General features: G+C 32.6%; 4 protein-coding genes and 1 long non-coding RNA gene across 11 annotated transcripts; 4 read left to right on the top strand and 1 right to left on the bottom strand.

The window, feature by feature from the left end:
• Nucleotides 1-6465: 6465 nt before the first annotated feature.
• On the top strand, nucleotides 6466-20246 carry LOC127725770 (tyrosinase-like protein 2). The gene is made up of 3 exons (XM_052233075.1): nucleotides 6466-6839; nucleotides 15487-15536; nucleotides 18753-20246. Exons 1-3 carry the CDS (start codon nucleotides 6474-6476, stop codon nucleotides 20167-20169), a joined length of 1833 nt encoding a protein of 610 aa, XP_052089035.1. The 5' UTR covers nucleotides 6466-6473; the 3' UTR covers nucleotides 20170-20246.
• Nucleotides 20247-27900: 7654 nt separating this feature from the next.
• Nucleotides 27901-44687, top strand: LOC127706823 (uncharacterized). Its single transcript, XM_052211524.1, has 4 exons — nucleotides 27901-27957; nucleotides 34234-34614; nucleotides 35892-36004; nucleotides 43279-44687. Exons 1-4 carry the CDS (start codon nucleotides 27952-27954, stop codon nucleotides 44663-44665), a joined length of 1887 nt encoding a protein of 628 aa, XP_052067484.1. The 5' UTR covers nucleotides 27901-27951; the 3' UTR covers nucleotides 44666-44687.
• A 12486-nt stretch (nucleotides 44688-57173) lies between these two features.
• On the bottom strand, nucleotides 57174-67265 carry LOC127706830 (uncharacterized). Its single transcript, XM_052211537.1, has 4 exons — nucleotides 67144-67265; nucleotides 61213-61569; nucleotides 60257-60369; nucleotides 57174-58938 (listed from the first exon to the last, which is right to left on the bottom strand). Exons 2-4 carry the CDS (start codon nucleotides 61567-61569, stop codon nucleotides 57633-57635), a joined length of 1776 nt encoding a protein of 591 aa, XP_052067497.1. The 5' UTR covers nucleotides 67144-67265; the 3' UTR covers nucleotides 57174-57632.
• A 5105-nt stretch (nucleotides 67266-72370) lies between these two features.
• LOC127706754 (DNA-directed RNA polymerase II subunit RPB1-like) lies at nucleotides 72371-95305 on the top strand. Of its 7 annotated transcripts, XM_052211459.1 has the most exons (12): nucleotides 72371-72535; nucleotides 78336-78398; nucleotides 81390-81494; nucleotides 82325-82429; nucleotides 83030-83185; nucleotides 84394-84501; nucleotides 84820-84909; nucleotides 85689-85796; nucleotides 86080-86181; nucleotides 89726-89851; nucleotides 92134-92238; nucleotides 93491-95305. In XM_052211459.1, the coding sequence occupies exons 1-12, from the start codon at nucleotides 72415-72417 to the stop codon at nucleotides 93499-93501; spliced, it is 1200 nt and encodes a 399-aa protein (XP_052067419.1). In that variant the 5' UTR covers nucleotides 72371-72414; the 3' UTR covers nucleotides 93502-95305. The 7 variants fall into 7 exon arrangements, with proteins under 7 accessions (XP_052067419.1, XP_052067396.1, XP_052067428.1 ...); XM_052211468.1 differs by lacking the exon at nucleotides 85689-85796 and having other exon boundaries at nucleotides 72373-72535; XM_052211436.1 differs by lacking the exons at nucleotides 84394-84501; nucleotides 84820-84909; nucleotides 85689-85796; nucleotides 86080-86181 and adding an exon at nucleotides 86237-87169 and having other exon boundaries at nucleotides 72372-72535.
• A 3316-nt stretch (nucleotides 95306-98621) lies between these two features.
• Nucleotides 98622-102725, top strand: LOC127707357 (uncharacterized). Its single transcript, XR_007984805.1, has 3 exons — nucleotides 98622-98714; nucleotides 99506-99604; nucleotides 102321-102725. It is a non-coding gene; the product is annotated as an uncharacterized LOC127707357 (long non-coding RNA).
• The last annotated feature ends 1655 nt before the right edge of the window (nucleotides 102726-104380 follow it).

The raw sequence follows: 104380 nt of genomic DNA, 5'->3' as shown, positions 1-104380 counted from the left end.
TTTTGTATTTGCGCCAGACGCGCGTTTCGTCTACAAAAGACTCATCAGTGACGCTCGAATTAAAAAAGTTAAAAAGGCCAAAATAAAGTACGAAGTTGAAGAGCATTGAGGACTAAAAATTCCTAAAAGTTTTGCTAAATACAGCTAAGGTAATCTATTCCTGAGGTAGAAAAGCCTTAGTATTTCAAAAATTCAAAGTATGTTAACAGTTAATTTATAATTATGACCATATCAACAAGACGAGAATATAAAAATTGTCATAGTACTAAAAATAGCGTACCGGACATGAACATAGGAACGTGACTACAGTTCAGATATTTAGCCAGTTATCGTCTATGAACGGATAGCAGTGGAGCTCGATATTTTTCTACAAAATGCACATAGACCATAATTCTTACGCGTTTGATATGTAGACAAAGTCTGAATGACCATAACCTTTCGGGAAAATTTTAAAAACCATGGATAGGAAATACAAATTGAAATTTGACATTCAAAATTCGGAAGTAAAAAAAACCACAATGAAATTGTATGGAAAAAAAACAGGATATTACTTTAGTCGGAATATTCATCTAAAAATTGTTTTGTTACAAAGCAATTTCAGAGAAAAAAAAATTGGCTCAGATAGTAGATTTGACCGCATTGTTTCTATCCTGTAATTTAAAAAAAAACACGAGCACATATACAGGAGCTTTCTAAACACCGATTTCTCCCGATCAATTAGATTGACTGGGTTATATTAAGAAACATAAATTAAAATTGAATGGGTCCTAACCTGATATTGGCAAAAGTATAAGAAGACTTACACATTTAGCAAATCAGTTGGAGTCGATAAATGTGACGGACATGTTGACTCACTACTTTGTCGATGTTTTATTATACTTTTACATGAGATAAAGATTCAACAGTCACTGCCGCGCTTCATAGCAGATGAAGTTTGAACTGCGGTAGAATTAGCAGCTCTCATATACGAAGATAAACAAAGGATTATATTGAAAATAGTTAAAAACGCCTAGTGTATGCGAGAGAATAATGATGCAGGTATATGAAACATTCATGGAACGTGTAAATCAGTCATAAGAAGACCAAATAAGGAGCCGCAAAATCGAAGCGATATATAAAAGATAGAAAGAAGAGTAATAAAGGCCATAGCCAGAGGAATGGTAAGATTCCAACAATGAAGCAACCACAAAAGGAAAAGCACATTTTTTTATTTAAAAAAAGCCACTAGTAAGAGTTGGACATAAAGAAGCTGGTCTTTATACTATGAGATAGAGATTTGAAATATGACACTTTGAGCAAGGATCTTACAGAGTTACAGAGTATCAGTGTAGGAGAAAATAGATATACCACCCAGATCAGAGATAGTATGTAACGGTTAATTACTAATTTTATGTAGATCAAAACGGAAAAATAGAAGCAATGCCATTGTTGAACCGTATGCACAATTTGTCGATAAAAGAATTGCAATGTTAGCACAAATTTTAATAACATTTTCCAATCAAGTTTCTATTTGGTTAATGAATGTTACAAATGAATTTAGGGAGATTAACAAAGACACAATTGTTGGAAGTCTTTACCCCTTTGAAATATCAGAATATCCCGACAAACCCACCAGTCTTAAAATAGAGCCAAAATTGCTAGCAACTTTGCAAAATCTGTACGATTAGACAACAGGAAATTCATATACTAAATAATCTAACAAAGTTTACCAGCTGTTGAAACAATATTCTCATATATTTGCAAAACCGACAATTATTGGAAGAAAGCGTGCAGTGAAACAAAAAATACAAACAATTGACGCTTCCCAAATAAATCAACCTGTGGGGAGATTTCCACCAAAATCTGAAGATATTTTAGATACAGAGGTAGACACAATAGTAAAGCCAGGTAAATTGCATTCGTCGTCGTTAAACGGACATTGGTTTTATTAGGAAGAAGGATGGAATGCATAGACTTTGCGTTGATTATCTCAGTTGATTATAGGCCCCTGAACAACGTAACGACAAAAGAAGTGTATATTTTTCCAAAAGTATATGCCTCTTTTGACACTTCAGCAGTAGCAAAATGGTTCCCATCTTGGACTTGACAGAATTAAGAGACAAAGACTGCGTTCTCCATTTAGAATGGATTTCATTTATTCACGGCTATGTCCATCGGTTTGTGTAATAATAAAGCGACATTTGAAAGATTGATGTACACAAAACATACGGTGTAAAAATTGAAGCAGTTAAGCATTACCCAAAGCTAGTAAATGTCACCGAAGTTCGTTCCTTGAATGGAATCTTCAGCTAACACAGAAAAAGGACTCGAATGCAAATGCACGACAGAATTTGACAAGGCATTTTCTAAACTAAAGCTTAATTAATTATGGACAAAGATGCTTGCGGAGAAGGAATGTAATTGCGTTACACTTTAAGAATTGCTGGCCGTTGTAGTTTTGTTAAGCACTTCCACCATTACCTGTTTGGACAACAGTTTACAATTCGGACGGAGCATAGTGCATTGCGATGACTATATACATTTAGCTACCCTGAAGGACATGTTATTATGTATTGAAGTCATGATTTCAAAATTCGACACAAACCTGGTGTTAAGCATTGGAATGCGACTGCTATAACGTGCAAGAGTTTTAACGCTGTGTTGACCAGAAAGCATGATGTACACAAAACAACAACTACAGTCTTTCATCCATAGTCAGACAGAATGGAAGAGAGATTATACCAAAGTGTTATGAAACTAGTCGGACTCACTAGGATGATTATATGTTGTATATAGATATAGGAAGATGTGGTATAAGTGCCAATGAGACGTTGGAATAACATCTTCCGGGCATAAAGCAAATACGCCGAATATTCTTATGCTGGGTAGCAAAATTATGACACCATTTAATATGCAGTACGCGCTATCACAAACAGAAAAGTCAATGTTTAGTAATATAAAGTTAAATAATAAAAATACCGAACTCCAAGGAAAATTCAAAACGGAAAGTCCTCTATCAAATGGCAAAATCAAAAGCTCAAACAAATCAAACGAATGGAATGTGTGGGTTTAAGAAGACTTAATGAATTTGAAAAAACCTCAGATAAAAAAGTTCCATGACAACCGTCATTTATGAAAATCATTTGAACCAAGCAACAAACTTTGTGTTTTTTGTTGTTTTTTTTTTTTTGGCGCAAAGAAAAACTAATAAAACACGTAAAGTTGATGCGCTTTTGGCAGATATCGTTTGAAGATATTGAACAAAAATTACGAAACCCTATTACCAGTGAATATATAAGGAATACAGACAGAGAGGCATGATTTGTCAAAGGATCGAGATCGAAAGTGATATTATTGACTAATCTCCATGTGACTTAATACCTGAAGAAAATGAAACTGAAAATGTAGAATTAAAGGACGAAACGTTAGAAACTTCGTATTTTCCGCACGCTTTAAACGGACAACGATCACAGACAAAAATCCGGATTGTGTGATAGAGTAATGCGAATAAAAAGTAGAATAAGACAGCGCTAGTTGTATATCTTTTACTTTATATATTCTATATAATAATGTAAGTTGCTTTATTTTAAGACCTGTAGCCTTTTTGCAATATTTATATTTTTTTCGAAATGGTGCACACGGAATTTACCCCTTAAAAAGTGATTCTCGTTACAACAGATCTGGAACATGAACTGAGCTACGCCATGTGTAATACGGCGTTCGCCACAGTGGACGAATGAACTGCTAAGACTTTGGAGTGAACAAAAACAAGACGAACCAAGGATTTTGCATATGCCACAAACAAGTAATCAGACACCAAAAGACATGAAGCAAGGATGCATCCTAAGGGAGCATGAGAAAGAAGAGAAAAATAGAAAACTGGACAGTAAAATAGATTGAGAGAGACAGGATCCCAGGTCAAAGGTATATGTTTTAGGGAAAAAATTAGATTCAGTCCAAGAATTGACAAATAGGACTTCATCTTCAAGAAAAGAACAGTATCATGATGACAAAATTATTGAGGATGAACCTGTGGTTGTGGTCGCGTGCTAAGCTATTTCATTTCGTTAGAACAGATCTGGAAGAGTCAAAAGGATTCCATCGAAGTCTATGATAATTTGTCAGACAGTACAAAAAATAGTTCTCCTTGTCTACAAAGAATAGGTGTGATAAAAAGGTGTATATCTAGTAAACTTGTTAGTTGCACTGCTTCTAAAGGGCCTGGTCAGACTAAGACCAGTAACAAGCCCGCCGAAATGATCATAAAGAAAAATAATAGACAGAAACCTCAGCTAATGAAGCAAAAAGGTAACATATTTTACAAAATATTAACTCTGTGGCATGGAGAAATGTGCTATGCATACAAGAAGAAGCAAGTGTGTCGAAAGATAAACACCCAAAAGAAGCGCAGATTTGTTGTTGAAATTGAAAGAGAGCAATTTTAAATGTTGACATTTGTTTAGAGAATGACGCACTAACCCTTATTTTTGGAGGCTTCAAATGTATATGTTATATAGGTCCAACTGTAAATTAAGACTCTAAAAAAGTTTAATTCGGGAAGTATGCTATTTTTAGGGTAAAAGTTGGAATTTGAACAAGATTTCATGATAAAATTGTTGTCCTTTTTATTTGAAGAATGATAAAAGGATGATATGTATTCGTATGGCGTATTATTTAAATGTGTTTTCCATGAAGCAATGTATCAAAGATAATACACACGAAATAATATTTTGTAAATAGTCAATTTTCGATTGACCGTAAACATATCTGCCTATAGAAATATCATAATCATTTTTAAAGTTTGATTCAGAGTATATCCTTAAGTTGTTGGTTGAGTAAGCTTAGAGAGGAGGAATTCTAACTTTCATAACATTTTTCTGTTTATATATTTGATTGTGAAAAATCACTTTAGAGTAATAAAGTGTATTGATTTATCTATTTTTCCTTGCTGTCCGTCGGATGGTGTCGTTAATTCTTAGGTCTCATATGTATATAGACGTCACATCCTATGCAAGTTGAAGGTCTCTCATTCAGTTTTGTTTGTTATCTTGGTTTCATATTCGATTTATGAGATTTAAACATCGATAAGCTACTGTTAGCCATATTTATACAATTACTCTATTCAGGAATTAACATTACCAGTGTTAAATTGCAGGCGAAATACAATATGTTTACATTATAGAAAAATAAGAAAAAAACCATTTGTATTCGATACAAACAGGAGCCTCGCCGACAAGCCACGTCTTGTTTTTTTTTTTTTTTTTTTTTGTTTCTTCATCACGTAGAAATAAATTGAATATCTTCCCTTAAAGTAATTATATTGTTCATGAATAAGCATATGTTATATACAAGAAACTAACAAGTATAAATTAATTTCATTTTTCACTTTTTAAGATGCACAGTAAAACCGAGTGGTGCTCAAACAAACTATATATTCAACTAGGAAAGGAGCAACTTTCAATTAAATATAAATAATTTCTAAAATAAAGATTTCAATTGACATAACTGATAAAAGACGTAAGTCATTTTGTGCAATTTATAAAACAAATACTTGTAATTTAACAATATATGTACATAACAATATGTACATAAATTAATGACAGTTATAATTATACACCAGATGCTTCACGAATGTACCAGATGACCAAGTCATCGAAAGTGCTTACTCAAACTATTTAAACACGGGTTGCTTTCTTTCTTCATGAGTTGCTGAAGTACAAGGTAAAGTTCTTAAGATTTTTTTCTCTATCAGGAAATGTATAGTGTTCTACAAAATTTAACTAAAATTTACTCCCATTTTTTGGGGGTGTCACAAAACCACACCTTAATGTTGTGTTTGTTTGGCGTTTAAGTGTTATTTACCCCCATGTCACCTTTCATTCAGGTTTTTCTTCATCTCGTTTTTTTTTCTCAAATCATTAAACAAATCGATATATTAAGAGATGTTATAGGGCTGGAACAAAACTCACCAGGATCTCTGTTTCAAAACTTATTAAATTATTATTAAATAAGTCAATAATTGTTTAAAGATATTCGAATTTCAAAAATCCATTAAGAAATAAAAATCAATATCAAAATGAAAGTATGGTCTATTTTTCAAAATATCTGCAATGGCCTTTAAACTACACCCCCCCCCCCAAAAAAAAAAAAAAAAAAAAAAAAAAAAAAACATTGAATACAATAATAAAAACAAAAAATATAATCTTCACTTTTTAAGTTATTTAAACATCAAAACTTTCCATTGAAATTAATATGAGTAAACGTGTATGATGTAATTTGAGGTAAAAAAAAAACTAAAGTTTCAACTCCCTCAGGCAAAGTTGACCTTAGATCGATTTGGCTATTTTTTCTTATGAAATATGATCATATAGAACAGTTTCGATTCTCGCAGATCTGTGGCTTTCAAATATTCGGCTGTGAGCGTTCCAATAAAAAGCGCGTCAGAAGTAGGAAATTGTACAGTGTTGTTTTAATTTTTTCAGTCAAACCCTAATATGGTGGCGAATGCTTTCCTGTGCCTAATCAGTATTGTGATACAACAAACACAAGCATCTATTAAAACAATCTACTGTCCACCAAAATATAACAAATGTCTAAGTGAGAGAAGTAGCAATGCCAGACCAAAAGACGTACCAGGAGAAGAAATTGTCAGTTATTGCATCAATCAGTTTTTATGGGAAGATCCTCCATTTGACTATAAGAAAGATTCTAAAGTCCTGGATTTCGTAAAACAAATGTTTGAACAAGCCAACATGAAAAAAAAGAAGAGACCACGGTTAGTTCGGAAAGAGTATAGAATGCTGACAAAGAAGGAAAGAGAAGATTACCATGCAGCTGTAAATAGACTAAAGAATGATAAGGTAAACGATCGTTACAATAATTACCCGACACGTACAGACCGTGGACAACAATAAGGTAAATGTACCTGACATGTACAGTTCGTGGAGAACAATAAGGTAAATTTTACCTGACATGTACAGTCCGTAAAGAACAATAAGGAAAAATTCACCTGACACGTACAGTCTGTTGAGAACAATAAGGTAAAATTTACCTGATATGTTCAGTCCACGCAGAACAATAAGGTAAATTTTAGCTGACATGTAGAGTCCATGGAGAACAAAAATCAAAATTCACCTGACACGCACAGTCCGTTGAGAACAATAAGGTAAATTTTGCCTGACATTTACAGTCTGTGAGGAACAATAAGGTAAATGTTAGCTGATATGTACATTCCGTGGAGAACAATAAAGTAAATTTTACCTGACACGTACAGACCATGGAGAACATTTGGTAACATTCACCCGATACGTTCAGTCCATGGAAAACAATAAATATAGATTCTACCATTGCATTGGATGTGATACGATATTTCTCCACTCCAGAAAGTTACCTTTACAAATTTAAAACGCAATGCTCGCCGAAAATAATAAGGTTAAATACAAGATTGACATTTACCCGACATGTACAGACCGAGATAAATAATGCAAAGTTCGTAATTTATATTTGCCTGACACTTACAGACCAATGAAAAGAAATAAAGGTAAATACAAAATTGGTACACGACACGTAGAAACAAGTTATCAAGTTATAAACATATATTAACTGTAAAAAATTACTTTGGATAATGCTTGTTATATCTCTATCGTGAAAAGTTCAATTAACGAAAGGAAACGAACAATTAAAACTTTGAATCTGTTAGTTTTAAGATTGATTGATTGTTTGCTGCTGAACGCAACCTTTCAGCACTATTGGCTATTACGTAACTACCTGTTTTCATTGGGCGAGGAACCCGGAGTGAAAATCCTAGACAATTAAGATTGGAGTCAAACGGACCTGTCACGTAGTACAGTAGTGGGCTATTTATACCAATCGGCCCTGTGCTAGTTTTTAGAGAATCTATAAAGAAAACAAGTGATGGTTAACATATCATTTATTTAATAGTGAGTTTGTCAATGCAAATTTCTTTACGTGATTATGTAAGATTTATTATTCCAAGCTTAACGGTGTAACCAAAAATCTGTAGTACTTAAATTTCAAGTACAAATCAAGTACTGTAAAATACAGGTACTTAAATATTACAACAATTTTAAAGTAACAAAATAGTACTGAATATTAAAAGTAGATTTCCAGTACTACAGATGTTTTGTACAGAAATAGTACCAATGCAAAAGTAGCTGTGTATGTAATACCTAGAGTAATTTGCTTTATAAATACTAACATTTTTTTTTATCAAACATGAAATTTACAATAATACTGTAAACATTATAGAAAAACAAATATGTAATGGAATAAAGATGAAAACTACTCTAACTATCTAGATATTAATCATTATTTTATTTATTCACATGTAACGTTTGTTGTTGTAGAGCCTGAAACCAAATGTGTATGATTGTCTTGCAAATTTCCATAGGAGTTCATCTATTAAAAATGCACATTTTGGATCAGCCTTTCTTCCTTGGCATCGTGTCTTTTTAACCATGTAAGTAACATCTAGTAGAAAAAAAACGGATATCTATTTTACCGTTACTTTAGAATAAAGTGCTTCTCCTGTAGTGATATTTTATTGTATTTTAATTTATGTACTTACTTACTTATCTTCTTCATCTCCAGTGGGACATAAGGCCACAACAAACGGTCTCCACTTCTCTTTGTCTTTAGCCATATACTGGGCTTGGCCCTAGGTGTAACCCATTGCTTCCAATTCTGCTGTTACAGTTCTTCACCAGGTGATTCTTGGTCGCCCTGGTTTCCTTTTTCCTGATGGTGTCCAATAAAGAGCTGTTTTAGGTGTGCGGTGTTGTGGCATTCTCAGCACATGGCCTAACCATCTAAATCTTAGTTGAAGGTTTTCTGTTGTTATGCTCTTAGCATTACATTTCTCCAAGAGATTCTTGTTGCTGATCTTATTTGGCCAGAATATTCTATTGATCTTTCTTAGGCAGCTAGTATGGAATGCATCTACTTTTTGAAGGTCACTTACTGAAAGACGTCAAGTTTCTAAACCATACAGTAGGACAGATTTTACATTGCTGAAGCAGATTCGCATTTTGGTCCTTAAACTGTACTGGTTGGACTTCCAGATTGTATGAAGTCTTGCAAATGTTGAACGTACCTTAGATAGTCTTGCCTTTATATCCTTTCCTGTCCTATTATGACCAATGGACCATGTTTAATCAGCTAGAAGACATTGATTTTGCTGATAGCATGGCTATGTCATCAGCAAAATCAATGTCTTCTAGCTGAGTAAACATGGTCCATTGGATACCCCTTCTCTACTCTGATGATGTATGCATTTGTATCCAGTCAATAGCCAATAAAAACAGGATAGGTGACATAATACATCCATGTCTTACACCAGATTTTAACATCAAATGAGTCTGAGATAGAGCTACCAAGGATGACACTGCATCCAAAGCTTTTGTAGAAGGCTTTTATTAGCATCAGAATTTTAGTCGGAATTTCATATGATTTTACAATTCACGAAAGAGTTTCTCAATGTTATCTGTCAAATGCCTTTTTGAAGTCAATTAAATTAAAGAAAAGTGGTGCGTACCATTCTATGCCTTGCTCAATGAAGTTTCCTGAGCGTGAAAATTTGGTCAATGTATCCTCTCCCTCTTCTAAAGCCTGCCTATTCTTCTTTTAGCTTTTCACCTACGATTTCATCAATTCTTTTTTGCAGAATACTTTACTAGGGACAGAAAGTAATTTAATCTCTCTCCAGTTGTCAGAGTTGCGTAGATTACCTTTCTTTGGTAATTTCAAAATCAGGCCTTTCCTCCAGTCTGATGGTATGTCTCCTTCTTTCCAGATGACAAGGAAAAGATTGTGAAGCACTTTGGATAATGTATCTAAGTCTGCCTTTAACATCTCTGCGTGGATGTAATCAATGCCTGGTGCCTTGCCTGTTTTCAATGATTTAATGGCATTTCTTATTTCTTCTATGGATGGTGGTTCTGTGTTGATGTTTAAATTGTCTTTTGATGGTTCAGGGTTAGCTATGACATCAGGCTCAGGGCAGCTTTGAAATGTTGGACCCATCTTTCTGCTTGTTCCCGTTCTGTTCTCAATGAATTGCAATTTTTTCGTTTACATTGGCCGTCTGAGCATTTGATGTTCTACAAAGTTGTTTGGTTATTTTGTAAACTGTACTCAACTCTCCAAGAATGGCTGTCTTCTCTGCGTCTTTTGTTAGGTCGTCTAGATATTGTCTTTTATCTTTTCTAGCACTTCTTTTAACCTCTTTGTCTTTTGTTCTGTATGTTACTTGTAGTTGATCTGGTAACCTTTTGATTTTGCATTTTCTATTTTCTGTTTTTTAGTTTTTATTTCTTCAATTTTTTGCAAGGTTTCCGGTGTTAGCCAATCTTTGTTCTGTTTTGTCTTGTGACCAACTGTCTTTCTGCAGTCTTTACATAAATATATTTGATATTATCCCACTTATCTTGTATACTGCCTTCTCCATCATCAGGGTTGTCTAACACACTAAACCGATTTTTCAATTCTAAGCAAAATGCTTTCTTGACATTTAGTGACTTCAGCCTTGCTGTGTCTAGTCTCTTTCTGTTCTGATTTTCAGTTGGTGCTTTTCTTAGTTTTAATTTGATGCTAGCTTTCAGTAGATAGTTATCACTATTTTCATCTATACCCCTGAGTACTCGTACATCTCTTAATGATCTACGCCACTTGTTGTTCACAAATATGTGTTCAATCTGGTTTACTGTTCTTCCATCCGGTGATTTCCTTGTTAGTTTATGGATGTTTTTATGAGGAAAGATGGTCCCTCCTATCACCAATTTATTGCAAAGACAAAGATCGATAGTACATTCGCCTTTATAATGTATCACCCCGCAACCATGCCTGCCCATGACATTTTCAGATCAGTGTTATCAGATCCTACTTTTGCATTAAGATCTCCCATTATTACCAGCATGTCGTATTGAGGTACTTTAGAAATGGCAGTCTGCAGCTGTTCGTACAAATCATCCTTGATATCATCTTCAGCTTCATTTGTTGGTGTGTAACACTGTGTAATAGAAAGCTTACAGTAGTCTGAATTAAATCTTGCTGTTACTAATCTATCACTGATTAGTTCCCATTCTAGTAATGTTTCTGCCTTTTTTTTGCATATAATTATCGCTACACCATTAATATGACTGTCTTTGTGTCCAGAGTGCAGGATGATGTTTCAACTATTTGTTCTAGTCTTTCCTGACATTCGCTCACACCAAGAATGTCCAACATGTAGTGCTGTATTTCCTTGATGACCAGTGCAGTCTTTGATTTTTATACCTGGTTCGAACATTCCAGGCTCCTATATATATTTGTGCTTTAGGCCCTAGAAGACTCATATTCATTTGCCTAGTTTCCACATTAGGGCTTTCACTAGGAGAAGGCATTCCGCTGTTGTTTGAGTCCCCCGTTGAACCTATAACAGAGGGTATTCTAATTTTATTTGTTGTAGTTTCTGCAACTGTGATTGCTTTTACAGGATGGGGGAGTTGACCCTATGCCAATCACTCCAACCTGGAGGGCCAGGGAATTTATGGTCAAGGTTTCCAACCCCTAGAAGGACTGATGTCCTGAGCTAATGAATTCATTCTATCAGGTTTGTTTTCGAAATTTACCATCCCCTAGTTGAGTTGTCTTACTGGGCTACGACTCTCATCTAACCGACTATTTACCCATGCTGGGGCAAGTTTGATGAGTGCTAGGGCATGTCCACACACCGGTGGGACTACACACTGCATCTCTAGGGTCATTGCTGCTCCGATATCTCCTGCAGTTTAGCATTAGGTACTAGACCCCAGTTTACGTGCAATGTCGTGGCGAGGCACTGCAGAAGTCTTGGTAGTATAGAAGCTATGTACTGGCAGGAAAGACTTACGTACTCGGCTTTCTTTTCACACAAGTATTCTAGCCAGCGGTAATAAACAAATCATAGACTTTCTATCACACTTCACGCATATCACTACCCTGTGGCATAAACTACCAGCACGCAATTTATGCACCTTTTGTTTTTTTTTGTTTTGTTTTTTTTTTTGCTAGACTTGTAGCATTTTAGAGCTTGAAATATTGTATTTGTTTGTAATGCCTTATGCACATGCATTTAATAATCAATTTTCGATTTCGATACAACACACAAAACAATAATGTACATATCTCATCTAGTTTTGAGTGAATGTACCTTTAAAACTAACAACTACAAGGCCAGCAACTCGATGCCATCTTGTAAAAAAGTCTACATCAAAAGATTATCGCGGTGAGTTTCGAAAAATCCTGTAAAAATATTATTTTCCTTTGGTAAAATTTGTTTGAAAAGTAGATTCCCCTATATTTGAGAATATAATATTCGAGCACGAAAATTTTGGATTTTGCATAAGATGGCGTCGAGTTACTAGCTTTGTGGTTTTATTTTGATACAGTGTGGATTGTATAAAAGGGGTTATATCAGAGTTAAATCACTCGAAATAAAACAAGAAATCTCAGCATGGTTAGATGTGTGATATTAAAATAGTTAATTGAATATTTATTGCATTGAATGATAATTCTCTTACTTCCTAATAAGTTCTGGGAACATCATTGGTTAAAAACGAATACTTGGAAACATACACGGTCATTGGGCGTGTCGTTTTTTAAACAATAGTCAGTGGGCGTGTTATATTTTAATTACACGGTTAGTACATGTAGTTGTTAGTAGTAGAGTTACATTCCTTTAAAAAACCACGGTGTTGTTCTAATATTAGCATACATTGTAATAAAATTAAGAATAAAAATGGGGAATAAGACAAAGAGACAACAACCCAACCAAAGAGCAGAAAACAGTAGAAGGCCACCAATGGGTCTTCAACACAGCGAGAAAACCCCACACCCGGAGGCGGGCTTCAGCTGGCCCTAAATAAAAATGTGTACTAGTTCAGCAAAAATGGACGTCATACTAAACTCCTAAACATATAAATGAACTAAAATTTAAAAAAAAAAACATACAAAACTAACAAAGGCCAGAGGCTCCTAACTTGGGACAGGCGCAAAAATGCGGCGGGGTTAAACATGTTTTGTAAGATCTCAACCCTCCCCCTTTACCTCTAGCCAATGTAGAATAAACAGACACACAGCAATAAGCACAGTAACACTCACTTTAAAAGAAGTCCGAGTCCGATGTCAGAAGAAGTAACAAAAGAAACTATGCAAAATGACAATGATACATAAATTAACAAACTTAAGGACTACTAGCAGTTACTGACATACCAGCTCCAGACTGCAATTAAACTGATTGAAAGATTATGTCTTTATCATATGAAAATAATCATGCACAATCCCTCCCGTTAGGGGTTTAGTATCATACCATCATAAAATATACGAGAAGAACATAACCCGTATCATGCCAGCAACTGGTTTTAGAAAAAATGTGTGTATTTCCGTTACAAAGACCCTATGAGTGAATCAATATTAATACCAAAATATACCATCTTCAATGACCTTACAACAGAATCGTAACTATATCCCCTCTGAATAAGTCTGTTTAAATGTTTGGTTAGCTTTTGAGGTGAATGCCGACATTTTTGTAAAGAATATTACCATAAAAGATTGGATGTGAAATACCTGAACGTATAAGATGTCTTCATGTTGATTTATATTTACGAATAATGTCCTTGTACCGATGATAAAACTTAGTAAATGTTTTGACTAGTTTGTGATATCGAAAACCCTGGCGTTATAATTTTTCAGTAATACATAGATTTCTTTCGTTAACATCAAATACGTTGTAACATACATGAGCGAATCGAACAAGTTGAGATATATAAACACCATAAGATGGTGACAAGGAAACGTCACCATCTAAAAATGGATAATTAACAATAGGAAATGAAAAATCATCTCTTTTATCATAAATTTTGGTATTAGGTTTCCCGTTAAAGATATAGATATAAGGATCCAGGAAAGGGCAGTGGTCATTGTTAATGTTAGCTATATTTAAAATCAGTTCAGCAGGATAAATCTCTTTAGTGTACATACTGAAGTCGTCATTATTGAGAGCCAATAGATCATCCAAATATCTAAAAGTGTTATTAAATTTTTGTGTCAGATGTTCTTTCGATGGGTCTTTGCTGATTTTAGTCATAAATTGTAACTCATAACAATACAGAAACAGGTCCGCAATAAGTGGTGCACAGTTAGTCCCCATGGGAATTCCGATAACTTGACGATATACGGGATCTCCATAGCGAACAAAAAATTTTATCTAGTAAAAATTCAAGGGCAGTTATAGTATCAAAGCAGGTCCAATTGACATAGTTCTTTTGTTTGTTGTTACTAAAAAATGACCTAAAAGAGTTTGAACATATATATTCGCAATCTGACTTTTTAAATGCCCATTTAATTAAGTGTGTGATTTTTTTCTTAATAAGATTATGAGGCAAAGTGGAATAAGGTAGAAAAATCTAAACTTTGAACAGATTCGAAATCACCAATATAAGCATGCAATTTATCAAGTACTTCCAAAGAATTTTTGACACTCCAAAAGTAATTTATTCCACTATTTCCAAAGGCCTTATATGAACAATTTATTACCAGGTATTTGATTGTTCTAAGTGTACTTGTAAGTAAAATAGACAGTTTAGTAGTGGAACAATGGCCTGAAGACGAAATAAATCTGTATTTGTAAGGTGTTTTGTGCAGCTTCTGAAGCCAGTACATAGTTGGAACTTTCATTGTATTTGGTTCTGCTTGTAAAGAGGTAGCTAAAGCTAAAAGTTTATGTTTGTTACAGATGTCATTTTCCGAATATGGAGTCAGTTGGAATGTTGGTGAATTGGTGATTTCGTTTTGCAGAACCTCAATGTAAAATTTACGTCAAACAATAATGATATTATTAGCAGCCTCATCAGCCGGGACAAAAATTAATTCCTTGGCGAGTTCTTTTAGCTTATGTTTGCTACGAGAAATAGGGCTATTATGGTTGTTGTTAGGAGTGAACTGTTCTTTAAAATGTTGTATACGTATATCAACTATGTGCATTACTGAATTAAAAAAAAGAATCTAAGGATTTCTTGTCAGCTTTTTCGCGTTTTATTCATTTCGAGCAGTAAGTACGGAGTGAGTCGTGGATGATGTTACGACACTCATTCCAACTAATAATTGGGGGACGATATTTAGGTCCTTTACTGAGGAATGATTTCAACTCTCGGTCACGAACGATGTTAAGGTCTCCTGTTATAACATTGGAACTGGTGCCATAAATAAACATACATAATTATACTTTTCAAGGTTAATAGGCAAACACATGTGTTACGCTGATTTTCTCATTAATGATGAATAAAGGTTCTGTTTGACGTTGTGTTAAAATTGTGATGTCAAGGATCTTTGAAATTATATTGCTATTGTTTGCATTTGTTGTTTTATACACCAGTGCAAGTATGGTCTTAATATGAAGACTTTATCGCTGAAATAGTCCACTAGCACCAAATATTGCTTTATGAGTAATATTGATCAATATATCAATAACAGAAAAGTATATCGTTTATTACAACCACGTTTAAATTCCCAATATTAAGATTGTAGGTAAAATATATTCGTTAAGCAGTGTGTTAGGAAACACTACCACACAGTGTAACTAAAAATACAATACCGCTATATCCTATACTCCAGCGCATGTGGATCATAGCTTCAGCTGTAGATGTCTTTTGGTTTTTTATTGTCGTTGAATATGTGTTTCATTGATGTCTATCCCAGTATTTTCAGTAAAATTTTGAATTCCATGGTACTCTTTTTATTTTTGCCTATTTTTATTTTTATATTTTGTGGCTTCTTCTTCGATCACCAACCAAACAGGCCACAAAATAATTGGCATGTATGGTGCTTACGATCGATAATACTTGTTAACCACTTACAAAAATATATAAAATAATGTCGGACAAACGAATAGCTTACAACTTTCGGATATTTTATGGAGTAATTAGTTTGAAAAATGTTAATTTTAGCTCTATTATATGATAATATCAGAGTTGCAAATTAATTTCAAAACCCTCAAATTTAAGAAAGAATATCAGTCATTGAAACAATTAAGTGACGCCATCACGAGTTGGTTGACCGTTATGGAATAACCGTTTCACAGATGATATCGGATATGTTCCTTATGTCGTAACTACAATACCCTTCCCTTTTCACGAATGTGACTTACCGAATTAGACTATTTACCGGATTTGTAATAACATAAGCAACACGACGGGTGCCACATGTGGAGCAGGATCTGCTTACCCTTCCGGAGCACCTGAGATCACCCCCAGTTTTTGGTGGGGTTCGTGTTGCTTAGTCTTTAGTTTTCTATGTTGTGTCATCTGCACTATTATTTGTCTGTTTGTCTTTTTATTTTTGGCCATGGCGTTGTCAGTTTGTTTTCGATCTATGAGTTTGACTGTCCCTCTGGTATCTTTCGTCCCTCTTTTAAGCTTTTTTGTGAAAGTTAATGGAAAAAAGGTTGTGGGTGAACGCCAATGAGACACCAACCCAACGATAAGAATTACCAAAAGACGTATTGAGGTCAACTGAAATGCTTTAACAATAGACAGGTGTCTATACAGTCAGGATTCTACTTCGTCAAAATTATCTCCTCATTACGCCAGTTCATTTTTACAATCGTAAAAATGGAAGCCATTGTAGGGATGACGCGCTTCCAATTTAGCTCTTGAAAACCGATAAATTTATCCACATAGCACCATAAAGATCCTAATATGCCAGGTGTATTTTAAAAGACAAATGTATCTACTAGCTATTGAGCATCAGTTAATGTACTTGTCTGCATTCAGTCAACTTAAAACTATTGTGGGATCGGTTGTCAGGTGGAATTTTCGGAAATTTATAAACATTTAAAAAAATTCTAATTAAACATTTCGTGGAAGGGCAGACTAAAAATTTTCAGTGGTTCAAGACCATAAACCCTAATTATCACACACAAACAATGAAGTTTTTTCGAAGAAATGCATTTTGAAGATCCAACTTAAAAGTCAGTCGTCAAGTACTTTTAGTAAAAATTTGCTATTCGAACACACCTACTCAGTTTTTGTGATTCATTAGAAAGGTTTTGCACTTGACCCATATATTTAATTTTTTAGTACTGTGAACTTTCGATGTTATAAAGTCAACCTGTAGCCTTGATATATGAAAATAATAGAATCTGAATCGAGATGATGTATCAAATACTCTTGCTTTATACGTTTTCAAGACAAAATATTTAACCCAAACACGCCCAAACATAAAAAGGTGCACTCGATTTTATCTTTTCGATGCAATTGTTACCCATTTTTTTGAATTTTTTCTTGAGTTACATAATGGAAGGGCAGAGACGAAAATTAAGGAACAAACCGATTGATATGTTCTCCGTCCGTGGTAATAAAAAAATAAAAATCGGAGGTTATGCATTTTTTAGATCCAACTGAATAGACACCCATGTCGTCGACTTGATATTTAATTGTTCTGCTTAATTATGTAATAGATAAATTGAAAACTTATGCAAATTGTGTTTTTATGATAAAATACTTCGTAATTTAGCCGAAAACTGTCATTTTATTTGTTTCTATTAAATTTTAAAAATTTTGTTACTATAGTAAACATTACAGTAAGCATTTATCGCCTTCTCTAACAAAGAGCTTCGATTCTTTTGTTCTATTTCAACTGGGTTTCCGCCTGTATATAATATGTGAGGATCTAAACTATATCATTTTTTAGACTGACTCCCTGGCTACAATAAGCACTTGTATGTTTTTGTTGCAGATAGTCTTTATGGTCTAGAAAATTAAAGTCTTGAGACAGCATTTAAATGTCACAAAAATTTATAATTTTAATTCATTACTATACACCTTGAGTATTACTATACTTATCTAAAAGAGGACGGCCATGGTCAGTAATTTCATAGCTTTAACCATAAATAATTCAACAATCATTCTGATTTATTTATGAAAATCTTAAACCTACAACTTAAGAAAAATATATATCAAATTGAAAGTGAAGTAAACTATAGTTTTGTTATACACATATGCACTTTAGTGGTACTACAATCTGTCGATATCTTTATTTTGGCATTGCACGAGGTCATGTTTTTTCCCTGACTGTTAATGACGTCTTTACACTAAATCCATTGGATGTTGGATGTGTACTGATTGATATTTTAGTCTTAGATACATGATTTATTTTATTAGTTGTTATTGGCTTTGAACTAGTACTCTCAGATCTGTACTTAGTGCCCTTTTTGTTGTTAGGGATGAGGAATACCCTGCCACGTTCAGTCTGTGTTTATGTTTGATGTTTTCTGCTTTATATCGATCTGATGAATTAAGCCTTTTTCAACTGATTATTATAGTTCGTTCTTATGTTGTGCTGTTACATCACTGTCCAAGGTTAAGGGGAGGGTTGAGCGCTCACAGACATGTTTAACCCTGCCACATTCTGTATGTGCCTGTCCTAAGTCAGGAGCCTGTAGTTCAGTGGATGTTATTGGTTCATGTCTGTCATATTTGTTTTTCGTTAATTGTTTTGTTATAAATTAGGCCATTCGTTTTCTCAATTAAATTGTTTCATATTTTTCATGTCGGGGCCTTTTATAGCCGACTATACGGTATGGGTTTTTCTTATTGTTGAAGGCCTAACAGTTGCCTATAATTGCTTACATCCATTTTATTTGAACTTTGCATAGTTGTCTCATTGGCAATCATACCTCATCTCCTAGTTTTATATACCATTTATTTTAAATATAATTATGGTGGTCAATATTTTTGCAGATATGAAACTGCTTTGGGAATGGCGTGTCCGTACTGGGATCCAACTCTTGACAATGAATTAAACAATCCATCAGATTCATGTTTATTTACGAAAAAGTTTGCAGGAAATCCGAATGGAAAAATTGGGCTTCCATATGACAACTGGAAGCATGAGGGAGGAGGATATGTAACACGCAATGTCGGGGGTCTGGGAGGTGAATTACTAACGAAGAAAAATGTATATGATGTTTTATCTAGAAAACGTCACGCTCAGATAACGAACAGTAAAAGTAGGCGCTATTTCCTAGAGGAACTTCATGGTAAATGTCATTCTTTTGTCGGCGGTAATATGGCAAAACTCACAACTGCACCACAGGATCCTCTGTTCTGGAACTTGCATGCATTCGTTGATTGCTGGTGGGAAAAATTTAGACAAAAACAAAATGCAAATAGAATCAATCCAGAGAAAGATTATCCTTATACCAAAAAGAAAGGACACCGACGTTACGATTTGATGGATGGTTTTGGAAAAATAACAAATCAAGGGTTCGGCATATCAGACAAATTCACCATATCCGATAAAGCGAATGATTTTAAGAAATTTCGAAATATAGATGGGTTTTCTAACCATTTCACTAAAGAAATTTACCAGTGTCAATCCTTCCCGTCTTGCAGTCGAAGTAAGCCAAGCTGTGGGTCTCCCTGGCTTGATTGTAACAAATCAAAATGGGTTTGTGTTCCAAAAACAAATAAAGCCAATCTCAATAGATTGGATTCAACTCCAAGTTTTCTAAACACGGTGCAAAATCGATTCGAAGTCAATGGAAATGCAGATTCCAAACAATGGGTTTATATAAACTGCTTGATAGTGTTCCAACGTCCACGAAATGTCAAGTTTAAATCGTTTCCAATTCACAAGGGTGTACCATCAAACAAAAATGATATATATTTTGAAGGGAGCAAGAACATAACAAAATCTAATCCGAAGGCATACGACAAACATATTACCCTTGATTCGGGATTCGAAAGGGTGAATGTTCATATTGAAGGCACAAATTACGACGGAAGGGCAATCGAATATGCAATTGTAGACGCTAGGTTTGGGATAAGTGAAGCAATGACTTATTTACCTGTTCGGAAACCAATGAATCACAAAGCGACACACGTATTGTTAACAGCATTTGATTCAGGTGGCAGGCTATGCCGACCCTATTGCAGACACAGAAGATATCGGAAAAAATTTGTACCGTGTACAGGCTGCTTAAAGATAGATACCAGAAAACCTCGAATGTATAGTTATTCTTATGTAGAAAGTGTATCGAAAAGATGGAATTTGCATAATACCAACGATAAAAACTGTCCTCGTTCTAACGATGACGGAGTGTATATCAAATTCTTCTGTAATTTTCTAGACTTGTGGCCATGGGAAAAAGCATGATGCAACGATTATTTATTGGATATTTATCAAACATTAGAAACAAAAATTCAATTTAAACTGATAAAAATTATGTACTTCTAAAATGGTGTTTTTGGAAAATTAAAAGAATTCAAATGAATGATCCTATAGTTGTCACCTGAATTTTTTTAAAAGATAAGAAAAAACATCTGTCATGTTTCAGTAAAATATTATTCCATTCTCGTTTATTATTTTCATCTGCTGGTATTACTTTCCTTTGTATTGGAGATAATAATCAGGTACTGTATAGTGCTTCAGTCACATAAGCTCTATCCTTCGCGTTGTAAGGCACTGCATCACGATTTAAGTAAATGCAACTTCATATGAAAAACAAACTTATCATTCCATAACATGTAAGAAGAATGCCTGTTTTTTTTCTAGAATCTTTATGTCTATTTGATCCTCAAAACGTTATGAATATCCAAAAAGACCTGGGCTTGATTCTTTTTGAACATTTGTTTGCATGGAGTTTGTATTTTCTACAAAAATTGTTAAAATCAGTAAAAGAAACACACATACAGACATTTATAGATATGCAAACATTTATTTTTGGATTCATCAGTTACCAAATGTTGGTCTGTAAAGTATGTTGGGATGAAGACCTTTAGATATCTTTTGGTGTTTGTGTTGTTTGTTGCTGTCTCATTGACAACATTGGCCAACATGTCCTTTTGTGTATTTCAGAACAATACATCGTAATTTATTTTGCTTACGACGTATTTGTTAAAGCCAAGCATATTTTTTTTTCTGATATTATCATAATAGTGTCTTAAATGATTGATTGATTGATTGATTGAGTATTTGTTGCTTAACGTCACTTCGGCTGGTAATTTAATGCACAAGCGTCAAATTATTTTTCTTAACAATTGGACCATTCACATTTCCAGATTTTTACCATAAGAAGCAATAACGGCATTCATGCATTAACTCCAAAATATTCAATTACAATCTTTACAAACCTGTTCGTGCATTTTTCATTGTTATTCGAAGCAAAATAATTATCTAAGATTCCTGGGACGATCTCACTACACAAAAGATCTCTTTTGTTTACTTATTGTACCTCGAACTTATTAACCCGGTGTAGGTCTTTAAGTTGCAGGTTTTTTTTACTAAAAGTCAATCGGGCATGACTAATAAGACACAAAAGGAATTCATTTTCAAAATAAGCCCATATCTCATTTACTTACAGTGGCCGTTATGTATTGTGAATTCATATCGTTTCGTTTTTGGCATTTGTCTACCGGAGAAAAAAAAAGGGGGGGAGGGGGGCTCATAACTTAACTTACGATTTTGATCGTGGTTCAACTTTATTCTATTACGGCATACGTTTTACCTCTAGTCAACGCTCAATCTAAAATTGTTATGATTTGCTTGATTTTGATCCACTTTACATCTCGTCGTAAATATGCATGACAGTCTTCAGTTGATAGTTATCTCAGATAGTTTACTAATATTTATAAATTTAATTTTCAAGCGTTAATTTCAGCATTTCTTTCCTTATTTTTCTGTTTGCATTTAATCTTTTTAAACATAAAATAACGTAGTCCACATTAGGGGTTACATTATATCCTATCCAACCATACTAGGAGGAGGGGAGAAGAACAGAAAAAAAATTCTGCATTGAGTGGCAATAAATCATAAGCGTACAACGACGGCAGTCACTGAAGTGAACCGATCTAATTTAAATTGATCTAAATGTCCTAGTATGAACGGGGTCTAAGAGACAAAATTTGCTGTTTCAAGTTTGTTTTTTTTTTATATCTGGTATAATAATTGTTATAAAAGCAGCCGAACAGCCAAACTGACACACCCATTTGGCAAGGGTATACTGTCGGACTGGAGAGATCCAGATATGTCAATATTTCTATATCAACTATAAGTCAACTTAGTCTTTTGTTATAGAAAGATACAGAATAAGCTCAAAACTGTCCCATGACTAAAAATTACGGAGTTAATTCAACAATATCTATCACAACAGGGACATTTGATTTATTATTATTTACCGTTAAAGATATCCTGACAAGCACAAGTGTTTGGTTGAAAAACATCACCTGCTATTATTTTTTTTTTTAATTTCGATCGGTGGAAATTAAAGGAGGTGTAATATTACTGTCTTTTGATGAGGTAAATATGTGGTTTTATTGACTTTTGAAAAACTGAATATTCACTGAGGCCAACGGCTGAAGTGAATGTCACTACGTTTTTCAAAAGTCAATTAAACCACATATTTACCGTAACAAAATACAGTAATTGTTTTATTCCATGTTCGGAAAGAGAAAAATATGTTTTTAATAACAGTTATTTGTTAAAACCAATTGTACGTCAAACATTTTACCGTTATTATACACGTAAAAGCACGGCGTTTTCCGCGGTGAATATACTTTTTCAGCAGGTGAATATGCTTTTTTATTCAAAATCCAGTTCATATAGAAAACCCTACTAAAATTCTATCAATATGAAATAATTAATTAATATTCAGGACAATTACATGTAAATATAATATGAGTATTAACCCTGCTTTGTACTAGATCGACACGCTGAACCAGTTTTTTTTACGTGTAAGTTCACATGAAGATATCATTTCGCAGGAAGAATAGTCAACCCTACCCGGAAACATTTCTGGCTCCGAACCGACAAGTCTGTGCTCTTACTTTCAAATACCGCTAGTTTAGCGTTGAAACAGCAAATACATGTACCATTTTTTACGTCTTTGTTAGACCCGGTCGAGATTCGAACCACGACCTCCCGATCTCGAGGAGAACACACACACGAAACAAACAAGGAGAGTGATAGTACAGAATATCATACCAAAAACTAATGTACAGAGATAAATAAAATACAGTTTCACAAAAAATTCATGCTATTGTAAGACATAATAGTGTCCTGTGAAAAAGTGTCCACCTGGACAGTTTTTCATAGAATTTTGGTATTAAATAATGTCCATTGCCATGAAAAATTGTCCCTCAAGTGGACAGATTTTTACTGCAGAAGTTATGAAATAGTGTCTACCCACAGGACAAGTTTTCATAGTAGTTGCTATTAAATTGTGTCCTCCAAGGAAAATGATACAAAGGTCATTAAAAAGTTTTATCATACTTGAATTTTAATAAAATCTAAACGATTGATTAGAAATTGATTAATATACAAATGTAAACAAACAAATAATGGATGGAAGTGAATATAGAGACATTTAAGTTCTAAGAAATACCCAGCTAATGCTAATGACAATGAAAGAAGAACAATAAGAAGGAAGTGAGTAAAGTATAAAATCAAATGTGAAGAACTTTACTATATTTATCATGAGAAGAAGGAAAAAGAAAATATAGAATTTCGGTATCAAATAATGTCTATTGCCATGAAATATTGTCCCTAACATGACTAAGTGGACAGCATTTTACAGCAACAGTTATGAAATATGATCCACCTACGGGACAATTTTTTCGTAGTAATTGTTATTAAAATGTGTCCTCGAAAGAAAATAATACTGAACAACATCTGTTACTTGTTTGAATTTCAATCATTATACATGTATATATATTAAAAAATATTTATTAGAAGATAAGGATGGTATGAGTGCCAATTAGACAACTCTCTGTCAAAGTAACAATGTATTAAAGTTTGCAATTATAGGTTAAAATACGTCCAGTAATAACAAGGCAATGGATATCATTTAATACTTTAATCATATAAAAAATGTCCTGGCGGACATAATATCCTGTGAAAAAATGTCCACCTGGACAGAATTATAGTAAAAAATAATGTCCATGTTCATGGACACTTTTTCATACCTGAGGACATATTTTCATAGAAAATTGTGTCCGGGACACAGTTAAATAAGTAAATATTGTCCATGGACAGTATTTACTATGAAATAATGTCCGGTGGACATTATTTCATGGGGGACATTATTAAATTCTACACTATTTTCCATTGTGACAATACACATGGGAATAATATACTGACATTAAATTATGTCCCAGAATAAACTGATTATTTCTGAACGTTTAACATGTCATATTTGTAATTCAACCATAGCCTGAGCAAATGTCGGAATACAAGAAGAAAATGAACAAAACGATATTACTGTTTAAAATATTTATCTTAGGTCGGAAAACAAAAAGATATAATTAAACAAAACGATATTGGTTCTAAAATCGTTATTTTCGTTAATAGATACTAACAGACCAAGGGAACATTCATAAAAATTATTAAAGTTTAACATAAAACTAAATTTATCATTAATAGAATATAATTATATATTATCACCCCGCGGTTTTAACAGTGAATACATTTATGAAAATCATACGGAACATATGAGTAACAATTATCAGGAATGAACACAAATAAATTAGTATCTAAATTAATGTATAAACTCACGGTAGATATAGTGTCCGGCTAGGATCGTGGTTTTTCGAGTGATTTGGTCGGGTTAATTTCAAGTGTGACCACTTTTTTTCGAGGTGAATATGAACAAAAATGTAAACTAACAGACTTCCTATCTAACAAGACGTGATATAGACGCTTGAGTTTAATATACAAGGTTATACAATGTATGTTAGTATTTGTTATAAAAAGATATTATTAATCAGACATTATTTTTCGTTAAAAAAAGTTAAAATTAGCCTTAAAATGCTTTTATTCCAAAATACAGCTATTTTTATACACATACCAATGCAAATGTCGAAGGAAATGCATACATGGAATCTATATATCCTTAGAAATACAGACACTTTACAAAAATTCTTGTTATTGCATTGAAAACGACATTTTGAGACTAAATTCATGTATTTATGTTCGGGTTTTTTCGAGAGCAGTCCGGGCTTTTTCGAGTGCGTCCGTTTTTTTTCTCGAGTGATTATACAAATTTCCTATAGCTTAAAATGTTATGTGTCAGTGTATTTACGTTTAAAAACAATAAACAAAGGTTTAAATTAAGTACATTTCAAGGCATGAAATCAATGCATTCGTCAGTTTGAAAATGGTGTACTAACACTTACATGTTATAAACAAGTATCGTACGTCATTTCTATATATTGTTGTTTGTCATATCTTATAAATTACATGTACAGTATATATTCGTGATGTCAAAAATATATTGTAAGCATAGATAATTTGGATTAAGCCGTACATACAGATAGTGTGTTAAGCTGATGAACTATTCATTTCATTGTTAATTATGTATGAAATTTAATTCAAATGTTATTGTCAATGGGAATAGAAATGGGGCGGATTAAGTGTGTGTGTGTTTTTTTTATTTTTTCTTCATGGATTTTTTTTGTGTGGGGACGGGGGCAGGCCTCCTTTAGTAGAATATGTTTTATTACATAGCATTTTTCTGATTCCTCACTGCTGTCTAGTAGTTTTCTTACTCCTTTTTATAAAATCCCTGAGTTCACCACTAAAAATATTGTTAACTGTAAAAACAAAAGTAGCATGAAATGAAGTTGAAAAGATTATGAGTCTCCTGCACTATGTTTTAAAGACTGTTTTATAAAGGATCCAATAATTTCTAATTTAGCACTGCAGAGTTGTGGTACGTTTTCCGAACCGAAAATTTGCATTAAATTGAAAAAGGTTAATTTTGATCCACGTAGTATTATACGCCAGTTCTATTTTTCTATTTAATAGTTTCGATTTCTGAAACAAGTGTTAATTGAATAGATTCATTGTTAGGAATAACAATGGAATTTGACCACAAGGTGTGACGAGTGGGGTTATAAATATTGCGTTATCTTCAGTCTCTTCTCGTCTTATATCCGTCAATATTGACAACTGCATACTATGAGTATGATCAGAAGTCCATTACTAGACGAAGTGTGCAAGCTGTACTATATAGTAAGGCGATCACGATGTCCCCAGGTGGTCCTCCCAAATCTCGTTTTATAACTATGGAATCATGGGTAAAAATATTATCATCAAACAGATAGTCTCCTTGAGTGTTTGATTAATTATCAGTTTGTTGTAAATGAAGTGAGCCGACTAAGTGCGGTGGTTTCTTATTGCCAGTTATTTAACTTCATTTTAATTCAACATTTAGAAAATGATATAAAACTGTATAAACGAATACATTGGTACCATTTTTCATCGCGCAAAGGCAAATGAGAACTATAAAATCTGCCGTGTCGGACCGTAAAAAAGTATCATCTATTTAAAAGATATAGTTGTTTTTGTCAAAATATCGTCATAATTGCCTCTTTTTTTAAATAGAACGTTGTGTTGACGAATTATGTCTCGGTTACTTACGGCATCAAGGAAGCTATATAGTACGGTGATAAATAAGCAAAAGACCAACCCGAATAATTCAGTCGTTATATTCCACTGCTCTACGATGGCTACATTAACCTCGCGAGTGGGAGAGTCGATCACGGGGAGGGACTGAATTATTCGGGTTAGCAAAAGACGGGGTTTTTTTCTTCGCTTCTACCGAAATACATAAAGTTTGTTTAAAGTTTTGATTTGTCGTGTGTTGCTAGCTTTACGTTCAGTGGCAATTATATCATGCATATCCCATCAAAGAGTTGTCGCAAGTTTTATATTTAACATCAGAGATCATCGTAAAAATCATTCTGAATACGCGAGGTACCTAATCCAACCTGACGCGGCTGTAATGATTAATGTATACATCCCACACTTGTAAGAAAGGGTTTTATGTTGGAATCGGACAATTCCAGGGATTATTTTATTTCTTAACGGCCCAACTTAACTCGTGAGATTGATTTAGTATTTGAACAAATTAAACTACAGTTATAGGTTTTTGAAGTAAGACTTCGTCATATTTCTGTAGGAAGTATACTTACATAAAGAATATATATTTATTACTCATCTGCTTACAAAGATCGTCCTACAATTTTAACCTATAAAATTTATTCGTCGTCATGTGTTGTGAACGGCATTTTTTACATGTGTTCTACCTGATAAATATAACAATATCTGACTGAAATCTGTGATACCGCGGTTGTAAAATAAACGCATCCAGATTATGAAGCAAACTGAGTGCTGAACTTTATATCTTGATCGGTCGTGCAATTTGCTTTAGACATCCGGTTTGTAGAAATTGAGAATTGTAATAGTATTAGGTCTTTGTACATAAAACACGGAGAAAAAATTATGTACACTCCCAAGTAATAAATAAAATAGTCGAGCCTTAACAGATAATTTCAAATGGTAGCTGTATACAATTTTCTATTTACAACTAAAATCCAACAGTCCTTTTAATTGACTTGTGCAAGAACTACAGACAATAACATATTTTCAATAAAGGTGTTTTAATATCTTCATTACCTCATTCTATTAACAGTCATTTATTTCAAATCAAAAGCAAAAATAAATTCAGCAAAAAATATTTGGTGACCAGTCAGCGGTCTCAGTTCACGTGTTGCTTTTCTTTTTTTAAAGAAAGCAACTTGTTTTTTTTTATTTTTTTTTGTTGTGCATGTTCTGATTTTGTGTCATGGATTGATACCCAAAATCCTTTGTTTTTTCTATTAAATACACAAATAATTAAGGTATAATTATCACAAATGTATATATAATATATAGTGTAAAGAATTTAAATTATATTTAAAAGCTATAATTTGTAGTGGAAAAGTAGATTGCAGTTATATTCACAATGGTATTGCAAAAATAACATGAACCATATGTTTCTTCAAAAACTCCCACAAAACAATTATTGTTATTTTACAAAAGAAATGCATCAACAAATTGTTTACCTTTATAAGAACTAACGACTCTTAGTATGCATGTAGTTTGTTGCTGGCAGCGAGAATGGAGGTGAGTTTTTATAACATTACACGTTATATAGTTTTTCTTCAGCAAACCACGGTGCTTATAGAATGACCATGTATTCTTTTTCACGCAAACGTAAATAAAAAGGATACACTTCAAACGTGAGTAAACCTTTTGACAGGAAATGTGATGAAAAGAAAGACGAAACAATTGTAGAATGTTGAAACCAATTCAAAATTGTCAACTTGCAGGTAAAACTATTTAAAACATTTTGCAAAATTACCCCCGCCACCTCCCCCTCCTTTGCCCCCTGCATCTTTATCATTATATTCTAAAGCTGTAACAAAAGAAACTTTTGTTTGATTGAAACAAAAATGAAAAAAAAGGAATATTTATTGTATGGCCACTTGTCTTTTGCTGAATATCATATTTCGATCTCTATTTGTCTTTTTATTTCTCGTTTTCTTTGGTTTCTCTTTTCTTTAAATAAATTTTAAATCTTCTTTTTTCATATTTTTTTTTGTTGTAAAATTGAGTTAAATATATGCAATAAATTACTATTTTGCATAAAACCATGCACATTTGGGTATTTTGATGAAATAGCTTTTGTTTCATATGATATGTCTCTTATATTACCAAGTGCTCATTTTCTCCTTCCAAGAGGCGTAATGAACAGTTCATTTTCCGAAAATTTCTAATTAAATTTGTTGATTGCTTTGCTACATGTATTACAAGAATGCTGTTGCAAGTAGAGTAGAGACAGTTAACAGTAGTTTCATATGAGACAGCTAAGCAAATTTGTCAAAAAAATATGAAATTCACGATAACCTAAGTTTGTTTATTTGTTTGTTGATGATTAATGACACCTTCAGCGACCTTAACTATATCCAATCGACCAGTTTTAGTTGGTGGAGGAAGTCAGAGTATTAGACGCGTTATGAAAGGGGTTTAAATACTGCGCTGATGTTAAATACTAATACCGATACAAGATTTAAGTGTGGACTTTCTCAAAATGCAATTTCATTGAAAAGTATCCCGGCGTAGTATTATTAGTTATCTTCTGAACTGAAACTAAAAACATTTTTAATTGTAAAAATGAATATACTGTAAAACGCGGGGTTGGGAGGTAAAATACACAATGTAACAAAAAAGTTATGACCGTTTAATCTATGTACCCCGCTCATTTTCATTGATATACAACTGAGGTGTAAAAGTCACGTGATGACCGCTATTGTTGGATATGTACATCCTGAGGCGCAGACGAATGGGCGTATGAATTTTCAACAACGGTGTAAAATTCCGTACACCCCTGATAACACAAAGATAACGAATTTATTTCTTATGAACAATTCCTTTACCCATTTTTAAACCGGGATGTAAAATTGAAAAATGCTAATGAAAAATTTCCAGTGTAACATTTTTTCAACGTCGATGTTGCTGCGCATTGTTAAATACTTTTTTCTTCATTTTTGGGAAATTCAGAATTTTTTGTGTTCTTTCGAATTTTCGGGAAAAAAAATTTATATATATTAAAATTTTTTTTAATTCTTTTACAAATTTTTGTCTTCAAATTTATTAATTTTTAATTTTTTATTTTTTTTTTTACATTTTTTTTTAACATTTTATTTTTTTTTCTTTATTTTGGCAAAATTTTATTATTTTAAATTTTTTGACAAAATTTTATTTATCCCGGGGTGAACAAGGGTGGGGTGTTATTTACACCTGGGTAATTAACCAATCAGATTGCAGTATTTATGCTGCATAAGAAATAGAATAGTTTACCTTTGTGGTGTGTTTGATACAACATGAAGCGAACAGTTAACGTCGACTCCAAATTTTAAGACGTGCATTAGCCTTACGTAGATCTTCATACATTCATACATTAATTTGTATTTGTTTGATTTAAGAGTGCAACACAAAACATAACAAAAATATATGTAAGAGTCAAGAATGGGAATGACGGATTTTACAACCACAAGTCCAAATACTTATATTTAGCGATATGATTAGAAAATGTTTAATAGTTAAATAACTCAGTTTGTCTCTTCACAATAGATATGTCCTATTTCCGTTGCAAAATATAGTTAGCATGCATTTTGTGTCCTGTGATACAGGGACGCGTATATATGCGTGGCTTAAGGTGGTACCCAACACCTTGACTAATATTAATTTGGCTCGTTTAATTTTCATAAAAATTTGACAAAATGTTTACTTTGACCCTTTGACAAAAATATAAAAATTTCAAAAAATTTGAACCAACCACTTTATCAGAAAAATTTCATTGGTTATATAGCAATTTGACAAACACTAATTTTGATCATTGAGAAGCTTAATATTTCCTTAACAATACAACGTAATTAAAACGTTTAGCTGATTTTTACAGAGTTATCTCCCTGTAGTGTTAGGTACTACCTTAAACAAATCAGTACTAATCTGAACTCATCGTTATATCTATATATAAAAAAGAAAATAAAAAGTGGACACAAGTGGATACAGTGCTATTTCTATATAAAACTTTAAGAAGCAGGGGCTACAGTAGAAGGTTGTCTTGCTGCGCGTCGTTTTAATGTTCAAGAAAACCACTTTCCATGAGCTATATGTGATTCGTTTTGTCTACTACTTTCTGGGTATGAATGCAATGAATGGACAGAGGGACAAAAGAACGGACGGATGGACCAATTCACCCATCACTATATACCGTCCAATTTAGAAAGTGGAGTGTATAGTGAATCTAAGGCGAAACAAAATGAAGCAAATCGAAAAAAAAAAATGCCCGACATATAATACAGCAGACTTTGTTTTGAAAGAGGTGAAAATGAATATTCCATTTTCAAAATAACCTCCTGACCCAAAGATACTAACATTAAATTCTCCATATGAAAGTTTAACGCCGATTTCAACAATATCTTAATGTAATCATGGTGTTCTGTTTTGTTGGTGGAGGAAGCCGTGGTAACAAGAAAAAAAAAACAACTTTCGACCCTTCACCGAAACGTAAATTTAATATGCTTGATAATGTCAAAACGTTGTAATCTTTTAATACTTAATTCGATAACCTCTCTTTTCCGAAAAACTAACTGAATGATAAAAGTTGATAGATGGAAAATGTCCAAGAGAGAATCACGGACCTTCGACAGGAAAACTGGCAATCATTGTCAATTAAGATCGGAGTCGAACACACCTGGTCAACTAACAACCTCAGACAATCAGTATTCTACTTCGTCAAAATTATCTCCCCATTACGCCACCTAATGTTCTCAATCATAAAATGGAAACCATTGTTTAAAATCGAAAAATGTATCCACATAGCATCATTACGATCCTTGTATGCCAGTTGTATTTTGAAAACAAATGTATCTACTAGCTATTAAGCACCGTTTAATGTGCTTTAAACCCTTTAGTCAACTTAAAACTATTGTGTGGTTGGTTGTTAGGGGGAATTTTCGAAAATTCAAAAACACAAAAACAAATCTAATTTAATATTTCATGGAAAGGCTGACTAAAAATTTTCAGAGGTTGAAGACGAATTGCCTAAGAAAATACGCACAAAAAAAAGTTTTTTTTTTTTGTTTTTTTTTTTAAAGAAATGCAATTTTTAAGATCCACTTGTAAAGTCTGACGTCAAGGGTCTCCATTGAATATTTGTTATTCAAACACCTACTCTATTCTTATGGCTCATTAGAAAGGTACTCCACTTGATCCATATATGTCATTCTTTTAACACTGTGAGTATTTGATGTTGTAGCAACATGTAGCCTAAATATATAAAAAATATTAGAATCTGAAGCGAACTTGATAATGTATCAAATATTTATGCTTTGTACGTTTTCAAGAAAAAATAGTCAACCCAAATACGCCTGAACATTAAAGGTGTACTAGACTTTCTCTTTTTGATTGCCCATTTTTAGGATTTTTTTCCAAAAACTTTCGCCGAGGGCAGAGATGCAAATCAATGCTGTAAAAAGATCAATCGTTTAATGTACATGCATACTAAGAATCGTAAGTTCTTATAAAGGTAAACAATTTGTTGATGCATTTCTTTTGTAAAAAAAACAATATTGGTTTTGTGGGAGTTTTTTAAGAAACATATGGTTCATATTATTTTCGAAATGCCATTATGAATATAACTGCATTCTACTTTTCCTCTTCAAATTATAGCTTTTAAATATTATTCAAATTCTTTACACAATATATTATATATACATTTGTGATAATTATACCTTAAATGCATTCTATTTGAAAAAGACAATTTCTATTTTTTTTCAAAAAACTGTCGCCGAGGGCAGAGATACAAATCAATGCTATAAAAAGAATCAATCGTTTATCTTTCTGTGGAATTGTTATCGGCGGAATTTATGTTTATACACAACAAAGATTCACATGTTTTTGCACCTACCACAATCGAATGTTTTGTAAAAATTGTCTTTAATTCGAAAGTTTACAAATATCTCGACGCTCCATACGATAATTTAAGTAAAAACACGTTTATAAGATGTATAAAATCCTAAATTATGCACCTACATGAAACTTTTAAAGCCCATAGAAACAGATGTAAACAATTCAAATATACCAACTAGGCCTTTTTTACAATCTCTAGTAGAGTTTCATTTCTTTTTTTTTAATTTCAACTGGATATCAGCCTGCAGAGGTGACAAACTAGTGATCACTGTAGATGGACTGCTAAGATTAATTGACCCCGCGTAAATTTTATGATACTTTCATAAGTATATGTTTACACATGACATAGGCAAAATATCTTTGTTCTTACTGTGCTCTGGATAATGCACAGCTAAGGTGTGCATTAACTACCGCAGATTTACTGCACAGTTCAAATAGCGGACCCAGGCATAGGGGAGTAATTCCATTAATAAAAGTTTGACTATTTTAGAATTAATCATTATATATTTTCCAATCAAAGGGGGAGTACGACCTCTTCGCCTCCTCATTTTGAATCCGTAACAGACCTGCAATTACGGCATAGTTGATCAATTAATAACTTTGTTGTTTCAAATAATGAAATAGAAAGTGCTTCTCGTTCCTTAGAACACTTTAGTATATTATGTGTACAATTTAAAAATCTAAAATCAGTGTTTCAAAGTTAAACAGGATAAATGTTTTTGGTAATTTCTTAAAATATCCAAATAGCTGAAACCTGATTTGGATTAGTTTGTTCTCAGTGGAATTTATTACGACTTTTTAAATATTAATTCCGTTTAAGTGAACATTTTGAGATCGAATTTAAGGAGGTTTACATTCAATTATATAGGAGCCAAAACAGAAAAAAATATATTAGTAAGTTGTAGATCAATCAGACTTCGTTTAGATGGGACATGTCTTCAGAATGAATAAAGATGAAAAATTATGGGGGTAAAGGGGGACGAGTTAAAGATTGAAAAGTGGAACGTGATTTGCTTGTTTACTTTGCACTATAGAGTTAAGTACATCTCTCTTCGATTAATCTTCCCCTGAGCATATTTTTGAGGGAAAGAAAAGCAATTAAACTATACTCCATAACCCTTTCATTTATGATTTGTCATACACTGATTTAAAAGTACATCAATCGGAATTTAAAATGCAGTAAATGTCGGTTAAACGCCAATAAGATAGCAATTTAACGACAAAAACCACATATGCAGATCTAGAGTGCAACATATAGTGTTCAACAATACTAAACAATATGTCAAGTTCTATATCGTTTATGTCGGTTCAAAACGGCTCACTCAGAGCTCATTTTGTATTTTAATTTATCTTGCCGACTTATAAAAATAAAATTTATTTGATTTGATTTGATCATCACACTAATTTTCATAAAAATGGTAAATAAATTTAATAGAAACAACCAATGATCTGCTATTAAAACACAATTTTCCAAATACTATAACAATTTAGGAGAAAGCCTGAATATAAAAAAAAATTATAATTCAAAAGTTACAAACCTTTTACTACTTAAGTGCGTATTTTCCACTTTCTTTACCCTACAATAAAACCTTCCCAGGAGCCGTGGATTGAATATCGTCCGAATATTTCCAAAACGTTCGTGTAACTTGAATTGATGGCGTCATGTGTTAGAACAGTTATTGACCAATCAAATCGGTATTTATCATTTAATCTGCACGGTCGGGATGACTCATTAACCTGAACTCCTACGTCATTCGGGTGAAGTAAGGTCACCCTAGCCGTGCAGATTAAATGACATATACCAACTTGCTTGGTCAATAACTATAACATAGTGCGTTGCAGTTCATGTGAATACTGTTGTCGATGTTGTTGTTGTTAGAGCTGTTAATTTATATTTTGTATTTTTTTATTTTATTTTCATAGATATTGTTAGTTCTAACTATCCAGCTGATTATACTTATTTCCATCGTTTCAAAATATGGTAGCGACGCAAATATCTACCAAATGCCACTTCCTGAACGTTTGGTGTCCTGTTTAAAGAATCGAACCTATGGTGTCAGTCCGACAGAATATCCAGGTGAAGATGTAACTACATTTTGCGTTCAGGAGCATCTATGGGTTGATTCAAAGAAAATATTCCCGTATGAAGTTACAGAGGACACATCACGTTGGGTTTTAAGATTGTTTGACAAAGGTCGTAAGGAGAAAGAAAACATTTTGAGGGAAAGAAAGGAATATAGAATGTTAACAAAAAAAGAACGGGACGATTATCATAGGGCTGTACAATTATTAAAACAAGACAAGGTATGTTCTGCGAAACGATCAAATGTAAAAACAAACACACATAAGCATCTTACAATCTACATTCATTAGAATCAAGTTGACGTCCTATACATATCCACTCTTTGTGGAATCTGTTCATTCAGTTAACGCATTGCGATTTTAATTGTTTTTAGGAAAAGCGATGGGAGTTTTGACTAAACATTTTTTTTTAAATTACGAAGGTATGGTATGGTTGACAATAAGACAACTCTCCACCAAAGACCGAATGACATAGAAGTTTACAACTATAGTATGAATATGCAATCAATGAAATAAAAACCTTAAGGCGAAGAAAAAAACAACAACATCAAGCCATAAAACAAAAAAGACAAAAAGAAAAACGAATGTTTACAATACTCTAGAATAATAATACAAAATGAACCTCAAAGAAAGGGAGATGATGGAGGGGAAACACCGATGCTAACCTGAAAGGTAAAGGAGTTTCTTCTCCAACTATGACTACCGTCGTGTTCCTCATGCTAGAAATCCGACAATACGTTGCATTTGGTGATAATTATAAACAAGGAAAGCAGAACTAGAAGTACTGTTGCATTAGGAAACGCATTTTTATTTTATGTGATTTAACATGTCTTTTGATTTAAGAGTTGATATATGTGCCCTAGAATGGACAGTTCACCGACTCAGCTAATATAACTTTGTTACTAAGTACACTTTTGTATTGTGAATATACCAAAAATGTAAAATATCTGTGTCACAGATGATCACAGATATGGAACAATATTGTAAATACAATCCCGGCTATGTTTACTCGAATAGAATAATGCAAAGAATCACCAAATCTATACTTATCTTGGTTACGGCGGATGACACTGGTCGATCATGAACTGTTTGACCTTCTGGATCCCCAAGTTCACTAAAGTTGTGTTTTAAAGGGGTACATATTGTTTGTACTTGTTTTCAATATTATATTGTGTGCTTTATTTCAATTTGTGTGTAGTTTATTATTCCCATTCTATCTGACATTTCACTTCCTCTTGGTTTTGAAACTGGATTTTCCAATTGCTCCTGTTATTGAGCTTAAGCTTATATTTTTTGTTGTTTCTTTGCTGATTTTGTAAAATCTTGATCTTCAATGACCTACTAAAGATTTTGGACCTTGATTTCCGATTTCGTTATTCTTTTGGAAAAGACTTCCATTTAAACCATCCCTTTCCTGGTTAAAATAGAAATATTGCCTTCTTTTGATCTTGTTCTTTTATTGTTTTATCATACTTATCATTTTTGTTTGTTTTTCACAGAGTGTATTGCCCAATAAATACGATGCTATAGCAAATTTTCATCGTGGAGACTCTATCAGAAGTGCACATTTTGGTCCAGCATTCCCCGGATGGCATAGAATTTTTTGTTTGATGTAAGTATTAGAAACTAGAGTTAAAAATTGTATCTAGGTCGCATTCCCAGTGAGTATTGAAACAAGTAAAACCTAATTTTTTAACATTAGATATAAAGTATTAATTCGTAAAAACGCTTGAAGCTATTGAATAAGGATTTGACTGCATGTCAAACAATTTGAATTTATTCTTTATTTCAAACATATTCATTTTCAAACCATTGATGTGACACCAGCCTATTCATTAATCATGGTTTCTCTTTCCATTATTATCTTTTTTTTATAAATTGATCACTAAAATATCATATTCAGATGTTCCCTTTACAGTGGGAAATATAGCGACAAAATATTACCTCCCCTGTAAACACTGACATCTAGATCTTCTCAATGTTTGTCCCATTTTAGCAAGGACGCTATCAATTATGGATTCACGGAAAAACGTCTTGGTAAATAGTAAAAATAGAAATACCTTTTTTTTTAATGTAAATTGAAATAAAAACAAAACTTCCACTCAGTGTTATCATTTTCCTCCTTAAGTAGCAAACAACGAGTGCAGCAGGCTAAAGATTTGATTTGATTTTTGATTTTTGGTGTTTTAACGTCACTTTGAAGCACCGCTTTTGGGCTATTTCGTGGCGGCCAGTTTTTATTGGTGGAGGAAGCCGGAGTACCCGGAGAAAACCACCGACCTTCGATAGGAAAACTGACAATCCTAGTCAATTAAGATTGCAGTCGAGTGCACCCGCACGAGCGGGGTTCGAACTCAACCTCAGCGTTGACTGGCTAGTGATTACAGTTGTAACTACTTAGACCACTCGGCAACCGAGGCCCCAGCAGGCTTAAGATGTTTGGAGTAAAATTGGTTTAAAATGTTGCTATGCGAATAAATTCCTGGAGTACCAACTTCAATTTTTTTTTTTACTGTCTGTATACCTCTCTGGAACATGCTAATTATTCGTATATATTGTAGCAGGAGCAATTCTGCTGGAGATTAGGGGATGCGGACCACTTGTTCTAGTTTGTGAACTGATTTAAACGGAGACGATGGATGCCAAATGTAAAAGCGCTATCTAAATATCTAAGTAAATGAAAACCAAAAACAGTGAAAACAATATATAATTTGTTCAATAAATACAACTTTTATCTTAAAATCTAAATAGTTAAGAAGTAGAGCTTTCAATGACTTCAATATTTACTGGTATTAAGAAGGCGTATGCACTAACCTTAAAAGGGAGGATTGGAACAGCACAGCTTTCCTACGTTGTTTTTTTTTCTTCATTACGTTGGACTGAACATTAGTCTTCAGACAATTCAACATAATAATTCCAAACCATTTATATAAAATGTATAAGTTTTTCAAAGAAGGTTATAAATGATTTGCGACGATGCAAAAACTAAACTTTAGAATATAAATGAATATCTTTAACTAATGAATTCAAAATATCAATATCTATTCAATTTAACAAATATATACTGAATAAGCTTCATGTAAATTATTAAATAAAGAAATATGAAATTTTATAGTTTTAAACAAGGGAATAACAATTACATAATTATACGTACTGTCTGTTACAATATATGATAATGATAATTATATGCACACTGTGCCTAAACTACCCCGGCGAAAAATGTTTGGACTCAATAGTATCTAATGTCCGGTACGGTGACGGACAATCAACAAACAGAGAAAGGTAGGAATTCTGTTTATTTATATGTTGTTTTAATGATATTGAAAAATATACATACACATATAACTATTTTCGATAGTGTGATGTAATATTTTCTACCACCGTTCTAGATTTATGAAAAAGGCACATCAAAATGTTGAATTGAGTGAACCCTGCCTCGAATTTGTTTAATTTCTCTTTAAATTGAGCACATTGTAGAGGGAGGGTGGGGGGTCGGAGGGGTCCTGATCCCGAAATCCCGGGCTTAAAAACATGAAATCCCGAGGTCCCGAATTTAAAGAAATTTAAATCCCGACATCCCGAAATTCGAAAAAAGAATTCCCGGATCCCGAAAGGATCAATCCCGAAACCCCGATCTTAAAAACAACCGATCCCGAAGTCCCGTAAAAGGTCCGACCCCCCTCATTGTACGGAAAGAAAGGTACGGAAAGAAAAATATTAACACGGAGATTAAGACTTGTCACTATGAACACCTCAATATTTGCATGTCTGTGCATGAAATGAAAGAAGTGGGTCATGTCAAAATTGAAGCACCCGGTTTTGTCAATGTGTACGACCCGGTTTTGTCCTTAAATTTCACAAAGTAGACCCGGTTTTGTCATAGAAAATAATGTATAATCGCATGACGAAAATTAAAATATGGCGTTCAACAGCAGTTAGAACAAAGCAAATTTCAATTTTGTTTTGTATATATAAAAAAAGGAAAAAAATAAAAAGAAATGAAGGTTTTGAAACGGAATAATTTTTTTATATCAACTATGTAAATTTAAGTGTTCAAACTTAATAAGTGTACGGCCTTGAAAATTTAAGGACGCACATTTGATATGTGATTTTCTGGGACAACAAGATGGTTATCTAAGTGTTCCGCTCTACTTAAAGGGAAGACAGTATAATCGTTTGAAAATAAGTATTCTGAAACTAAACGTTCATTATAAAGCAAGAGAATAAGACAAATGTATGTGCATGCAGAATCGCCCAAGAAAAGGAATTTCCATGCGGCGCAAAGGATCACAATAATAGTGCGTTAAAAATCTGTTTACCCCTCCTTGTTACAATAATACTAAGTATAAATTAGTATAAAAGTCTTAGGCCATCCGGAAATTGCAATGATGATTATTTGATTAGTAATTTTATAAATAAACGATGTTTTATCTCTCTATTTTTTTTAACATTAACAAATTCTTTAATGCACTAGTATCAAGTTGTTAACAACTGCCCTATATAGTACAACTTTTATATATAGGTCTATCTCTTCATTGTATAATGATTATCGTACATTGACAAATGTTCTATAATTTAAGCAATTTGGTCAAGTTTAAAATTGCCAATATGCAAGGGCGGACCGAGGCCATGATTTTTGAAAGGGGCGTATTCATAAACGGATTTTATACCGCCGAGCGTAGCAAGGAGAACCTTTTTTTAACGATTTTATGCTAAATAAAAGATCATATATAAATCGTAAAAAAACATGATAAAATAATTATTTCTAGCCACCAAAAAAAGGGGGATCGGCGTACTCCCTCTACCACCTGGATCCGCCACTGATATAATGTAACTATATCGTATACCATCATAAAATTTAATAAAAGACGAAAAAACAGAGACAGCCGCCAATCACATATTTACTATAGGGGCTCTGTAATCAAATGAGTTAAGCCTTTTCCAACTCACTGAATTTTATAGTTTGTTTATATTGTGCTGTTATACCATTTTTTTTCTTGTGTTTTTTTTTTTTGGAGGGGGGCCGGGGGGGCTTACACGTTCAACCCCGCCATTCTGTATGTGCCAGTACCGAATTCAGGAGCCTGTAAATAGGTTGTTGTCTTTTGTTGCTATATATCATACATGTATTTGTTTTTCGTTTTTTATTTTGTACATAAGTCTAGGTCGTTAGTTTTTACATTAGTTTTTTTTAGTTATCATTTCGGGGCCTTTTTTAGCTTGCTATGCCGTATGGACGTTTCTCATTGTTGGATGCCATACGGTGTTCTATATTTGTTAACTTTTACGTCATTTGGTCTCTGATGGAAAGCTGTCTCATCGTCATTTTTCACGGGCTAAATTGCCAATTAGGTTTTTCTACGAAGACGAAGACGAAGATATTGGACGTTATAATGTTTCAAACCAACTTTTATTTATAAAAAGAAATAATTCTTTCATGCCATGCTCAATGCTCATTTTACATAGGTTAGCAATATATTTGTTAAAATTTTTAAACCAAGCGTTAGCCAGATATAAAATATTGACAAATAAAATGCCTACCTATGTTAAAATGAGCGTAGAGCATGGCATGATAGAATTATTTTGTTTCTAATAGGGAAATTTAGAACTTGTGTATTTCGAAGCGGACATAAAATACACGTTCGAAAGGCAACCATTTTGATTTGAGATATCCAAAACGTTCTAATAGATATAAGAAGATGTGGTATGAGTGCCAATGAGACAACTCAATTCACAAGTCACAATTTGTAAAAGTAAACGATTATCGGTCAAAGCAGGGCCTTCAAAACGGACCCTTTTCTCTCACTGTCCGTCAATGGATGAACGAATGAGTAAATATATTGTAAACATAGCGTATAGTGTAGTAAAGCATACTATCCTTACTCTTTTGATAAATTGATATGGTAACACAATCATTCCACATCTTATTTTTACATAATTACAGTAATATAGAAAACAAACAAACATTTGTGAGATGTATTTCTATTTACAAGTATCCATCTGATGACTTAAGCCTTTTTCAACTGATTTTTATAGTTCGTTCTTATATTGTACTGTTAAAACCAATTTCCCAGGTTAGGGGGAGGGTTGGGATCCCACTAACATGTTTAACCCCGCCACATTCCGTATATATGTACCTGTCCCAAGCCAGGAGCCTGTAAATCAGTTGTTGTTGTTTGTTGCTGTGTTACATTTTTGTTTTTCGTTCATTTTTTTGTACATAAATTAGGCCGTAAGTTTCCTTGTTTGAATTGTTTTACACTTGTCATTTCGGGGCCTTTTATAGCTGACTATGTGGTATGAGCTTTGTTCATTGTTGAAGGCCGTACGGTGACCTATAGTTGTTAATTTCTGTGTCATTTGATCTCTTGTGAAGAGCTGTCTCATTGGCAATCACACCACATCTTCTTTTTTATATCATAAGGAATTAATGTAAGTACATGCTATAAAGTATTTATTTCCATTTAAACTTAGTTCGAAGATAACTTCAATAAGGTATACATATAGCATTAAAAAATGTCTACTCCCTATTTCGATAAGTTCCCGTTTGAAATATATTTTAACACATGTTTGTATTGCAATAACATCTTTATAACATCTTTTTTGACTCACATATTTAATTTCTTCCGATGGGCAATGTTCAGATCCGTGCTAACGTAGCTTTTCATAAATTTGTGGTTTCAAAACAAAACAAAACCGGGTCCTATACTGAGACAAAACCGGGTCCTTATGTAATAAACAACATTGACGAAACAGGGTCCTTCCATTTTGACATGACTCCTTTCTTCGTTCCATGCACAGAAATGCAAATATTGAGGTGCTCATAGTGACTAGCCATTCAATCTCTGTGTTAATATCTTTCTTTCCGTACGTTTTTTTTCCGTACAATGTACACAATTTAAAAAGAAATTAAACAAATTCGTAGGAAGGTTCACTCAATTCACCATTTTTATGTGCCTTTTTACTTATTTCTCCATTAATCTAGAAAGGTTGAAGAAAATATTACATCACACAATCGAAAATAGTTATATGTGTATGTTTATTCTTCAATGTCATTTAAAAACAAATAAATAAACAGAAATTCTATCTTTTTTCTGTCTGTTGATTGTCCGTCACCGTACCGGACATTAGATACTATTGTGTCCAAACATTTTTTGCCGGGGTAGTTTAGACACAGTGATGTAGCTAGATCAGAGAAAGTCAGGGAAAAAAAATTCAAAGGAATCGTTTAATAAGCAGCAGAGGTTGACATTTTTGAAATTAAGTTACTAAGCGAAATCAAACAGACCTTATCTCGATGTAAACGTTGAATGTGGATAGATCGAGAAGATCGTAAATACTTGTACAAAACTCGAGACGACCTTTTCTCAAAATTGTATACAAAATAGTTGAAAGATACCTACTTTAAAAAAATAGTTATCTTTAATTTTTTAACCTGCACAGACAGACTTTTAAAGGTTTTTATTCACGAAAAGACAATAGTTCTCTATTGAATGTACATGTGACAAGAGCAGACCGGTGTGCTCGATAACTTAGGTGTGAAAAAATAAGCATGCTTTGGGAAATTGTAACATGCTAAGGAGTTTTTGGAACACTCAGAAAATTTGTGACCCGAAAGATCTTTCCATTTTGTATGTACATGATTTTTTTTTTTTATCAATATGCTGCAAAGATTTGCAGTTTTTAAATTTCAGTTTCACAAACTTCTAAAGCAATTATCTCGATAAATGCTGAACATAAAACATCGTGTATTTGCATGTATATTTCTAATAACACAGTTTAATAAATAATTTCTTTAAAATGTACAATTATTATTTAGAAATAACTTTTGATCAGTATCGTCACCGGTATTGTTTTATTATTGACTTTGTCGACTCTATCATAAGAAGAGTGAATTTTCTTTTGTTTTCTTTCACTGGATATCCCACTGTTTATTTGTTATATTCATTCAGTTTAAATTGTCTTATTTACTCATTTCTGTTCACGAAATCAGGTAAAAAATGTAACCACTAATGTTTGCATTTTTTCTTTGTCGTCACTAGGAACCAAACTCTCTCTTTCACGTCATTTATATATACCTAATATTAAACGCATCGACGAAACCTCTCAACAACGAATTGGTAAATCAAACATGTAACTGTATATCACTATAAGCATGCTGTTTCTATGAGGGGGAAGTAGTGGTTGATATTTCAAAACATATTCAGTGTGAATTCCAATATGAAAACACGGCGATGTGGCATGACTGCCAACAAGACAACCATCCAAAGTTCAAAATGACATGGATAAAACAATTATATTTCACTGTAAGGCCTTCAACAGTAAAAAAAAACATACCGTTTAGTCCGCTATTAAAGGCTCTGACATGAACAATGTGACAAAATGCACGAAATAATGAATTCTCTCTTTTTCTATACATTATCTTAACAAATGCATAATTACTACGATTGTAAATCGAGATGAGGCTTAAACAATGTTTAATCCCAGAAATTTTGAAACATATCTACTAAAAATTCGTCACATCAACATTTAAATTAATGGACACATTGGATAAGTGTTGGTTCATTTCAAAAGTACAATTCACCCTCTGGGCTCATGGTATCTTTTAAACAAATCAACACTGATGCATTGTATCTCCTTTATTCTTACTTACTCAGTCTTATGCACTCAATTCTATGTCTAAGAAGAATAAGGGAAACTTGTAGCGATAATCGTATAAACATAAATCATATGGCACAAATTGAACAGATATAAACTATATACAGAACATTCTAAATGCAACTAGCTTTTCTGTACGAAGCAAAATTTGGTTTTACTATTTTTTCTCTTTTTTCTCTTTTTGGTTGTCCAGTAACTAGTAATACTACAATGAGTGCTTTATTTTAGATTTGAGGAAGCGTTGAGAGAAATCATTCCTTCTGTTACCCTTCCGTATTGGGATTGTACTTTAGACAGTGAAATGGAAAACCCCGAGGATTCTATCATATTTTCAAAACTATTTATCGGAAATCCCGATGGCTTAGTGACCGATGGACCATACGCAAACTGGCATCACGAGGAAGGAGGTCCTCTAACTCGCAATGTTGGAGCAGTTGGTCGACCAATGAATAAAACAGACTTGGAAAATGTATTGTCTAGAAAATATCAACATGAAATTCTAGATCCTACCGCCAAGGAACTAAAATATAACTTTGAAAGAAATCATGGAAAAAGTCATGCCTTCGTTGGTGGTAACATGGCGCGTTTGAGATCTGCTGCTGAAGACCCTATATTTTTCAGTTACCATGCATTTATTGACTGCATATGGGAAAAATTTCGCATGCAACAAATGATAAATGGTATTGACCCTTCAAAGGACTACCCAAACACAAATGACCCGTTACATCATCCTTACAGGCTAATGGACGGATTTATACATAAGAATTATACAAACATAGATGGTTATAGTCATCACTTTACTCGGGATATCTATACTTGTCAGGAATTTCCGACATGTAGCCCAGATTATCCAGACTGCGGATCATTTTGGTTATACTGTGACCAGACAAAATGGGTATGCGTCTCAAAGAGCTACAAAGAACATCTCAACCATTTTGCTTCTACCCCTGTAGTTCTTAATACAGTTCAAAACAGATTTGAGATAAACGGGAAGGCCGACATGGACGCTTGGGTATATCTAACTGTTAAAGTATATGTAACGCGACCACCAACAGTTAACTTCAAATCATATGCGATACATGATGGCAAAGCATCAAGCAGTGATGTTTTCTCTACATCACATTACAAAATAATGAGCGAGAAAATACATCCAGGTAATCCAAAATCTTATTCAAGACGTAGTTCTAATGGCTCTGGGATGGAAAAGATATTCATTCAAACAGATGGCTTGAACTACGACGGAACGTCACTAGAATACGCCATAATAGACGAAAGATTTGCTATGGCAGAGGCAATAACATATGTTCCAGTGAAAAAACCCAGCTTAGGCGTAACAAAAGTTCTTCTGACAGCATTTGATTCCGGTGGAAGATTGTGCAGACCGTTCTGTAAGTCTTCCGATACAAATGAGTTCGAACCATGCTCGGGTGCTATTGCCATTGATTCAACAAGTCCTCTGATGTATGGGAAAACATATGCTAATAACATCCTAAGTCGATATGAATTTAAACAGGATTTCCCATACTCTCACGATCGAGGTATATTTATTATATACTTTTGCGACTTTCAAGAAGTTTGGCCATGGGACATTGCTTTGAACAAAGGAAGCTGCTAAAATAAAATAAATGTGAGATGTATAGCACTTTTTATAGTATCTATTAGTAAAAAAAAGAAAGACCATACCAGTGAGGCATTCAAGAATCATTAGCCGAAGGAAAACAGACAACACCATGGTCAAAGGAATAACAATGAAAAGACAAACAACAGTTAACTAAACACAACACAAACCACTAAAAATGGAGCAATACCAAAACTGGCTCCGAAAGGGTAAGAGGTTCCTGTTCTACTATAAAGGACAACTGTCATAATAACTGCTACTGGTCATGAAAAATCTTTTCGATAGTCTAATATATCTTGAATTTTGTGTTGACAAACGTATAATTGGTTTATTATGTACGTACATCATCTATTCGAAATTTCAGTGATACTTGGCCTGTACCATCGAACCTGTCATGAATAATTGTCGATGTTTCTACTTTGTTTGGATGTTTCGTGCCATATTATCGTATTGTTTTCATCTGAAAAAAGTATCGCATTTCTATTACAAAAAATCGCATCTGATAAGTTTTTTTCATAATAAAAGCATATCGCTTTTCTATTAGAAAGACGTCGCACTCATATAAGAAAAAGTAGCCTTATTATCCTTATACAAGTGATTATGACGTAGAATGCAATCGAATAAGTTCAATGGCCATTCCACTGTATTTGGTACATCATTGTCAAAGTATTTGGACACCTCAAAACTATAGAGCGTGCAAAAAGGTTTTATTTAATGCAAATGCATATTTACTTGTATGAATACAACATACTTGGGATAAAATGTTCACAAAATACATGGCAAGTTGTATATACGTTTGTCCTGTTAAATACGTCCATGTTTTAAAAAGAATAAACAAGTACTTTCAGATGAATTTTCATTTATTCCTACAAATGTCAAAAGTCGTCTGAGATTTCCCTACAATGCATCTCATTTACAGAAGAAAATATCGCTACTCCACATAAGAAACGGATTTCTCGATTCGCACTTTCCATAGACTGTTAATTGCACTCCATAAATGTACGTGTGATTATGTGGTGTTCATGTGTTTTATTTTTAATAAATAACGGAAATTTGAGACAAAATTATCAACGTCGTATCAAACATTGTAAAGACAGTAACAAGTCATGGTAAAATTAAACCTCTGACATCGTGCAAAGGTGAGAAGAAGTTGTGGATTAATTTATGTTCGTGGCTACCCGTTTTCGTGGATTAAGGGAAAATTGTATTTTCGTGGATATATGATTTCGTGGTTTTACAAAAGTCTTGATACATTTGAAGTCTATAGAAAATTTGTACTTCGTTGAACATTTAAATTTTTAGTTCACCTGTTCCAATGAAATCCACGAAATTTGGTATCCCACGAAACATAAATTCACAGATTGATCAATCTGGCACCGATTGTCTGTAGTGTTCTTACTTATGGTGTAAGTTTAAGCGTGAATGATAAAACGTGTAGTAACACAAAATAAGTCTAATCATAGTTGCAACTAGAACATTTTCAAATTGTGATTCTTTTAGACAACAGAAAGATGAAGTTTTATCTGCATCTTCAAAATCTAAAGGTTGTGTTTAACCCATTACAGAACATGCTACTCCAAGAATAAATTTTATTCTAACAAGTCGTTAGGTACAAAATTTATTGAAATGCTATTTTCAATCATTTAATCTGCTATCATATAAAGATTTCCATTGTATTCCATGAATATGATCGAGACGTAAACCTTATATTGAATTAGGATTAGAAACTCTGGCGAATAGACAAAATTAACATAAGCTTATACTTTTTTTTATAAAATATTAAATGGGGTGACACCTGCATACTTATATTAGTTAGTCCAGCCATATTTTCCCTGACAACCCCCTTATATACTTTGAGGAATGAAAATAATACTTTTCATCCCCACTTCCTAGAACTAGCTCTTACTTTAATAGTTTCATTCCTTCCACGATAAACTTTGGAATGGTCTTCCTCTGAGTATACAAAATTCCCAAAGTTATTGTATATTTTGAGGTAGTCTAGACAAATTTTACAGGATTGATGAAATACTTAAACCTCTCAATTATGGGATAAGGAAATATAATAATAGTCATTGTCAACTTAGAAATAATGCTAGCAACCTAACATCTCACTTGTTTAATCAATTTTTTTTTAACAGAGAACAGTATTTGTTCAAACTGTAATCACCCTGTTGAGGATAACTAGCATTTCTTTTTTATTTGCCCTATGTACAATAATGTAAGACCGATTTTACTCGATTCCATTTACTCAATTATTGATGATAATGTTGATATAAATATTGACTTATTACTTTTTGGAAACAGATTAATTTCGTATGATATAAATATTACTATTCTAAAATCTGTTCAGAAATATATTAGCGACAATTACCGTGTTCTTTAAAAAAAAAACAAATTTAGTGCTTATTATTTTATTTTATTTCCTTCTCTTTTTTTCCAACATTATTTCATTTGTTCCAGTAAGCTTAGTGTCTCTTCCAAACTTTATATATACAAATATATTTCTACTGACTTATAAAGCATATTTACATGTCTCAAGGTACTTGAATAAATGATGATTAATTGCCTACACACTTAAATATACTATGCATTTTGTAATCAACTCTGAAATATTGTTTGTTTGTGTATGCTCATAAGTAGCATGCATTTTCAACTATATTATATCATTTTAAAAACAGATGTTAATATTTCATTTTTACCTTGTACATGTAATGTGCTTTATAGACTCACGTGATTAGAAAGAAAATGAAGTGTTTTTACTCTCTCAACAAAAATATGGATTTTGGATAGTTTTACTGGAGATTTTCGAGTAAGATTTCGGCAATTGTGAATATTATACTCTTTAAGCTTATTGTCTGAATTTCGGAGATCTAGAACCCATATTAGAAGTTTTTTGATAACAAAGAAACTATTAATTTCACTGAGACCTGTCCTGCATACCCTGGGGGATAAACAGTGTATATATTGAAAACTGTTCATTTGGCATTGAATGAAAGTGGACCTTGGACTATAGTAAAATCAGCTGTTTTATAGTAAATTTGACCTATTCACTTATAAGAACAACCAATCATATCAAAAGAATGTCGATGAGTGATACGTCGAGGTTAATTAAGGAGAGCCGAAGAATCGTTGACTCTTCCAATGATGTAAATCTGAACTCGGGTGCATTGCTAAACTTGATTTTGGAAATAGTTACGGGTATCGACTCTACAATGAGACGAATGGTAACAAGTATGGAGAAGCGCCTTGATGATTTAAAACAAGAACTCTTAACGGTCTCAGCTAGGGTTAGAACATTAGAAAACCAGGCAAGCGATTTCAACAAAAAGCTATCAGACTGCGAGACTAGCTGCCAAGGTGTTAGTAATCTTTATGATCAGGTAAATGGACAAGTAAAAACTAACAGACGTAATATTTACAATCATGATATGAGAATTAAGAAACTTGAAGAGAAGACTATCGTTCAACCGATTGTGCCACCAGTCATAGAATCAAAGGAAATGTGAGTCACTAAAAGCAGCCATTCTTGACTTGCAATGCAGGTCAATGAAAAACAATCTGATTTTCACGGGCTTGCATAGAGTTCCGGGTGAAGATACGGAAGAGCTCTTGCGTTGTTTTTTATACAATGAGTTTTGATCGACTACAGGAATGAATTCGGCAATGTCCATCGATTCAGAACAAAAGGGGACAACAGAAGAGCACCAATAGTTGCAAGATTCCTATATCACCGCGATCTGGAATATGTATTTTACAAATTAAAACAGCTTTTAATATTTTGTCATGTAGAACTTTACAAAAACTTAGCAATATTTTTAAAACTACTTACACGATACTTATGATTTATGTTTGTCTTTTTAGAGTTGAATGTTATGGTAATTTGTAAATTGACATTTTGCTGTATTTTACCATGCATGCATTATTATGTTTAGTGTAAATGTATTGAGTATCAAAATGTGTTAATGTGTATATATTATGTGCTCTTGTACACCTATGTGTCTGAGGTTTAATAATAAAGTATTGTCTATTGTCTATTGTTAAAAATCATGTAATAGCCACGCCTTACTCATTTAAATATCTAATCAACTCAAAGCTACGCTTTTCGTGAATTAAATACGATAATTCGTACAAGACGTTCTATATACATGTATTTCGTCTCTGATGCATGATTTATATTATTAATTGTTTTTGGCTTTTAACTAGCTGTCAGTAACTGCGATTACTCTCAAATCGTACTTTCTTGTTAATTTAATATGTTGATACTATTTGTAATGCTTTTTTTTATATTTAATGTTTACTTATGCAGGGTTATATCTCGTCTATATACCAGCTTTGATAAGTGTTTGGTATGACTATAAATTTTCACTTCTTCGTACTATGAACAACAAAATTATTTATTTGGAAAAAATATGTCCGTTCTCCATTTAAACTGTATACCTTACAACAAAATTATTTTCATTTACCTGTGTATATTATTGTATTTGGCGACTTTTTGTTCAAGGTTGTTGTTGTTTTTTTGAAATTGTTTAACATCTCACAGCGGTATACTACTGTTGCCTTTATTTATTCACCCCTTATTTTATTCATTTTGTATTTACATTGTATCATAGATCAACTTTATTCGTTCAATGTATGTTCACTTGTGTTAATATGTCTTTTGATTGAGTTAAGCCATTTCAGTTGATATTTTATAGTGTGTCTTTCTATGTTGTGATGTTACATTATTGTTTCAGATAAGGGCGAAGGTTGGTACCTATTAAAACGTTTAAACCCGCTGCATTTTTTTTTTTGCACCTGTCCTAAGTCAGGAATCTGATGTTCAGTAGTTGTCGTATGTTGATGTGGTTCATTCATAAGTGTTTATCGTTTCTCGTTTTTTGTATAAATTAGACCGTTGGTTTTCCCGTTTGAATGGTTTTACACTAGTCTCGGTGTGAGCCAAGGCTCCGTGTTGAAGACCGTACTTAGACCTATTATGGTTTACTTTTACAAATTGTGACTTGGATGGAGAGTTGTCTCATTTGCACTCATACCACATCTTCTTATATCTACTAGTATATAACTTTGACAAGGTAAAACCTCTTTTGAAATGTACATAAAATTGGAAATTCTATACATGTAGTCAAAATATCCTATGTTACTTAAAGAGTATATTATATATATTAACCCAGCGAGTTTATTCATTTAATTTTTATTTTTGTTTTCTCAACATAATAGGAGGTATGATGTTTAAGTCAAAAGACCCAGTCACTTCTTATATTTTTCGTCTTACGATATTATACAGACATCTTGTATAAATAACTTTCTTTCAATTCATTTTAAAGAATCACGTATCTTTATCTTATAATAATCCTTGTGTTTCCATGAACTACCCTACCAATTAACAAAATCGTCTTTTGACTAGCGTTTCAGTATGATTTCATGATAACACGAAGAATGTAACTGCAAACGTTTCAACATGAACCAAGGATTTGTACACTATACAAATCCTTGATTGAACTTATGAATGTAATGTGATTAGTCCAGATTGCATGTAGCCAAGGATTTGTATAGTGTTATATACAAATCCTTGATGTAGCAAAGTGAAGATGACTCATTCCTGGTGAAAGTTTTACACACCGTCTCATTTAATTCATTATGATTGTCAGCATGTAGGCACATACATTCGTGTATTTAGTCTTCTTGTTCAAAACAATAATTTATTGCGTGAACCCCCTGATGGGTTCATTGCGTGAACCCCCTAAAGGGTTCAAGCCTATATATTGGTTTCTATGGGCCATTCGGAAATCTTCGGAAACTTCTCGAAATTTTTCGATCATTTATACAGGTAGTTATCTATGTCTTTGATAAGGTCCCTCTATGGATAGGCTATATACCACGTGACAATGTATATTTCAACAATCAAAGTTCATTCGTAGATCAGAAAGTAAAAAAATAAAGACTAGGTTGCAGTCAAAAATCATTTATATATTGGAACCTATTTGCCTTTTGACAAAAAAATATGTGTTTTGAGTAGAGGGTAGAAATGCCCTTTACCGTCAGGCGTCAAACGGTAATTTTTGGCTACCGTTAGGGTCAAATTGGCCAAAGTTTAATCGTGATTTGTCAAAATATCCTTATCGTAATACGTTTGATCAATATCATTTCCATTACCAGAAATACTCTTTTACTAGACTTTGATTTCTCACGACGGTCATTTAAACATGTTATGGGCTAACTGGATCTGTTTTAGTATGGTTTTATAAGTCTCTGCTTATATTTTGTATAGCAATTATATTCATATAGTGGAAAGTAAGATTATAAGAATAGATTGATTTGATAAATAAAATGTTCATCAGTAAATACTTAGTGTTTATTGATATTATATTCTTAATTTTGCGGAAAAGATTCATTAACAGGAATGTCAAATTTCTATTCTTTTTTTTTTTTTTTTTTTTTTAATAGTTATCCTACACGCGACTAGATTCATTTACATTATATATCACCTTGTTCACACGACACATTATCGGTTTGCGTTCACCCAAATTACGGATTAAAGGTTAATGAATCCGGAGTCAAAACATTTGAGGTAGGTAGTTTGACATCCGAATTCAACTATTAAACATTAGATTTGTGTCTAAATCAATATATGTGATGACGCAAATGCGTATTCTTATCCAGAGTATCAATGCGTATGCTTTTTAGTTACTATTTATTGCACAAGAAAACCATATGCATGCATGTATATAAATTTCACTCACGAATGTAAATTTTTGCAAATTCAGGAAACGGCAGTAACAGCTTAACATGTGACTTTCAGTATGGTCATCAGTACTTACGGTATTCTGACCTCTAGCTGTTTCTTTTCCTTTTTGTCGAGCCTTCGACTTTTGTCGAAAAAGAGAGACATAGCGATCCTACATTCCGTCGGCGTCGTCGTCGTCGTCGGCGGCGGCGGCGGCGGCGGCGTCCACAAATATTCACTCTGTGGTTAAAGTTTTTGAAATTTTAATAACTTTCTTAAACTATCCTGGATTTCTACCAAACTTGGACAGAAGCTTGTTTATGATCATAAGATAGTATCCAGAAGTAAATTTTGTAAAAAAAAAAAATCCTGTTTTTCCGTATTTTACTTATAAATGGACTTATTTTTTCTGCCAGGAAACATTACATTCACTCTGGTTAAAGTTTTTAAAATCTTAATAACTTTCTCAAACTATCCTGGATTTCTACCAAACTTGGACATAAGCTTGTTTGTGATCATAAGATAGTATCCAGAAGTAAATTTAAAAAAAAATTCCTGTTTTTCCGTATTTTACTTATAAATGGACTTAGTTTTTCTGCCAGGAAACATTACATTCACTCTGTGGTTAAAGTTTTTAAAATCTTAATAACTTTCTTAAACTATCCTGGATTTGTACCAAACATGGACAGAAGTTTGTTTATGATCAAAATCTAGTATCTAGAAGGAAATATTAAAATTTTGTACTTGTTTATCCATATTTTACTTATAAATGGACTTAGTTTTTCTTCCAGTTAACATTAGATACAGTCTGCAGTTAAATTTTTTAAAACACGTATTAGATTCATAAACTATCCTGGATTTTTACCAAACTTGGACAGAAGCTTCTGACAATAAAAAAAATTGTATCGAGAGGAATATTTTTATTAAATTTTTTCCTCATCTCATTTTTGTTGAGCCTGCGTTTAACAGCAAAAGTAGGCGAGACACTGGGTTCCGCGGAACCCTTACAAATTTTTGTTTTGAGTGACTGTCCTTTTATAAACCTTGACATTTTCGAAATGCTAAAGATTTTCTACCTCAAGAATAGATTACCTTAGATGTATTCGACAAAACCTTTGTTTCGCAATTTTGGGTCCTCAATGTCTTTCAACTTCGTACTTTATTTGGCCTTTTTAACTTTTTTATTCGAGCGTCACTGATGAGTTTTTTTGTAGACTAAACTTGCGTCTGCGGCACAACATTTTAATCCTAGTACAGTGTATCTTTAAATATCTAAATATCTTTTTTTATATAAATTGGGTTTAATTTTTAAAGTATTTTCAGGTATTCATAAAACTTCTGAAAATAAGATATATTTCTTCAAAACCAAATTTTTCTGTAGAATATTTGGATTGATTTAAGTAACTTTTGGAAATCCTTCAATTTGAGATGTTTTATGAGACCAAAAAAATTATCAGTTTATAAGAGGTCCCAATGAAGCTGGTGTGTTACTCTCAATAAAAATATACGAAACCTTCTTATAAGTTGCATGCCACAGGGTTTCACTTCAAATGAAATTGGACATTAAATTTATCTATAAAACATCTGCCATGATTACAGATAGCTTCAATAATGAGTATAAGAATAGCTGAAGGCATCCAGGAAACAAAATATGAAGATAAGATAGATACAATAAATGCGTCCAAATGATGAAACAAACTGAGTTCTTAAGGAAGCAATATACAGTTGGGAAAATTTTAAATTCACCCTCATAAATTTTACCATCCGCTTTTCCTTGCTTACTTACAAATTAAGCTCACTGTTTGTGTCATATATGTGCATATGTATGTAATCAGTATCTTCCATAGATTTGATATCCAGTAGTTGAAAAAGTTAAAGATAATTTCTTTTTGGTGTATCCATGGCAACAACCAGCATGTATTTGTTATAAAATATTGCAAAAAGGGGGTAAATATATCACATATTTCCCCAAAATTTGGCAAAAGTAGAATGTCAATCCCTTGGAGTGATACCTTTTTTGAAACTGTTTACACATATCTATCAAAAGATCAAATAAAAATCATATGTCTTTCGTCTCATTTTTTTGTAAAATTGCGTCAAAAAGTTCATGTGAAAAAAAGTGTTTATAATCATTACAAAAATTTCTGGACCTATGGCCGGTCTGGCTATAAAAATACGGACAGTCTAACAAGAAAAAGCCCATAAAACTTTTAAAAAATAATCTTGATGTTCTTATAAACCCACCTTGAAGGCCAAATTTAGTCATCAGCTGTCTAAAAATGAATTTTATTGCACAATAACTTTCATATTTGAAAAATCTACCGGGGCGAAACTACACTCCTAAATGTGTATTGCTACCTAAATTTATATTTCGCTTGGTTTGTGCAATTTGTATCAGACATCATCATTACCTTATTCTATTTACTAATCAAAAGCCAAAAAAAATCAACAATATTTTGATGACCAGTCAGCGGGCTCGGGTTCACGTATTGCTTTTCTTTTTTTAAAGAAAGCAACTTGTTTTGTTTTGCACATCAGTGACTGTAGTATTGTTGTGCACCACATTTTTGAGGTTATTTCGAATAGACAGAAAAAATATACTAGTCATTCCTTATAATTCAATTTAAATTTCATTTTTAAGGAGTAAATCATGACAAAACGTTGATGACGCCATGGTCACATAACAAAATTATGTCTATGAGCTGATAGACTAAAAACTTTTAGCCAATCAGAAGACGTGTTACATCCAAAATTAAATTATTGGTACATATTAATGATGTCATTGATAAGTCTGGATCAAAGTTATTAGGGCAAGGTTGGACTCGGACTTCCTGAGTTTAATGTATAACTGTGTTTTTTTTTAATTCCACATTGTCTAAAGGTATGGTTGAGGTCTCACAAAACATGTTCAACCCCGCCGCATTTTTTTGCGCATGTCCCTAGTTAGGATCTTCTAGCCTTTGATAGTCTTGTGTGGTTTTAAATTTTGGTTCATTTATATGTTTCTGAGTTTAATTTGGCCATTTCGCTGAACTAAAATTGAGGATGGAAATGGGGAATGTGTCAAAGAGACAACAACCCGACCATAGAGCAGACAACAGCCGAAGGCCACCAATGGGTCTTCAATGCAGCGAGAAACTCCCGCACTCGGAGGCGTCCTTCAGCTGGCCCCTAAACAAATATGTATACTAGTTCAGTGATAATGGACGTCATACTAAACTCCAAATTATACACAAGAAACTAAAATTAAAAATGATACAAGTATACATTAATGTTGAGGGCCAGCTGAAGCTCACCTCTGGGTGCGGGATTAGTTGCTGTGTTGAAGACCCATTGGTGGCCTTGGGCTGATTTCTGCTCTTTTGTCGGGTCGTTGTCACTTCGACACATTCCCCGTTTCCATTCTCAATTCTATATATGTGATCCTGGCCCAAACTCCTTTTCGTGTCAATAAGTTTGTTGAGCAGTGAGGCTAGGTTAGACACTACATAAGTGTTATTGTCACCATCACGAAATGGTTGATCTATACGATTTGTCTGCGTCTGCGTTTCAGCTCAAAGGAAACATTTTCATGGTCTTTGTCTGAAGATACAAGAAAGAGAGACGAAAGATACCAAAGGGACAATCAAACTCATAAGTCGGAAATAGACTGACAACGTCATGGCTAAAAAAAAGAAAAAAGACAAACAACAGTACACAAAACACAACTTAGAAAACTAAAAACTGAGCAACACGAACTCCATCAAAAAATTTGGGGTGATCTCAGGTGCTTCGGAAGGGTAAGCAGATCCTGCTCCACATATGGCACCCGTCGTGTTGATCATGATGGTACAAACCCAGTGATAAGTCTAATTTGGTAGGTAACATTCGGGGAAAAGGGAACGGGATTGTATTACGACAATTGGAACATACCCGTTGTCGTCTGTGAAACAGGTATTCCATAATGGTCAACTAACTCGTTCGTAAAATTTACGAAGGGATTATTTCAACTTCACCACTTGGAACTCTTGGTTTAAATGCTTCTCTGTGAGCAGCAATCCTCTATTAAGGAAATCATGATAGGAAATAAACCCTGGAATATCGTATCAACTGGGAGATATATAGTCAGTATGCAGGCGCTGCTGGAATGTTGTTACTTAGTAATGGGAAGCTGAAAAGTCATCTGATCTGTTGATTTACCCGGCGATTGTGTCAAGGTCTGCATTCTCATGGCGGGTGCCTTATGCACAGCAGGTGACGCTTGCAATGTCGACGCATCTTGTCTCGCTACTTATGGAGTTTTTTGCAGTCCCCTCGGTCTTTTCTCTTCAGCAAACTACTTTTTTCTCTTATTTATCCATTTCCACATTACAGACGTAAGTAAGACATAACAAAAATAACCAACAAAACTATTTATTTCTATTTTTAAAATATCACATTATTTAACAACACATTATTTTAACAATATTAATATTAACAAAAATATAACACACTACACATATTAGGAATGTAGTTCCTTGGTTGTGTTTTTTTTTAACATCCTTTATTAATTAAACTCATACATGCTTACCACCACAGCCATGATTTATTTTATATTTTATTGCAAGCAAATCCTATATATATGATCAATTATTAAGTAAAGTAGAGTCAGTTTTTATCAAGATACGATTATGTACACTTACCGTACAACTAAAACAATAACGTGAAGTATACATGTACGTATTTGGACGATACTTTAGATTACTGTTCATTTAAACTCGTTATACTGCAGCCGAATGTCGGGAAATGATACATGAACCAACTTTGCTTTCAGAGATAAAGTCACTATAAAAACTGATATAAAGGTTCTAAATGTTTAGAATATATGGAATTATTGTAAAAAAAGGAACTGCTTTAAAAAAAAGTACGATTTTTCGATTCCCGAAAATATGCATACTACACAAAATTAATCTGAATAAAATTCCAGACTTCAATTGTAAATAAAATATGTAATAGGCACATTATAATAGCCTGATTTTAAAAAAGAGGGAACTTAAGATTCTGTGCCCCAAAGCCGTGATTTCTTATCTTCCCCTCGTAGAGAAAAAACATACAAGCGACATATGTCAGTGAATGAAGTTGGAACGGTAGTATTTACTATCCGGGAACTAGGTTGCTCCTTTATGTACCATATTTAGTATATAGGTCAATGTATCTGAACCCTGTGATTAGACAAAAAATACAGTATCTGCAGATCATATTGTCCCAAGCAGAAGGAACAATCAAGTGCAGAAATATATGAATAATTCTAAATACATGTGAAAATGAATTTTTGAGATTTTTTTTTAAATTTTGTATTCACTGCAAGATAAAAGACCTAAAAGCCTTATGTTTAAAAAGATAACAGAAAAAGTAAACGGTCATCATACATATTTAAATTTATTTCTGAATATCATAATGAAAGTACATCAGTTGTGTATGTACGTTCTGTGTTACTGATAGAAAGAGGTGAAAATTCTAATAAAAAGGCTATCGTTATCCCTATTGCAGGAAAGCTGCCACCTTAAAGTTTTACATTTAAATCGGGTAATACAGTCGGACCTCTAATGAATACAATGAAGTATGTCATTTATCAACAATTCTCTAAAAACGAAGTTTGCTAAATGAGATTTTCGACGTAAATAAAAACTAATAGATGGACAAGTGCTTCGTTAAATATTTGTAGAATCATAAAACTGTGACTATAAAAGGATGCAACTCCCCTTAGGTGACTGTAGACGCTGTTTTCGGTTCGGTTTAAGCCCTTTTTGTTTTTATGTTGTCTAACCTTTTATATTTTTGTTTTTCCAAACTTCTGGTGTCAAGCGTATTTGATAAAGATAAATCCATCAACTTGTGTATTGCGTACGGAAATTATATCATACTTTTTATGACGTACAAAAGTCTAAATTTCGAATCTTAAAATAAATCAATAAAAATATCAGAAAACTCTAATAACTACACAAAACAAAACTTGCATATTAAAGCCTTCAACAATAGACTGGTGTAAGTATACTAAAGATACAACTTATCACCAGAATTAAATAAACTTATCGTAGATACCAGGATTAAAATTGTGTACGCCAGACGCGCGTTTCGTCTACAAAAGAGTCATGAGTGAAACTTGAATCAAAAGGTTAAAAATCCCAAATATAGTATGACGTCGAAGAGCATTGTGAAGCTATTATGACATATTTCTGAATGATCTTCATAATACATGTTGCGGAACAATAAAAGATATAATTAAGACTTGTGTGGATTAATTAATAATGGAATATCGATATTTGTATTTTGCCCATTTAGAATGGCTCCAAATTTGTCGCAATAAAATTTTATAAGTGGTAAAGACTTGTCGTTTACAAGTGGGTTTTCCAAAGTTACTTTTTTGCAATAATCTGGCAAACTATTTCTGTGCAATAACATTCCAGTACATGGTTTATATTCTGGTGGCTTGGATCCGACAACCAGACATAAGGGAGAACAAAGTCGTCCGCAAGAATCGTGCGCTGACATATACGATGATGAATTATCTATATTCGATATGGCAATGTTAAGCCTCGAAGTTGCAAATGGATTGTTTTTATTCATAACAACAAAGTCTAAATATTGACCACTGTATGATACACCGTCTGATCCAACATAGATATCAATTTTATTCTGGTCTTTCTGTTGGCACTCGTGATGTCTTAGTTGTTTTTCATTAAGATGTCCAAATTCTAGCATATCAGGTACATGATAAATTGGATGTAAATGGTCAGCAAAGGTTCCATAGTACACATTTACAGTCACAAAACACCACAAGTCTAGGTTTTGTTTCCCATTAATTACAAAATCATGTGGAATAGATTTCTCTATATCAGCTTGGAAAGGCATATGTTGAGAAATGCACCGCCAATTTGTCGTATCGCATATCAGCCATTTCGATTTGCACGTAGGTTGATCTGGAGTACAAAAAGGCGAATATTCGTAACTATAAACATGATCTGTCCAGTAATCCGAGTAGCCATGTATATTTCTAAAATATCCAAATGGTTTCATATCAATTAACGGATGATGTTCTCCGTAGGCAGTCCTAGGATAATCAAACTCGGGGTTTATTCCCTTATCTTTTTGTGCCATCCTAAAAAGGGACCAAAGATAATCAATAAAGGCGTGGTGAACGTAAAATAACGGATCGTCTGCAGATGTATCAATCTGTCCCATTTGTCCTCCAATCCAGTCATGGACATCGTTATGTGCTTCTTCTAAACAATTAGCATCATCTGCAGTTGGATAAGTAATGTCTTTTGTTCGATTCTGACTTAATATATTCCCTGCATACTCTGTAGATATCGCTTTACCACTTCCGCTCATATTTCTGTAAAGTGGTCCAGTATTTGGTCCAATAAAATCTCGATATGGACCAGTGGTAACATATCCCTTATTATTTCCGGCAAAATGTTCAGAAAACATAACTGATTGTTCAGGGATCATCATGTTACTATCAAGAGTTGAATCCCAATACGGCAGGATAACTCCAGGGACCATTTCTTTTATAGCCATTTCAAATCTGCAAATAGTTTGATATTAAAAGCATTAAAACCTAATTTCTTGTAATTGCTTTCTAGAGTTTCTTTGATAACTTATTATAAATCACTTTATAAAATTAGCTGCGTTTATTTAGTTTGGTGCAGAAATACATTATCAAATGCAAACGTTTCAACCCTTGATGTTACTGCTTCATCATTCAATAAGAACCCAAGCATTTCACACTGTATACATTACAAAAATTCATGTTTATTTTTTTCTCTATTGTATTTTTCACCTTTTTCATATTCTATATATATATTACAGAGCATGCCAATATTTATATTTATGTATTGTTCATTAAGTGAATTATTTGTATAATAGGAGACAGATTTGTAAAAGCAAATTCCTTGTTTCTGAATCCTAAATATTTATTTCAATTGTATTATATCGTTATGTGATGAGTTATCTGAATAAATATTGTTTAAACTAATTAGCTGCGTTATTCAAAAGTCATTTAGGATGTCGAAATACCATTTTCAAAAAATATACGAACAGCCGTGTATTTTTTATTGGATACTTTTTTTATCAGAGATAAAGGTCTCTGTGGTCGTGCAAATCGTAATCATATTCTAAAGAGGTATCGCTCTATTTAAGATATTACTTTATCTTAACACCTATACATTTCTAGGAATATGATTGGTTAAAAGCAACCGCGTGGAGACCGTGTATTAGTATATTCCATATTGGTCTAGTAGGCGGGGCTTATTTCACTACACAGTAATGGTGCTTCGTTCCTTTAAAAAAACACGGTGTTGAGGAAAAATCTTAAAAGATTTCAACAGACGAAGAAATTGATGATGAACGATTGTAATAAATTCATAAAACACATTTAAAGCTAACAAGTCGTTATTGGTGGCATTTGTTTTTGTATAGACAAAATGGAAGAAGGTTCTTAATACTAACGGTAGTGAAGACTTGATCACTTTGATAGGCTACTAGTCTAAATACCACATGTTAAGATAGTCGGTAAGATAAATTCGTTACATAGTGTGCTAGTGACCTAATACGATATATATGGGGTCAGTAAATTTCATATGAAGATCCGAGCTCCGCTCTCACCCCATAGGGAATTTACTGACCCCATATATATCGTATTAGGTCACTAGCACTCTATGTAACTAATAATATTCGACTTTGGTGGGAAAATAAACGTTAAGTTTTGAAGCAAAACAAATCACCATTTTAGTAACAAAACACAAAGTAGACATTGGACTGCTCCGATGCAGGTTACTTTTCAAAATAGGAGATGTTTGTTCATTCCAGTTCTAAGGTGTAAAGGTAGTTCAAACATAACTTACAAAACTAGGAATATCCTGTGCCAGCCTGGAAAACTAGGCCCCTTGTGAGCTGAAGGGGATACTGCAAAGGTATGGAGGTCGGCCAATGCGTCGTATTTGTTTGGTGGAACACTCTGTTAACAGGTTAGCAAACATGAATACAACATTGTATTTACAATCGAAACTGTGTCGTTAAAAAATCACAGGGCCTGCTGGCTCACCTGGATATAGGCTCATGTAGGCGAGTTCCGCTAAACTATTTCAGAAAAGGGCCATTTTCGAAAAGATTTCAATTTATTAGTTATTCGTAGTACCATGTCTTTTTAATTATTCTTGTGTACGAAGAAGATTTTGACACAATTCTGAAACTTGTACCCCAAATATAGATAATGACAGAAAACTCAAAACTGCAATTTTTAAAGTTTTCTGACAATTTCAGGTATTTATATAAAAAAGAGATTGAATCAGAAGGTTTTTCTAACCTAAAAGATGGTTGAAAATTGACGCACAATATGTATTCTGGAAGTGAAGCATGTAATGTCTTTCATATACAAATCTTGAAATTTATGTCCTTCGATGTAAGATTTTATATAGACAAGACAAGTATCAAAAACAGATATGCAATATTGTATGAAAAATGTTTAGAACAGCACTGTAAAATATATCTAGATAATATGGTGATATGCAAAATTGATTTAAAACTTTTAGATATATAATTTCGAATCTTTAATACCTATATAATCAACTTCTCGATCTCGATCATGTTAGATAAACAAAAAACAAACAATGCCAGTGTTTATAACTGCATCTTATCTTGCAGTTCTAAAATTTCTGCCCAGGATGTGATTTTTCATCAGTATGTGTATGTGCAGTTTCTTTTTCTCTTTTTGTGCCTGTTGGTTGTGATACGAAAAGATTTATAAAACTATTTATGCTAAAGGTATAGTGTAGGCATACAGTAAAATTGATTAACTTACAGTATCTAGTTTTAGCATCTGAACAGCTTTATGAAAGTCTTCTCTTTCTTTGTCAGATAACCGTCGATATTCCTTTCTAACACTCTTAGTGATTCCTAGTGGTTTCATGGGAAAAAATGGTGACAAAAGTCTGTAGACATATTCATAGATTTTAGGGCTTATTGTATTTGTGTAGTTGGAACTATTCTCCCAGTTGAAAAAATCCCAGCAGAATTTGTGTACAGAAACTTGTTGAGTAGTGATTCGGTCGTCAAAAGTTTTCAGACATTCTATCATCGCCGGTGGAAGATCTTCTTGTATTAACACGGTTTCCGTCTTCAGAAAAAGAAACCATGCTATAACGATGAACCAAAGCATCTGAAAACATGTCGTAAGATGTAATTAGGGTTGAGTTCTAAAAAGACAAAAAAAAATTAACCCTGTTGTATATTCATTTAACTGCCCAATATCAGGAACCTCATCGTTGTCTTGTGTCATATTAATGGCAATGATGCGTTTTCTTATTTGGAGATGTTTGCGTCATTGGCAGATAGCTTTTATTTATTCACATTTATTTTATACCTGTGCTATTAACTAGTTTGTCATATTGTATATTCACTATTCTATAATCGTTTATTTTTTTAGTTCTTATTTTAATATTTCAAACCCACACAGGTCCTTCCTTCTGTGCATTATATTTGCGCACATTTGGGATTACTTTTTTTATGTTTGCGCGTAGGTTTTGATTACATTTGCGCGCATTCATTTTAAAGTTAACACATTTGAAAATAAAGATAATTTATAATGAATATGACTATAGTTATTAATTTTGAACATATTTGAAAATTTAAATTACATATATATTTCAATTTAGACTTGTTTATATATATAGTCAAATGCGTTCTGTTGAAATATACTTTTTCACTTTTTTGGTCTTTTGGAAAATGTTGTTTATGCTGTATTCAGACCCCTCTAACAAGAAATTTGTTTTGCATGTACACGTATAAAAATTGCGGTTTTTATCCAACGAAATCATAGGTTTGAACGTTGTTTTCAATTTAGACTTGTTTATGTTTTTTCGTTTGGGCTTGTATTATATTTGCTTTCGGGTTTATATGATCCGTTCATCCTATTTTGACTCCTCAAAATTCAAGAGTCTATCCTAAATTGAGGTAAATTGTATAGCTTTCCAAATACCGTTTCGATTCGTAACATCACTGAAGAGACATTAATTGTCGAAATCCGGATATGGTGTACAAAAACCTTTGCACCTTTTGTTTGCAGTATATAATCTTTTCCGCAAGTTTATTGTTTTCTGTTTAGTATTAAATTTGTAAATAAGATCCATTTATTACATCGGTGATCCGTTTATTTGGCAATCGCCAATGGCAGTCAGCAGGGTTTAAGAACATTTGTTGTTCGACCTGCTAGTCAAATGCGTTTTGTTGAAATATACTTTTTCACTTTTTTGGTCTTTTGGAAAATGTTGTTTGTGCTGTATTTAGACCCCTCTAACAAGAAATTTGTTTTGCATGCACACGTATAAAAATGCGGCTTTTATCCAACGCAATCATAGATTTGAACGTTGTTTTCAATTTAGACTTGTTTATTTGTTTTCCTTTGGGCTTGTATTATATTTGCCTTCGGGTTTATATGATCCGTTCGTCCTATTTTGACTCCTCAAAATTCAAGAGTCTATCCTAAATTGAGGTAAATTGTATAGCTTTCCAAATACCGTTTCGATTCCTAACATCACTGAAGAGACATTAATTGTCGAAATCCGGATATGGTGTACAAAAACCTTTGCACCTTTTGTTTGCGGTATATATCATCTTTTCCGCAAGTTTATTGTTTTCTGTTTAGTATTAAATTTATAATTAAGATCCATTCATTACATCGGTGATCCGTTTATTTGGCAATCGCCAATAGCAGTCAGCCTGGTTTTAGAACATTTGTTGTTCGACCTGATAGTCAAATGCGTTTTGTTGAAATATACTTTTTCGGTCTTTTGGAAAATGTTGTTTGTGCTGTATTTAGACACCTCTAACAAGAAATTTGTTTTGCATGCTCACGTATAAAAATTGCGGTTTTTATCCAACCCAATCATAGGTTTGAACGTTGTTTTCAATTCAGACTTGTTTTGTTTATGTTTTTTCGTTTGGGCTTGTATTATATTTGCCTTCGGGTTTATATGATCCGTTCATCCTATTTTGACTCCTTAAAACTCAAGAGTCTATCCTAAATTGAGGTAAATTGTATGGCTTTCCAAATACCGTTTCGATTCCTAACATCACTGAAGAGACATTAATTGTCGAAATCCGGATATGGTGTACAAAAACCTTTGCACCTTTTGTTTGCGGTATATCATCTTTTCCGCAAGTTTATTGTTTTCTGTTTAGTATTAAATTTATAATTAAGATCCATTTATTACATCGGTGATCCGTTTATTTGGCAACTGCCAATGGCAGTCAGCAGGGTTTAAGAACATTTGTTGTTCGACCTGCTAGTCAAATGCGTTTTGTTGAAATATACTTTTTCACTTTTTTGGTCTTTTGGAAAATGTTGTTTGTGCTGTATTTAGACCCCTCTAACAAGAAATTTGTTTTGCATGCACACGTATAAAAATTGCGGTTTTTATCCAACGCAATCATAGGCTTGAACGTTGTTTTCAATTTAGACTTGTATATATATATATATATATATATATATTCAAAATCCAAGAGTCTATCCTAAATTGAGGTAAATTATATGGCCTTCCAAATACCGTTTCGATTCCTAACATCACTGAAGAGACATTAATTGTCGAAATCCGGATATGGTATACAAAATTTTTTTCACCTCATGTTTGCGGTATACCATCTTTCCCGCAAGTTTATTGTTTTCTGTTTGGTATTAAATTAATATTAAGGATCCATTTTGTTACATCTTGTGATCCGTTTATTTGGCAATCGCCAATGGCAGTCAGCAGGGTTTAAGAACATCCGTTGTTCGACCTGTTAGTCAAATGCGTTTTGTTTAAATATACTTTTTCACTTTTTTGGTCTTTTGGAAAATGTTGTTTGTGCTGTATTTAGAAACTTCTACGAAGAAATTTGTTTTGCATGCACACGTATAAAAATTGCGGTTTTCATCCAACGCAATCATAGGTTTGAACGTTGTTTTTAATTTAGACTTATATATATATATATATATATATAACAAGTCTAAAAGGGTACAACATCACCAAAAGATAATTAAATCATGAACAAATTTTAGATATTTCGGATAACTAATATCCTTCATCAGTAAGATGTAAAATGAATCTTATCTTGACATGTGGTAGTCAAACTGAAATAAAAATCTTGAATGCTATACAAATTATCAATAATCAATACGCTGGTAATTTTTTTTTAATATTGATGTTTGGGAGGAGGAATAAATTTCTTAAAACTGTAAGAGTCCAAAACGGAAGCCTGAGTTACTGGAAAGGGAAAATGAGTGACACATTCTATGTTTTTTTTTTCATTTATGCCCTCTGGGGAAACTATCCTAAGCTTTCTTATCCAAAACCTTTCCCGAGCAAGTCTGTCGGCCCTTGACCAACTCTCGTTGTGGTCTATGATAGTGATGGTAAGGTTTTTGAGATCAGCTTGGGCGTGCCCAGGTGATCTCAAATGACGGCTTAATATCATATATATCATTCATGATTTTTTTTTCAGTTTGACTACCACATGTCAAGATGATTTAAAATAATTTTTTTGGTGATGTTGTACCCTTTTAGACTTGTTATACATTATATTTTGTAGTGTACTGTATCATAATTTTATGATCCATCGCCCCGTAAGATTTTTCGTTGGCTATTATTCGGTCATTTTATATAGATATATATATATATATATATATAACTATAGTCATATTCATTATAAATTATTTTTATTTTCACCTGTGTTACCTGTAAAAAAAATATAAAATGATCATTAAAAAAATCTCGTAACAGCTTAAGGCATATATCTAACTTAATTGCGAATATTTCAGTGTGAAAATTTTTCCTAATTTTACAGAATGGTGATTGCTTTAGTAAATGATTTGAGTAAGCTTGTAAAGTTGCGTCAAGGCACAAACATGGAGTTAAGTTTGTCAAAACAAATCAGGCAAGAGATCATTAGTGTACGATCAATATTCAACAGTCATCCTGAATGGTACACGAGTCCGATTCTTTGAAACGATAGTAAAAGAATTTCTTTTTTTTTTCTATTTTTATAGTTGCCCTCTGGATGTCTTTCGATAATTTGTGTCGTTGGGTTTCTGTCTCTTTGACGTATACCACATATTTCCTTCTAATCATACATATTTTTAGATGCATATTCATATCGTGAAAATTGGTTAAGCGTTAGTAAAATATGTCCATCGATTAAAGCTAATAAGCTCAAAATCAAAAAGCGTTTCTAATGTATTTATTCTACATTAATGCATTTTAAAAAGCATTAGTTAGTTTCTAATTTTCTTCCTTAAGACCATTTTTAAAAGAAAGTGTCGAAAATGTAAAATGTGCAAATGTATGACAATATACTTTTGAAAGTAACTCTATTTTCTCTCTTTTCTGAAAGTAAAGTTTAACGGAGTCAAACTAAAGATCTGCCTCAATTATTTTTAGCAAATTCTCTTTTTTGAATTGTTTCAAATTTTGTCATGCCGGTGCCATTTGTAGCCTACTATGCTATATGGGTTTTGCTCATTGTTAAAGACCGTATGGTGATCTATAGTTGTTTGAATACTCGTCCTTTGGTCAGTGGCGGATAGTTGTCTTGTCGGCAGTCATGCCATATCTCCTTATTTTTATAACTTGTTTTCATTTCTATATAGCTATCTGCAGACTATAGTAGTTAACAAAATCTTCCGAAAGCTTTAATGTGTAATTTCAGATAGGCTCGTTTTTGGTATGACAAATTTTGATTATCTATGTCGTTGGACTGATGTATCATTGGCGTAATACCCCCTCCCCCTTTTCCCCCATCATTTTTTTTGTACACATTTGATATTTATATTCAATCAATTTTAGAACTCTTTTTAATAAGTCAAATTAACGTTGCATAATCTTAGCATGCTCAAAATTTTAACTATTTTTCCATTTGATGATTTCAAGTATCTCAACAATATCTAATCAATCGTTTGCTGTATTTTTTAATCTTAAATTCTTATGTGCCATTTTTCCTGTTGAAAATGTGCAGGTATTTTTTTAATTATACGAAGAGATAAATTGATAATGTTCCTTATAAGGATAATGCAGATTAATTTGATTTTATTATTATTATGACTAATATTAATCTTATTATCATCATTATTGTTTATGATATTAATAATGATAACAATGAGATAACAATAACAATTACAACAACAACAATAATAATAATAATAATAATAATAATAATAATAATAATAATAATAATAATAATAATAATAATAATAATAATTCGTTAATTATGAAATTATAGAAAACTTTATTTTGTACTCGTATACTGAAAAATTGCACTTAAATGAATGGCAGTGACTTATAGTTATCACTATGACTGGTCTTCACTCTTTCCTATAGAAATCGTACAATAACTCGAGTTTGCCTTGAACAATTTGAATTTATGTGAATTTTTAAAAACATGGTTCCTCAATGAAATAAACATAATAGTTATTGAAGAACTGGTCATTATCGTGATACATGGACTGCCCGTACGGCTCAGTCATTGTCGCTTTCTTAGTCAATACCACTGTCCTGTGGGCAGTCCATATATCACGATAATGACCAATTTTTCATTAACTATTATGTAAATATTTTAAAGTTCCAGTAAGATAACAATATTTTCCGTTAATATCCGAAATTAATTAACAGTTATTATTCCACTTATTTAAAATGTCTGACCAAAAAAACTGATAAGACACAAAAAACAAAAACGTAAACTCCGCTGCAAAATATAAATTTACCTTATCTAATCTAATGAAATGAAAAAGCTGCTTTATCCGAATTCAATTTCAATGTAAACATGTTAATCCATCCCATTTATTATATTTTGCGTTATTTCAGCATTTCCATCCCACGGTATCTAGCTAATATAAAGAAGAAAAAAAACCCGAAGTTTTATCGATAAATGCAAGGTGTTTCAAACATTATTAGCTAAGTTACAAATTGTATTCGTACGACTTTTAAGAAGTTATAAGTATATTCCACGTCGCAAGATTTCCTTTACATCTTATTTTAAGTGGGTTGTAATTATTTGTATATTTATATAGAAATTTAACAATCACCATATCAAACATGCTCAATGGTTCATACAAGTTACAATTTAATCTTAAATGCTGGAAACAAATTAGTATGGATTTTCATTTCTAACTGGCTTAATGTTTCGCATGTAGGGTCTATTTGGAACAAATTATATAAAAGAACGCTCGCATTATCTGATTCGTGGAAGCAATCTCTAATTGGTATCTCGCGGATATGAACTCCATATACATTCGGATACTGTTCATACAGGAGATTTCATACAGCACCGGCACACACTATTTTTTACAATGCCCAGAACAAACCTGTACAAAGTTTCAATGCAGAAAAACAAACAGAGCTTATGCATTTGGGAAGTTTTAATTAGCGATTTAATGTTTACCCCATGAAAAACCTGAGGACAAAAAATCCGAAGGAATATTGGAAAATTTTAATAGGGGAGGGAAAAGAAAGAAACCTAACATAGCATTAGATGTACTATTTGACTTTTTCAAAAATTTAAATAACGCCGAGAATACAAATGACGTCACAACTGAGCCGAGTAACATTCAAGGTGTAAATGAAGTTTTGAATTCAGAAATTACCGCAAAAGAGATTAGCAAGTGTATACGAGAATTGAAAAACGGAAAGGCCAGTGGCGATGATTTAATAATCAATGAATTTATTAAAAGCACATCACATATTTTTATACCCGTTTATGTGAAACTTTTTAATATGATTTTTGATTCTGGTACTTTACCTGAAATACGGCTTATGGGAAATATTATACCTTTTCATAAAAACAAGGGTGACCAATCTGATCCCCAAAATTATAGACCAGTTACTATACTCAGCTGCCTGGGAAAACTTTTCACATCTGTCTTAAATTTTAGATTGAGTTCTTTCTTAGAGGATTATTTATTATTAAATGAAAACCAGGCTGGCTTCAGAAAAGGTTATTCCACAGTAGACAATATATTTGTTATTCACATATTATTTGAGTTGCTAAAGAGGAAAAAGAAGAAACTATATTGTGCATTCGTGGACTTTGCGAAAGCTTTTGATACTGTTTGGCGGTCTGGGGCCTGTTTATCGAAACTATCCTAAGATCGGTCCTAAGAATTTCTTAGGACAGAAATTAGGATAAAGTTAGGACCGACTTACGACATGTCTCAGCATGCACATCGAAGTTATCTTAGGATTATCTTAGCTAGGATGTCCTAACCGCTGTCCTAGGTATTGGCGTTAAAGAAAATAACAAATTAAAAATGAAAAAATGAAAATATTGTATCAAATTTAACCAATAACTGTAATTCAAAAAAAGATAAATAATTAGAAAATAATTATTTGTTTTAACTTAAAGGTGATAAATACTTTTTATATTATATTTGTACATTTAAACTCATAACACAAAACATAAGACAAAAAATATAACTACGTTTTATATAAGAATTGAAACAAACGAATTGTAAATAGTTAAAATAAAATATATAATCGGTAAAATCATTATATGCTTTGAGTGAGCTGAATTCGAAGTGTCACGGTTTCATACTTAAAAGTTCAAAGGCAAATCTCGTGCATCTTTCATATAAATACTGAGTACTTCAACTATTTTATTACTACAAATAACATGCGATGATACTTGTGAATATAAGAGACGAAATTCGAATTCTACCGATGCAAAACTACAACTCTCCTGGACGACGTGGACAAGGGTAACACTTTGTTTTTTGGTAAATTGTCAAATGTTGCAACAAATGGTGCTGAAAAGAGGGATAGGGATTTAATATGCATTAAGGGAACTACCATTTGATTTTTATGGGGGGGGGGGGGGGGGGGGACTAGGTTTAAATTTGAAAAAAGGCAGGACAGGAGTTTGGAGTAAAAAAAAGGCAGGATGAGCAACTTTGCAAAAAAAAGCAAGATGACAATTTATGTTAAAAAAAGGTCAGGATGAACTAATAAAATAATGGCAGGACAGGAGTTTGGAAGTAAAAAAAATGCAGGATGAGGAACTTTGCGAAAAAAAAAGCAGGATGACAATTTACATGTATGTAAAAAATAGTCAGGATGAACTGATAAAAAAAGGCAGGACCGAATAGAGTGAAATATAAAAAGGAAGGACAGAGATTACAACAACAAAAACAGCAGAACAATATTTTTCATCCTAGGCACCCCCACCCCCCTTACCCACCCATCCACCCACCCCCGTCATAAAAATCAAATGGTACTTCCCTAAAGTAAATGCAACCAATACAGGCCATATTTAGTTATAAAACAACCATCCTAAATATATCCTAAAGTAAGGACCATCCTAAGACCATCTTAAGACAGCTAAATTTGTATCCTAAAGTTAGGACAATTCCTAGGATTTTCCTAAGTAACGACATGTTTGATAAACCCACATAGGATTAAGATATGTCCTAAGTTGGTCTTAGGACACGTCCTAATCCTAAGACTGCTTCGATAAACAGGCCCCTGGTCTCTGGTCAAAACTTATAAAACACTCGATTAACGGAAAGATGTATAACGTTATTGTCAACATGTACAATAATATCAAATCACGTATTCACTTTGGATCATTTTTTCTGAATTTTTCCCTAGTTCCATTGGTGTTAGGCAGGGAGAGAATCTCTCTCCTTTGCTTTTTTCCATTTATCTAAACGATCTGGAATTGTTTTTACAGAATAATAACATAGAAGGTTTGTGCACTATCTCTGATGAGTTAAAAATAGAGTTAAATGTTTATTTAAAATTGTTTGTCATTTTATATGCTGACGATACTGTCTTGATGGCAGAATCTCAGATAGATTTACAAAGACAACTGGACTCCTTATATGAATATTGTGAGTTATGGAAACTTAGAATAAATGTGCAAAAAAGTAAGATTGTAATTTTTTCACAAGGTAGACTACCGCAGAATATTGTTTTTAGTATGATTATATAATACTAGATATTGCGAGTGAATTTACTTATCTTGGTGTATTACTGTCTAGGTCAGGAAATTTTTCAAGAGCTAAAAAAAAAGCAATGTGAAAAAGCAACACATGCTATGTACGATATTATTCGAAAAGGTAGAGTACATAATCTGTCAATTGAATGCCAACTTGATCTATTTGATAAAATTGTGAAACCAATACTTCTGTATGGGTGTGAAGTTTGGGGTTTTGGAAATAATTCAATAATCGAGAGGGTTCATATTAAATTTTGTAAAATATTACTTGGAGTAAAAAAGTCTACTTCTGATTTTATGATCTATGGTGAATTGGGAAGATATCCATCAGATATTTCAATCAAGTTACGAATGATAAATTATTGGTTCAAGTTGGTAACTGGAAAACATGACAAATTGCCTTATATTTTGTATAACTTAGCAACTGTCAAATATGGTACAAATATTTTATGGTTAAAACAAGTCAAATCAATTTTAGACACGTGTGGCTTGTCATATGTATGGGACAATATCTATTTTGTAATTAAAACATGGCTAACAAGCCTACAGGAATCACCAAAAGCATTAAATTATCGTTTATTTAAAGATACTTTGGAGTTTGAGAAATATTTAAATATTTTGGATGACAGGCAGATACCTTATTTCTTAAATTTCGAACTTTGAACATGAAATTTCCAATAGAAACTGGAAGATGGCAAAACATAGAAAGAGAAAACAGAACATGTGTATTGTGTAATTCAGATGCCATAATCATTGGTGATGAATACCATTACATTTTTAATTGTTCAGCTTTTGATAACTGTAGAAAACAATGTATTGATTTTACTATACAAATAAACCAAACACATTGAAGTTTTATGACTTAATGAATTCTAAAAAATGTACAGAACTGAACGAACTATGTAAACTTATTAAGGAGATCAATAACAAATTGAACTTTTCTGGGTGAAGAATTGTGAATGCCTCCATCTACTTTCGTACATTATTTATTTATGTAATTGTATTGAAATATGTATAATTATCTCTATACCTTTGTAATTTGGTTTGTGAGAATAAAGATATATAGATTAAATGTTTTCGTAATTAAGACAATTGAGTGTTAATCTTTGATTGCTTGTGCTTAATTTAATCGCAACTTGTATAGACTCCGGATGATTTAGAGCTTGACATATTGTATGTACCTGTCTATTGCCGAAGACTGAATGTTGCCCTCCAGATGTCGTTGTGTTGTTTTTGTCGTTGTACTGCTGTCTCGTTGACGTAAACCATATATTACCTTAAATCCATATCAAAAGACAAGCACCAAATCACTTAAATTAAATTCCTGCAGGTGGAATCATTTTACTCAATAAAATCTCTATATTCAATTGGGAATAAAATTTACAATAAAAAAAAAATATATATTTATATAAGATGTTTTTTTGCAAGTATCTTTTGTTAATGTCGTTGCATATTGTCCACATAGAAAATTGCTGTCAGAATTTAAAAAAATTGTAATTGTAAACCATTATATGATAAAGCTTTTAATACATTTTCATTTTGCTCATGACTTGATATACACATGATATCATTAAAACATGCACGTAACAGTTTAACCCACTCTCTAACATATGTAGCGGTGTAACAGCGATACAACGTTACAAACAGAAAAAAATTAAGTTTAGTAAATGTAGGAATAATTTTTGAATGTACTTTTTTTTAATCGCAAGCTTTAAACAAATAGTTTTCAAGCATATTATTTTCATATTCATAATTTCGTAACAAAGTAACTCCAAACTTCAATCCAGTGAATCGTTGCTTTTTTTCTAGTACATATTTGGAGAGTTAAACGTAAAAATTATCTCTATTTATGCTTATTTTTTCTTATGAGTTAATGCGTTAACCATTTTGTTTTTTTCTTTACAGAGCTTAAATTGAATTGACACTTCACGATGACGGTTGCTGTGCATTGTGACGTTGCGTCGTACACTTAGTAACGTTAGAGGTCTATATATCGTCGTCGCCTATTCAGCTGTGTTGTGTATAGATTGAGAAGGCTTTCAAGATGATGAAATTATTATTGAAGACTATAATTGCTGCGGAAACTAAAATTCCATCACCGCCAGCGGAGGAACCCAGTCCATCACTGGTCAGCATTTCTAAATCTGATGTGATAAAACCCCAAGGTAAATTATTTATTCAAATAGAAACTCATTATTGGTTGCCCTAAGTTATATATTTGATTTATCTTTAAACAAAATTGTTGATGGTAGCAAATCCCATCTACTTTTGAAGAAAAAAGTCTCCTTTTAATCATACAGTGGTGCCTCAACTCTTAAGAGACTACTTAATATTAATAGTAATAATCTTTTATTCAAAAGCAATACAGCTTATAGAATTTACATATATAGAATATAATAGCATCAGTGATTAGTTACATATGTGTTTTACAATTACAAGCAAGTTTGAATCATCGGCGAAGAATAACAACAAATAATATAAATAATGAAATATGAGCATTATATTATGAATAACGAATCTTATCAGCTAAATAAAGGTACTTACCTAGATTGTTAAGCTCTTAAATTATTAACAGACAATAATTGTATAAATTTATAACAAGATGGTTTTTTTTCCAATAAAATGGTTTTACAAATTTTTTCTATTTACTAAGATATAATGGTATTCATCTACAATCAGATGTTTACCACACAATCTGTTTTCTCTTTCAATATTATAAAATCTACCGGTTTCAATGTTAAGGCAGTGTGCAGACAATCTATATCTACAAATATATGGCTTATACACATATTAACCAGTTTTTATACGGTCCTACGACCGCAAAACATTTTTGCGGTCGTATATTGGTATGACGTTGGCGTCGTCGTCATCGTCGTCGTCGTCCGGCGTCGTCGTTGTCGTCGTCGTCGTCGTCGTCCGAAGACACATTGGTTTTCGCACTCTAACTTTATTTTAAGTGAATGGATCTCTTTGAAATTTTACCATAAGGTTCAATACCACAAAAGGAAGGTGGGGATTGATTTTGGGGGTTATGGTACCAACAGTTTTGGAATTAGGGGTCAAAAAGGGGCCAACAATAAGCATTTTCTAGTTTCCAGACAATAACTGTGGAACGGTGTATGGATCTCTCTGAAATTATACTACAAGTTTCCATACCACAAAGGGATGGTTAGGATTTGCTTTGGGGGGTTATGGCTCAAACCGTTTAGGAATTAGGGGTAAAAAGGGGGAAAAACAAGGTTGTCCTGGTTAATGGACAAATACTTTAGTACATTTTGTACAAAACATAATTTAAAGCAGTGTAAGGGAGATAAATCAAATACATCATTGAAATTATCTCCCTTACACTGCTTTTAAATTATGTATAAAGTAATGGTTAATGAACAATTAAGATAATTTAAAACAGTGTAAGGGAGGTAATCCAAATACAACGTTTTGGTTACTTCCCTTACACTGCTTTTAAATTATGTTTAAAGAAATGCATATTTATAAAGGAAGGCCAGTAAAAATATCTGCAAATGTTGCATCTTTTTTTTTTTACAAAAAAATCCATATGAAAGATTTGACACTATATTTTAAATTCTATTATAAAATAGATTAAGTTAGCACTATGGTAAATTTAAATGGGTAATTATGGTTGCAAACTCCATTGGAAATTTGAATTGAGATTATGACCATATCTTGAGGGAAAGAATTTTTTGGGGGAAAAAAAGGGGCCGGGGGGGGGGGGAGGGGTAAAAAGAAATTGTGGGGTCTTTTTTTCTCATTTCAGATTTCAGAAATTAAAAAGAATTATTCTTCAAATATTATTTTTTTTTCAAATTTCAAATATTGAAAAATTTCAAGAAGTAATCTTTAATTGCACAGTATGACGCATTAGATTTGTAAAATCTTTGACCACATTTATTTATGTGTTATGCCGAATCTAACCTTGTATTTATACTTTTAATTTTGGGTCCAGTTTTCAAATTGGTCTACATTAAGGTCCAAAGGGTCCAAAATTAAACTTTGTTTGATTTTAACAAAAGTTGAATATATGGGGTTCTTTGATATGCTGAATCTAAACATGTATTTAGATTTTTGATTTTTGGCCCAGTTTTCAAGTTGGTCCAAATTGGGGTCCAAAATTAAACTTTGTTTGATTTCAACAAAAATTGAATATATGGGGTTCTTTGATATGCTGAATCTAACCATGTATTTAGATTTTTTATTTGTGGACCCCGCTATCAAATTGGTTCATATTGAGGTCAAAAGGGTCCAAAATTAAACTTCGTTTGATTTCATCAAAAATTGAATTATTGGGGTTCTTTGATATGCCAAATCTAACCGTGTATTTAGATTTTTAATTTTGGGTCCTGTTTTTTTAAATTGGTCTACATTAAGGTCCTAAGGGTCCAAAATTATACTTAGTTTGATTCTAACAAAAATTGAATTCTTAGGGTTCTTTGATATGCTGAATCTAAACATGTGTTTAGATTTTTTATTATGGACCCAGTTTTCAAGTTTGTCCAAGTTGGGGTCCAAAATTAAACTTTGTTTGATTTCAACAAAAATTGAATATATGGGGTTCTTTGATATGCTGAATCTAAACATGTATTTAGATTTTTGATTTTTGGCCCAGTTTTCAAGTTGGTCCAAATTGGGTTCCAAAATTAAACTTTGTTTGATTTCAACAAAAATTGAATATATGGTTTTTTTTTATATGCTGAATCTAACCATGTATTTAGATTTTTTATTTGTGGGCCCGCTATCAAATTGGTTCATATTGAGGTCAAAAGGGTCCAAAATTAAACTTTGTTTGATTTCATCAAAAATTGAATTATTGGGGTTCTTTGATATGCCAAATCTAACCGTGTATTTATATTTTTAATTTTGGGTCCCGTTTTTTAAATTGGTCTACATTAAGGTCCAAAAGGGTCCAAAATTAAACTTAGTTTGATTTTAACAAAAATTGAATTCTTGGGGTTCTTTGATATGCTGAATCTAAACATGTGTTTAGATTTTTGATTATGGGCCCAGTTTTCAAGTTGGTCAAAGTTGGGGTCCAAAATTAAACTTTTTTTGATTTCAACAAAAATTGAATATATGGGGTTCTTTGATATGTTGAATCTAACCATGTATTTAGATTTTTTATTTGTGGGCCCCGCTATCAAATTGGTTCATATTGAGGTCAAAAGGGTCCAAAATTAAACTTCGTTTGATTTCATCAAAAATTGAATTATTGGGGTTCTTTGATATGCCAAATCTAACCGTGTATTTAGATTTTTAATTTTGGGTCCTGTTTTTTAAATTGGTCTACACTAAGGTCCAAAGGGTCCAAAATTAAACTTAGTTTGATTTTAACAAAAATTGAATTCTTGGGGTTCTTTGATATGCTGAATCTAAACATGTGTTTAGATTTTTGATTATGGGCCCAGTTTTCAAGTTTGTCCAAGTTGGGGTCCAAAATTAAACTTTGTTTGATTTCATCAAAAATTGAACATATGGGGTTCTTTGATATGCTGAATCTAACCATGTATTTTGATTTTGGACATTGGACCATAATAGGTAAATTAAAAAAATTCAAGTTCTTAGACCACATTCTTTCTGTGTCAGAAACCTATGCTGTGTCAAATATTTAATCACAATCCAAATTCAGAGCTGTATCAAGCTTGAATGTTGTGTCCATACTTGCCCCAACTGTTCAGGGTTCGACCTCTGCGGTCGTATCAAGCTGCGCCCAGCGAAGCATTTTATTGTATATATAATGTTAAGTATTTGGATCGTGTATTATACCTATAAAATTGACATTTTGGTGACTCGTTGAAAAAAGCATTCATCTCACTCACAAAACTAATTTGCGTTCTATTAACAATTTCTTGCAAAAACAAATCAATATTAATAACATTTTAGTGTAGCCATACATCTTGACAACCATAACGAGATATAATGTTTCTTATTTCACATGCTCAATTTCGTTTTTCACCGAGGTTTGTAAAAATGACCTTTCTAACATTTCTTGATAGCAATGTATAGTTATCCGTGTTTAAAAATTTACACCAATATTAAGGGATTCTGCAATATCTCTTTATATACAAAGGGTATCTACCTAACTCACTATAGACATGTAATTAACAGTAGATGTTTTAACTTTTAGTATGCGTTTTAAAAAGCTTTGGTGAACTTTCTCAATATTTTCGGCTTTATGATGTCCCCAGACTTCACAACTATAATTCAATATACTAGATACATGTATGTTAAAAAGAGAGATAACATTGTTTCATGGTTAAAACAATCGTCATATAGTTTACTATATAAACTAAATAATGCTTTTCTACCCTGGTAATTGCTAACATTTTTTGTGTATGTACAAAGTTACCATTGTATTTAAAAAGTATGCCAAAATATGTAAATTCATCACATAATTCAATATCAACACCACTTAAATACCATTTTCAGTCGCTTAAACTTGGCCTCTATTCCTATATACAATCATTTTGGTTTTGGACAAGTTAATATTCAAATCATATACTCTCTAGGATATATGTGTACACTATATATCAGCTTTTGTAAACCATCAATAGTTTTACTAAATAAAACAGTATCATCTACATACATAAGTAAATATAAATTGAGCATCTTTAACAAATAAGACTGACAATCTTGACGTATAAGCTCAGTTTCAATGTCATTAATATACAAAGAATATAAAAAGGAGATAAAGATTCTCCTTGCATCAATCCAACATTACTTTGGGAGAAATTTCCCTCCAATATAAAACAACATTTAATTTTTGCATCCATAGATTTAATAACAGTTAATAGGTTTCCACTTATACCACACCTGATTAATCTTAACCACAGTTTGAAATGGGATACACTATCAAAAGCTTTTTTTATAGTCTATGAAACAGCAATAGTTTTACAATCTTTTTCCACTACGTAAAGACTTAGAAATTAAAAGGAATGCACTAGTTATATTTCATAATTTCAAACATGCAAACTGCTACAAAATGCAAGGTCAGAGGTTGCAATCCTGACTATATCTGTACAAAAAGTGTTTATTTACATTTGTCTATTTTCAATGATATTTGATCATTTGATGGACGAAAATTACCCACTATGGTATGCATCAGAGAGGTGCAAAAGTTTACCGTATGGTTAAAACGGATGACAAATCTGATATCTTAGATGAGTTTGGTAGCATGATATGCAAAACGTTTTTTAAAAAATATACATATATCTGTTTTAACCATCTTAGGGAATTCTTCAGGACTTCTTTCCTTTATCAATTTTGCCACCAATATATATTTAACTTTTAATTTTAGAAACAATTTCAAACTTCCGGCTATCTACATTTTCAGCAGGAAGGGATGTTTTATAAGAATTAAAATCCTGTAGTTTTTTTTTTCTCTGGCGATCGGAGCTTGCGCTGAAATTTTATATTTTCTCGGACTTTCCGAAACGGTTATCCTTACTATCAACTTTAGTCGTAAGATTGTTTTATGAAACTGATCACTGATACTCTAAGTACTGTCGGAGCTTTAACACAACTGCAAACATAATCTCACTATAAATGGTGTACATTCGGAGCATTAACACAACTACAAACATAATCTCACTATACATGGTGTACATTCGGAGCATTAACACAACTACAAACATAATCTCACTATACATGGTGTACATTCGGAGCATTAACACAACTAGAAACATAATCTCACTATACATGGTGTACATTCTGAGCATTAACACAACTACAAACATAATCTCACTATACATGGTGTACATTCGGAGCATTAACACAACTACAAACATAATCTCACTATAAATGGTGTACATTCGGAGCATTAACACAACTACAAACATAATCTCACTATACATGGTGTACATTCGGAGCATTAACACAACTAGAAACACAATCTCACTATACATGGTGTACATATTTTGCATGTGATCAAATAACACTATTCTATTCATTTTCTAGTAAACAGAACAGCTATGGGTGAATATATAGTGAATCCTGGTGAAAAACCACTGACTTCTTTAGGTATGATAATCATTCATTTTATATTGGTCGACTTTTTGCAATATTTTTTTTCTTTCTTGAAAAGACAAACATAAAAGTGTGTGTCATCTGGAATACCGGTAATGTTTTGATATCGGTTGTGACATTGTCAATACGGTGCAGAAGATGGGGATATAGACAATGAATACATGAGATGACGAACATTTTGTTGTAGTTTCTACAGTATGCCGTTTCATGACAAGCAAGATATTTATTCGAATTATTAAGCTTATATGGAATGGCTATTTATTTTATATAGAGCGATACGACTTTATGTGTGTGTGTTTGATTAAGATTAACATAAACTCTAATAAATTGGTAAGCCATGACGCAGATATAATATTTTCCGTAACATTTTGTTGAATATGTCTTTTTTCGTCACACATGGACAAATGTGTTGCCTCTACACTGGTTTCAGTTTCTAGTATTCTTGATAAACCTTCTATTTGTTCTTCCAAACTGGTACCGAACTAGTTCGAAATCTAAACTTCTTTAACGTTTGTTTCTTGGAAATTGAAACCAGTTTCCTAAACTTATCAAACCTCCCCTTTTGGTTTGAACAGCTTATCAAATCATTATTAAAACTTTTGATTTGATTAGAATCTGGTAAAGCGAAACCGATTTTAAACCAAATCATTCGAAACCAGAAGCTGTAATCTGAAACGAGTTTGCCTGAGACAAATACGCCCTTTATATATGCTAATGAAGTTACCCTATTTTCAATTTATGTTTTATATATATTGTTTTTTTAACCTTTGGGAAATTGGTGTATTCGAAATAAAGTTGCAACATTTGTACCGAGAGGACAAATGAGATGATTCAATTTAAAATAAAAAAAAGCATGATTAAATGAAATCAAAGGACAACCTAAAAACCATAAGTCGAAGAAAAATAGACAACTCCAATCTAATTAAAATTCATATCTATATTAACTGGCGTGCTATGAGGATAACGAAATCAGAGAACTATATTTTGATTAGATTGAGACAACCCCATTGTAAAAAAAAACCCACAAACAATCAAATTACAAACAACAGTAAAAAAACACTATTTGAAAACATTAAAATTAAGCACCGCGAATCCTATCAATAACCGGGGGGTGAACTCATGTACTCAAGCCTGAGGGTAAGCAGTTCCACTTGTGGTACCCGTCGTGCTGCTCATGGCAAATACAATACCTTTCAAAAGTCGAATTTTGTTATGTCACAATTGAGGAAAAGTGGACGGGATTGCGGCAACGCACAAATCAGAAATAACTTTGATATCACAAATGATCTTACATATTTTTGCACACTGGAAATAATAGAAAGTCATGTCTAGCTTCATATTTCTTCTCTTTATATCATAAAATTTCGGTGAGCTTTTAAGTTACAGGAAATCTTATTTTTCCACTAAAGATCACCACAAATAAAATTTAACATTTATATATTAAATTTTGAGCAAAATTAAATGATCCAAAAATAAAACGAAATTCGATACATTTGTTTATATCTTGACATTCACGCAGACAAAAGAAAACATATTTAACAAATCTAGATTAAAATCCTATCGAATTCACAAAAGAAAAGTTTACATTTTTCATGGTGCATTTGTTTCCTTTGTAAATGAGAAATGATCTAATTTTTAGTTTGACGTTTCATTTTTTGGTATATTGTGGAATAACTAACAACTAAGGTAACATATACACATTTCTTTTCATTTTAATTCTATAAAGAGCATTTTCGAAAAGTTCATACTTTTAGTAATAACATATATGGATGATACAGTTTCCCTATCTTATGATTACTTCATGCCTTCCCTAGGGAGAGATAAAATATGAGCACTTAATTTTTAACATTTATTCCAAGTGTTTAAGATTACGATATATTATCCGTTGCGTCAACTCCTATTTTCTATATAAAAAAGTGGATCTCAGTTTTACTTTTTTGTTTTTATCAAAATTAATGACAAGTTCAACAATCTTTCAGAATTATTTTAGCCATCTATAACTCCATATAAAACTTGTTTCGATAGCTCAGTTGTGACATAACATATTTGCGTCTATTTACCTTTTGTAATTCTGCGTTTTTAAAATTTCATGGAAATTCTGCTGATATCTTATGAAAAATGACATAAAGATTAGTTGAAAAGACCCAAACAGTATTTGGTTACCACTCACAAATAAAATGTGCATTCAAATTTCAGGAATAACTCTATTCAAAGGCGAATTCATTCGCTTAACGGTTTTGATTAATGATTTAGAGGACGAACTTATATCAATTATACCTTGTTTATAAGAACGCGACATCAATATATGCATTTCATTATTTCTTTTTAATTCTGTGTTGATGTTCTCAAAATGTAGATATTTGCACATTAGTCCGAGATTACTCTGACGTCCAACGGCTGTTTTGCCAGACAAGCTGGGGCTCGTCCCACATATCAAAAAGTGGATATTTGCCCGTCCAAAATGCATGCGCCGCTTTGTTGCTTCTGGAGCCGACTGACGGCCTTGGATCCATATAAATCGGGCCTCAGTTTGTTCATTTTTCATTTATCTCTTCATTTATGCAAGATTCAACTACCTGCCACCCTTTATTTTCTCATATTTGGACAGTTTTCACATTGACCCATCGATTCCTGCATTTTTACTTTTTGTAAAATGGACGGGCAAATATCCACTTTTTGATATGGGACGAGCTCTGACGTCCCACGGCCACTGCTTGTCTGGCAAAACAGCCGTTGGACGACAGAGTAATCTCGGACTATTCAGTTGCACGTAAGCAAAATAATTTTGCATACATTGTTGATTACCGTTCAATTTAAATCAATTTAATTCACATTCAAATTTTTAAAATATTGTGAATTTATACGTACAAATTTGTTTATTATGAAAGGAACTTAAGTACTATGAAACTAAACAATATGATAATTCGAATGTATAAAGGAGCTGTTTATTCCTATTATTGATTTTGCATACATTTTTATCTGCAGGTAATCCTGGTCCTGGACCAGCAAATTATAACCCATGTCCTAATTTAACGAAGGAGTCTGCTCCCCAGTATTCTATTGTTGGTAAACAGAAAGTAAAGGAACATGGTAAGGATCATTCAGTAACGTACGAATTAAGGTTTACGTCAATAAAAAAAAAGCTCATCAAAGATACCAGAGTTAGAATTTTGTACGTCAGATGCGAGTTTTTTTCTTCAAAGACTCATGAATCAGTGACACTCGAATAAAAAAAAGTTAAAAGACCAATTCTAATATGACGTTCTTCTTTTGCTTTGGATACAATTCGAATAAAACGTTTTTTTTTTTGTTAAACTGTTGATTTTCTATAACGTTTTTGGTTCATCAAATCAAAATGGGTGCCTTTCGAGCGTGTATTATAGGACCGCTTCGAACTTGTGTTCAAAAGTTCAAAATTTACAATTAGAATCGAAATAATTCTATCATGCCATGTTCTATGCTCATTTTAACATGAGTAGGCATTATATATAGATTCTTATCAAAGTAAAATACGGATTTTTTGGAGGTAGCTGAGATGATAACGTGGTAAAAAACTTGTAGTGCCCGTTCCTTCATTGCAATTCGTTTAAAAGACGATTTCTTTTTGACGGCGTCAAATACTTTGAGAATGTGTAATCCACGGTTTACCCCACCCATTACCATGATAGCTGTGCGTTAACGCAGATTAAATTTCCGTTTATCTTTTAAAAAAAATATTCAAACAGACACGATTAATATCTTTGTCTGACTTTGATACGGACAATGCCATTTCTGTGAATAATTTTGTTTTCTGCAGGTCGTTGTTTGTTGAAAAGTCTCCATCTGTAATTGAATAGCAATAACAGGAATACTTTTCTAGTTGAAATATACGCTTTGTAACTTTTTCTGACTTAAAAGGAATTCCGCTATGTTATTTATAGGTAGAGGTTTACCAGGTCCATCTGATTACGGCCCCTCTGGTGACTTAATTTGGAAGAAACAATACGTTATTAAGGGAAGAGCAACCTGCTATTTTGACGAAGAAGGTACAGTAAAACCGAAAATGCATCCAACGCTTACATATGATTAACCCAATTACATATGATTAACCCAATTACATGTGGTTAACCCAATTACATATGATTTACACATGTATATTTACATATGATACACACACTTGCATATGATCCATACACTTACATATGATTTATACACTTACAAATGCATTACACACTTACATGTGTATTAATCATTTACATATGACTTACACATTTACATACAATTTACCCACTTTAATAATATTGGCTCATTTACATATGATTTACACTTTACAGTCGATTTACTCATTTAGCCAAATATTGAAATAGTTTCTTATTGTTAATTAGATTCATCTTTCCTCACAATATTGTCATCGTTACATCTATCATAATTCTAATAATTGTCTTTTCAAAGGTATACTCATATTCCCATCACACGCATGCACACTTGACATTCACTTACTTTAAAACCAAAATGCTCCATTTTTTTCAGAATGTAATTCCTAGTCAGTGATTTAACTCATTAGTCTTGGTGCATTTTTGTTTGCTTTTGAGCTCTACAATTCTCATTTCCAACACTTTTATCATTTTATGTCATCATCATCGCAGCTTCTAAATATTGTACCGTAATTGGACCCGCCAAATATAACGTCAGACATAAGCAGTTTGGATTGGAAGGACTAAAATACAGTATGGCCCACAAACAACCCGGAGATATCATAACTGGACCACCAAACAATATTGTCCAACCATCTGACACACATGGTATGTAAGTCTGCGCTGTTTTTGTTAATTTTTTTTCGGGAATGTAGTTAGTCATAAACAGTAGGTAGTAATCAGCACCATAGTATTGATAGTTTTCATAAACAGTCTACGTTCTAAAGCTATGTTTTGTGAACTTGTCCTTGTATGAAAAACCCCTGATTCATTTAGAGAGCACAGTGGAAAACGATTTTTTTCTTAGTAAATATCAAGATTTCACGAACAATTTTATTTCGTAGCCGTTCTTTTAAGACGTTTATAAAATAAATTTTCTTGTAGGGTACATAATTGAAACAGCCCTATAGTTTACAAGGAATTTGTATGTGAAAAGTAAAAAAAAACATACAAAAAACCAACTCCAGGTAAAATTCAAAACGGAAAGTCCTTTATCAAATGGCAAAATCAAAAGCTCAAACACACCAAATGAATGCTCCTTAATTGCAGGTCATCAGTTTACCATAGAAGGAACCAGTCGAAACACATGGTCAAACTTGATTTTTCAAAACTATTTATTAGATTACCATTACAACTTATAAATGATAATATTAAACCACTGCTACTTTTAAGAAAATATCATGGGTTTTATAAATTTGGTGCAGTTAAAAAGTGTAATAGATCTTTGTACAGTGGAATGTCATTTATGTTGAAGGATTTAATTTTTACCGACATTATAATCTATCTATTGATCTGTTTTTTTCTGAGATTTCATCATAAGTTTGCGCCAATGACGCAAACATTGATATATCTTAAGTTGTGCGAGTTGCTTTCACAGACATATGACAACAATGTCTCCCTCCCCCCCCCCCCCCTCCCAAAAAAAAAATAGACAAACAAAAATTTAGAGGGGTACAATTATACCGTAAAATAACAAATAAAAGTTCTTTTGTTTATGTACTGTTTACGGAAATGTTTTAAAATACTCTGAAATTTAGAAATCTTTTATTTGTGTAATTGCTTTCTTAATTTTTAGTGTAAACGGTAGTTGATGTATGAAATATAAATATTATATTAAAAAGAAATTACTTAAACATATTGAAAGTCGTCTAGAAGTTTTCGTATTTATGAAAATCGGTTACTAACTTTTGAAAATTCTGAGTCTGATAATATTTCATTAGTTCAATAATGTTCTGCACTTTTCTGTTTCCCCGTTGCTGGTCTGTATCTTGCACAAGCTTTTCGGTGATGGTTTGAATCATTGTGTACTTTAAAAGGTTATGCTACACCTGGCCCAAATTACAGACCAAATTCCCACTATTGGACGCGTGGACAAAAGAAATCAATGGGCGCTGCCGAAAAGAAAAAAATCCGCGATGGTCCAGGTAACACAACCTATTTCATATCTTTTATAAAATGAAATAAACTTTTAATTGTTTAATCAAACGATCTATTGATAGCACAAAAATTATTTCATTCTTCAATCATCGTCATTCTCACAATCATTGATTTAATATGACGAAATGTTTATGTTCAATATCAAGACAAACATTATAATGTAATTTGTATTGACAAATTTAAAATTCACTCTTGATTTCACAAACATAGATTCTATATTTATTCCATGCAGTTTCGTCAGTTGAAACTCTTGTAACTAAGGTATACATCATGTGTTATCTCTATCATTTGAAAAAAATTTGAAGGACCGGCAGATTACAGCGTCTCTGCCACTTTAAGTGGACCATCATATTCGTTTGGCATTAAACTACCACCAGCTCCAAATATCCAGCGAAGTAAGTTCATTTATTTGTTACTTTGTAATGATCTTACACATCGAAATACAGGAATATGCACGAAGATCTGTATTTTGTCCAAAAGAAAATATCCATTTGTAACTGAATCACTAAAATGTCCATGCTTTCATATGTTTCTTAAATGTTTAACTGTAAATCGTCTCTGGTCATATTTGCACGACGCTTCACACATTTGTTACATGTCGACTCTTTCTTGTAATCATCACTTTTCATACTATGTTTATTTATCATTGGTTTATTATTATACCCTTGGTATTCTGTTTTAAGTTAGTTTTGATATTCATTTAAATCTTCTGTTCTTTTATTTAGGTTTTCTATTAATCTTAACTTATGCATCTTCTGTTTAAGTAGAAGTTTTTACATACTATTATTTAAAGGAAGTAAATCTTAAATCATATGCATTTGTAATTAACAGTTTCGTCATTACTTTTTAAGCATTCATGTGAAACAGAATTAAAACTAGAGTGACTTAGAAACTTAGAAAATATTTATAAAAGTGATTGACACAAACATCCTCTTTTTAAACAGTTATCTTCCTTTACCTATGTCTACCTCCTTAAAGGATGGTTTACATTATGCAAAACCCAATTAAAAGCTATCAACTGTTAGTGATAGGTATTATACTGTTCTTTTATCTATCTTATCAATCCTCTTTTTAACTTTCATTATTTGATTAATGGTCTACATTATGCCAGAACTATTAAGGATTAACTGTTATTTTTTGTGCCTTGTATTTAACTTTCTATGGATTTTAACAGCTGTCAATAAATTTAGTCCTGGTCCTAACAGATATGAACTTGGAACGACAATAGGAACAGCCACTTCAAAAAGCATATCCGGTCGTTATATTGAATCCAAATGTGCAGGTAGATGACAACAAAATCAAACGATATAATTTGTATAAAGAGGATCTGGATACTTTCCGCCTTTGATATTCAATTTTCAATATTCTATCAAATGCTAATGAACGATCTTTTATTATATTAGTTTGTTCCTGTATTATTTTCAATTTTGTCTTATATTGCGCAAACAAATTTATCTGAATTTAAAACATGCTATGTTAATGAACAGTGGTGATTTTAACACTCTTGTAAACGCAGTACACTTGTATACCTTCCTAATTCTCACATCTCAATGTTGAATTTTCAGCTTCCGCCAAAGAAACACCAGCCCCATCAACATATTACCCGACCATACCAGCTCGCTATCATAAACGTACAACGTTAGCTTATAAATGGTTTGAAGTTGAAGGTAAGAAAAACTGTTATTCAGGTATTAATTCATTTATATTTTTTTTATATTTTAGTACGCAAATTAAGCATAGCCAGTGAACCTTTACCTGGACAATACTTCATGAATTCCGTTATGGATTTTCGAACCAGTACATCAAGGACAGCGTCGGTGTTGGACCGCTACACCTCGTATTCCTCGATGCAACCTAATCATGAGCTCTTGAGTCCAAGATTTTTTGCTGGTACACCTGCTCCAAATCAATATCATTTGAAATCCTCGATTGGATTGCAGCCTGGAACATCCATGAAGGGAAACAGAAGACGCAATTTTGACAGAGCGAAGGCGGATTGCTCATTTTTGCTACCAGAACTAATTGATGGATTTCCGTCACCAAACTCGTACAATACAAATAAATCGACCCTTGGTTTAGGCTCCGGTGTAAGTTTTAAGGGTAAAAGAGGTGGACCATTTCAGACAAATAAGGGTCAAATGTACATCCCTGCACAGTACAACGAGAGAGATAAAATGTCTGAAACGTACGACACAACATCATACGTTGGAAAATCTTCAGGTGTATCGTTCAAAGGTAATCGACGGCGAAGAATTGTCATGGGAGCAAAAAATGCAAATGCTGGTTTTCTTTTACCGAATCTGATAGAAGCCAGTCCGGGTCCAGGGAGCTACAATATTAAATCAACTATTGGAATGAATAATGGTGTATCATTCAAAGGACGGAAAACTGGTCCATTTCAGTCAAACAGAGGAGCAACATATATCAACCCTGAAGTAAATGAAAAAGAAATGCGTCCTGGTCATTATACGCTTGCTTCATCTATAGGAAACTCACCTGGTGTCTCTTTCAAAGGTAACAGGCAGAGGACATTTGAAAATGCAAAGGCATCAAATGCTTTATTTCTTTTGCCTAATTCAGTGAATGACACTCCTGCACCTGGATTTTATTCAATGAAAAGTTCAATTGGCAGCGAGCAAAGTGTATCAATGAAAGGTAAGAAGAGTGGACCTTTTCAAAGTAATAAGGGACCAAAGTATATTCCCGTTGAAATGAACGAACGAGATAGCAATCCTGCACCGAATGAATATGACGTAAGCCCGCGACGTTCTTCACGAAATAGCAGCGTATCGATGAAAGGAGATAGGCGACGGACTATCGACGACGGAAGAGAGACAAATTCTTTATTTCTAGTCGATAAAATGTCAAACGAGAATCCAGGTCCAGGCTCATATGATTCTAAATCTATTTTTTCCGACGATAGTGGAACAAAAATGAAAGGAAGGCGTCTGGGTCCATTTCAAACTACTAGTGGTCACATGCATATTAGACCGGAAGTCGATAATAAAACAAAAAGGCCATCTCCTGCTTCATACAATATTGTTAAACCAACTGGGAAAGATGCACCGTCAGCATCTTTTAAAGGAAGCCGACCGAAATCATTGTTTGGGGGTAATATGACTGTTTTGTTGTGTGGTCTTGTTTGAGGTGTGAGTTTGAGTGAAATTTAGTCACATGCATTCAAATGGGAAAAAAACATAGCCTTACCAAACACGACTTATCTGGTGATACTCAAGTTCTTTATTAAACTGCACAGTGTTACTCGGTATTTATATAAGCACTCTTTTAAGCCGGAATTTTTATCAGCACGAAATTATTTTTCAAAGTTTCAAATTATATACTTTTTAGGAATTTATTGAAATATTTTTTATATAGTTTTATACACTAATAATATGTCCTTTCTGTTTTGTTTTTACATCGCGATGACCTTGAGGTCATTCCGATGTATTGCTATCGCCTAGATTTCCATTATGTAAATTAGTTTTGGGTTTGTAACCGATCTATAAACTTGATAAATATGCGCACATAAACGAGTGCAAAATAACATTCCTTATCGTTTGATATAAATACATCTTTTCAATGAATACTGATAAAAATATTTTTGTTTACAACATAAATTAATAATATGAAAATGATTTGTAGCTAGATATATATATATATTTAAGTAAAAAATCATTGATAATATCAATGCACACGTACCGAAAAATTGCGTTAAAGCATGCGGAAGAATATCTCAAAGAACGTTTTGCGACAATACCTGCAAGGACCGGTAACTCTGTAATTGTTTTTTGCGGGAAAATATGAATGCCTACTCGTATCCAATCTTAGAAAAATCGAATTTTTACAGAAAAGTGTCCACCATGCACTTGCATTGCACTATTATTAGAATAGTAGAATAGAATAATATACAAATGGATGCAAATCATATATATATGTAACTGTTATTTTAATATAATATACAAGAACAAATCAGTGTATACTGATTTGTATCACTACAATATAATAGTTATTACGGTGAAGTTGAATTTCCTGTCATTTATTCATCATCCACGCACGAACTTGTCTCAGAAAAAAATATATCTCTGTGCATTAACCTCAGTTTCAGGTTGCAGTCTTGTAATTGACTGCTCCATAGGCTTACATGCAAAACAGCTGATCTTTGAAAATAAAAAAATAAAAAATGCTACATAGAAAAAAATGTTCATGCTCATATCATGTATGTACTAATGTGAAATTGTGATTTAATCGAAAAAAAAGTGGGTCATGCCACGAAGAATAAAAAGTTACGTAACCCTGAAGTCAAAACAATTTTTTTCTACTTTCTGTTTGCTGTTTTTACTCGGCCGCACCACTTCCAGTAAACATGATATCCTTCCACTTTCTTGGATTGGTATCCCCAAAAAGATGCAAGATTTTTTTTAAATCTATATATATGTTTCAATTCTGCATAAACTTTTAATCAAACAGAAAAAATTGAGGCCAGAAAAAAATTCAGAAAAAAATGGACTATTTTATTTACCTCCATGTTTTGATGGAGTTGTAATACAAGACTGGTACCTTCAGGTAAACAGATATGTTGTTTTTTCTGAGACAAGTGCTTTTGACCATCCTCAAGAACTTGTGGTCATCCGATGTTCAGTACTTCAGTACTTTGATTTATATTTATTTACCAAGTAAATATTCGACAAGAAAAAGAGATTTTGTTTTCAATTGGTCAGGTGAAAAACATTTGTTACAAAAATACAGTCAGTAGGACAATTAAGTTATGCTGAACTAGACGAATCCGTTTGTAAATATATAATTCATTAAAATCATGTAAGTATTGGATCAAATATGAAAGGATATATAATAACATTAACGAAACCAATTTTACTTTACCAAATTCGCATTTTTACAGTTAATGTTTCTTCGGTAATGATCGGGGCCCAAATATTTAAAAATAAAAATAAAACGTTGAAGAGCTGATAAAACACAAAAATATCAAAATATCGTTAGAAATTAAAGAAATAATTATACAAATTGTTCTACAATATATCAGTGTTGTCAAAAAACAGACGACCGTCCAAATGTAACCCACAGAAATGTTTCTAAAATAACTTTTCAATTGAAATAAAATTCATAAATACTTGTGCAATATATTTTGGTTTGCTTTGCATGTTAAATGTTTATATTCTGAAGATACATTAAACTTCGAATTCGCATATTTTACAGAGCCATTCCGTCCTGGTCCAGGTGATTACACGTTGACTACGGCAAATATGAAAAAAGACCCTGCATATTCAGTAAGACAACACACACACCCGTCATATCCAGAGTCTCTCAACTATGTACCCAAAGGTAGCTTTATTTTATTCAATTAGTATAAGCTATATTGTTTTAGACTTCCCTCTTTTTTAGTTTTATTTTTTATTTTGTTTTTCTTTCTATTTCTTTCGAGAGCGAATAATTAGTTTTTAAGTAAAACTATCCCTACTGATAATCACTGTATGGTGTTATCAATATATGTTTCATGACATGTTTTGAGTCCGCTCTCAACAGAAGCTTGATAATAACGGGTGCGCATTTGTGTGAAATTTTTCATACAGCTGTTATCTATTGAACTTCATCTGCTTATTAAAAAAATGGTAACTGTAAATTCAATAGTTCTAGATTATAATGTATTTAAAACAATGATTGAGTCAATTTTAAACATAACTAAGTAACAATAGTATCTAAGTCTTTAGCTGTAAACTTAAAGTAACAACATTATCTCCGACCAAACGATAGGACTACCGTTTTTATATGTACAGAAAATCTACAAAAACAACATAAAAAGCAACCACTCTTAATTACAATAGAAAATGTTGAAAAATATAATGATAAATGATAATTAACATTATCTGTGGAAAACGGAAGTGTCTACGTACCCTCCCATACCCTCAAATATAAGAACAAGACATTGTTTTCGCCTTCCCAGGTCCTTTATTTTTCAGTCACTATTTGAAAACAAAAGTAGGAAAAATTAAAAACCAATTGTTCAGAGAACAATTGAAGGTCTTTCCACCCGAAACGATATATTTTGATGTGAAAAAATATTAAAACTCGGTTAGAAATGTAATTTTCAGCGCCAAATGATAGCTTATTATACGCTGAATTTAAAAATATATGGTTTCTATACATTTTTGTTTGAAATAAGGGAGATAATTTGTTACTTCCGGTTTGAAAAAGGTCACTTCCGGTATCATTTGATAGTTTACTTGACACTGATTCCAAAAATATATGGTTCTATGTACTTTTACATTAAATATGGACAAGAAATAGCTACTTCCGGTTTACAAAAGGTCATTTCCAGTTGATTTTTTCAAGGTCATATGGCTTGCAACTTGCACAAAGTACCATAGCTTTATCAGGCATACATGAAAAGTTAAAGCAAAGGTCAAAATCTAGAACGTCAAATCAAACTTTGACCTTGACCCTAATTTCAAGGTCATGAAACAAGGGCCTCAAATCAAAACACTCTAGGTCTCTACTATATATTGTTAATGAGTTATATTACCATACAGCTAATATTAGATATAAAAGGGGCGGAAACTCCCATTAAATGTCTCCGTTCCCTTTCAACTCAAATTTACGTGTTACGACATGTCGCAACTAACAATTCTGTAAAAAAATTTGTCGATATCTTATAAGATTTCTGAAAATTAGTGATAACAAGCCAAAAACAAATTTTTAACATGACCTTGACCTTTGACCTTGACCTCATTTTCATTTTTATGGACCAAGGACCTCAAATCAAAAGACCCTAGGCCTCTATCACTTATGGTTTTCCAGTTACAAATACATTTCACATATATCAAATACAAAAGGGGAAATAACTCTCATATGGAGTCTTCGTAAAGCTTCGGTCTAAATAAAACCTAACATCCTGAGGATATAACGAGCAATTTGGAAAAATAAATTTGTCGCTTTCTTTTACGGTGACGGAGGAGATCTCATAACAAGAAAAACAGTGTTTGGGGAGATAACTCTTACAAAGAAAAGTGTTCGGTTAAACAGGGTCAGTTTCAAAAGCGTATAGACTGTATGATATCATATACCAAAAAACTAAGCGACATCTTTTGAAACAAAAATACACCGCAAGAAAAAAATTAGGCGGAAGAAAAAAAAAATAATCAGAAGAAAACCAATAGGTCTTTCCACGGAAAGGTGGAAAGACCTAATAAATAAAAATACTATCAATGATCAGATATAAATTATTCAAATTATTCTATGTCGGAATTTTAAATCATATCGTGGAGCAGGGAAGTATTGATATATTAGCACCCATTTATCAGTTAATTCTCCTCTTCAAAAAACAGTAACTCTCCACAACTACATTCAGCATACTTAGCTATCGGATCAACAATCATTACCTTTTGAAGATGGATTGGTGTAATACCTGGGAGAAAATGGATAGGCGTTTCATTTTTATTTCATCTCTCTAGTTTAATCCCGAAACGGTGAAGAAAGTAAGTTCCTGTTTATATAAAAATGCTTTGTGCGAAAGTTTTATACATATATATATATATATATATCATATCTAATTTTTTACTGTTTAAATCAAGTAAAACTTAACCATATGATCTATGTTGAATATTTAGGTCATTCAGATGTACCTGGTCCTGGAAATTACCAAATTTCACGAGATGTGATTGAAAACGAATCTCCAGCGTATTCAATGAGACAGCAACTGAAATCCGTTGAAAGTGAGTACAGTTCTAGCTTATGAGGGAAAAGGCATTGTCAGCCTGTTGTCGTTTTAGAATTTGTTGGTTTCAAGTAGCATCATCTTATGATCTCTCAAATGTCAAAGAAACTACACAGACAAATATTTCAATTATAAAATTTCAGTTAAAAAATAGGTACGATATTTTGCGAAATATTATATGACTTATATAGTAAATTTAGGATTTACGTTTTAATAATCAAAAGTTAGGAATCAGAATACACAGCTTAATACTTCTTACATAGTGTTGTCAGTTCGATTAAAGATGTTGGAATATTTCGCCGTTTCCGAATCTAATTGTTTGGCATAGTTTCATTGTTCGCAATCTAAGATGAAAAAAACCATGTCAATGGTTGAATTTTGATTGTTTATGACGTTGTTAGCAAATCATAACGTTTTGAGTATGCTATTAAATTTTTTTACCGAAACCAAGGATTCACTATACAAATCCTTGCTGAAACTGCTTCATATTTTAGTTTTGATATATAAATTAGAAGCAACAGTAGTTTATCGATGTTCAAGTATGATAAATGCATATGAAGATACAAATCAAGGTAAAAATCTAAAATTGATAGAATTGCATTAAGGTAGTTATAAAGAGTAGAAACGCACTTCAATGCAGAATTTAAAAAAAAAACAGGTAAAATTATCAATTTTGCATGAAAATGCCATCAATAGCAACATAGCGCGCTGAATAACATTATAACATTTAATTTTTTATGTCATGGAAATATGGAATATTGTTGAAAAATAATGAAAGATTATGATAAAAAGTCTTAGATATTCAACTTCTATTAGGTTTAGAAAATAACCTAGTTATTTAGTGACACAAAGAAAGGGTACCTTGGCTCGTCCTTTTTCCTGTATATGAACAGACGAGGACAACTACAATATAAAACATAGTTTGCCTGTAGTTGTTGTTCGTAGTTTTTTGGGGGGCAATCACTATTCTACATTTTATGTGCAACTAAACATGCTTTAAATAACATGCTTAAGATAATAAGAGGTGATCAGCATCCAAAACATCACAAGGACAAATAAAATTTCAGAAAAATATAAAACATTAAAATTCAACCCTACCAAAAAATGGAGGGAACTCCGGATTGATTCCATACATCTGTTTTACGTTCAATTAAATCTGTTAATTGTCAGTACTTTAAAACAATCATTTTATCTGAAGTTCTTTTAAAAGTGTTCTTTAATGTTTTGATTATCAACTTATATTTTTACAGTTGAAGGATAGAGATGTAACAGTATCCAAGTAGCTATCGATGCCTACCTGCATTCTATGATTAATATGGAAATTCCTTATTAATATCATTCTAACTTGGATAATTTTCTTGACGGACTTAAAAACTGTTGTATCTAAATTCGAATTAATGCATGGATATTTTCTAAACTTACTCAATTTGAATTATTTAGCACGTTGCATCAATGATATTTGCAGGATCCAGGCACTTTTAGCATCCACATCGTTAAACTGTTGTAATGTGAATGCCATATGAATTTTGAATGTTTTTTGTGTTTGATTATTATCATTATTATAAAAATCATTAAGTTATTTGCTTAATCCATTGTGTTAAAAAGAAAAAGCATGTTTGACTTTTTTAAATTCTAATGTCATCTCAGTACCAGAATCTATGACAAACGAGACGACTTTAATTTTGACATTATCAATTTCCCTCACCTTAGTAGCAATATACCAACTTCACCAGCTTATGGGATATACATTTCCCAACTCATTTGATATTCAAGAGCATGCAGCTGCTACTCAGACTTTATAAAACGTCACCAGTGTCTGAGCAGAAAGTTGATGAACCAAGGTTATGTCAAAGAACGTCTCGTCCTTTTTCTAAAAAGTTCATCGGAAGATACCAAGACCTTCACGTGTTATAGTGTTCTTTTATTTGTCTTTGTAAATTATCAACCTCTACTTTTAGTCTATTTTTGGTAAGATCCTTTTGGCGTGGCTTGGTACTTATACATCCCGCCATTGTGTTATTGTGCTATAGTCATTTTTATAGTGATTAAGATTACAACACAATGTTGATTGATGTACCCCTATTTTTGACATTTTTACCTATTTTGTCTGTTTGTTTTGTTTACACATTGTTGTCAATATAATGGAATTTTATGCGAGAGAGGTTTTAATAAGCTAGCTATAAAAATAAGTTTAATCCATCATTTTCTACATAAGGAAATGCCTGTTCCAAGTTAGGAATATGACAGTTGTTTTCCATTCGTTTGATGTGTTTGAGCTTTTAATTTTGCCATATGATAAGGGACTTTTCGTTTTGAATTTTCCTTGGAGTTCGGTATTTTTGTTATTTTACTTTTTTCTATGACTGTTTTATGATTCCATGGGGACAATCATAAACTAGTCGAAGTACGATAAAAAAATCATGACTAAGACTGTAATAGAACAAACAATAAAAAAAGTCATCAAAACACTTAGAAATTTTATAAACAGGAATGCCATCAAAACCAACAGTAAACGCGGAGTTTTCTGGAAGGGTATTTGTTCCTTATTCACTAGTGGCACTGTTTTATTTCTCAGGACAATTAAAAAACTGATGATTAGTCGTATTCGGGGGTGTCAAAAAGGTGGTGAAACTGAGGCTACGATAAAACGAACAAATTCCGTTGTCATCCATTCGTTCAAAAATTTACTTGTAAGAGGCAATGTGTATCAACGAATAACAGATTAGGAACAGTTTATCAATTAGGAGATGTATACTCCATGTGCAGGTGCTGCTGGAATGTTGTTACATAAAATTGGAAACCATGTTTATGAAGCATACATGTTTTTTTTCAACAAAAGCAAAAACTAGTGTATACTTAGGACAACACTACATGTACTTTTATGGCTGTACATATTTACTATTATATTGTGTTAACATGATGTTTTATACAATACTTTTAAGTATGTCTAAGAAAAACATACAGATTTGGTATTATATTGGATTAACATGATGTTTTATACAATACTTGTGAATAAAAATTATGATTTTACACTCAGAAATGACGAATTTTTCAGGAGAAAGGCATTCGAGACTTGTTCTTTTTTCTCGCCATTCATGATACCAGACGAATTAAGAATGAGATTAGTGTCATACATTTATATTGTATAAAAACAGCTTTTGCATTAAGATTAAATAGAAATGTAAAAACATATTAAGCTTAATTCTCCATTGAATAATTAAGAAATATAAACAAGTCTAAATTGAAAACAACGTTCAAACCTATGATTGCGTTGGATAAAAACCGCAATTTTTATACGTGTGCATGCAAAACAAATTTCTTGGTAGAGGAGTCTAAATACAGCACAAACAACATTTTCCAAAAGACAAAAAAAGAGAAAAAGTATATTTTAACAAAACGCATTTGACTAGCAGGTGGAACAACGGATGTTCTTAAACCCTGCTGACTGCCATTGGCGATTGCCAAATAAACGGATCACAAGATGTAACATAATGGATCTTAATTATTAATTTAATATATATAGTTTAAACATATTTTATTTGCTAAATATCAGCAAAATGGATGACACACAAGTAAATCATACTTATGAAGTCTTCTCCATATTACAATACAAGTATATATACAATAATAACATTATGAGCATGCATGTTAAGCTAACAAATTCATTAAATATTATACGAACTATAAATAAAAAGAAAAAAAGAACAAGAAGAATGGAAAAGGAGGAAAAGAAAAAGAAGCAAATTATATTTTCTGTGATGTTGACTTAGGTTTGATGGTGATGATCATCCGTGCCGGTAGCAATAATATTTTATGAAGGTACTAGAAATCTGTTAGACCTTTTAATAAAATCTTGAACATGTTTGAAAATTAGGAGATTTTGTTCATTCGAAAGTTCAAGATCTCCGCAAGTTAATAGTTTAGTATCAATAATAAAGTTTTCAGTAAGCCAATTAAGATTGTTAAGTAAAATTTCTCTACATGTAGTGTATTTTGGGCAAACTAAAATAAAATGATGAACATCCTCAATATCAGATCCACACTGACACGAAGGATCCAGTATAATGTTAGCTTTGAAAAGGTCAGAGTTCAAAAATGAAGCGGAACATCGCAATTGAGTTAAAATAATATTCAGTTTCCTCGGACCCTACATATAATACGGCTCAACTCTACTCTGAACACTTTCATTTTTCAATTCTCTCTTAAATTTAGATATAGAGTCGGTGTTTCGAATTTTGACGTCAAGCTTATTCCATTCTCGTATTGTGGATGGAATAAAAGATTCAGTGGTAAGGGAAAGTCTACAAAATGGAACAATAATATTTTGACCGTTTCGCAACAGATAGTTGGTTGTACTTTGTATACATGGGGGGGGACAAGATTACACAGGTACTGAGGTGCATGTTTTTTATTTATATTATAAAACATCTGTAATTTTCTTCTTCTTCGTCTTTCATATAAAGATTCCCAGCCAACCTCAGAGTACAGAGTATCAGTTTTAGTGAAGATTGGTAGACCTGTTGCAATTCTTGCGGCTTCCAATTGCAAATTTACTAATTTATTTGAATAACATATCCCACAATTATCCCACACTTCCGTGGCATATTCAAAAATGGGTCTAATAAAAACTGGATAAAGTTTTTCTAAATTATTACGAGACAGTCGATATTTAAGTTTACGCAGAACATTAAGGTGTTTCTTTACACTTGTAATTATACCTTCAATATGATTGTTCCATTTTGCGTCACAACTAAAGGTAACTCCCAGGTGCTTATGCGATGTTTTTATAGGGATAGTTTTATCATTTAGGGAAAAGTTGAGATCTGGTATCTCGATATTTGAAAATATCATAATTTCTGTTTTATCAGGATTAAATGACATAAGCCATTTAGTTGACCAAACATCCAGCTCTTTCAGGTCGCGGTCGATCACAGATTTAATCTGTTCCCCATCGCTACCGGAATAACTGAATGAAGTGTCGTCTGCAAATAGCATACACAGCGATGTAAGCTTATCAGCAATATCAGTAATATATAAAACAAAGAGAAGAGGGCCCAAAATAGATACAATATATATACATAAGGTTCCAACTCTTTCTGGCAAAGTTGATCTTGGATGAATTTTTAGGTCACATTTTGTCATAACGCTTTTCGTATTGGTCTTATACATCCTTGGCTTTCATATGTTTGGGCGTTACTGATGAAGGCTAATGCAGACAAATGTTTCGGACACACGAAATAAATGAAGTGTTATATTCATATTCTGTATCCCATAACAAGTATCCCATTTTAACGCCAAATGTTCTGAATGTCTAAATTTGTATATCAAATTATTTTTCATGTGAAAACATGAATAACTCTACCCTTTAAAAGAACAAATCTGTAATTGAAAACCTATTGTTTAAATTTAACATAATATATTTGAAAAATAATTTATTCAACTTGCAACTTGCATACTTATCTTAAATCTTAGTCTTCACACAATTTCTAAATTCGTATTTCTATTTTTTGTTCCCGCTTACGATAGTAGATGGCCATTATTTTTTTCTGGTCTAAGCGTCCGTCCGTCTCGAATCAGTTAAAGGTAGTTTTCCATCAGGGTTTGGACACATCAACGTGAAACTTAGTGCACATGCTCATTACGATGTGAACTATTCATAAATCTTTTCAAAATGTATTTTCTACCATTGATCGATTCGAGAATCCAAATGTCAAAAGTACTTTCAACAATTAAGCCAACTGTGCAAACTTGCATAACTGATTAGCGTTCATAGGTAAATTTATAAAATTTAAGATTTGAAGACAAAATAAAATCTGTCGCCACAATTGTGTCGTTTTATTAAATAGTTTATCATTATTACGTCCTAATTTATCATGTCAATTTTGCAAACAAATGGAATCAACTATTGTTATCATACTAGTAAACTATATTATTACACTTGGGTCTTGTGTAAATCAGCTTACACTAATGCAGTAAAAAGGTGGATATTTTTCCTCTAAAACTTTCATATTGTGAATATACATTTTTAGTGAGATACATCTTTAGATAATTAAAGGCAACACGTCTTACAATTCTTTGTATTTTGGGACCAAATTGGAGAAAGATAATAAAGAATGGTTTTCACATTCCATAGATTCCAAGATTAGGTATTGTTAACAATTCAAGGAGTCCTGCCAATCTGATCAGATATCTTTATTTTAATTATATTGGTTTCCTGCTTATTTCTTTCGTAATTTGCACAGAAACAAATGGACGATGTTGGGAGACAGCCCGACACGGACCATTTATGATATCGATCAAAGACTATCACTTAAAACAGGATTCTGTTTAGCAAATATTTTCTGGAATTTTTTTTTTCCATTTCTTTACGTTTTGTAGAGGATGTACCTGCACCCAACAAATATGAATACGAAAAGAAAAGAATCGAGCGAGGATCAAAGTTTTCAATGGGCAAACGATTCAATATGCCAAACAGTGAGTGTTTATGCTGATTACAGGATGGGTTGACATGATATTTGCAATGCTAAACGTTCATTTGAATAGAATTGTAACAACTTTAATTCCTACATGAATAACTGTCTGATCCTGGTGGCATTCTTTCATCTTATCTGAGGGTCTGGAATGGGGAGGGGTTCTTCGTTTTTTATTCTTCAATTTATTTCTAAGAGATTTTTTCTGTATTCTTTATGTTTCAACACCCTATTATTCTCTATTCTATATTTTGTTGCCCTTTATTTTGCACTTTTTATCCATTATTTTCTATTCTGTAATTCCCACCCAGACCCTCATATCTAGTCTCTCTTTTTTTTTCAAATTGTATGTTTTGTCATTGTATTCATTATTTTAATTCATTTACTTTTAGTAAAAAGTCCATTGTTTGTGAAATTTCGATTTCTTCATAAGTCATTAAACTGAGCTATTTTCCGATCTATGTACTAACTATTTTCATTTGTCTCATATTAACCGTTTCATTTAATATGATTTCTCTGTTTTTCTTTAACTCTAAAGTTTACTTATATCATCATCCATAGTCTTAACTGTGTTGCTCTCTTGAACCTCGAAATTCTTTTTTTTCTCTGTTGTAATGACGTCAACAGGTCATATACCATAGTATAATACGTCGATATGTGCATTGTTAAAAGTCAAAAGCTATCTGTAAAAGTTTATATATTTTCTTGTAGTTTTTAGTTTTATTGTTTTCCACTATTCAATTTTGCGCCTTTCTGGTTTCTTCGTTTATTTTTTGTAATCATTTATTTGACCAGGCATGAAGGACAACCCAGGCCCTGGAACATATACGCCGAAACTACTTAAATTATCACCAAAGTTTTCAATGAAGGGAAGAACATTGATCATTAGTAAAAGTAAGTTATGACGAAAGAACATTCAAATGAGTTATGTGCAACTCATCTCGTTGTCGCAAATATTACTTGCATGTAAAACACAAATCCATCAAAATTCAACATAACAGTACGAATAATTTTTTAATCCACACAAACTCATACTTCAAAACCATGTTCACACACGCATGTAATGAAGCATATATGCAAACTTGCCAAAATAGGTAAAAAAGCATAATAAAATCACCGAACTTCAATGCAAATTAAAAAAGGGAGGAATTTTATAAAAAAAAACTGACAAAATCAAACGCTATCAACCAACGGAACAATTGAAAACAACTGCCATATTCCTGACTTCATACAGGCATTTTTACTAAAAAATTATACCAGGAGTGTATATTCGAAATACTATATTTTGAAATATTATATGATGTTCAAAATGAATAGATATAATGTGTCCAATACCAAAGGAGTAACAAAATCGTCCTACATTTCTATAATTAATCTGCATGCGTTGCTATAGGTTTATCTCGCATAAAAGATATATGGACTTTGGAGCGATCTTCACGCATAGTTTTGGAATATAATTTTTTCTATTATTTTTATCTTTAATAAGATATTTAAGCTTAAATTTTTTTCTTAACTGAAGAGGCTAAGTCAGCATTTAACGTTCTCTCCTTCATACCATTTGGTGAACTTTCCTTGTGTTTTGTTACCAGAAGTTTCATTTAACATGTACAAATTTCTATCTTTGCCACTTGGTTTTAGGTATATCAAGTATGCATTTGTCCTAAGTCAGGAACCTGTTGTTCAGCGGTTGTCGTTTGTTGATGTGGTTCATAAGTGTTTCTCGTTTCACGTTTTAATATAGATTAAACCGTTGGTTTTCCTGTTTGAATTGTTTACACTAGTCATTTTAGGGCCCTTTATATCTTGCTGTTCGGTATGAGCCAAGGCTCTGTGTTGAAGGCCGTACTTTGACCTATAATTATTAACTTTTTATACATTGTGACTTGGATGGAGAGTTTTCTCACTGGCACTCATACCACATCTTCTTATTTCTATTGAATGCATTGCAGATTTAGCGTTTTTCCGTCTTTTGAGCTTCATCATGATACATGCAAGTGCTATTTGATTACGAATCATCCTATTAACTTTCAACAGTTTTCTCATTCCAAATTATAACAAAGCCTTATTTTCTACCTCGTACCAGTCATTATCCCGTTTTTCTCCCTTTCCCTGCTTGCGCCATTTTCTTAACTTGTATAACTGTTCTATTAGTGACAACACTTGTACGGTGTTGATTTAACGAAATCAATAAAAGAACTTTAGTGACCATATATGCAATTATGGGGTCAAAATCTGGAAACCCCTCTCTGCAATAATTTTAGAATACTTTTAGTAACTATGACCTTGACCTTGGGAGCAATGAACTTAAAATCAATAAGCATCCTCTCATTTTTAGTGACCATGCATGTATATATGTTTCGTTGGAATCCCATTAAAGATTCTAGAGTTTTCATCCAGAAACTTCTCTTGAGCACTTATTTCAATCTATTTTTATGTAAATATGACTTGGGTCTTGGAAACAGTCATCTCAAAATAAGTAGGAATATTCCACTCATTATATGTAACAACATGTTAAAGGTTTTCGTGTACTGTTCTAGAATACCGATTAATTGGATACTCCTTTCCTGCACTAATTTCGGTCTTTTAAAGGAACCATTCCCTTAACCCTAAACATAGTGATCTCAAAATCAGTAGAGATTTACCTTTCATAATATGCGACCATATTGTCATGTCAGGTTGCAGTATGAAATTAAGTTTGTTTCTTTTTCATCCGGAAACCAAATGACTGATTTTCTGGAGGAAGAATTAACTATATTTTGCGTTTATATGCAAAAATTACACACATCGTAAATTTGCATCACGGGTTTTAAGCCCCGTTCACATGCACATATTTGCATAAGTATGCTTATATGCATATATGTATGTAAAAATACATATAGTTGGAAAACGTGTTTATGGTGTTTCCGCACCATAAATCGAGTTCTTTATATCGAAATGCATGGTCACCTGATCACATATAGTGACTGATTTTTAGTTTACTACGTCTGAAGTCACAGGAACTATAGATATATCGAAATTGATAAACGAAAAAGTAACCGGATTACACATCTAGAACCTTGGAAGGGATTGAAACCAAGTTTTACTGATGATTAGTGGACAATCTCTATCCATTGTGAGATCATTGTGTCCGAGGATAAGTTCATAGTTACCAACAATTTAAAATGAGTCCAGGAAACGGGTATCCGGATTATAATCCACAAACTTAAAAGGAATTACTGCGAAATGTTTAGTGCTACACACGCCTTTTGCACATTTGCATCTACATACATAAATAAATTTGTACATTTGCATATTAATTTACATACAGATGTAAATTTTCCATGTGAACAGGGCTTTATGGTTCGGTCATGCAAATGTACACTCGTTGTTAATTTGCATACGTGTTTAAACCAATGCAAAAATAATTTCTATGAGAATTATATCATTAGATTTTAAGTTACATTTTCTGGATGAATGTTTAATTTGGAAAAGTTTTAAATTATATAACATACATTTCTTATTTGTACTGTGTATTTTGTCTTCTTTTCATCTAATTTTCTTTTTCCGTTCTTAATTGAATTCTTTTGAAATACATGTACTTGTAATAAAACTTGACATTCTTAATTTCCAGGTGGGAACACTCCATCCCCAAATTCATATAGCATCCCACCTGAGATTAAATTGAACGACAAGAACGCTGGAGTTACCATAAAGAGCAGAGCGAGCCCTTACGTGTATTCCGGATTTCGCTCAACAAAACTTGTCGATGGATGCAACATGGAAGTACCAGAAAAGGCGTAATCGATATTGATCCTATTATTTAAGGTCACTTGCGCAACCATATGTTTTGTAATTAATTACGTGCTTTATGAGAGAAAATAAAGGAAGTGGAGTATTATTTTACGTATATCTGAGCTATTTTTAATTTGTTTATACCCTTTCACTTATTTTTACACATGCTACAGATGGCTCTAAGTATATACCTTCAGATTTTGCTTATAATTATAATGGGAAACGAATTAGAAATCGAACATACTAAAACATATTGTCAACATATTTTACATATAAAATGATATTTTGTGCAGTTTTGTTTATTTGTTTTGATTATACTATACTTTCAATTATTTTTCATGTATATAGTTTCATTTTTATTGAAGGATCTGCACTTTTTTAAATGCTTATTGTACGCATTTTTTTTTATATCGAACCGCCATATAGATGACGTTCTTTCTTTGAACACTTACATCTTCAAGTAAAATAATCACTACATTTTGTCTACCTAAAACCCCTTGAAATTATATCATACGTGATGCTAAATATTTCTCCCAAAAAAGATTTAGCAACGCCAGAAAAATGTTGCGTTCTCAAGTCTGTGTTACTTGTTTTGTAGTTGCTGTTGTTGGGTTTTTTTACTGTCGTGTTTGTTTATACAATTGTGACTGCCTGCTTTATATTGTTTGGTGATTTTCAATATTTTCCTTATTTCTCTTTAATCTTTCTATATATATATCCCATTTGTTTTAAAATAGCCGCCCTCTTTCTCCTAGTAACGTATTCCCCAGGAATAGATAACCTTAGATGTATTTTGCAAAATCTTTCGGGTCCTCAATGCTCTTCAATTTCTTACTTTGTTTGGCCTTTTTAACTTTTTTTATTCGAGCGTCACTGGTGAGTCTTTTAAAAACGAAACGCGCGTCTTGCGTTCAAAATCTTAATCCTAATATCTTTGATGTTATTGTTTCTCTGTTTCTGTTATACCAGCTCGTTAACGTTTGTAGAATGCCATTCGTTTGATGTGTTTGAGCTTTTGATTTTGCCATTTGATAAAGGACTTTCCGTTTTGAATTTTCCTTGGAGTTCTTTTTTTTGTTGTTGTTTTACTTTATGTATTTGTAAATATTTTGGACTCGAGCATCACAGCCATTAGTTTTTTCGTTTGAATTGTTTTACATTTGTCATATTGGGGCCTTTTATAGCTTACTATGATTTTTGGATTTTGCTCATTGTTGAAGGCCGTACGGTGACCTTAAGTTGTTAACTTCTACGTCATTCGGTCTCTGGTGAAGAGTTGTCTCATTGGCAATCATATCACATCTTCGTTTTTTTTATATATACAGACTTATAATTTTGTTGGCCAGACGCACGTTTTGTCTACAAAGGACTCATCAGTAACGTTCGAATAAAAAAAGTTAAAGGCCGTCGATCCAGTAGTTGTAAAAAGATAACAGACTTATAATTTGTACGCCATAAAAGTATATCGTCAATCCCAGACTGTATGTCACGTGGCCAAATAGGCCAAAAGTCCAAAATCGTTAAAGGTTTTGCTTTGCCTATATAACTTTCAAACCTAGTTTTAGAACAATGACATGATTTAGAAGTCAAAAAGGGAGAACATAACAAGATGGCAATTAAAATTCATAAGTTGCAGGAAAACACCTTGTCAAAAAGAAAAACGACGAATAGACCAATAACATTCCAAAAACACTACTATTTAAACAAAATTGAAAAAAAATGATTATTTGAATATGAGCACGATCATGACTCTCACTTTGAACCTTTCTGCGGTACCACTTTATTTGATTTCAATGAAAAAATTGGTTTCTATTTTTCCAGAAAGAGAGAGCATGAAGAAAGATTATTATTAAAATGACCACTAAATGGCATCATTGTTAGTATAGTTTTGCACAAACA

The sequence above is a fragment of the Mytilus californianus genome, unplaced genomic scaffold, assembly GCF_021869535.1.
Source record: "Mytilus californianus isolate M0D057914Y unplaced genomic scaffold, xbMytCali1.0.p SCAF_1, whole genome shotgun sequence".
NCBI classification, from domain to species: Eukaryota; Metazoa; Mollusca; class Bivalvia; order Mytilida; family Mytilidae; genus Mytilus; species Mytilus californianus.
This window is presented reverse-complemented; position numbering and strand designations above follow the sequence as displayed.

What these genes read in the sequence shown, in the direction of transcription:
- LOC127725770 (XM_052233075.1), top strand. Translation starts at nt 6,474, where the DNA reads ATGGTGGCGAATGCTTTCCTGTGCCTAATCAGTATTGTGATACAACAA. An exon ending in ATAGACTAAAGAATGATAAG is followed by an intron (nt 6,840 to 15,486) that starts GTAAACGATCGT and finishes TATCAATAACAG; the next exon opens with AAAAGTATATCGTTTATTAC. An exon ending in AAATTCCCAATATTAAGATT is followed by an intron (nt 15,537 to 18,752) that starts GTAGGTAAAATA and finishes ATATTTTTGCAG; the next exon opens with ATATGAAACTGCTTTGGGAA.
- LOC127706823 (XM_052211524.1), top strand. An exon ending in AATTATTAAAACAAGACAAG is followed by an intron (nt 34,615 to 35,891) that starts GTATGTTCTGCG and finishes TGTTTTTCACAG; the next exon opens with AGTGTATTGCCCAATAAATA. An exon ending in CATAGAATTTTTTGTTTGAT is followed by an intron (nt 36,005 to 43,278) that starts GTAAGTATTAGA and finishes GCTTTATTTTAG; the next exon opens with ATTTGAGGAAGCGTTGAGAG.
- LOC127706830 (XM_052211537.1), bottom strand. Translation starts at nt 61,569, where the DNA reads ATGCTTTGGTTCATCGTTATAGCATGGTTTCTTTTTCTGAAGACGGAA. An exon ending in AGATGCTAAAACTAGATACT is followed by an intron (nt 60,370 to 61,212) that starts GTAAGTTAATCA and finishes ACCTGTTAACAG; the next exon opens with AGTGTTCCACCAAACAAATA. An exon ending in CACAGGATATTCCTAGTTTT is followed by an intron (nt 58,939 to 60,256) that starts GTAAGTTATGTT and finishes AACTATTTGCAG; the next exon opens with ATTTGAAATGGCTATAAAAG.
- LOC127706754 (XM_052211418.1), top strand. Translation starts at nt 72,415, where the DNA reads ATGATGAAATTATTATTGAAGACTATAATTGCTGCGGAAACTAAAATT. An exon ending in ACAGAAAGTAAAGGAACATG is followed by an intron (nt 81,495 to 82,324) that starts GTAAGGATCATT and finishes TGTTATTTATAG; the next exon opens with GTAGAGGTTTACCAGGTCCA. An exon ending in TCTCAACTATGTACCCAAAG is followed by an intron (nt 89,852 to 92,133) that starts GTAGCTTTATTT and finishes TTGAATATTTAG; the next exon opens with GTCATTCAGATGTACCTGGT.